The sequence below is a fragment of the Lepidochelys olivacea genome (genome assembly GCF_965140295.1).
Source record: "Lepidochelys olivacea isolate rLepOli2 genome assembly, chromosome: 28".
In the NCBI taxonomy this organism is placed as follows: domain Eukaryota; kingdom Metazoa; phylum Chordata; order Testudines; family Cheloniidae; genus Lepidochelys; species Lepidochelys olivacea.
The window spans coordinates 2131010-2266464 of NC_140438.1; the positions used below are offsets into that span (position 1 = coordinate 2131010).

The 135455-nt window shown below is 61.9% G+C and overlaps 7 protein-coding genes and 1 long non-coding RNA gene across 11 annotated transcripts; 4 read left to right on the forward strand and 4 right to left on the reverse strand.

Annotated features, from left to right (window-relative positions):
• Positions 1 to 11817: 11817 nt before the first annotated feature.
• On the reverse strand, positions 11818 to 18194 carry BCL6B (BCL6B transcription repressor). Its single transcript, XM_084616174.1, has 10 exons — positions 18086 to 18194; positions 17330 to 17544; positions 16436 to 16657; positions 15819 to 16167; positions 15676 to 15788; positions 15133 to 15245; positions 14590 to 14790; positions 12854 to 12984; positions 12401 to 12538; positions 11818 to 12148 (listed from the first exon to the last, which is right to left on the reverse strand). Exons 2-10 carry the CDS (start codon positions 17503 to 17505, stop codon positions 12017 to 12019), a joined length of 1575 nt encoding a protein of 524 aa, XP_084472300.1. The 5' UTR covers positions 17506 to 17544; positions 18086 to 18194; the 3' UTR covers positions 11818 to 12016.
• Positions 18195 to 20715: 2521 nt separating this feature from the next.
• Positions 20716 to 28429, forward strand: LOC311514015 (thyroid receptor-interacting protein 6-like). 2 transcript variants are annotated; one of them, XM_084616278.1, is made up of 10 exons: positions 20716 to 20937; positions 21650 to 21848; positions 22002 to 22147; positions 22507 to 22626; positions 23319 to 23909; positions 24191 to 24281; positions 24548 to 24717; positions 26119 to 26297; positions 26416 to 26536; positions 27228 to 28429. In XM_084616278.1, exons 2-10 carry the CDS (start codon positions 21659 to 21661, stop codon positions 27357 to 27359), a joined length of 1740 nt encoding a protein of 579 aa, XP_084472404.1. In that variant the 5' UTR covers positions 20716 to 20937; positions 21650 to 21658; the 3' UTR covers positions 27360 to 28429. The 2 variants fall into 2 exon arrangements, with proteins under 2 accessions (XP_084472404.1, XP_084472405.1); XM_084616279.1 differs by lacking the exon at positions 21650 to 21848 and having other exon boundaries at positions 20718 to 20937.
• A 1744-nt stretch (positions 28430 to 30173) lies between these two features.
• On the forward strand, positions 30174 to 32019 carry LOC311514035. Its single transcript, XR_014709809.1, has 2 exons — positions 30174 to 30442; positions 31749 to 32019. It is a non-coding gene; the product is annotated as an uncharacterized lncRNA (long non-coding RNA).
• Positions 32020 to 36496: 4477 nt separating this feature from the next.
• Positions 36497 to 42298, reverse strand: LOC311513959 (thialysine N-epsilon-acetyltransferase-like; the record flags this gene model as incomplete). The annotated part of the gene is made up of 7 exons (XM_084616175.1): positions 36497 to 36868; positions 38698 to 38738; positions 40521 to 40619; positions 40996 to 41079; positions 41339 to 41390; positions 41715 to 41838; positions 42294 to 42298. The coding sequence occupies 7 exons, from the start codon at positions 42296 to 42298 to the stop codon at positions 36695 to 36697; spliced, it is 579 nt and encodes a 192-aa protein (XP_084472301.1). The 3' UTR covers positions 36497 to 36694.
• Positions 42299 to 59164: 16866 nt separating this feature from the next.
• Positions 59165 to 76356, forward strand: TP53 (tumor protein p53). The gene is made up of 12 exons (XM_084616284.1): positions 59165 to 59196; positions 60657 to 60804; positions 69969 to 70054; positions 70337 to 70388; positions 70851 to 71075; positions 71325 to 71511; positions 71714 to 71826; positions 71983 to 72092; positions 72478 to 72629; positions 74340 to 74419; positions 74694 to 74806; positions 75960 to 76356. The coding sequence occupies exons 1-12, from the start codon at positions 59180 to 59182 to the stop codon at positions 76045 to 76047; spliced, it is 1371 nt and encodes a 456-aa protein (XP_084472410.1). The 5' UTR covers positions 59165 to 59179; the 3' UTR covers positions 76048 to 76356.
• Positions 76357 to 84668: 8312 nt separating this feature from the next.
• ATP1B2 (ATPase Na+/K+ transporting subunit beta 2) lies at positions 84669 to 102862 on the reverse strand. Of its 2 annotated transcripts, none has more exons than XM_084616302.1 (7): positions 102844 to 102862; positions 90176 to 90304; positions 89689 to 89793; positions 88692 to 88897; positions 88532 to 88588; positions 87521 to 87619; positions 84669 to 87081 (listed from the first exon to the last, which is right to left on the reverse strand). In XM_084616302.1, the coding sequence occupies exons 2-7, from the start codon at positions 90300 to 90302 to the stop codon at positions 86917 to 86919; spliced, it is 759 nt and encodes a 252-aa protein (XP_084472428.1). In that variant the 5' UTR covers positions 90303 to 90304; positions 102844 to 102862; the 3' UTR covers positions 84669 to 86916. The 2 variants fall into 2 exon arrangements, with proteins under 2 accessions (XP_084472428.1, XP_084472427.1); XM_084616301.1 differs by lacking the exon at positions 102844 to 102862 and adding an exon at positions 95387 to 95644.
• Positions 102863 to 109161: 6299 nt separating this feature from the next.
• On the forward strand, positions 109162 to 121510 carry GRK1 (G protein-coupled receptor kinase 1; the record flags this gene model as incomplete). The annotated part of the gene is made up of 7 exons (XM_084616281.1): positions 109162 to 109860; positions 113163 to 113290; positions 113920 to 114077; positions 114318 to 114401; positions 115488 to 115612; positions 119517 to 119718; positions 121215 to 121510. 7 exons carry the CDS (start codon positions 109162 to 109164, stop codon positions 121508 to 121510), a joined length of 1692 nt encoding a protein of 563 aa, XP_084472407.1.
• A 4106-nt stretch (positions 121511 to 125616) lies between these two features.
• On the reverse strand, positions 125617 to 135161 carry SHBG (sex hormone binding globulin). 2 transcript variants are annotated; one of them, XM_084616293.1, is made up of 8 exons: positions 134974 to 135161; positions 130493 to 130608; positions 129681 to 129867; positions 128801 to 128962; positions 127361 to 127526; positions 126866 to 127011; positions 126067 to 126286; positions 125617 to 125826 (listed from the first exon to the last, which is right to left on the reverse strand). In XM_084616293.1, exons 1-8 carry the CDS (start codon positions 135055 to 135057, stop codon positions 125633 to 125635), a joined length of 1275 nt encoding a protein of 424 aa, XP_084472419.1. In that variant the 5' UTR covers positions 135058 to 135161; the 3' UTR covers positions 125617 to 125632. The 2 variants fall into 2 exon arrangements, with proteins under 2 accessions (XP_084472419.1, XP_084472418.1); XM_084616292.1 differs by having other exon boundaries at positions 130493 to 130611.
• Positions 135162 to 135455: the final 294 nt, after the last annotated feature.

Genomic DNA, 135455 nt, shown 5'->3' on the forward strand with positions numbered 1-135455 from the left:
ATAATTGCACCTTCTTTCCGGTCTGAATTGGTCTAGCTTCATCTTCCAGCCATTGGACGGCATTAGACCTTCCTCTCCTAGGGTGGAGAGCGAAATATATGTTCCCTTCGTAGATATCTAGAGACAGGGATCCGGTCACCCCTCAGCCGTCTCCTGGTGATGCTTGGATCGCTCTAAGCCATGTTTTCTAATCCTGGATGATTTCTCCTGGCTCTTGTGGCCCGGGGAAATGCCAGGGTCCGGGCAGGCTGCAAAAAGGAGCGCAGATTCTCCCCCAAACTGGTGGTTAACACTGAAGTTAGCCTCACCAACCAGTCACAGACTGTGCTCCTGATCCCCCATCCTGGTTATCAAGAAGCCGAAAAAAGGAATCACACAGCGCCCTGTATTGCATTCCAGTTGTCTGGCTCCCAATCAGCACCTAGGTCCAGTGCAGTGAGAAGTTACTTAAAACCTCTGCTCGCTATACAAAAATGTTCTTCTCACCCCCAAAAGGGCCGGCCAGGTTGGTGTATCCATCAGGTGTATCCCCGGGTTCGTTGTCCCGCTGATGGCCCTTGGCAGTCTGTCTGGAGGCGTCACCCCCAGGGGCACACCTGGTGCAAGCCACCCCTCAGCCGTCTCTTGGGGACGCTACATGGATCGGGCTCCGGGGTGGGATAGCCCGAAGCTGGGTTTCCTACCCCTTGAATGTTTCTCACGGCTTGTCTCCGGCCCTCTTCCAATTGATTGCCCTCCCCCTTGAACCGTGGGCCCCAGCCCTGGAGGGAGGATCCGGGCAGCGAACCCCAGAGGGAACAGAACCTCTCCTCTCCTGCCTACCATCCCCTTTTCGATGCGGTCCAGGATCGCGGGCCCGGGTGGTGAGTTTTCCTTTCCCCCCGGGGGTGCTCGGCCCTGAGGCCCTGCCCCCACACCACCCCCTAGAATATCAGGGTTGGAAGGGACCTCAGGAGATCATCTAGTCCCTGCCTTGCTCCACCCCACAAGACCCCAACCCTCGCTCCATCCCCCTCCCCCAAGGCCCTGCTCTGCCTCTTCCTGCCCCCACTCCGCTCCCTCCACGAGACCCCACGCTCGCACTGCCCTCTCCCCAAGGCTCCTCCCTTGCTCTGCCCCCTCCCCTGAGGCCCTGCCCCCACTGCACCCCTCCCCCGAGTCCCCTCCCTCGCTCAACCCTGTGCAATACCCCAACCCTCGCTCTGCCCCCTTCCCCGAGGGCCTGCTGTCGCTCCGCCTCTTCCTGCCCCTACTCCGCTCCCTCCCCCAAGACCCCACGCTCGCTCTGCCCCCCTCCGTCACTCCACTGCCTCCCTCGCTCTCCCCCTCCCCCGAGGCCCCACCCCCACTCCACTCCCTTCCCTGAGGCCCCGCCCTTCCTCCACCCCCTCCTGCAAGGTCCCGCCCTCGCTCTGCCCCCTCCCCAGGGGGCCTGCTGTCTCTCCACCTCTTTCCACCCCTCCCCCGAGCCCCCTCCTTCGCTCCACCCTCCCAAGGCCCCTCCCTCGCTCCGCCGCCCCGAGACCCCGCTCTTGCTCCGCCTCTTCTCGCCCCCCACTCTGCTTCCTCCCCCAAGACCCCACGCTCACTCCGCCGCCTCCCCCCGAGCCCCCTCCCTCGGTCCTCCGCCTCCCTCGCTCTCCCCCCTCCCCTGAGGCCCCGCCCCCACTGCACTCCCTTCCCAGAGGCCCCGCCCTTGCTCCACCCCCTCCTGCAAGGCCCCGCCCTTGCTCCGCCCCCCTCCCCTGAGCCCCCAATTAGCTGATCAGGGCGCCGGCCAACCGCTGTGGTTCCCACTATTTATTTTTCCCATGGGTGCCCTGGGGCTGGAGCCCCCAGGGCGTCGGCGCCGAAGATCACGGTGCCCAATCCCCCGCCACGAGGCCCCGTTGGAAAAGAACCGCGCTTCCCCCGGGGGGAGAGAGCAGAGTGCAGACGCCGGGAGAGGCGGAGTCTGGGGAAAAACCCCGGTCCGGAGGGGGAGAGAGAGGCCAGTGGGGATGGGGGGCAGGCCCCAGCGGTGGGGTGCCCTGAGAACAGGGCAGGATCCAGACTTCCAGGGAGGCCAGCTGAGAGGCGACAGCAGGCAGCCGGGCATTGGGGACGGGCTGGCCCGGGCCCCCCAGCCTGCCGCTCGGAAAGGGGGGCTGAAGTCCCGGGGCAGGGGAGAGAAGGGTGCGAGGACTCAGAGCATGGGGCCCGGGACAGAGGGCTGCAGACCGGACGGAGGAATCGGACATCTGGATTCATTGCCCTGGAAGGGGAAGGGGCGAAGGTGAACCGGCCGGAGGGGCGAGTCAAGGGGAAGAAGCAGACCACCGGAGGACCGCCACGAGGGGGAGCACCTGTGATGAGCCAATCCTTGCGCTGGGTCGAAACCCTGGTTCCTCCGGAAATGTTACTTCACATAACGTGAGTGTTGTGTGTGTGACGCCCCCTGCTGGAGAGGATCTGTGTGTGTGTGTGTGTGTGTGTGTGTCCCAGCGGGGCGGGGGGGAACGAATTAGCGACACAATCCACCCCTTTTAGCAAAGCATTGGGTTGCTGCTCTTTTACCTCTGTTCTCTGCAGGAGCTTTTGGCAGCAGGCCTGATGCCGGGGTAGATGGGCCCTTGGCTCTGATGTGAGGAGGCGGGGTTGGGGGATTGCAGGCTGGGTGGGGGGGGGGGGAGGGATTCCCGAGTGGGGCTGCCCAGGTCTGGGGCCTGGTGTGCAGGGACCCCTCGGCCCGCTGCTCGGAAAGCGTCTCCCGCAGCGGTTCAGTGGGTCACATCCTCCTTGCGCAGGTGGGGAAACTGAGTCACGGAGCCGCAACGCGGCTTGCCCTGGGAATCCTGTATCGCACTCTGGGGCTCCATCCCCCCTCCCCCCCCCCCACACACACACCCTGGGAAAGAGGGAGAAGGAACTGGGAATGAACCAGGAATGAGAGGCCAGCTTCTGCCACTAGGGGGCAGCCCCGAGCTGCAGAATGAGCAGGTGGGGAGGGGGTGTTTCCTGAGAGCTGGATCCGGTGCGGGGTGGGGGTGCGGGGGTCAGGGGTTGTTCTGGTTTTTCTTGGCCGTCGGTCCTGGAAGTTTCCAGCTGATCTGTTTCCTCCTGCCCGCCCCCAGCCGCCCCTTCCACTGGGAGGAAGTGTGTGTGTGTGTGGGGGGGGCGGTTAGGACTGGAGGCTGTGCATCCCCTCCCCCCTAAACCAGCAGCATGGGGGGGGGCAGTGTGCATGGGCACACACAAGGAAGGAGATGGGGGGTGCATGATTGTGCCCCGTGCATTGGGGGGGGGCAGGGGTTGATGGGGGAGTGTTGTTGGTGGAGCGGGGCCGGGGGAGCGATGTGGGATTGTGTTTAGATGAGTTTTGTCCCACTGCAAACAGCGGGTGCGTTTCGGTGCTGGGCGAACACTCCCTGGATAACCAGCCGCCCCGCCCCAGAGGTGGCCGCATCTCGGCGCCGGGCGAGGGGTCCCTGGGTCACCGGCCGCCCCGCCCCAGAGGTGGCCGCATCTCGGCGCCGGGCGAGGAATCCCTGGGTCACCGGCCGCCCCGCCCCAGAGGTGGCCGCATCTCGGCGCCGGGCGAGGGGTCCCTGGGTCACCGGCCGCCCCGCCCCAGAGGTGGCCGCATCTCGGAGCCGGGCGAGGGGTCCCTGGGTCACCGGCCGCCCCGCCCCAGAGGTGGCCGCATCTCGGCACCGGGCGAGGGGTCCCTGGGTCACCGGCCGCCCCGCCCCAGAGCTGGCCGCATCTCGGCGCCGGGCGAGGGGTCCCTGGGTCACCGGCTGCCCCGCCCCAGAGGTGGCCGCATCTCGGCGCCGGGCGAGGGGTCCCTGGATAACCAGCCACCCCGCCCCAGAGGTGGCCGCATCTTGGCACCAGGCGACGGATCCCTGTATACCCATCCGCCCTGCCCCAGAGGTGGCCGCATCTCAGGGCTGGGCAAGGTGTTCCTGGATAACCAGCCGCCCTGCCCCAGAGGTGGCCGCATCTCAGCGCTGGGTGAGGGGTCCCTGGATAACTAGGCTGAAATAGTCCAAGGCACCATAGGATATCGGGACCAGGGCAGCAGGCTGGATACCGGGCTAGACGGGCCCGTCGCTCTGATCTGTCTGGGCTCCACTCTCTGCCTTCCTGGCCTCACCCCATCTCCCCCTGGCCCACGGCCCGGCCGCCTCCTTGGGGCCGTGACTCACCCCGGCCCTCCGGGTTCACTGGGGTGTGTGTTTGTGTGGGGAGGGCCCAGGGATGACGTCTTCGCACCTGTTTCCTGCTTCTGTGACTGTTGCGGAAGGAGCTGGGGGGGGGACCCCCATGTCCGCACCCCACCCCCTTGCCGGCTCTGAGCCACAGGAAGGAAATCCGGCCAGCTGTCCTCTGGCTGTTGCAGAGGCATGGCTGCAGGGCCACTGGCAGAGACCGGAGCCCCACTGATCCTGGAGGTCTGGAGGATAGGGGTAGCCCCTCCCAGCATGATGCCCCCCAGCTCCTATACTGGGATGGTGTCAGGGTTTGTGAGGGCCTGTGAAGTTGGGGGCTGTGTCTTGGCTGCCTGTGGGTAAGGCAGGGGAAATCCTCTTGAGTGGGGGGCCGTACGGGGCCCAGGACACACAATGCTACTTAGGGGGCGCCGGCTGCCATCTGGCACCAGGGCCAGGGGACTGGCTGGCTCAGGGGGGCAGGGAATGGGGCACAGGGCCTGTCCCCTCTAGGGGGAGCCAGCTCCTATCCAGCCCCACAAATCGAAACTACCCCCTGCACCTTTTCCGGAGGACTAGTGTGTCTAAGACCTGCTCCCCGCCCCCCATCCCCTCCAGAAGTGAACCTCATCACAGATCAAGGAGTGCAATTGTCTACACCTCTTGTGCAGGGGAGAACTGGATTAATAATCGAGGGTCCCTGCTTTTGTATTAAAGGTGTAGGACGCCTGGGTTCTCTCCCTGGCTCTGGGAGGGGAGTGGGGTCTAGTGGATAGAGCAGGGGGGGCTGGGAGCCAGGACTCCTGGGTTCTCTCCCCGGCTCTGGGAGGGGAATTGGGGCTGGTGGTTAGAGCAGGAGGACTGGGAGCCAGGACTCCTGGCTTCTCTCCCCGGCTCTGGGAGGGGAGTGGGGTCTAATGGTTAGAGCAGGGGGACTGGGAGCCAGGACTCCTGGGTTCTCTCCCCGGCTCTGGGAGGGGAGCAGGGGCTGGTGGTTAGAGCGGGGGGGCTGGGAGCCAGAACTCCTGGGTTCTCTCCCCGGCTCTGGGAGGGGAGCGGGGGCTGGTGGTTAGAGCGGGGGGGGGCTGGGAGCCAGGACTCCTGGGTTCTCTCCCCGGCTCTGGGAGGGGAGTGAGGGCTGGTGGGTTAGAGCGGGGGGTGGGGGCATTGAGAGCCAGGACTCCTGGGTTCTCTCCCAGCTCTGGGAGGGGAGTGGGGGACTGGCGGGTTAGAGCGGGGGGGGGAGGGTTGGGAGCCAGGACTCTGGAAGGGGAGTGAGGCCTAGTGGCTGACTCCGAATTCACCCCGGGGTTGCTGAGAGCAGAATGCAGCCCTGCCCCCCCCCTTGCAGTTTGGGGGGTGACGCTGGCTTGACCCCAGGGAGCCTTGATCCAAATCTAGCCCCCGTTCCTCCCCCCTGCCCCCCGCCCCCAGCTCTGCAGGAAGCTCCCAGATCAGGCAATGAGGCTCTGCAGGGACACTGCCAGGACACAGCTGCCCTGGGTCCATTGTTAGGGCAGGAAGCTGGGTTGGGGCGTGTCTGTGGCCCCCCCTCCCGCCCCTCTTCAGTGAGCGCAGACAGCAGGACAGGGAGCCCGGACTCCTGGGTTCTCTCCCCAGCTCTGGGAGGGGAGTGGGGGCTGGTGGGTTAGAGCTGGGAGCCAGGACACCTGGGTTCCATCCCTAATTGCTTATGGGTGAGTTCTGTTCCAGCTAAGACAAGTGGGGTGAGGGGTGACACCCCCATTCTTTTTGTTGGCCTGCAGCAATTCAGCTGCTTCTTGAGGCTCTGTGTCCCGTCCTGCCCAGCACCCCCCTCACCCGCTAGGAGGGAACCGGCCTACCCCAAGGCAGCCCAGCCTCTGGGGCTTCTTTCCCACCCCAGAGGAAGACACATGAGCTCTGTGGATTTCCAGGGGGAGGGGGAGAGAAAAGGGTGACTGGCCCAAGACTAAACAGTGAGTTTGGAACAGATCTGGAGAGAGAACCCAGGAGTCCTGGCTCCCAGCACCCCTTGCTCAAACCATTAGACCCCACTCCCCTCCTAGAGCTGGGGAGAGAACCCAGGAGTCCTGGCTCCCAGCCCCTACTGATCTAACCATTAGACCCCCCACTCCCCTTCTCAAGCTGGGGAGAGAACCCAGGAGTCCTGGCTCCCACACCCCCTTGCTCTAACCATTAGACCCCCCACTCCTCTTCTCAATCTGGGGAGAGAACCCAAGAGTCCTGGCTCCCAGCCCTTTGCTCTAACCACCAGCCCCCACTCTCCTCCCAGAGCCAGAGAGAGAACCCAGGAGTCCTGGCTCTGACCCACCCCCCCTCGCACTAACCACCAGACCCTGCTGCTCTCCCAGAGTCATATGGTAAAACTAAAGACCGGATCCCAGAAGAGCCGGTCGTGCCGTCCCCACAAAGGACACTGGATCGAGGTAGCTGGGTGGGATTTGTCGTGGGCAATTCTGCCTTCCCTCCCATCATTTGCATCTGAGTAGGGATTTTCGTCTTCCCCCCCTGCCCCCACCCCCGCCCCCACATGTGGCTGCATCTCAGCGCCGGGCAAGGGATCCCCGGATAACCAGCTGCTCCACCCCAGAGGTGGCTGCATTTCAGTGCTGGGACGTTGGCCCGAGGGCAGCGCTAGGGGGCGCTGTGCTGCAGGATGTGGTGCTGGGGGGGGGGCTCAGCAGGGGGCACTCTCCCCCGGCAGGCAGGGCTGGCCCCAGGGCAGCGCTAGGGGGCGCTGTGGGGCAGGGAGCGGGGTGGGGGCTCAGCAGGGGGCGCTCTCCCCCGGCAGGCAGGGCTGGCCCCAGGGCAGCGCTAGGGGGCGCTGTGGGGCAGGGAGCGGGGTGGGGGCTCAGCAGGGGGCGCTCTCCCCCGGCAGGCAGGGCTGGCCCCAGGGCAGCGCTAGGGGGCGCTGTGGGGCAGGGAGCGGGGTGGGGGCTCAGCAGGGGGCGCTCTCCCCCGGCAGGCAGGGCTGGCCCCAGGGCAGCGCTAGGGGGCGCTGTGGGGCAGGGAGCAGGGTGGGGGCTCAGCAGGGGGCGCTCTCCCCCGGCAGGCAGGGCTGGCCCCAGGGCAGCGCTAGGGGGCGCTGTGGGGCAGGGAGCGGGGTGGGGGCTCAGCAGGGGGCGCTCTCCCCCGGCAGGCAGGGCTGGCCCCAGGGCAGCGCTAGGGGGCGCTGTGGGGCAGGGAGCGGGGTGGGGGCTCAGCAGGGGGCGCTCTCCCCCGGCAGGCAGGGCTGGCCCCAGGGCGGGGCTAGGGGGCGCTGTGGGGCAGGGAGCGGGGTGGGGGCTCAGCAGGGGGCGCTCTCCCCCGGCAGGCAGGGCTGGCCCCAGGGCAGCGCTAGGGGGCGCTGTGGGGCAGGGAGCGGGGTGGGGGCTCAGCAGGGGGCGCTCTCCCCCGGCAGGCAGGGCTGGCCCCAGGGCAGCGCTAGGGGGCGCTGTGGGGCAGGGAGCGGGGTGGGGGCTCAGCAGGGGGCGCTCTCCCCCGGCAGGCAGGGCTGGCCCCAGGGCAGCGCTAGGGGGCGCTGTGGGGCAGGGAGCGGGGTGGGGGCTCAGCAGGGGGCGCTCTCCCCCGGCAGGCAGGGCTGGCCCCAGGGCAGCGCTAGGGGGCGCTGTGGGGCAGGGAGCGGGGTGGGGGCTCAGCAGGGGGCGCTCTCCCCCGGCAGGCAGGGCCTTGCTAAACAAAATGCACCCGTGCATCTGTCCAGAAAAGCTTTATTGAAACCAGCCACCGAGCTGCGTGTTAGGGTGCTACAAGGTGTGAGGCCAGAACCAGCTTTTGACAGATACCCCCCCCCCCAAATCAGCTCCAAATACCCCGCCCCGAACCTCTCCCCCACCAGAACACCAAGGCGGAGCCCTGACGTGAAAGCACAGTTTGCCCCGCAGCGTTTTGTGACAATATATAATATTCCCACCTCTGCAATTTACCCCCCGTTTGCATGTTTCCCGGCAACGTGCTTGTAGCTGGGGGGGTGTCTTCAAATCCCAGAAGAACGACGGGAGTGGGGGAGGTTAAATATGCCACTGCACCCCTCCAGTAGCCAGCACTAGGAATAGCTGTTAAATTTCCCCTCTAGGGGGCGCCAGCTGTGAATTGGCCCAAGGGTGGGGGACTGGCTGGCTAAGGGGGGAAGGGAATGAGACATGGGGCCTGTCCCCTCTAGGGGGCGCCGGCTCCCGTCTGGCCCCAGGGCGGGGACTGGCTCGCTCAGGGGGGCAGGGAACGGGGCATGGGGTCTGTCCCCTCTAGGGGGCGCTGGCTCCCATCTGGCCCCATAACGGGGAGACTGGCTGGCTCAGGAGGTGGGGAACGGGATATCTTCCTTATGTGTGGTAATGGGAACCGGTCCCATCGTGTGCGTGATAGAGGGAGAATAACTGACCCCTACTAGGTGGGGAGTAGGAGATGGGAGAGGGAGATGTGTGCGTTCCACGTCCATCTAGAGCCCCATTGTGTAGATGGTCGCCTGATCCCAACCTATCCCGTCTAGACTGCACTCTCTGCACTATCTATTCCTAGGCTAGCCATCCTAGACCACCCGACCGATTCTAGACTGGATTAGCCATTCTAGACTGTGCTAGCCTTCCTAGGCTAGCCATTCTAGATGGTGCTAGATGGGTCCAGGCTGCGGTATCCCTTCCTAAGCGATGGGTTCTAGAGTGGGCTACCGATCTAGACTGGGCTATCCATTCCTAGGTTAGTCGTACTAGACTGTGCTGTCCTGGATGGTGTTATCCATTCCTTGTTCATGAATTCGAGACTACGGTAGCCATTCTTGGTTGTGCTCTCCATTATAGGGAGCGCAAACTGTTCAGAGACTGTGTGTTCTAGATCGGGCTATTCTTCTAGATGGGTCTTTTCGTTCCAAGGTGATCCGTTCTAGGCTGTGGTATCCCTTCCTAAGCTATTGCTTCAAGATCGGGCGATCTGTTCTAGACCACGCCATGCATTCCTATGTCGTCAGTTCTAGACTACGCTATCCATTCTAGAATGGGCTATTTATTCTGGGCGGCACTATTTGTTCTAGCCTTTACCATACATTGACTAGTTTCCCTTATCCATTCTATGCCACACTATCCATTCCTAGGTTGTTTTAGACTATGCTATTCTAGACTCTCCTTTCCCATCTGCTCTTCCCCCTGGCAATTGAAAGGTGATAAACTTCCCTCCTCATTCCAGAACCACAGCTCCCTCCCTTTCCCCCACATGGCGTGAAGCACCAGAGGTTCCAGACCTCTTCTGGAGCAGCAAAGACCAGTTGCTGCTGAAGTTTTCAGCTTTATTCTAGGGCCACTGTGATCCCAGATCCCTCTCTTGCCCCACTAACCTGCTCTGACTTTAATTGTTTTGGGGGGAGTAGGGTCCTCAGCCACCCATGACAAATATCTTACACCCTGCATTATTCCCAATCCAGAGGGATTCCTGATCTAATGATCCAGCCCATCAATCAGTTGTGTTCTCGACTCATCCATTGATAATCTAGAACCTTAGCTGGGACCAGAGACTAAACATTCCGCGTCGCTCTCGCTTTGGTCTCCAGAACTTGAAATGCCCAAAGGCCATCTGGCAAAGTGGATATGGAAGGGTTACAGATGAATAATCTAGAACCCATGCTCTGGAAGCCCTTGAGCTGAGAGGTTCCACAATCTGGAGATAGAGACTCAAAAGAGCCTAGAACCCAGGATCTGGTAGACATGAAGCCTCAGAGGTTCTAGTATCTGGAGACATAATATTGAGAGGAAGCCTGGAAGTCAGGAACCCATAGGCAGAAGACCTCAGAGGTCATATGTTATGGGGGACCTGGATTATCTACATTTTAGCAATCCAGAACCTCTGTTCCTGAAACCTTTGATCTGGGTGGCTCCAGACTCGGTGGATGGAATATTTAGATTCAGAAAATACAGATTCTGGAACCCAGGATTCCGTAAAGAGGAGGCCTCGGAGGATCTGCACTCTGGAGCTGGAATACGTAGACTCCCGAAGAACGCAGTCTAGAACCCTCAATCCTGTAGACAAGACACCTTAGATGTTCTGGATCCCATATCCAGATAACTGTAGGTGTTCTACACTCAGAAGGTGGAACATTTACATGCTGGATAACATACCTAGAACACAGGATACATTAGGTTCCAGACTCCAACCAGATAAACTCCAGAAGGTCCCCAGACCTTAGGATCAAACTCCTTGCTTTGCTACACCTCACGCTTCCAGAGATCTCCAGCACGTCAAGAACCCTTTTGCAATGGACCTGCCCCAGTACGACTCTAGAGCCTTCTAGAGCAGGCAACTAACTAACACAAGGTCAAGTGGCCGAGCTACAAACGCCTTTTGCTTTTGCTCCGAGCATTGACACTGCAAAGCAAATTAAAAGCAGCAAAAAATACACCCCCCAACTTGGGGGGGGGGTTAAAAATATAGATAGATATGGGTCAGAAAAAGCCACTGTCAGCAAAAAAGTACATTTAATTCTTTAAAGAACCTTTGTGAAAAAAAAAAGAAGAAAACACTTTCTTAAACCAGCATCAAGCTGGAGGCATCAGTTGTCCACAGAGACAACGTGGGTAGGGGAAAGCTTAACTGGAGTGACTCTGTATTAAAACTGGTTTAAGCAAAACTCCGGAGTCACCAGTTGTCCATAGAGACTTGTAGGGTAGGCTAGATCTTCAGTAAAGACTCCGTGGACAAATGGTGAATCTGGATTTTAGTAAAATCAGAGTCAATCCACAGAGATTTAGAGACTGGACTAGAACGTTTTTGAGGTCTTCATGGACAGCTAGTGACTCCTGATTTTGGTTAAACGGCTGTCAAACCAGAGACATTCGATGTCCCTAAAGATGTCCAACCTCAGTGAGAACTTAACTGGATTGACTTTGGGTTGACACTAGTGTCACCGAAACTGCAGAGTCACAATTAGCTGGCTAGAGAGGCTTCCAGGGTGGTTAAATCAGAGTCACTCCAGAGTCACTCCTCCCAGATTTAGATCGTGATTAGAATTTCAGTGAAGTATATGCAAAACTGGCAGCTGCTGACTCCAGTTAAGCCAACGTCAAGCCGGCATCATCAGTTGTCCATAGAGATGTCCAAGGTAGGGGAGAATTCAGAGTGACTCTGGACTGAAACTGGTTTAACCAAATGAGATATTGCCTTCCAGAAGGAAACATAAATCAACTGAAAATTAAGTACAGTAGTTAAGAAAAGAGGGGGATGGGGGTGGGGGGGCGTGGTCTCTCACAACACTCTGCCTGCAGAGCTTTGACATCACTTCCTGTGCCACATTTACTTAAAGAACCAAGGACTCCTGGGTTCTCTCCCGAGCTTTGAGAGGGGAGTGGGGTCTGGTGGGTTGGAGCAGAAGCTGGGAGCCAGGACTCCGGGGTTCTCTCCCCGGCTCTGGGTGGGGAGTGAGGTCTAGTGGTTACAGCAGAGGGCTGGGAGCCAGAACTCCTGGGTTCCCTCCCCAGCTTGGGGGGCGGGGGAGGGAATGGCAGACCCACTTCAAAACACAGGGTGCAGATACACTTCCCCCTACACATATGGAACTGGGTCTTCCATAGACCAGAGAGACCACCCCCCTGCAGTCCATAGCCCCCCATGTCCCATAGCGCCCCCCCCCCCCCCAGCCAAGCCCAGACACTGCAGGACAACACATGCTATGAAAGGGAGTCACGACCAGCGGGCCCCTCCTGACAGGCCGGGAATTTCCCCTACCCCGACACGGCCCCCCCTGCTGGCAGGAGCGAAGTAGGCAGCGGTGCGGGGTGGGGGGGACCTGTGTCTCTCTCCTGCTCTCTGGTGAGAGGGGGAGGAAGCGCGGCCCCCGTTCAGCAGCGGGCGCCGGAGGGGCCGGCCAGCACTGCGTAGCGGATCTTGGTGTTGGTGACGGCCCCATGCTTCTGCCGCAGGTGAAGCCGCAGCTGGCTCTTGTGCCGGAAGTGCACGTGGCAGGCCTCGCACTGCAGGGGGGCCACAAGACGGGGGGGGTCAGTGCCCTGAGCCGGGCGGGGGGAGAACCCAGGAGTCCTAGCTCCCAACCCCCCCCCACTGCCCCCGCTCTATCCCACCAGACCCCAATCCCGTCCCAGAGCCGGGGAGAGAACCCAGGAGTCCTGGCTCCCAACCTCCCTTGCTCTAGCCACCAGCCCGCACTCCCCTCCCAGCCCCGGGGAGAGAACCCAGGAGTCCTGTCGTCCTCGTCCCTCACTCACGTGATACGGCTTCTCGCCCGTGTGGATCCGGATGTGGCTCTTGAGGGTCTGTAGGTGCCGGAAGCGGGTCCCACACGTCTCGCAAGGGTAGGGCTTTTCACCCGTGTGGATCAACACGTGGGCCCGGAGGTGGGCGACCTGGGAGGGGAGAGAGACGTGATCAGATTCCAGGGGGCTGCAGTCCTTGGCCTGGCCTCCAGGGGGCCCTGCTTCCCATTGGAATCTATGGGACCCAGGGCGGCAGTACCCGGCCTGGCCACTAGGGGGCCCTGCTCCCCGTTGGAGTCTATGGGAGCCGGGGGCTTCAGATCCCACTGCAGCCACCAGTAGATGTGGGCCCTTATTGATTGCACGAGTTTCTCTCACGGCCCCTTGCCCGAGGCCTCCCCTTCACGGCCCCTCATCGCTCCACCTGACCCCCACAGAGCCTACCCTGCCCCCCCCCACCCGCACCTGCACGAAGCTGGAGCCACAGGTCTCACACTTGTAGGGCTTTTCGCCTGAGTGGATCCGCGAGTGGGTTTTGAGGTTCGCTGGCCGGTTGAACTGGGCCCCACAGACTCCGCAGCGATATGGCTTCTCACCTGGGGGGGACACAGGGGGCAGCTAGGGGGCGGCACCCACCTCCCCTCTGACCCCTCCCCATGAGCCCTCCAACATGCTCTTGGCCCCCCTGCTTCCCCTTAACCCCTTCCTCCTCCTCCTGACTTTTCCCACCTCCCCTGGCCACGCCCACCTCCCCTGGACCCCGCCCCTGACCCTTCCTGACTCCACCCACCTCCCCTGTTCCCTCCCACCTCCCATTAAACCCACCCCCTGACCCTTCCTGACTCCACCCACCTCCCCTGTTCCCTCCCACCTCCCATTAACCCCGCCCCCTGACCCTTCCTGACTCCACTGACCTCCCCTGGTCCTGCCCACCTCCCCTGGTCCCGTCCCCCTGACCCTTCCTGACTCCACTGACCTCCCCTGGTCCTGCCCACCTCCCCTGGTCCCGTCCCCCTGACCCTTCCTGACTCCACCCACCTCCCCTGTTCCCTCCCACCTCCCTTGGTCCCCTCCCCCTGACCCTTCCTGACTCCACCCACCTCCCCTGTTCCCTCCCACCTCCCATTAACCCCGCCCCCTGACCCTTCCTGACTCCACTGACCTCCCCTGGTCCTGCCCACCTCCCCTGGTCCCGTCCCCCTGACCCTTCCTGACTCCACTGACCTCCCCTGGTCCTGCCCACCTCCCCTGGTCCCGTCCCCCTGACCCTTCCTGACTCCACCCACCTCCCCTGTTCCCTCCCACCTCCCTTGGTCCCCTCCCCCTGACCCTTCCTGACTCCACCCACCTCCCCTGTTCCCTCCCACCTCCCATTAACCCCGCCCCCTGACCCTTCCTGACTCCACTGACCTCCCCTGGTCCTGCCCACCTCCCCTGGACCCCGCCCCTGACCCTTCCTGACTCCACCCACCTCCCCTGTTCCCTCCCACCTCCCTTGGTCCCCTCCCCCTGACCCTTCCTGACTCCACCCACCTCCCCTGTTCCCTCCCACCTCCCATTAACCCCGCCCCCTGACCCTTCCTGACTCCACTGACCTCCCCTGGTCCTGCCCACCTCCCCTGGACCCCGCCCCTGACCCTTCCTGACTCCACCCACCTCCCCTGTTCCCTCCCACCTCCCTTGGTCCCCTCCCCCTGACCCTTCCTGACTCCACCCACCTCCCCTGTTCCCTCCCACCTCCCATTAACCCCGCCCCCTGACCCTTCCTGACTCCACTGACCTCCCCTGGTCCTGCCCACCTCCCCTGGTCCCGTCCCCCTGACCGTTCCTGACTCCACCCACCTCCCCAGGCCCCTCCCACCTCCCATTAACCCCGCCCCCTGAACCTTCCTGACTCCACTGACCTCCCCTGGTCCTGCCCACCTCCCCTGGTCCCATCCCCCTGACCGTTCCTGACTCCACCCACCTCCTCTGTTCCCTCCCACCTCCCCTGGTCCCCTCCCCCTGACCCTTCCTGACTCCACCCACCTCCCCTGTTCCCTCCCACCTCCCATTAACCCCACCCCTCACCCTTCCTGACTCCACCCACCTCCCCTGGCCCCTCCCACCTCCCATTAACCCCGCCCCCTGACCCTTCCTGACTCCACCCACCTCCCCTGGCCCCTCCCCCCATCCCCCTGGCCCCCCCGAGCACCCCGTACCGGTGTGGACGGCGCGGTGGGAAGCCAGGTTGCCCTTGTAGCGAAAGGCCGAGCAGCAGAGGTGACATTTGAACGGTTTGTTGTCGTGGGGGGCAGCCGCCGGGGCCTGCCCCCCATCCGCTCCCCCGTCCTCCCCCTCCCCCTCCTCCTCCTCCTCCTCCAGGCCCAGCTCGCAGGCCCCGCAGCCGTACGGCCCAGCACCTGCAGGAGGGGAGGGGGCCGTGAGAGGGTTCAGGGCATGGCCCGGGGGGGTCCCCAATACTCAGAGCCCGCTCTGCAGCGTAGGGGACTGGCCCATCCCCCCTCAGCGCCTATGTGGGACCAGCCCCTCCCCCGCCACAGCATATGGGACTGGCCCCTCCCCTCACCCCACAGTGTGTATGGGACCAGCCCCTCCCTCACCCCACAGCGCACATCAGACCAGCCCCTCCACCACCTCACAGTGTAAATGGGACCGGCCCCTCCCCCCCACAGCACGTATGGACCAGCCCCCTCCCCCCCCCACACCGTGCAGGGGACAGAGCCCCCTTCCTCGCCCCTCACCTGTTGCGGGCCGGGGCCGCCCCTGGGGAAGGTGGGGGCAGGGTGGGGGCAGCAGGGCCCCCACCTGCCGGTGCCGGGGGCACACGGGGCACTGTGAGACAGCGGGGTGCAGCCTGTGGGGAGATGGGAAAGGGGGGGGGCTCAGCTACTACGAGGCATAGCTCCCCCCAGCCCCCAGTGTATGGGGCCTGGGCCCCCGCCCCCCACTCACCGTATGGGACCAAGCGCCCCGCCCCTGTGTATTGGACCAGGAGCCCCTCTCACAAGCATATAGGACCAGAAGCCCCGATCCCCTCGGCATATGGACCCCTCTCCCCCACCCCAGCTTGGCATACGGACCAGGTGCCTCGCCCCCCCCCACATATATGGGACCCGGCCCCCCCCCTCAATTGACGTATGGGACCGGGCACCCCTCCCCCACTCAGCATATAGGCCCGGGCGCCCCTCCTCTTCCCAACGTATGGGCCCGGGTGCCCCTCCCTGTCCCAGCGTATGGGCCCAGATATGGGACCGGCCGCCCCACCCCCCAGCTCAGCCACTCACCCGCAGAGGGCGCCGTCATGCTGGGTCCCGGGGCCGCCCCCCTCTTCCCTGCCACGGCTGGCGCCTTGGTCTTTGCCGGCCGGGGGCTCGGGCAGGGTCGGGGGGCCGGGGGGCTGGGGGCCGGCCCCACCCCCTCCCCCGGCCCCCTCCCCCCGGAGCGAGTTCAGGACGATGAACTTGTATTTCTTCCAGTTGCAGGCCTTGGGGTCGGGGGCGCAGCCGCTGGACTCGCAGGGGGAGGCGGGGTGCCCCTCGGAGCGGGACGGGCTGTCGGGGGGGCCCCGCTCCCCCCCCGGGGGCGCCCCCCCGGAACCCTTCTCCGGCGGCCTGGCAGGAGTCGATCGCAGGGGGGCCCCCGGGCTCGGCCCCTCTGGGTGGGGACCCTCTGCGGGCACCGTCCCACTGTCATCCGAGGGTCCTTGGGGGGTGTCCAGGGATTTGGGGTCCGCCGGGGAGGGGAGGGGCTTGGGGTAGCAGCTACCGCGGTCGTAACTGCAAGAGAGAGGAATGAAATGAGGGGGAGCAGCGACCCATTCCCGCCCCACCACCCCGAGCCAGCCCGTCCCCGCCCTGGGGCCGGGTGGGAGCCGGCGCCCCCTAGAGGAGACAGGCCCCTGCCCCATTCCCTGCCCCCCTGAGCCAGCCAGTCCCCGCCCTGGGGCCGGGTGGGAGCCGGCGCCCCCTAGAGGAGACAGGCCCCTGCCCCATTCCCCGCCCCCCTGAGCCGCTCGGCGGCCGGAGGGGAGCCGGCGCCCCCTACCTGGCCTGAATGAAGCGGTGACAGGCGTCCACCACGTGCTCCATCTGCAGGTAGGTGGCGGCGTTGAGCAGGGCGGGGACGGAGGCCGGGGTGAGGGGCAGGCGGGAGGTGTACATGAAATCCAGCAGGGCCTGGAAGCCCCCGGGCTGGATGGAGCCGGGCAGGGTGAGGACAGTGACCTCGCTGCCCCCCTGAGCCAGGAAGATGGAGTAGAAGAAGCCACTGCCATGGGGAGAGAAGGGTGATGGGAAAGTGGGACACGGACTACAACTCCCAGCATCCACCGCGGCCCACCCAGACCACACTGGGGCGGGGCGTGGGGATAGACACCTCCCCTCTGGCCACGCCTCCCCTTCCCACACTGGGGCGTGGCCCAGACGCCACCTCCCCATGGCCACGCCTCCTCAGCCCCCTCTCCCCCACCCAGAAGGTGACTCAGAGTCTGGCCCGGCGGCCCGCCCCCACCCTCTCCCCACAGGACGGGGACCCAGCTGTGGGTCCGGATGGGTGTGGCCCCCCCCTTGACGTGCGGAGCCACCAACCCACAACCTGCCCCACAGAGGGCCACCCCACGGCCACCACCCTCCCTGCCCCCACGACTCAAAGCCCGTTCCCGTGGCCCCCATCAGCCATGTCCCCACCCAGCTGTACCCCCTCCTTCCCAACCATGCCCCCTACCCGCAGCGTCCCCTCACAGCCCCGCCCACCCATTCACTGCCACACCCTCTTTAGCCACGCCCACCCTTCCAGCCACGCCCTCTCTAGCCACGCCCCCACCCTTCCCAGCCACACCCACTGCTCAGCAGCCACGCCCTCTACAGCCAAGCCCCAGCTGTTCCTAGCCACACCCTCTCTGCCCACGCCCCCAGACCGTCCAAGCTCCGCCCCCCTCACCTGCAGGCGGCGAGCACAGCCTTGTGGGCCAGCAGGGGGCGCCCCCCCACCAGCAGGGTGACATCGGTCAGGACGCGGCGGTGACGTAGCTGGTCCAGGTTGAGCAGCACGTCGCTGGCGTGGCGTGTGAACTCCCGGACGGAGCCCGCCGGCCCCCCGGCCCCACCCGAGCTCATAGTGACTGCGGACACAGGGGGGTCACCGCAGGCCAGGGCCTGGGGGGGAGACGGGGTTACTCAGAGGGCAAGGGGAGAGGGACACAGCAGGGGAGGGCAGGAGTCCTCCTCCCAGCCCCCCCGATCTCACCACCAGCCCCCACTCCCCTCCCACAGCTGGGGAGAGAACCCAGGAGTCCTGGCTCCCTGCCCGCCCTGCTCTGACCCACCAACCCCCACTCCTGTCCCAGAGTCGGGGAGAGAACCCAGGAGTCCTGGCTCCCAGCCCGCCCTGCTCTGACCCACCAACCCCCACTCCTGTCCCAGAGTCGGGGAGAGAACCCAGGAGTCCTGGCTCCCAGCCCCCCTGCTCTGACCCACCAGCCCCCACTCCTGTCCCAGAGTCGGGGAGAGAACCCAGGGGTCCCGGCTCCCAGCCCCCGGTCCTCTAACCCACCAGCCCCCACTCCGCTGCCAGAGCCAGGGAGAGAACCCAGGAGTCCTGGCTCCCAGCGCCCCCCCCCCCGCTCTAACCCACCAGCCCCCACTCCCCTCCCAGAACTGAGGAGAGAACCCAGGCATCCAGGCCGTGACAGCTCACCCTGACCAGCAGGGACCCTCCAAGCTTCCTGCAAGCAGGACTTTGGGGGGGCGGAGTGCAATCTCCCAGCTGAACCCCCCAGTCCGGAGAACCAGCCTCCAATGGCTCATCCAGGCGGGGTCTCTTATAGTGTCCTGAGAGGGGGGGTGGGGGAAGTTCTCTCTCTAGTTCACATCCTTCCTGCCCCGGCCCAGCCGTGGGGAGGGAGTGGCGGGGGGGGGGGGGGGAGTATTAATAGACTTTTCAGGAAAAAGGCCGGAGAATTCCAAGATCCACAAACAAACCCAGCTCCAAGCTCCCCCCTCTTCTAACCCACCACCCCAATCCCATCCCAGAGCTGGGGAGAGAACCCAGGAGTCCTGGCTCCCAGCCCGCCCTGCTCTAACGCACCAGCCCCCACTCCCCTCCCAGAGCCGGGGAGAGAACCCAGGAGTCCTGGCTCCCAGCCCCTCCTGCTCTAACCCACCAGCCCCCACTCCCCTCCCAGAGCCGGGGAGAGAACCCAGGAGTCCTGGCTTTGATCCCTGCTCAGTTCACTCCACTGCTCTCTTAAGGCACCCCCCCACCTCTCTTTTTAGATCCAGGAATTGGAAGCGGGGGGGATTTGTGGCAAGGGGGGGAGCTGCTGGGACTGGCTGATCCCTGAATGAAGTTACTCTATTTCCTTCTATTGTCCCGGCCTACGCTGGGGAGCCCGGAGTGTGGGGGGGGCAGGCAAGGAGGTGGGAATTGGGGGGCAAGGAGGGAGGAAACTGGATGTTTTTTTGGACCATCACCCTTAGTGAGATGAGACAAAGACACATGGCGGAGGCAGCCAGGCAAGGGGTCCCTGGGTCACCAGCTGCCCCGCCCCAGAGGTGGCCGCATCTTGGGGCTGGGCGAGGGGTCCCCGGGTCACCGGCCGACCCACCCCAGAGGTTGCCGCATCTTGGGGCCGGGCAAGGGGTCCCCGGGTCACCGGCTGTCCCGCCCCAGAGGTGGCTGCATCTCGGTGCCGGGCGAGGGGTCCCCGGGTCACCGGCCATCCCACCCCAGAGGTGGCTGCATCTTGGGGCCGGGCGAGGGGTCCCCGGGTCACCGGCGGTCCCACCCCAGAGGTGGCCGCATCTCGGTGCCGGGCGAGGGGTCCCCGGGTCACCGGCCGCCCCGCCCCAGAGGTGGCTGCATCTTGGGGCCGGGCGAGGGGTCACCGGGTCACCGGCTGTCCTGCCCCAGAGGTGGCTGCATCTTGGGGCCGGGCGAGGGGTCCCCGGGTCACCGGCAGTCCCACCCCAGAGGTGGCCGCATCTTGGGGCTGGGTGAGGGGTCACCGGGTCACCGGCTGTCCTGCCCCAGAGGTGGCTGCATCTCGGTGCCGGGCGAGGGGTCCCTGGGTCACCGGCCGCCCCGCCCCAGAGGAGTCTCTGGGTAGATTTCTGGACACAAAGTCCATTGTGGTACAGTCACAAATGCAGGAAACTCCCAGTAGAGGCGGGGGGGTGTGGGGGGGTGCCCCTGACAGTGACGTCACACTGGGGGGGGGGCAACTCAGCATTTCAATTGTCATATAACCCAGATCTTAAAGTCGCGGTAGGGGCTAGAGACTCTTTTGATTGCACCAGTAGCCAGGGAGAGAACCCTGGAGTCCTGGCTCCCAACCCCCCCTGCTCTAACTCACCGGCCCCCACTCCTCTCCCAGAGCCGGGGGGGGGGGGGGGAGAACCCAGGAGTCCTGGCTCCCAGCCCCGGCCCCGAATCTAGCCCACAGGTTAATCGCTCGGGTTCTAGGAACGTGTCGGTACCACCCTGTGGCCAGCAGGTGGCGATGTCGGCCCGCGCATCACCCTGGCTTGCAGCGGGGCTGGGAGCCAGGACTCCTGGGTTCTCTCCCTGGCTCTGGGAGGGGAGTGGGGACTGGGGGGTTAGAGCAGGGGGGCTGGGAGCCAGGACTCCTGGGTTCTCTCCCCGACTCTGGGAGGGGAGTGGGGGCTGGTGGGTCAGAGCAGGGGGGTTGGGAGCCAGGACCCCTGGGTTCTCTCCCCGACTCTGGGACAGGAGCGGGGGCTGGTGGGTTAGAGCAGGGGGAAAGAGGGGGGTTGGGAGACAGGATTCCTGGGTTCTTTTCCCAGCTTTGTTATGTGACGTTGGGTCTGTCCCTTACTGCTGTGCCTCAGTTTCCCCTCCTGCGCTGCATCTCTTTAGACAGTCAGCATTTTGGGTCAGCGTCTTTCACTGTGTGTCTGGGCAGCGACGGGGGCCAAAACAGGAAACCCTGCCCCCCCCCGTGGAACAGCTGTTCAGACTTTCCTGATAAGGCTGGAGAGGAGCCAGGGACTCAGAGTGGGGCTAGCCGGCCAGTCCCTGACCCAGGACCGGATGGGAGCTGACGCTCCTGGAAGGGGAAAGGTCCAGTACCCAATTCCCCACCCCTGAGCCAGGCCGAGAACCCAGGAGTCCTGGCTCCCAGTCCCCTGCTCTAACCACTAGACCCCACTTCCCTCCCAGAGCCGGGGAGAGAACCCAGGAATCCTGGCTCGCAGCCCCCACTCCCCTTCCAGAACCAGAGAGAGAACCCAGGAGTCCTACGCTGCCCCTCCCATGCCCCCCCACAGGAAGTGGTAGGAATTCCCAGCCCCACGTGACCCCTCTGGAATGTGGTGACGTCACCGAGGGGGTCCATTAAAAAAAGTTTTTTGGGAGTTGGGAGAAAAAAAAACCTTTTCCGGGGAGTTTCGGAGCCGGCGGGATCCGGCGCCTCCGGGACCTTCCCCCTGTCCCTCACTGGGCTAGGGAACCCCCCACCCCACGAGTGGGGTAGGACAGGAGGGGCTGGGACCCCCCCCCCTCAACTGGGATTCCCGCATCGGAGCCAGGTAAGAATCGGGTCCCCACACCCCGCAGGAATTCTCCCCACGTGGTCAGAGACACACACCCTCCCCGGCCAGGGACCCTTCCCCACTGAGACCCCCACTCCCTCTCCCAGGGACCCCTCCCCATTGGGAACCCCCTCTCTCTCTCCCTGGGCCAGGGACCCCATCCCCTTTAGCGCCCCCAGGGCCAGGGTCTCTACGCCAGGACTTTTCCTCCCCCGCCTTCCGCCCCTGGGACACCCCCCCCCAGACACGGTTGGAATGGAGGGGGGCCGTCGTTCCCCAAGCTGAGTCCCCCCCCACCCTGGAAATCCCCTCCCCAACCAGGGCCAGTGGGGCTGGGTGAGAGTTAGATCCTGCCCCTCCCCTGCCAAATCTAGACAGACCCAAGGCAGGCCCCACTCCCCTCCCACAGCAGGGGAGAGAACCCAGGAGTCCTGGCTCCCAGCCCCCCTGCTCTAACCCACCAGATCCCACTCCCTTCCCAGGGCAGGGGAGAGAACCCAGGAGTCCTGGCTCCCAGCCCCCCCTGCTCTAACCCACTAGCCGTCGCTCCCCTCCAGGAGCCACAGAAAGAACCCAGGAGTCCTGGCTCCCAGCCCCCCCTGCTCTAACCCACTAGCCGTCGCTCCCCTCCAGGAGCCACAGAAAGAACCCAGGAGTCCTGGCTCCTAGCCCCCCCCTGTTCTAACCTCTCTGCACGCCCCCCCTGCAGGTCCCAGAGATGTCCGGTCCCACCTGGCTTCCCCCAAAGCAGCTGAGCTCCTCGGGGTCTCCCGGCGTCTCGGTCTCGGCTCTGGCACTCGGCAAACCCCAGAAGAAATACGCCCCTGTTCCTGCTCCCCCCAGGCCGGCCCCCCAGGACCAGAACGGGGGGGGCATGAGCGGGACAGGCTACCAGCCAGCGGGCCCTGGTAAATACCTGGTTTCCCCCCCCGCCCCCAGTACCCGAATGGTCTGATCCAGGTTGGCGGCAGGGCTGAGGGGGGGAATCTGGGAGGCGGTGGAGGGGGGGAATAGAGAGGGAGGGGGCCTGTGGGTCTGACCCGTTGCTGTTTCCCCTCTAGGCAGCCTCCCCTCCCGTCCTCTGCCTTCCAGCTTCGGACCCCCAGCTGACTTGGAGCATCATTACCCATCAACCCCAGGGGCCAAGGATGAACTGGGGGTGCCCTGGGGTGGCCCCCCCTCTGCTGGATGCGGGTACCACATGCAGGTAGGAGGAGGGAATGGGGCCCCTGGGCATTGGGGGGATGGGACAGGGATTTGGGGTGCTGGTGGAGAGGGGGTGACCTATATCCTATGCAGCCCAGTTCCTTGCCTCTGTGGGACCTTGGAGAAAGCATAAGTTTCCCATAATTCACCTGCCTTGGTCATATGGGGCACGTGGGAAGGCTCCTTCCTGACCATCTCATGCCTTGGAGCATGAGGCTTAATTCCCGTTACCCTGCGGAACTACCTGCCACTAGGACAGCAGCTGGACTGCCTGATCCCAGCTGACAGGCCTGGGCAGTACCTTATAGCCCCCTCCTCCCCACACCGTAATCCCCTCCCCCTCCTTGTCTGTTTCCTTAGGGATCTGCCCTAGACCCAGGGCCCCACCGCCCCTCCAGCATCGACGCCCAAATAGACTCGCTCACCAGTATGTTGGCTGATATGGAGAATGCCGGCCCCCAACGCCGGGGGGAGAGGCAGGTAAACCCCCCCCCCACCGGAGGGTTCTGGGGGAGGGGGGTTTGACCTGGTGGGTTTTCAATGGCACAGCCTCTCCCACCCTAATGAGATTTCAGACCCTATAATCACGTCCTTCCAAGTACCTTCTTGCCCCTCTCCTGCCCACCACATGGCAACTCTAGCGCCTGATATCTCTGGAACCGGTGGACACAGGCTTCCGCATGTGACACCGTTGGAAAGTAGAGACCCTGGGCTTTCCCTTGGTATCACCCGCCCGCATCTCCCTCCCCCGGTTTCCTGGGGATCGGCCACCGAAAATCACATTCCAACCAGAACCTCGGGGGGAGGGAAGTGGAGATGGTTCACAGGACGTCACAGTGGGCCTCCTTTATTGCCAGATATTTCCTGAGCTGGTGGGCATAGAGATGAGTGCCGGGCACCGTTGGAAAGCTACAAATCCAAGCTTTCCAATGGGGTATGGCAGGTGCTTCTATCCTTCACGGTTCACAAGAAATTGATGATTTCACAGAGTCGCCGTTGGCCTAGCAAGACTTGACGATCAACATGGATGAGTGGGGTTCCTTGGGGAACAATGGGTGTTTCAATGCGTTTAGGGTTGGGGTGGACTTGCAGGCTGGGGGGCTGGTAAGATGGGGTACCCCCAAAGCCCCACACCAGCCTACGTCTCCTCTTTCCTCTCCTTTCTTCTCCAGAACTTCGACTCCGTCCCGTACCAGTCGGCCTCTGGCCCCCCGCAGCCCGCCCCCCCCAAAATGCCCGGCCCCTACAAGCCGGGCTCCTTCGCCCCCAAGAACTCACCCTACGGTCCATCGCCCCAACCCGCCACCTCAACGGCTTCCTCTGGGCCGTCTCCCCAATATGGGGCAGGCTACCCGCGGGCACCGCCCGGGCATAAGCCCTACCCGCAGCCCATGCCCGCGTCCTACACCACGTCGGCCGGGCCGGCCTTCAACGTCCAGGTCAAAGTTGCCCAGCCAGTGCTGGGTTACGGTCAACCGAGGCACCGGGCCGAACAGGCCTATGCACCCCCCTCGCCCCGAGTGGGCCGCGGGGCCCAGTACGCCTTGGAGCCGGGCGCCAGGGGGGAGGAGGGCTGGTATCTGGAGCCGGGGGGTTACGGCAAGAGGCCGGGCAAGGGGGAGTGCTATGGGGCCGGGGGGCTGGCCAAACCGGGGGAGGCGGCTGGGGGTCCGTACCAGGCTGCCGCCAGGACCCCAGGCAAGGAAGAGACGGCGGTGATGGGGAAGGCGCCCCCTGGTGGTGGAGGAGGATACCAGCACCAGGTAATGTGAGAGGGAATTGGCCGGGAGTGTGAGGGGGGGGCAGGACCCCTGGGTCCTCTGGGAGGGGAGTGGGGGCTAGTGGTTAGAGTGGGTGGGGGCAGCTGGGAGCCAGGACGCCTGGGTTCTCTCCCCGGCTCTGGGAGGGGATGGGGGCTGGTGGTTAGAGTGGGCTGGGAGCCAGGACTCCTGGGTTCTCTCCTGCTGGGGATTGTACCATCTCGTGGGGGGGGGGGGGGAATCAACGTGAGCGAAGCCTCCAGCTGCGGTCTCCCTCCCCCCAGGCCCCCCCGAGCCGCCCGGAGGAGGAGCTGGACAGACTGACCAGGAAGCTGGTGCATGACATGAACCACCCGCCGGCGGGGGAGTACTTCGGTGAGGGGGGCAGGGAGTGGCGGGGGGGGGCTGGGGGGTTACAGGGTGGCGAGTCGGGGGGCTTCGTGCTTGAGGGGTAGGGAGGGGGTTGCTGGGGTGGTTGTGGGCATGAGAGGTTGAGGCAGTGGGGGGCTGGGAGAGGGGTTGGCAGGGAGGTGGGGGGGGTCGGCAGGGGGGCTGGAGTGGGTGGGGAGCGGAGAGGTGGGGGGAAGGGTCAGTGGAGGCGCTGGGGGGCCCCCGTGTGAGCCCTGCCCCTCTGGCCCCAGGGCGCTGCGTCCGCTGTGGGGAGAACGTGGTGGGGGACGGGACAGGCTGCGTGGCCATGGACCAGGTCTTCCACGTGCCCTGCTTCAGCTGCACCACTTGCCACGCCCGGCTGCGGGGCCAACCCTTCTACGCCGTGGAGCGCCGGGCCTACTGCGAGGCCTGCTACGTCGTGAGTGCCGGGCCGCAGGACGCCTGGGTTCTCCCCCCGGCTCCGGGAGGGGAGTGGGGGCTGGTGGGCTAGAGCTGGGAGCCAGGACTCCTGGGGTCCCTCCCCGACTCGGGGAGGGGAATGGGGGCTGGTGGTTAGAGCAGGGGGGCTGGGAGCCAGGACTCCTGGGTTCTCTCCCCGACTCGGGGAGGGGAATGGGGGCTGGTGGTTAGAGCAGGGGGGCTGGGAGCCAGGACTCCTGGGTTCTCTCCCTGACTCGGGGAGGAGAGTGGGGGCTGGTGGGTTAGAGCTTGGAGCCAGGACACCTGGGTTCTCTCCCCGGCTCCAGGAGGGGAGTGGGGGCCGGTGGGCTAGAGCTGGGAGCCAGGACTCCTGGGGTCCCTCCCCGGCTCTGGGAGGGGAGTAGGGACTAGTGGCTAGAGCAGGGGGGGCTGGGAGCCAGGACACCTGGGTTCTCTCCCTGACTCGGGGAGGAGAGTGGGGGCTGGTGGTTTAGAGCAGGGGGGGCTGGGAGCCAGGACACCTGGGTTCTCTCCCCGACTCGGGGAGGAGAGTGGGGGCTGGTGGGTTAGAGCTTGGAGCTAGGACACCTGGGTTCTCTCCCCGGCTCCGGGAGGGGAGTAGGGGCTGGTGGGCTAGAGCTGGGAGCCAGGACTCCTGGGGTCCCTCCCCGGCTCCGGGAGGGGAGTAGGGACTAGTGGCTAGAGCAGGGGGGGCTGGGAGCCAGGACACCTGGGTTCTCTCCCTGACTCGGGGAGGAGAGTGGGGGCTGGTGGGTTAGAGCTTGGAGCCAGGACACCTGGGTTCTCTCCCCGGCTCTGGGAGGAGAGTGGGGGCTGGTGGTTTAGAGCAGGGGGGGCTGGGAGCCAGGACACCTGGGTTCTCTCCCCGACTCGGGGAGGAGAGTGGGGGCTGGTGGGTTAGAGCTTGGAGCTAGGACACCTGGGTTCTCTCCCCGGCTCCGGGAGGGGAGTAGGGGCTGGTGGGCTAGAGCTGGGAGCCAGGACTCCTGGGGTCCCTCCCCGGCTCCGGGAGGGGAGTAGGGACTAGTGGCTAGAGCAGGGGGGGCTGGGAGCCAGGACACCTGGGTTCTCTCCCTGACTCGGGGAGGAGAGTGGGGGCTGGTGGGTTAGAGCTTGGAGCCAGGACACCTGGGTTCTCTCCCCGGCTCTGGGAGGAGAGTGGGGGCTGGTGGTTTAGAGCAGGGGGGGCTGGGAGCCAGGACACCTGGGTTCTCTCCCCGACTCGGGGAGGAGAGTGGGGGCTGGTGGGTTAGAGCTTGGAGCTAGGACACCTGGGTTCTCTCCCTGGCTCCAGGAAGGGAGTGGGGGCTGGTGGTTAGAGCTGGGGGGGCCGGGGGGGGGGGCTGGCCCCAGGCCCACGGCTCTCCCCTCCCGCCAGGTGACGCTGGAGAAGTGCTCGATGTGCTCCAAGCCCATCCTGGACCGGATCCTGCGGGCCATGGGCAAGGCCTATCACCCCCAGTGCTTCACCTGTGTGGTCTGCCACCAGTGCCTGGACGGGGTCCCCTTCACCGTGGACGCCACCAGCCAGGTCCACTGCATTGAGGACTTCCACCGGTACGGCCCCGCCCCCTGCCCTGTGGCCCCGCCCCCTGCCCTGTGGCCCCGCCCCCTGCCCTGTGGCCCCGCCCCCGGCTCCCCTGACGTCCCTCTTCCCCTCTCTGTGCCCCCGCAGGAAGTTCGCCCCCCGCTGCTCCGTGTGTGGCAACGCCATCATGCCCGAGCCCGGGCAGGAGGAGACGGTCAGGATCGTGGCCCTGGATCGGAGCTTCCACATTGGGTGCTACAAGTGTGAGGTGGGGGCTGGCAGCCCGGACGCCTGGGTTCTCTCCCCAGGGCTGGGAGCGGGGGCTGGTGGGGCAGAGCAGGAGGGGGCTGGGAGCCAGGACGCCTGGGTTCTCTCTGCAGCACTGGGAAGGGAGTGGGTGATGCTGGGTTAGAGCAGGGGGACTGGGAGCCTGGACGCCTGGGTTCTCTCCTTGGCTCTGGGAGGGGAGTGGGGGCTGGTGGGTCAGAGCAGGAGGGGGCTGGTGGGTCAGAGCAGGAGGGGGCTGGGAGCCAGGACGCCTGGGTTCTCTCTGCAGCACTGGGAAGGGAGTGGGTGATGGTGGGTTAGAGCAGGGGGACTGGGAGCCCGGACGCCTGGGTTCTCTCCTCGGCTCTGGGAGGGGAGCAGGGGCTGGTGGGTTAGAGCAGGAGGGGGCTGGGAGCCCGGACGCCTGGGTTCTCTCCTCGGCTCTGGGAGGGGAGCGGGGGCTGGTGGGTTAGAGCAGGAGGGGGCTGGGAGCCAGGACACCTGGGTTCTCTCTGCAGCACTGGGAAGGGAGTGGGTGATGGTGGGTTAGAGCAGGAGGGGGCTGGGAGCCCGGACGCCTGGGTTCTCTCCTCGGCTCTGGGAGGGGAGCGGGGGCTGGTGGGTTAGAGCAGGAGGGGGCTGGGAGCCAGGACGCCTGGGTTCTGATGGAGTCTCTGTCCCCCCCGCCCCAGGAGTGTGGGCTGCTGCTGTCGTCGGAGGGCGAGGGCCGGGGCTGCTACCCCCTGGATGGGCACATCCTGTGCAAATCATGCAGCGCCCGGCGCATCCAGGAGCTCTCCTCGAAGATCACCACCGACTGCTGAGGGCTCGGGGTGCCCAGCCCCCCGCTCACCCCCTGGACTCTGCCCTGGGGGAGGGGCTCTGTCTGCCCCCACTGCCAGCAGCTGCTTTAGTATCCGTCGACTTGGGGTCCCCCTGAACCCCGTTCCTCCTATCCCCTATGGGGCAAAGGTCCTGCCTTTGCCCCCCAGATTCCTGCCCCTGGCTATGTCGGCATCTATTAATATTGGGGGTTCCCCTGCACCCTGCTTCTCCCGTCATTTTGGGGGGGCAGAACCCCCACTTCTTGCTGCCCCCCAGCTCCATTGTCTTCTATTAATCCCTCTCTGCCCCGCATTTCTCCCTTCACTTTGGGGGCACATTTGCACCCCCAGAGTCCCTGCTCTGCCAATCTCTGTTAATGCAGGGTCCCCTCTGCCCCTTGCCCCCCCAATTCCTGAGCACCCTAAAACCAGCCAGGCCCCACGGTCAAGATGGGGGGGTGGCAGCAGAAGGGGGGGTGGAATTAGCCCTGCTCTAATATTGGGGTGAGGGGGGACCCCTCCTCCCCAGTTGGTATACACCGGAGGGCAGGGCTTTGTGGCAGGACAGGAAGTGAACCTGTCTCCTTCCCCCCCCCCAGCATGTCACCCCAATATTTCTCACGGGGGGGCAGTGGTTATATTTCTCCCCACTCCGGGGTTCACAGCCCAGCTTGGGGGGAGGGGGATGCTCAGGATTTGGGGTTTCTCCCCTCAATTTCTAGGTCAGTTTGTTTTTTGGAGGGGGGGGACGGGGACTGGCTGCCTCTCCTCCGAAGGAGCCCTGACTCCCCACCTATTTTGGAGGGGGGGGGGGTGTCGGGCCCTGAGCTGGTCTCAGGGGGCAGATGATATCCCATTAACAATCCCCTAGCAGTGCGTGTCAGGATGCCTGGGTTCCATCCCCATCTCCTGGGAGGGCAGTGGGAGTGCCCGGAGCAGGACTCCTGGGTTCTATCCCTGGCTGGGGGAGGGGTTTCCTTCATCACCATTAACCGTTTCCATTGCATACTTCACCCTCCCTCCCCCTTTCTGGGGCGGGGGGCAGTTGGATTAAAGATTTGGTTTTTTCACTCTTGGCAATGAAATGTCCTGCTTTCTTTTGTTCGGAGGCGTTACTGGGGTACCCTATGTGGCTCTGGGAGGGGAGTGGGGACTAGAGCGGGGGGGGGGGCTGGGAGCCAGGACTCCTGGGTTCTCTCCCTGGCTGTGGGATGGGAGCGGGGGCTGGCAGTTAGAGATGGAGGGGCTGGGAGCCAGGACTCCTGGGTTTTCTAGATTCCGATGCCCGGACGGCTGTGATCTGGGCTGCCCTGTACAACCCAGGCCAGGGGCCTGCCCCGAAAAATCGCCCCTCCAAGTCGCTCCTTCACCTTCTCGGCATTAAACTAAATGGCTGGTGCTCTGTGAGGCTGTCCCCATAAGGCAGGTTTTCTAATTCTTTAATCCTTCGCGTGGCTCTTTTCGGTCTCCCGTGACCGGGTCTGGCGCCCCGGCCATCTTGAATTGGGGGCGCCAGACCTGGACACGGGAGTCCAGCCGCGGTTGCACGAGGGCCAAATTCAGAGTATACATCACCTCTCTGCTTCTCCTACTCCAGATTCCCCCGTTTATAAGTCCCAGGAGCGCATTCGCTCTTTTAGCCACAGCGTCGCCCTGGGACCTTGTGTTCAGCTGCTCCTCCACCATGACGCCCAAATCTCTTTCAGAGTCCCTACTTCCACCCTGTAAGTATGGCCTGTGTTTGGTGTTGGTATGTCTTAGTATGATTTTAAAACCTCCCCACCTCCTTACTGTCCTTAACTGTGCTGGCCATGCCTCTTTGTGGCCCTTTTGCTTCCCTTATCAATGTACTAAGATTCCTAGTGTCTGATTTCTATTCGGTACGATCAATCTCCTCTTTTCTTCCATTTGTTCCATGTTCATCTTTTTATAGCCATCACTTTCCCCTCAGAACCAGGTCTTTTTTGGGGGGTTTTTTTGTTCTTGTTTTTAACTTGGCCGGCTTTTTTCCCCTTGAGTGTGGCACCTTACAAAGCGTCCTTCCACAATCCCCAAGCCACGGTGGCCTTTTCCTGGTCTGATCGGTTTCCTCCCGGCTGAGTTGGCGCGGCATGGCTTTCCGCTTGGGGAAACGGGCCTTTTTAAAAGCACTGTGGGCAGGTGTATTAACGCCGGTTTGGATTTAGTTCTCTTCTCAAGGCGTGAGGACTCGTCGCGAAGCGGCAGTTTGTTTTTCGGTCCTACGGTCGGCTCCTCTTCAGCCGTGTGGACGAGATCTTCCGTGTCTTTCCCCGTATCAGTGGTCAAGTCAAGAATTTGTCATCTCCCCCCACACCCACCCCCCCCGTCAGCACATTTGTCACCCGGTGTCAGCTGGGAGGTGACTTGAGGGTGAACTCGGCACCTGCCCTCTGGCCGCCTGGAGCCCACAGAGCCCGGGGTAGGGCCGGTCCCACCCGTCTTTCCCCTGAAGGTGGCCCGACGTCTCACCGAGCCCAAATCCTCCATCCTGTGAGCCGAGCCGGCAGGTCCTCCGGTCCCAGCTGCCTGGCTCAGGGGGGCAGGGAATGGGGCAAGTACTGGATAGTCTCTCTCGCTTGGTCGCCCCCCCCCCAGGGGTGTGTGTCTGGGTGCGGGGGGGGGGTGTCTGGGTGCACCCACTGGGACCTTGCGGGAAGTGGGATGCCCCCCCTTGAACTGCCCCCCCCCAGCAAGCCCTGATCACTCCCCCTTTCAGCTGCCCTCCCCATCCCCTGCCTTCTTCCCATCCTCCCCCCTCCCAGCACCCCCTGCCTGTCCGCCCCCTCCCCTGCACCCCCTAGCGGCTCATTGGCTGGGCTGCCCCCCCACTCTCTTGGGGGGGGTGCATATAAGAAGCAGGGCTTGGGGGGGGGGCTGGTCGCACACAAGTTCTGTCTGCTTCCCAGCTTGGTGTCAGGCAGCTGGTTTTGGGGGCGAGCCTCGGCACCATGGGGTCCCCGCTTTTCTTCCTCCTCTTTCTCCTCGCCAGCTCCACGCTGCGCCCTGGGACCCCCGCGCCCGCCGGCGCCCCCCGGCTCCATGCTCCCCGCCTGGGGAGCCAGGTGAGATGGGGGGTAGGGTATGGTCAGAGTGCCCCTGGAGGGAAGGGGGAATTTGGGGGAGCTGCAGGGATTGGGGGGTTAGGGGGGTCCTGCAGAGATTGAGGAGGGATGGGGGACTCTTGCTGGAGTTTAGGGGGTACTGCAGAGCTTGGGGGTCTATATAGAGTTTAGGGTGCTCCAGGAGGGTGGTTGGGGTACTGTATAGATTGGGGGGCCCGAAGGAGTTTGGAGGTGCTGCATAGATTGGGGGGATGGAGTTTTGTTGCTGTGTAGAAATTGGGGTGCTCTGCAGGGTTGGGGTACTGCATAGTCTGGGGGGCACCTCAGACGTCATGGGGGGCTGTGATGAAATTCCAGGGCCCTGGGGAAAGTGAGGGGTGTTGCATAATGGGGGTGCACCCCTGGGGAGTTTGGGGGTTGGAAGTGTCCTGGGTGTATGGGGGGGCTGTTCAGAAATTAGGGGTGCCCTGGAGGGAGTTTTGGGTTGCACCCCTGGGGCTTTTGGGGTGCTGCTGCATAGATTGGGGGTTGGAAGTGTCCTGGATGTATGGGGGGGCTGTCCAGAAATTAGGGGTGCCCTGGGGGGAGTTTTGGGGTGCCGTGGGTCCTCTGCAGAAATTGGGCATGGTTAGATTTTTTTGCATAGAGAGGGGTGTGTGCAGAAATTGGGGTCCCCTGGGGTGACAGGGGGGGCTGCAGAGTTTGGGGAGGTGCCCTGAGGGGCTACAGAGCTGGGGGTGCTGTGTAGATTGAGGGTGTCCTGGGAGGGCTACAGAGACGGGGGAGGTGGCATGGATGGGGTGTTGAAGGCAGAGATCCTAAAGAAGGGAGGCTGATGCCCAAGGCAGGGGAGGTCAGATGGGGACACCCCGTTTCCTGAGCAGGGTAGACCCTGATGGGAGTCCTGGGGGTGGGCTGGGCAGTCTCCCCTGCCCGCCATTTCTCCCAGGAGCCCCCCAACCCAGCCCCTTTAGCTCTCTTCTCCCTCCCAGAACTCGGCCTGGGTATAGAGCTGGGGTCTGCATATCTGAGAACAGGGGGGCTCTGAGCGCTGTTTTGGTTACCCCCAGTCAGGAGAGAGATTAATTCAGGGAGACTTAGGGGTCACAGGAAGGGGAGGGAAGTGGGGTAGAGCCAGGCATGGGGGGTAAACCAGGGCTTCTGGGTTCTCTCCCTGGCTCTGGGAGGGGAGCGGGGGCTGGTGGTTAGAGCGGGGGGGGCTGGGATCCCGGACTCCTGGGTTCTCTCCGCGAGTGGGGTGGGGCCGGGGTGACTCTTGGTCTCTCTTCCCTCCCCCTCCCCCCAGGCGCTGGGTCGGGCCGTGGTGCTAAAAGCCGTCTCCGGACTCCTGCGCGCTGAGCTGTCTCCCCAGGGTGCGGCCCCCCGCTGGCATCACCCCCCCGCGACCCCCCGGGAGCGAAAAGCCGGCTGCAAGAGCTTCTACTGGAAAACCCTCACCTCCTGCTAGCCCCGCCCCCTGGGGGTCCCAGCCCCGCCCCCTGGGGGGTGCTCTGCTGCCCCCTCCCTTGGTGCTTAGGGGGGTCCCGCTATGCCATGATCAATTCCCAATAAAACCCATTTGTGTGTTTCCTCCGCCCACGGTCTCTATGGTCCTGTCTGTTCCCGCCAGGGTGAGCTGCGAGGAGAACCCAGGAGTCCTGGCTCTCAGGCCCCCTGCTCCAACCACTAGCCCCCCTTCCCCTCCCAGAGCTGGGGAGAGAACCCAGGAGTCCTGGCTCCCAACTCCCCTCTGCTCTAACCACTAGCCCCCCTTCCCCTCCCAGAGCTGGGGAGAGAACCCAGGAGTCCTGGCTCCCAACTCCCCTCTGCTCTAACCACTAGCCCCCCTTCCCCTCCCAGAGCCGGGGAGAGAACCCAGGAGTCCTGGCTCCCAACTCCCCTCCGCTCTAACCACTAGCCCCCCTTCCCCTCCCAGAGCTGGGGAGAGAACCCAGGAGTCCTGGCTCCCAACTCCCCTCCGCTCTAACCACTAGGCCCCCTTCCCCTCCCAGAGCTGGGGAGAGAACCCAGGAGTCCTGGCTCCCAACTCCCCTCTGCTCCAACCACTAGCCCCCCTTCCCCTCCCAGAGCCGGGGAGAGAACCCAGGAGTCCTGGCTCCCAACTCCCCTCCGCTCTAACCACTAGCCCCCCTTCCCCTCCCAGAGCTGGGGAGAGAACCCAGGAGTCCTGGCTCCCAACTCCCCTCCGCTCTAACCACTAGCCCCCCTTCCCCTCCCAGAGCCGGGGAGAGAACCCAGGAGTCCTGGCTCCCAGCCCCCCACTCTAGCTCCTAGATCCCACTCCCAGGGGAGTGGGATCTAGGAGCTAGAGTGGGGGGCTGGGAGCCAGGACTCCTGGGTTCTCTCCCTGGCTTTGAGTGGGATCTCGCGGGGACCTTTACAGAACCAGCTTTACTCTCTTCCCCCCACCGTGGGGAGTGGTCCCCTCACTGCCCCCCCCTTTCAACGCTCTTCTTTATGGCCCTGGGAGGGTTAACGGGCCTTGGCCCAGCTGGGGGCTCCCCCCGCCCCGCCCCCGACCTTTCGGCTGTTGACGATTAAACATGATGAGTTTTTTCTTAATTTCTCCCAGCAGGGGGGTTCGGGGGGGGCAGGGTGATGAACTCACAGTCCGTCCGTCCCCCCTCCCCACAGTCTGCCTGCAGCTAAACAGGATAGGAATCTGCGCACTGACATGAGTGGGGGGTCTTGGCCGAAGTGTCTGCCCCCCCCCGGGACCCCCTAAACCTAACTCAGGGGGCAGGGGCTGGACAGAAGGGAGGGGCCACTCCCAGCAAGGGACCCTTCAATTTACCCCATTCTCTGCAGACAGACCCCCCCTGCCACGATGTTGAGTTAGAGTGGGGGGGCCCAGGGAACCAGGACTCCTGGGTTCTCTCCCGGCTCCGGGAGGGGAGTGGGGTCGGGGGGGTTAGAGCAGGAGGGGCTGGGAGCCCGGACTCCTGGGTTCTCTCCCCGGCTCTGGGAGGGGAGTGGGGTAGGGGCCCCAATCAATAGGCTGGAGAGGGGGCCCTCCCCGGTGCTGGAGAAAGGAAAGATACGCAGAGGAGAGAGATGAAAGGCCCCCCCCTTCACCCAGCAATGATGGATCAGAGCTGGCGCCTGTGACCTGCTCACACTGTGCCCCCCCCCCGCCCCCCCCCGCCACTGCTAATGAGTCTCCCAGCCACCATCCCTGCAGGGACTGAGTCACACCAGTGACAATGTGTGTGTGTGGGGGGGGGGCTGGGAGCCAGGACTCCTGGGTTCTCTCCCTGGCTCTGGGAGGGGAGTGGGGGCTGGTGATTAGAGCATGGGGGGGACTGGGAGCTAGGACTCCTGGGTTCTCTCCCCGGCTCTGGGAGGGGAGTGGGGGCTGGTGATTAGAGCAGGGGGGGGACTGGGAGCCAGGACTCCTGGGTTCTCTCCCTGGCTCTGGGAGGGGAGTGGGGGCTGGTGATTAGAGCAGGGGGGGGACTGGGAGCTAGGACTCCTGGGTTCTCTCCCTGGCTCTGGGAGGGGAGTGGGGGCTGGTGATTAGAGCAGGGGGGGGACTGGGAGCTAGGACTCCTGGGTTCTCTCCCCGGCTCTGGGAGGGGAGTGGGGGCTAGTGGCTAGTTTCAGATTCCCCATCACTCACAGGGGGAGCTGACAGCACTCCTGGGAGTGACTGTTGTGTCCCCCCCGTCCCCCCGCGTTCACACACCGTCCAGGGTCCGCGAGGTGGTGAGAGACGACGCCTTCGTCCCAGCCCCAGTCTGGCGCATGTTTATTGGGGTCGCAAGCCGCGTTGTCCGGCCCCACCGGCCTGGTGAGGAGTGGAGCCTGTATGGACCCAGAGCTTCGACTCACGGGGGGTGGGGGGAACATGGAGGGCACTGGGGAGGGATGGGGGAGATGAAGGGGGGGAAGGATGGAAGGAGGGCTGTGGGGGATGGAGGGATGGCTGGAGGGATGGAGGGCTGTGTGGGATGGAAGGAGGGATGGATGGATGGAGGGCTGTGTGGGATGGAAGGAGGGATGGATGGATGGAGGGCTGTGTGGATGGAAGGAGGGATGGAGGGCTATGGGGGATGGATGGATGGAGGGCTGTGTGGATGGAAGGAGGGCTGGATGGATGGAGGGCTGTGTGGGATGGAAGGAGGGATGGAGGGATGGAGGGCTGTGTGGGATGGAAGGAGGGATGGAGGGCTATGGGGGATGGAAGGAGGGATGGAGGGATGGAGGGCTATGGGGGATGGAAGGAGGGATGGATGGATGGAGGGCTGTGTGGATGGAAGGAGGGATGGAGGGCTATGGGGGATGGAAGGAGGGCTGGATGGATGGAGGGCTGTGTGGGATGGAAGGAGGGATGGAGGGCTATGGGGGATGGAAGGAGGGATGGATGGATGGAGGGGTGTGTGGGATGGAAGGAGGGCTGGAGGGCTATGGGGGATGGAAGGAGGGATGGATGGATGGAGGGCTGTGTGGGATGGAAGGAGGGATGGAGGGATGGAGGGCTATGGGGGATGGAAGGAGGGCTGGATGGATGGAGGGCTGTGTGGGATGGAAGGAGGGATGGAGGGCTATGGGGGATGGAAGGAGGGATAGAGGGCTGTGTGGGATGGAAGGAGGGATGGAGGGCTGTGTGGATGGAAGGAGGGATGGATGGATGGAGGGCTGTGTGGATGGAAGGAGGGATGGAGGGATGGAGGGCTATGGGGGATGGAAGGAGGGATGGAGGGCTATGGGGGATGGAAGGAGGGATGGAGGGCTGTGTGGGATGGAAGGAGGGATGGAGGGCTATGGGGGATGGAAGGAGGGATGGAGGGCTGTGTGGGATGGAAGGAGGGATGGAGGGCTATGGGGGATGGAAGGAGGGATGGAGGGCTGTGTGGGATGGAAGGAGGGATGGAGGGCTATGGGGGATGGAAGGAGGGCTGGATGGATGGAGGGCTGTGTGGATGGAAGGAGGGATGGAGGGCTATGTGGGATGGAAGGAGGGATGGAGGGCTGTGTGGGATGGAAGGAGGGCTGGATGGATGGAGGGCTGTGTGGGATGGAAGGAGGGAGGGAGGGCTATGGGGGATGGAAGGAGGGCTGGATGGATGGAGGGCTGTGTGGGATGGAAGGAGGGATGGAGGGCTATGGGGGATGGAAGGAGGGATGGAGGGCTATGGGGGATGGAAGGAGGGATGGATGGATGGAGGGCTGTGTGGGATGGAAGGAGGGATGGAGGGCTGTGTGGGATGGAAGGAGGGATGGAGGGCTATGGGGGATGGAGGGAGGGCTGGATGGATGGAGGGCTATGGGGGATGGAAGGAGGGATGGAGGGCTGTGTGGGATGGAAGGAGGGATGGAGGGCTATGGGGGATGGAAGGAGGGATGGATGGATGGAGGGGTGTGTGGGATGGAAGGAGGGCTGGAGGGCTATGGGGGATGGAAGGAGGGATGGATGGATGGAGGGCTGTGTGGGATGGAAGGAGGGATGGAGGGATGGAGGGCTATGGGGGATGGAAGGAGGGCTGGATGGATGGAGGGCTGTGTGGGATGGAAGGAGGGATGGAGGGCTATGGGGGATGGAAGGAGGGATAGAGGGCTGTGTGGGATGGAAGGAGGGATGGAGGGCTGTGTGGATGGAAGGAGGGATGGATGGATGGAGGGCTGTGTGGATGGAAGGAGGGATGGAGGGATGGAGGGCTATGGGGGATGGAAGGAGGGATGGAGGGCTATGGGGGATGGAAGGAGGGATGGAGGGATGGAGGGCTGTGTGGGATGGAAGGAGGGATGGAGGGCTATGGGGGATGGAAGGAGGGCTGGATGGATGGAGGGCTGTGTGGATGGAAGGAGGGATGGAGGGCTATGTGGGATGGAAGGAGGGATGGAGGGCTGTGTGGGATGGAAGGAGGGCTGGATGGATGGAGGGCTGTGTGGGATGGAAGGAGGGATGGAGGGCTATGGGGGATGGAAGGAGGGCTGGATGGATGGAGGGCTGTGTGGGATGGAAGGAGGGATGGAGGGCTATGGGGGATGGAAGGAGGGATGGAGGGCTATGGGGGATGGAAGGAGGGATGGATGGATGGAGGGCTGTGTGGGATGGAAGGAGGGATGGAGGTCTATGGGGGATGGAAGGAGGGATGGATGGATGGAGGGCTGTGTGGGATGGAAGGAGGGATGGAGGGCTGTGGGGTGCAGACGCAGGACTCCATGGGGCCCGGAGGGCTCCGGCTGGTTTAGCTCCGTGGCCCCAGCCCGGCTCCCCATGGCCCCGAATCACCGTCCGTCCCCTGCCAGCCTGCGCAGGGCCTCAGCCCCCAGCTCGAAGCAGTGCCAGTCGCTCGCCTCCGTCTTGTCCTGGGCCCCGAGGTGCCGGTACCACGCCAGGGCCTGGCTGTTCCACGCCGCCACCGTGAACTTCATCTCGCTGCAGCCCCGGGCCAGCACCGCCTGCCGCGACGGGGAGGGGCGGGTCACCGCATGGGGGAGGAGACTGGGGGGGCTGGCTCTGGGTCAGAGAGAAGGCGCATCCATGCACGGACTAATCCCACCAACCTAATCCGGTCCCAGATAATCCTAATCTAGACCAGAATGTAAAGTTTCTCATGTACCAGTCCCTCCTAATCCTAATCCACATTGATCTAATCCTGATACAGAGCAGCATGGGTGATTTCTCCTAATCCAGCCCTGTCTAGTCCTAATCCAGACCTTCCTAATGCAAATCTAGATACCAATCTAACCCTAATCCTTATACAGTTTTCCCAAATCCTACACTCAACCTGTCCTAGTTGATTCTGCCCTCTAATCCTAATCCAGACTCATTGTCTCCTTACCCTAATCCAGATTCCACCATCTAATCCTAATCCTTACTTGACCTCTAACCCTAATCCAGATTCCACCCTCTCCACCTTATCCAGATTCCCCCAGATAACACTAGCCTTAATCCACTCTCCTCTTAATCCACTCTCTATCCCTTATACCAATCCAGATTAGTTTCTTACTGAGCCCTGTCATCCAAATCACGCCTACAGCTTGTGATGAAATTGGGGATATTTGGAGCGCCTCAGTTTAACAAGGTGGTGAGAGAGGGTATGTGGTTGACGGGACCTCCAGACAACAGCCTAGAGATGGGGGTTGCTAGGCCCGAGCTGGGTGCTCAATAAACCCTCCTGTTTTTCGGTGGCTGGGAGTCGCTCTGGTCTAGAGAACAGGGGGGCACCATTCCCTCTGGGAGTGGAGGCCCCGGGGGTCCAGAGCGAGGGGACTCCTTGGGGTGGCCCACAGCAAGAGACAAGGCATGCTATGGCTCGGAGAGAGAGCACCCCTGAGAGAGAGTGGAGCCCCGAGAAGGGCCGTCGCCCTGAAAGGGGTCCCCCGCAGGGACCGCACGGGGCCAAGAGTGGGCATGAGTCCATGACACGGCTATATAAATATATTCCGAACCCAGGGTTCCTTTATCTAACTAGTCATAATCCAATCAAGAAAACAAATCACATCCTAATATTAATCCAGACTGTGTTTATCTAAATGTAAACCCAATTCTAATTCAGTCCATTTTATTTAACCTGACATTACCTAGCCCAAATCCCAAACCAGACTTCTTGTTCTATCCGAAATCTACCCCTAACACCAATCCAGACTGCTTAATCTATCCATGGTCTGACTCTAATCCTAATCCAGACTCCTCAATCTATCCCCAGTCTATCACAATCCAGAGTGTTTAATCTATTCCCATTCAACCCCTAATCCCAATCCAGATGGTTTAATCTATCCCCAATCTACCCCTAATCCCAACCCTGACTGATTAATCTATCACCAATCGACCCCTAATCCCAATCCAGATTGATTAATCTATTCCCAATCAACCCATACTCCCAATTCAGACTCTTTAATCTACCCCATTCTACCCTAGTACCAATCCAGATTCCTTAATCTATCCCTAATCTACTCTCAATCCCAAACCAGAATGATTAATCTATCCCCAACCTATCCTCAATCCCAATCCAGACATATTAATCCATCCCAGCCTCCCCTAATCCAGCTTTACTGAGAGTGGCACCTTGAGGGCATGTCCCCCAGGGCCCGCTGCTGACCCAAGTGGGGGGCTGCCCCACCCCCTCTGGGATGGGGTGGGTGGGGTGAAGGAGAAGGGGGCGGGGTTTGTGCCTGATCACCTGACACTCCAGCCCAAATCCCGTGTGCCAATCCCCTCCCCTCATTGGGGTTGGCTGGGGGGAGAACCTGGGGGGTGGGGCAGAGGGAGAGGGGTAAAATCTTACCTTAGCCATTTCACTCAGCAGCTTCTTCCCGATCCCCCGGCCTAGGGAGCCAAAGCCCGGAAAAGGGGAGTTACAGCTCGTTTGGGTCCAGATGGGCACTGCCCTCCCCCCCACAATCAGCATCCATAGTCTCCTCCCCTTCTCTCCCCCGCAAAACCGTGGTGAATGAGAGGGGAACCAGCCCTGTGAACGCCCGCGGAGTGACTCCTGATTGACTCTGGATTGAGTGAGAGGGAAACTGGACCTGTGAATGACAGTGGAGTGACTCCAGATTGACAGCGTTAGTTCACATTAAGAGGACACAGCTATCATAGAAGATCTGGGTTGGAAGAGACCTCAGCAGGTGTCTAGTCCAACCCCCTGCTCAAAGCAGGACGAATCCCAACTAAATCATCCCAGCCAGGGCTTTGTCAAGCCTGACCTTAAAAACCTCTAAGGAAGGAGATTCCACCACCTCCCTAGCGAACCCATTCCAGTGTTTCACCATCCTCCTCGTGAAATAGTGTTTCCTAATATCCAACCTAGACCTCCCCCACTGCAACGTGAGACCATTACTCCTCGTTCTGTCATCTGCTACCATTGAGAACAGTCTAGAGCCATCCTCTTTGGAACCCCCTTTCAGGTAGTTGAAAGCAGCTATCAAATCCCCCCTCATTCTTCTCTTCTGCAGACTAAACAATCCCAGCTCCCTCAGCCTCTCCTCATAACTCATGTGTTCCAGACCCCTCATCATTTTTGTTGCCCTTCGCTGGACTCTCTCCAATTTATCCACATCCTTCTTGTAGTGTGGGGCCCAAAACTGGACACAGTACTCCAGATGAGGCCTCACCAATGTCGAATAGAGGGGAACGATCACGTCCCTCGATCTGCTCGCTATGCCCCTACTTATACATCCCAAAATGCCATTGGCCTTCTTGGCAACAAGGGCACACTGCTGACTCATATCCAGCTTCTCGTCCACTGTCACCCCTAGGTCCTTTTCCGCAGAACTGCTGCCGAGCCATTCGGTCCCTAGTCTGTAGCTGTGCATTGGGTTCTCCCGTCCTAAGTGCAGGACCCTGCACTTATCCTTATTGAACCTCATCCGATTTCTTTTGGCCCAATCCTCCAATTTGTCTAGGTCCTTCTGTATCCTATCCCTGCCCTCCAGCGTATCTACCACTCCTCCCAGTTTAGTGTCCTCTGCAAACTCGCTGAGAGTGCAATCCACACCATCCTCCAGATCATTTATGAAGATATTGAACAAAACCGGCCCCAGGACCGACCCTTGGGGCACTCCACTTGATACCGGCTGCCAACATGACATGGAGCCGTTGATCACTCCCCGTTGAGCCCGATGATCTAGCCAGCTTTCTACCCACCTTATAGTGCATTCATCCAGCCCAGACTTCTTTAACTGGGAGACGTCATATTTCCCCACCCCACCCCCCGCCCCCGCTTTGTTTTCCACATCCCTGTTGCCTGGCTTCTTAATCATTGACAGACTTGGCGGTGCAGATTATCGCCATGATCTGAACAGACAGGGTGGAGCCTTCTGGGGCCATCATCCTGAGCGGGTGGCCTTGACCCTTGGCTGAGCAATCCTGGCTTCTGGAACAAACAGTTACAAAACTCACCAGCTGAAATTCTTCCTTCTCTCTTGACTGCAAAGTTGATTCCTGCTGTTCACTCCACTCCAGAGTCAATCAGGAGTCACTCTGGAGTCAATCAGGAGTCATTCCACTGGAGTCACACTGGGGCTGATTTTGCCTCTCACTCCCCCTGCTCCCCATCCTCTCCCCCGCCATGGCTCATTCCCCAAAGGACGCAGCACGGCACCCTACCTCTGAATTCAGAGACCACATATAGATTCTCCAAGTAGACAATACGGCCTGTGTTCACACTGTAGCCAAAGAAGAATAAGACGTAGCCAATTAGGCGACCTGGGGGAGAGAGAGGGATCAAACAGGGGCCAGCCACTGTGGGGTAGGGATGGACTTGGGGGAGGCGGGCACCACACAGGACCTGGGGTCCAGGTCCGGATCCAGCGAGAGGCGGGGTTGGATCTGGTTTAAGATGGGGATAAAGCCACAGAGTCAGAACTACTCTGGGTTCACACTAGCTCAGGATCCAGATCGCTGGCTCCAATGGAGTGACTCTTGATTGACCCCGGGGTGAATGAGATGGGAATTGGCCCCATTGACTCCACTGGAGTGACTCCTGATTGACACCGGAGTGAGCTAGAGGGGAAGCAGTCCTGTGCACTCCAGTAGAGTGACTCCTGATTGACACCGGAGCGAGGATTATGAATTTACGTACCTTGCTTGTCTTCTTGCTCCGGGGCCAGTTCTGCTACGAGACATTGGTAGAAGGGGTCCCCTCCAAACCCGTCAGCCCTCAACACTACAGGGAGAAATGGAGCAGACAGACAACAGGTGTGGGGAGGAGTTTGGGGGGGTGGTGGGAAGGATGGGGAGGGTCAGAGGGGTTGGGGAAAACTGGGTGTTTGGGGGAAGTTTGGGGGGAAGGTCAGGAGGGGACTAGAGGGGTGAATTTGGGGGAGGTTTCCAGGGAAGGTTGGGAGGTCAAAGTGAGTGGGGGGGATCAGGCTGAGTTTGGGGGTGTCCCCTCCTCACACGCAGCCCCCCATTGTCTGGCTCACCCTGGGAGTTGATTGTCACCTCGTCCAGCAGGTTATGATATTCCGCAATCTCCTGGGGGGAACAAACAGAGTCAGAGACCCCGGGAACGAGCAAGACTCAGGGTAGGTGGGGGAAACCCCAACACTGTGGGGCTAGATAGATGGACTGTGGGGTGTTGTCTGGGGACGGAGAGATAAGATTAGCCATGTAGGAACGGACAGATGCGGCAAGGCATTGATGCATTAACAGAGCACGGACTGTTCTCCGCCTCTGTGGAAACTGAGGCACAGAACATTTCCGGGGGGGGGGGCAAACTCACTCAGGAAGGGAACCCCGGCTTCCTGATGCCCCCAGCAGCCCCCAGCCGGCCCCCGCCCCTGCCCCACGGCAGCTCACGCGGATCATGCCCATGACGTGGTCGCAGTCGGTGCTCTGGGCCGGGCGGACGACGCACTCCCTGGCCACCCGGGGCCGGCGGGCGATGGGGCTGGGTGTGGCCTTCCAGCCTGCCACCTGCGATCTATATAGCGCAGGGATTTACAGCCGTCCACGCCCTTCCCCCCCGCCCGCTCCCCAGCTGGGCGGGATCTGGCTGCCGAGCTGGATCTGGGCGGTGTGGGGGGGATTCCCAAGTCTGGGCAGCCGGCGGCTCGGATCAAACCACACGCTGGAGGATGGGAAGACAAGCGAGCTGGGCACCGTGCCAGGGGTGAAAGATCCCGTGTGAACCCCTTATTTCCGCCCCCCGCCGCCGGGTCCTGATAAGCCACTGGTAGCTGGGGTGGTAACGAGGGAACACCCCCCCACACCCCACCGGGGAATCAGAGCTCTGAGAGCTACCTCCGGCCTGTGGATAATTCCCACTGGGGTGGGGGAGTCCCAGCCACGCCCTGTTCTAACCACCAGCCCTCACTCCCCTCCCAGAGCCAGGGAGAGAACCCAGGAGTCCTGGCTCCCAGCCCCCCCCACACACACACCATTGTCGCTCTGGGTGGGTAGTGGAGGCTGGTGGGTTAGAGCGGGGGGGGCTGGGAGCCAGGACTCCTGGGTTCTCTCCCCAGTTTTGAGTGGGGTTTCGCAGGGCCCTTTATGGAACCAGCTTTGCTCTCTCCCCCCTGTGACGAAGTGGGAATGTTCTTAATGGTTTCTCTGAAGACTGGGTGGGTGCCTCAGTTTCCCCTAGGCAGTTCTTAAGTATCTAGGTGGCGGGATAAGGGTGTATGATCGTCACAGAGCCCTAGAGGGCAGGTGTGTGCAGGGGTCTGCACAGAGAACGGCCGACACCCTGTCTCCTGGCAAGTGATGGCCCGGGCCCCCTCCTCTGCAAAGGTGCCAACTGAAGGGGTTGGAGAACAAAGGGATCAGGTGGCCTCCTGGCCGGGGGAGACGGCGGGAGAGAGCTGGGGTGGAGAGCGGGCTGGGGAAACGGAGGGAGGGCCAGATGGGGCTCTGGCCTCCCTGCCCCCCGAAGATGGACCTGACTGAGGGGTCCCGTTCTCTGCACCTACAAGCTCTGTTTTAGACCATGTCCCTGTCGTCTAATAAACCTTCTGTTTTCCTGGCTGGCTGAGAGTCCCGTCTGACTGCGGAGTTGGGGGGTGTTCGGATATAGCTATTCAGGCCTGTCGGTGAAGGCCCGTACGCTAAGAATTTAGGCGTGTTCTTATCACTTGGCTAGTTAGGGGTATAAAAGGAAGAATCAAAATCACGGTCTGCTGGTGTAAGGGCCTTCTCTTACCGTGACAGTCTGAGGCCTTAAGATCTTCGGCTAAGCAACAGAGGCAGCCATAAGCTGGGAAGCGACCGGTCACCTCCTCACGTCCCGAACTAGTCACATTGAAAGAAGGTGCTATTGGGCCGTTAGGAATACACTCCTGTCCTGATAATGCCCATCGCCTCCAGAGAAAGGAAAGTGCCTCGAAGATGTAAAAGGAAACTTAAGTTTGATAGCATCCTGCCTGCCAAGAACTCCCTTGTCAATAGCTGGGATGCGAAATCCCCACTTCGGTATTGTTTTGCCATTATAGTTCCCACTTTGCCACTGTTTGTCGGCATCATCTCTGTCTGGTTCTGTGATTGTTCCTGTCTGCTGTATCATTAATTTTGCTGGGTGTAAAGTAATTAAGGCGGTAGGATATAATTGGTTTCCCACAGTATTCTTGTCAGCAAGTTAAGGAAGTCTGGGCTGGATGAATGCACTATAAGGTGGGTAGAAAGCTGGCTAGATTGTCGGGCTCAACGGGTAGTGATCAATGGCTCCGTGTCTAGTTGGCAGCCGGTGTCAAGTGGAGTGCCCCAAGGGTCGGTCCTGGGGCCGGTTTTGTTCAATATCTTCATAAATGATCTGGAGGATGGTGTGGATTGCACCCTCAGCAAATTTGCGGATGATACTAAACTGGGAGGAGTGGTAGATACGCTGGAGGGCAGGGATAGGATACAGAGGGCCCTAGACAAATTGGAGGATTGGGCCAAAAGAAATCTGATGAGGTTCAATAAGGATAAGTGCAGGGTCCTGCACTTAGGACGGAAGAACCCAATGCACAGCTACAGACTAGGGACCGAATGGCTCGGCAGCAGGTCTGCAGAAAAGGACCTAGGGGTGACAGTGGACGAGAAGCTGGATATGAGTCAGCAGTGTGCCCTTGTTGCCAAGAAGGCCAATGGCATTTTGGGGTGTATAAGTAGGGGCATAGCGAGCAGATCGAGGGACGTGATCGTTCCCCTCTATTCGACATTGGTGAGGCCTCATCTGGAGTACTGTGTCCAGTTTTGGGCCCCACACTACAAGAAGGATGTGGATAAATTGGAGAGAGTCCAGCGAAGGGCAACAAAAATGATTAGGGGTCTGGAACACATGAGTTATGAGGAGAGGCTGAGGGAGCTGGGATTGTTTAGTCTGCAGAAGAGAAGAATGAGGGGGGATTTGATAGCTGCTTTCAACTACCTGAAAGGGGGTCCCAAAGAGGATGGTTCTAGACTATTCTCAGTGGTAGAAGAGGACAAGACAAGGAGTAATGGTCTCAAGTTGCAGTGGGGGAGGTTTAGGTTGGATATTAGGAAAAACTTTTTCACTAAGAGGGTGGTGAAACACTGGAATGCGTTACCTAGGGAGGTGGTGGAATCTCCTTCCTTAGATATTTTTAAGGCCCGGCTTGACAAAGCCCTGGCTGGGATGATTTAGTTGGGGATTGGTCCTGCTTTGAGCAGGGGGTGGGACTAGATGACCTCCTGAGGTCCCTTCCGACCCTGGTATTCTATGATTCTATGGTTACATAATCACGTTACAATTCATAGAATATCAGGGTTGGAAGGGACCTCAGGAGGTCATCTAGTCCCACCCCCTGCTCAATGCAGGACCAATCCCCAATTTTTGCCCCAGATCCCTAAATGGCCCCCTCAAGGATTGAACTCACAACCCTGGGTTTAGCAGGCCAATGCTCAAACCACTGAGCTAGTTAGTTAAATTGGTTAGTTAAATTTCAGGAAAATGACTGGTTAAGGTATAGCTAAGCAGAACTCAAGTTTTACTATACAGTCTGCAGTCATTCAGGAAGTGGGGGGGGGTGGGAAATGGGGACAGGGAATGGGGAAATTGGAATCATGTTTTGCTAAGGGGGGGAATGGGAACAGGGACACAGGTGTAAGGCTCTATGGTGTCAGAGCTGGGAAGGGGGACACTAAGGGAAGGAAACTGGAATCATGCTTGCTGGAAGTTCACCCCAATAAACATCGAATTGTTTGCACCTTTGGACTTGGGGGATTGTTGCTCTCTGTTCATGCGAGAAGGACCAGGGAAGTAAGTGGGTGAAGGAATAAGCCCCCCAACAGGGGGTCAGGACCCTCTGGCTTCCCCAGGACCCTGCCCGGGCAGACTCACTGTGGGAAGCGCACGGAGGGGCAGAGGAGGCTGAATGCTCCGAGGTCAGACCCAGGAAGGGGGAAGCCAGGTGAGCTTCTTGCTCTGGAGACAGGCTGCTCCAAGAGAGGAGACTTCCCCAGGGTCCTGCCTGGCTTCGTTGGGAGCAGTTCCAGAGCATCGCCCGGGGACTCAGTGACAACTGGTGGCAGCGGTGGGATGTACTGCACCCCATGGACCGAGCATCCGGCAGTAAGCAACTGGGGAGCAGTAAAACGAAGGGGGGCTAATGAGGACCAGGCGTGCTGAAGGCTCGGAGTGGGGCGGTTTCAGGGGGCAAAGGAGCTACGTTTAACCCCTGGGAGTGTGTGGCCAGCGAGAAGGATGGTTGCAATAATGGGGTCCCCCTGGGGACTGCGATGAGCAGTCTCAGGGGCGGAGGAGTCTGCAGCTCAACCCTGGCAAAGAGGTGGTGACCTCGAGAAGGGATGGCACACTAGGGGTTCTCCCTGGGAACCATGGCACACAGGCCTATGAGTCCACAGCAACTTGGGAAGGGCGGAGTGACGGCCTGTCACCGTCTCCTGAAGAAGGACATTGTAACCCTGTGCAGAAAGGAAGGGTTGAGCGTTGGAAAGTTCACCAAAGCACAGTTCATCCTGCAGCTGGAGGAGGATGACCGCTCTAAGGGACAGATTCCTGACCCCAAATGGGGCTACAAGATCTGGGAGCAGCTGGAGCGGGAGCCAGGCATCCCCAAGACTCCTGTCCCCGACCAGACGGGGGTCTTCCCGATCGGGTTCCCCATCGGGGGATCGGAGACGGACGGGATTGGAGCTGAGTCCGAGAGAGCAAGAGGACCGTGGGAGACAGCGAGAGCCCGAGAAAGAGCTGCAGAAGCAGCAGCAGCATGAACTGGCGGTGGGGGGGTGGAGAGGCCTAGGGGACCTCCCCGGGGTGAGTGGGGATAGACCCCGGGGGGCCAGTTCCGCAGGGAACCTCGAGACTAAATTGCTGCCCCCGGTTAAGGACGGGGGGGGGGATGTGGATGCCACCCCACTGCCTTTGAGCAGGCTGGAGATTTGAACCGGGGGACCCTGCGGAAAAGCCCCGGTGTCTAGCTCCCTTGCTGGGTCCCAAGGCCATAGACTCCGTCAGCCAGATGGGTGGGGAGGTGGACAGGCTCCCACTCCTGACCCCAACCTGTATGTCTGTGTGGAGTCTCCTGGGGCCAGGCCCCTCAGACCCCCAGTGGGAGCGGAAGGGGATGGTCAATGGGGAGCCATTCCTGGGGTGGCGAGATGCTGGGACAGAGAGAACTGGTGTCAGGCCCTGGGTGGTGCAGCCTCAGAGGCTGAGGGGCTGGGTGAGCTGGGTGAGGGTCTCAGGGATGAAGCCCCTCGCCCTGCCTAGGGCCCAGATCCCTGTGCAGACCCAGGAGGGCTGGGCTGGCTGGTTGTTGGGCTTCTACAGGACATCGGCTGTGAGACCCTGTTGGGGGATGACTGTGTCTGTTTGGGACAGGATCCAGGCCCTGCTCCTGTAACGGCCGAGGGTTTGAATTTGAACCCAGGGAACCAATGAGCTGAGATGGAAATGGTCAGTGAAAATGCAGATGACCTGGCTGGCAGGGGGGAGAAGCTGAGGGAACGTGCTGGCCGCAGGCTGCAAAGCCCCTTGGGGAAGGCTGCAGGGACAGATCCCCGTGGGAGAAGGGGTTCCTGTACCGGGAAGGGGCTCCCCAAGGGGAAGCAGAACTGTGGAGGATCAGGAGGCGGCTGATGGTGCCCCAGAAGTACCCCCGCAGGCTGTCGTACCTGGCCCATGATGTCCCTCTCTCGGGACACCAGGGGATCCAGAGAACTTTGACTGGCCCGGAGTCTGTGACGCAGCCTGGCCGGACTGCGGGTCCGGCAACCCCGGCCTGAGGGTGGCGAAGTCCCGGGATAAAGGTGAAGCCCCCTTGAGACTCCTGCCCATCATAGAGGACCCTTTCCAGAAGGTGGCTGTGGACACAGTGGGGCCCCTCAGCCAGGAAATACGTCCTGATGGTGATGGATCTCGCTACCCAGAGGTGGGGGCTCTGTCCTCCACCGAGGCAGACACCATGGCAGGGGGTCCCCAGCGAGGTCCTTACAGACCAGGGGTCCACTGTCCTGTCAGCCCTGCTCCGGGGCTGGTGGGAGAAATGGGGGGTCTGGCCCAGCTGGGCCTCTGCAGATCACCCTCAGTCCAACGGGCTGGTGGAGAGAGTTTGATGATGCTGAGGATTTATCCGCAGGACGGGGACAAGGACCTGCCCCACCTTCGGTACGGGGAAGTGCCCCAGGAATCCACCAGGTTCTTCCCTTTGGAGCTGCTGGATGGGAGGAGAGTGAGGGGACCCCCAGACCTGATAAGGGATGATTGGGAGGAGAAGGGGGAAGACCCCCTGGTGGATCTCTTCCCTGAAGTGGGAGCCAATCCTCCCATCAGGTGTCCCCCGTTCAGAGTCACTGGGAAAACAGCCCAGAGCCTGGAGAGAGAGGTCAAGGTCATGCTGGCTTTCGAGGTGATCCAGCTGTTCAACAGCCCATGGGCCTCACCCGTGGGGCTGGTCCCCAAGAAAGACGGGTCGATCCGATTCTGTGGGGACTATCAGAAGCTTAATGCCCTCACCGTGTCCGATGCCTACCCCAGGCCTAGGCCCGGTGAGATTCTAGACAAGCTGGGGGGCGCGGGGGTGGAAAACTTGGCCCTGGCGTCCATTGAGGATATCTGGGTCTTTAGCCAGACCTGGGAGGAACACGTGTCCCCGGTGAAGAGGGCTGGGCTGCCCCAAGGAGGCAGGACCGAGGGTAAAAGCTGGAAGGTGCAAGGTGGGGATGGCAGAGGTGTCATACCTGGGCCACAAGGTGGGGAGCGGCCGCCAAAGCCCAGAGCTGGCCAAGGTCAAGATGGGGGCTCTTCACCCAGAGAGCCCGAATCGCAGCCCTCCAGACTGGAGCGCTGGGAGAAGACCCGATCTGAGTTTGAACCCCAGGGGTTTTGGGGTGGCAAAAGGGCACGAGCCGCATAAACCTCCCCACGTGCCGCCTGCGAGTGCCAACGGGCACGCCCGACCTAAGGGAGGGTGTGAAACAGGAAGGGCCTGGTGCAACTCCCACCAAGGAACGGGAGAGATGCTGGGGCATCCATGGTGGGTTTGAACTTCCCCAGGTCACCGGCTGAAATGACCCCGCTCAGTTCGGCCTCGAAGGGGGGAGAGATGTGACGAATTGGGGCTGTTCTTAATCTTTCCTCTGAATACTCTAGGGGTGCCTCAGTTTCCCCCTAGGCACCTCTTAAGATCTCTAGGTGGTGGGATAAGGGGGTGTGATTGTTGCAGAGCCTTAGAGGGTGAGTGTGAGGCTCTATAGCTGTTTTGGACCGTGTCCCCGTCATCTAATAAGCCTTCTGTTTTACTGGCCGGCTTGAGAGTCACGTCTGACTGCGGAGCTGGGGGGCAGGGCCCCCCAAGGAGCCCCACCCGGGCGGACAGCGCACAGTGGGGCAGGGGAGGCTGGGTGCTCCGAGGTCAGCCCCAGGAAGGTGGAAGCTGGGGAAGCGTCTTGCCCCGGGGACAGTCGGCTCTGAGAGAGGAGGGTCCCCACAGTCCTGCCTGGCTTTGTAGGGAGCAGTTCCAGAGCCCGGCCCGGGCACACCGTGACACCGCCCCCCCCGTGGTGGGTGACCCCTCACTGCCCCCCCCCCTTTAACACCCTCGATTCTGGTGCTGGGAGGGTTAACAGGCCTTGGCCCAGTGGGGGGCGCCCCCCCCCGACCTTTCAGCTGTTGACTATTAAACATGATGAGTTTTTCCTTAATTTCTCCCAGCAGGGCGGTCCTTGGGGGGGGGGGGCAGGGTGATGAAGTCACATCCCTTCCCCCCCCCCCCCCCGGTCTGTCTGCGGCTGAACAGAACAGGAATCCGCACACTGAGATGAGTGGGGGTCTTTGCTGAAGTGTCCTCCGGGACCCACCCTGGGAGGGGAGTGGGGTCTAGTGGTTAGAACAGGGGTCTGGGAGCCGGGACTCCTGGGTTCTCTCCCCGGCTCTGGGAGGGGAATGGGGTCTAGTGGTTAGAACAGGGGTCTGGGAGCCGGGACTCCTGGGTTCTCTCCCCGGCTCTGGGAGGGGAATGGGGTCTAGTGGTTAGAACAGGGGTCTGGGAGCCGGGACTCCTGGGTTCTCTCCCCGGCTCTGGGAGGGGAATGGGGTCTAGTGGTTAGAACAGGGGTCTGGGAGCCAGGACTCCTGGGTTCTCTCCCCGGCTCTGGGAGGGGAATGGGGTCTAGTGGTTAGAACAGGGGTCTGGGAGCCGGGACTCCTGGGTTCTCTCCCCGGCTCTGGGAGGGGAATGGGGTCTAGTGGTTAGAACAGGGGTCTGGGAGGCAGGACTCCTGGGTTCTCTCCCCGGCTCTGGGAGGGGAATGGGGTCTAGTGGTTAGAATAGGGGTCTGGGAGCCGGGACTCCTGGGTTCTCTCCTCGGCTCTGGGACGGAAATGGGGTAGGCGCCCCGATCAATATGCTGGAGAGGGGGACCTCCCCGGCACTAGAGAAAGGAAAAGATGTGCAGAGGAGAGAGATGCAAGGCCCCCCCTTCACCCTTCCCCCCCCACCCCCCCAGAGGTGATGGATCAGAGCTGGCACCTGTGACCTGCTCACACCAGAAGCTGGAGAGATGCTGCAGGCAGGGGGGCTGCAGACTCCCCCCGCCAGGCTGTCAGAGCTCAGCACCAGCTGTGCCCCCCCCCCACTGCTCCCACCGCCCCCCACTGCTAACGGGTCTCCCAGCCACCATCCCTGCAGGGACTGCGTCACCCCAGCGACAATGGGACGGGGGGCTGGGAGCCAGGACTCCTGGGTTCCCTCCCTGGTGCTGGGAGGGGAGCAGGGGCTGGAGGTTAGAGCAGGGGGGGCTGGGAGCCAGGACTCCTGGGTTCTCTCCCCAGCTGTGGGAGGGGAGTGGGGGCCGGTGGTTAGAGCAGGGGGGGCTGGGAGCCAGGACTCCTGGGTTCTCTCCCCTGCTCTGGGAGGGGAGTGGGGGCTGGTGGTTAGAGCAGGGGGGGCTGGGAGCCAGGACTCCTGGGTTCTCTCCCTGGCTCTGGGAGGGGAGTGGGGGCTGGTGGTTAGAGCAGGCGGGGCTGGGAGCCAGGACTCCTGGGTTCTCTCCCCAGCTGTGGGAGGGGAGTGGGGGCCGGTGGTTAGAGCAGGGGGGGCTGGGAGCCAGGACTCCTGGGTTCTCTCCCCGGCTCTGGGAGGGGAGTGGGGGCCGGTGGTTAGAGCAGGCGGGGCTGGGAGCCAGGACTCCTGGGTTCTCTCCCCGGCTCTGGGAGGGGAGTGGGGGCTGGTGGTTCGTTTCAGGTTCCCCATCTCTCACACGGGGCAGCTGATGACACTCCCGGGGGTGCCCATGGTCGTCCCCCTGTCTGCGTTCGCAAACCGCCCAGGGTCCCCGCGCTGCGAGGTGCTGAGACAAGAGGCCTTCGTCCCAGCCCCAGTCCGGCCCGCGTTTATTGGTGTCGGCAGCCACCTCGTGGCCTGGTTGTACTTGGGCTGGAGGTCGGGGGGTGGCGGGATGGAGGGTGCTTGGGAGAGATAGATGGCTGGCTGGAGGAAGGGCTGTGTGGATGGATGGAGGGAGGGAGAGAGGGATGAATGGATGGAGAAAGGATGGGCTGTGGGGGATGGATGGAGGGCTGTAGGGGAAGGAGGAATGGATAGATGGATGGAGGGCTTTGGGGGATAGAAGGAGGGATGGATGGATGGAGGGCTGTGTGGGATGGAGGGATGGAAAGAGGGATGGATGGAGGGCTGCAGGGGAAGGAGAGATGGATGGATGGAGGGCTGTGTAGGAGGGATGGAGGGCTGTGTGGGATGGAAGGAAGGATGGAGGGCTGTAGGGGAAGGAGGGCTGGAAGGAGGGCTGGAAGGAGGGCTGGAGGGCTATGGGGGATGGAAGGAGGGATGGATGGATGGAGGGCTGTGTGGGATGGAAGGAGGGCTGGAGGGCTGTGTGGGATGGAAGGAGGGATGGAGGTCTATGGGGGATGGAAGGAGGGCTGGATGGATGGAGGGCTGTGTGGGATGGAAGGAGGGCTGGATGGATGGAGGGCTGTGTGGGATGGAAGGAGGGATGGATGGATGGAGGGCTGTGTGGATGGAAGGAGGGATGGATGGATGGAGGGCTGTGTGGGATGGAAGGAGGGATGGAGGGCTATGGGGGATGGATGGATGGAGGGCTGTGTGGATGGAAGGAGGGCTGGATGGATGGAGGGCTGTGTGGGATGGAAGGAGGGATGGAGGGATGGAGGGCTGTGTGGGATGGAAGGAGGGATGGAGGGCTATGGGGGATGGAAGGAGGGCTGGATGGATGGAGGGCTGTGTGGGATGGAAGGAGGGCTGGATGGATGGAGGGCTGTGTGGGATGGAAGGAGGGCTGGAGGGCTGTATGGGATGGAAGGAGGGATGGATGGATGGAGGGCTATGGGGGATGGAAGGAGGAATGGAGGGCTATGGGGGATGGAAGGAGGGATGGAGGGCTGTGTGGGATGGAAGGAGGGATGGATGGATGGAGGGCTATGGGGGATGGAAGGAGGGATGGAGGGCTATGGGGGATGGAAGGAGGGATGGAGGGCTGTGTGGGATGGAAGGAGGGATGGAGGGCTATGGGGGATGGAAGGAGGGATGGAGGGCTATGGGGGATGGAAGGAGGGATGGATGGATGGAGGGCTGTGTGGGATGGAAGGAGGGATGGAGGGCTATGGGGGATGGAAGGAGGGCTGGATGGATGGAGGGCTGTGTGGGATGGAAGGAGGGATGGAGGGCTATGGGGGATGGAAGGAGGGATGGATGGAAGGAGGGCTGTGTGGGATGGAAGGAGGGATGGATGGATGGAGGGCTATGGGGGATGGAAGGAGGGATGGAGGGCTATGGGGGATGGAAGGAGGGATGGAGGGCTGTGTGGGATGGAAGGAGGGATGGAGGGCTATGGGGGATGGAAGGAGGGATGGAGGGCTATGGGGGATGGAAGGAGGGATGGATGGATGGAGGGCTGTGTGGGATGGAAGGAGGGATGGAGGGCTATGGGGGATGGAAGGAGGGCTGGATGGATGGAGGGCTGTGTGGGATGGAAGGAGGGATGGAGGGCTATGGGGGATGGAAGGAGGGATGGATGGAAGGAGGGCTGTGTGGGATGGAAGGAGGGATGGAGGGCTATGGGGGATGGAAGGAGGGCTGGAGGGATGGAGGGCTGTGTGGGATGGAAGGAGGGATGGAGGGCTGTGGGGTGCAGACGCAGGACTCCATGGGGCCCGGAGGGCTCCGGCTGGTTTAGCTCCGTGGCCCCAGCCCGGCTCCCCATGGCCCCGAATCACCGTCCGTCCCCTGCCAGCCTGCGCAGGGCCTCGGCCCCCAGCTCGAAGCAGTGCCAGTCGCTCGCCTCCGTCTTGTCCTGGGCCCCGAGGTGCCGGTACCATGCCAGGGCCTGGCTGTTCCACGCCGCCACCGTGAACTTCATCTCGCTGCAGCCCCGGGCCAGCACCGCCTGCCGCGACGGGGAGGGGCGGGTCACCGCATGGGGGAGCAGACGGGTCAGAGGGAAGGCGCATCCATGCATGGACAAATCTCACCAACTTAATCCAGCCCCATCTAATCATAATCCCAATCCAGGCCTTCCTAATCCCAATCTAGATACCAATCTAACCCTAATCCTAATACAGATGTCTAAAGTCCTACACTCAACCAAGACCAAATGATTCTGCCCTCTAATCCTAATCCAGACTCATTGTGTTCCTATCCTAATCCAGATTCCACCATCTAACCCTAATACAGATTCTACCTCTCCACTTGACACTGACTCCTCCTCTAACCCTAATCCAGATTCCCCCATCTCCACCTAATCCAGATTCCCCCAGATAACACTAGCCTTAATCCACTCTCCACTTAATCCACTTTCAATCCCTTATACCTATTGAGCCCTGTCACCCAAATCCCAACTACAGCTTGTGACGAAATTGGGGATTTTTGGAGCGCCTCAGTTTAACAAGGTGGTGAGAGAGGGTATTTGGTTGCCGGGACCCGCAGACAACAGCCTAGAGATGGGGGTTGCTAGGCCCGAGGGCCCTGTGCTGGGTTCAGACGCTCAATAAACCCTCCTGTTTTACACTGGCTGAGAGTCGCTCCGGTCCAGAGAAGAGGGTTTGGGAGTGGAGGTCCTGGGGTCCAGAGCGAGGGGACTCCCTGAGGGGGCCCACGGTGGGAGACAGGCGTGGTAAGGCTCAGAGAGGTGTGATTCCAGGAGGTGGGGGGGCTTAACCCCGAGAGAGAGTGGACAGCCAAGAAGGGCTCTCGCCCTGAAGGGACTATGCAGGGCCAAAAATGGGTGCGACATTTGAATCCATGACACAGCTATACAAATATATTCCAAACCCAGGGTACCTTTATCCAACTATCCATAATCCAAATCAAGAAAACAAATCACATCCTAATATTAATCCAGATGGTGTTTATCTAAACCTAACCCCAATTCTAATTCAGTCCATTTTATTTAACTCGACATTATCTAGCCTGAATCCCAAACCAGACCTCTTACTGTATCCCCAATCTGACTCTAAACCCAATCCAGACTCTTTAATCTGTCCCCAATTTACCCCAATCCCAATCCAGACTGCTTAATCCATACAAATCTACTCCTAATCCCAATCCAAACCACTTAATCTATCCCCAACCTACCTTCAATCCCAATCCAGACTTCTTAATCTACACCAACACAGGTTAACTCTATTTGCCCCTACTCCCAATCCAGACATATTAATCCATCCCAGCCTCCCCTAATCCAGCTTTACTGAGAGTGGCACCTTGAGGGCATGTCCCCCCGGGCCTGCTGCTGACCCCAGTGGGGGGCCGCCCCACCCCCTCTGGGATGGGGTGGGTGGGGTGAAGGAGAAGGGGGCGGGGTTTGTGCCTGATCACCTGACACTCCAGCCCAAATCCCGTGTGCCAATCCCCTGCCCTCATAGAATCATAGAATCAGACTATCAGGGTTGGAAGGGCCCTCGGGAGGTCATCTAGTCCAAGCCCCTGCTCAAAGCAGGATCGATCCCCAATTTTTGCCTCAGATCCCTAAATGGCCCCCTCAAGGATTGAACTCACAACCCTGGGTTTAGCAGGCCAATGCTCAAACCACTGAGCTATCCCTCCCCCACTGAGCTATCCCTCCCCCCTCATTGGGGTTGGCTGAGGGCGGGGGCAGAACCTGGGGGGTGGGGCAGAGGGAGAGGGGGTAAAATCTTACCTTAGCCATTTCACTCAGCAGCCAAAGCCCGGCAAAGGGGGTTACAGTTCGTTTGGGTCCATGTGGGCACTTCCCAACCCCCCCGCCATCAGCATCCATAGTCTCCTCCCCTTCTCTCCGTCCTCAAAACTGGGGTGAATGAGAGGGGAACCAGCCCTGTGAACGCCAGCGGAGTGACTCCTGATTGACTCCGGATTGAGTGACAGGGGAACTGGCCCTGTGAACGCCAGCGGAGTGACTCCTGATTGACTCCAGATTGAGCAAGAGGGGAACCGGACCTGTGAACGCCAGCGGAGTGACTCCTGATTGACTCTGGATTGAGCGAGAGGGGAACCGGCGCTGTGAACGCCAGCGGAGTGACTCCTGATTGACTCCGGATTGAGTGACAGGGGAACTGGCCCTGTGAACGCCAGCGGAGTGACTCCCGATTGACTCCGGATTGAGCGAGAGGGGAACCAGCCCTGTGAACGACAGCGGAGTGCCTCCGGATTGACAGCGTTAGTTCACATTAAGAGGACAGAGCTATCCTACTGGGCAACGTCACATTTCCCCTGCTTTGTTTTCCACATCCCTGTTACCTAGCTCGTTAACACTGATGGACTTGGCGGTGCAGATTATCGCCATGACCTGAACAGAGGGGGTGGAGTCTTCTGGGGCTGTCATCCTGAGCGGGCGGCCTTGACCCTTGGCTGAGCAATCCTGGCTCTTGGAACAGTTATGAAACGCACCAGCAGAAGCTCTTCCTTCTCTCTTGACTGCAAGGCTGATTCCTGCTGTTCACTCCACTCCGGAGTCAATCAGGAGTCACTCCACTGGAGTCACACTGGGGCTGATTTTGCCTCCTGCTCCCCATCTACTCCCCCGTCGTGGCTCATTCCCCAAAGTACGCAGCATGGCACCCTACCTCTGAATTCAGAGACCACATACAGATTCTCCAAGTAGACGATACGGCCTGTGTTCACACTGTAGCCAAAGAAGAATAAGACGTAGCTGATTAGGTGACCTGGGGGAGAGAGAGGGATCAAACAGGGGCCAGCCACTGTGGGGTAGGGATGGACTTGGGGGAGGCGGGGTACCACACAGGACCTGGGGTCCAGGTCCGGATCCAGCGAGAGTCGGGGTTGGACCTGGTTTAAGATGGGGATAAAGCCACAGAGTCAGAACTACTCTGGGTTCACACTAGCTCAGGATCCAGATCGCTGGCTCCAACGGAGTGACTCTTGATTGACCCCGGAGTGAATGAGATGGGAATTGGCCCCATTGACTCCACTGGAGTGACTCCTGATAGACACCAGAGTGAGCGAGAGGGGAATCGGACCTATTGACTCCAGCCTGACAACGGAGTGAGCAAGAGGGGAAATGGCCATGTGACCTCCAGTAGAATGACTCCTGACTGACACCGGAGTGAGCGAGAGGGGAATCACTGTTGACTCATCTCCAGCTTCTCGTCCACTGTCACCCCTAGGTCCTTTTCTGCAGAACTGCTGCCGAGCCATTCGGTCCCTAGTCTGTAGAGGTGCCTGGGATTCTTCTGTCCTAAGTGCAGGACTCTGCACTTGTCCTTGTTGAACCTCATCAGATTTCTTTTGGCCCAATCCTCCAATTTGTCTAGGTCCCTCTGTATCCTATCCCTACCTGCCACTCCTGTATCTACCACTCCTCCTAGTTTAGTATCATCCGCAAATTTGCTGAGGGTGCAATCCACACCATCCTCCAGATCATTAATGAAGATACTGAACAAAACCGGCCCCAGGACCGACCCTTGGGGCACTCCACTTGATACCGGCTGCCCTCTAGACATGGAGCCATTGATCACTACCCGTTGAGCCCGACAATCTAGCCAACTTTCTACCCACCTTATAGTGCCCAGCCCAGACTTCTTTAACTTGCTGACAAGAATACTGTGGGAGACCGTGTCAAAAGCTTTGCTGAAGTCAAGGAACACCACGTCCACTGCTTTCCCCTCATCCACAGAGCCAGTTATCTCATCATAGAAGGCGATTAGATTAGTCAGGCATGACCTTCCCTTGGTGAATCCATGCTGGCTGTTCCTGATCACTTTCCTCTCATGTAAGTGCTTCAGGATTGATTCCTTGAGGACCTGCTCCATGATTTTTCCGGGGACTGAGGTGAGGCTGACTGGCCTGTAGTTCCCAGGATCCTCCTTCTTCCCTTTTTTAAAGATGGGCACTACATTAGCCTTTCTCCAGTCGTCCGGGACTTCCCCCGATTGCCATGAGTTTTCAAAGATAATGGCCAATGGCTCTGCAATCACAGCCGCCAATTCCTTCAGCACTCTCGGATGCAACTCGTCCGGCCCCATGGACTTGTGCACGTCCAGCTTTTCTAAATAGTCCCGAACCACTTCTTTCTCCACAGAGGGCTGGTCACCTCCTCCCCATGCTGTGCTGCCCAGTGCAGCAGTCTGGGAGCTGAGCTTGTTTGTGAAGACAGAGGCAAAAAAAACATTGAGTACATTAGCTTTTTCCACATCCTCTGTCACTAGGTTGCCTCCCTCATTCAGTAAGGGGCCCACACTTTCCTTGGCTTTCTTCTTGTTGCCAACATACCTGAAGAAACCCTTCTTGTTACTCTTAACATCTCTTGCTAGCTGCAGCTCCAGGTGCGATTTGGCCTTCCTGATTTCATTCCTGCATCCCCGAGCAATATTTTTATACTCTTCCCTGGTCATTTGTCCAATCTTCCACTTCTTGTAAGCTTCTTTTTTGTGTTCAAGATCCGCAAGGATTTCACTGTTAAGCCAAGCTGGTCGCCTCCCATATTTACTATTCTTTCGACTCATCGGGATGGTTTGTCCCTGTAACCTCAATAGGGATTCTTTGAAATACAGCCAGCTCTCCTGGACTCCTTTCCCCTTCATGTCAAGAAGGCCAATGGCATTTTGGGATGTATACGTAGGGGCATTGCCAGCAGATCGAGGGACGTGATCGTCCCCCTCTATTCGACATTGGTGAGGCCTCATCTGGAGTACTGTGTCCAGTTTTGGGCCCCCCACTACGAGAAGGATGTGGATAAATTGGAGAGAGTCCAGCGAAGGGCAACAAAAATGATGAGGAGTCTGGAACACATGACTTATGAGGAGAGGCTGAGGGAACTGGGATTAATTAGTCTACGGAAGAGAAGAATGAGGGGGGATTTGATAGCTGCTTTCAACTACCTGAGAGGTGGTTCCAGAGAGGATGTTTCTAGACTGTTCTCAGTGGTAGAAGAGGACAGAACAAGGAGGAATGGTCTCAAGTTGCAGGGGGGAGGTTTAGGTTGGATTTTAGGAAAAACTTTTTCACTAGGAGGGTGGTGAAACACTGGAATGCATTCCCTAGGGAGGTGGTGGAATCTCCTTCCTTAGAAGTTTTTAAGGTCAGGCTTGACAAAGCCCTGGCTGGGATGATTTAATTGGGGATTGGTCCTGCTTTGAGCAGGGGTTTGGACTAGATGACCTCCTGAGGTCCCTTCCAACCCTGATATTCTATGATTCTATGAATTGGACCTATTGACTCCAGTATGACAATGGAGTGAGCAAGAGGGGAAATGGCCATGTGAACTCCAGAAGAATGACTCCTGATTGACACCGGAGTGAGCTAGAGGGGAAGCAGTCCTGTGCACTCCAGTAGAGTGACTCCTGATTGACACCGGAGCGAGGATTATGAATTTACGTACCTTGCTTGTCGTCTTGCTCTGGGGCCAGTTCTGCTACGAGACATTGGTAGAAGGGGTCCCCTCCAAACCTGTCAGCCCCCAACACTACAGGGAGAAATGGAGCAGACAGACAACAGGTATGGGGAGGAGTTTGGGGTGGTGGTGGGAAGGATTGGGGGGGGGTCAGGAATGAGATTGGGGAAAACTAGGAGTTCGGGGGAAGTTTGGGGGGAAGGCCAGAAGGGGGCCAGAGGGGTGAATTTGGGGGAGGTTTCCAGGGAAGGTTGGGAGGTCAAAGTGAGTTGGGGTGGATCAGGCTGAGTTTGGGGGTGTCCCCTCCCCATGCCCGGCCCCCCACTGTCTGGCTCACCCTGGGAGTTAATTGTCACCTTGTCCAGCTCGTTATGATATTCAGCAATCTCCTTGGGGGAACAAACAGAGCCAGAGCATGACGAAGCAGAACTGTTCTTAATGTTTTCTCTGAATAGTGTGGGGGTGCCTCAGTTTCCCCTAGGCCGTTCTTAAGTATCTAGATGGGGGATGAGGGTGTATGATCCTTGCAGAGCCCTAGAGGGCAGGTGTGGGCAGGGGTCTGAACACAGACAATGGCCAACACCCTGTTTCCTGGCAGCTGATGACCTGGGCCCTTCCCCCCTGCAAGGTGAGAGCTAAAGGGTTGGAGAACAAAGGGATCCTGTGCCCTCCTGGCCCGGGAAAGGGACAAAGCCCGGGAGGAGGAGGAGGGGGGGGGGCTGGAGGGAGTTTCAGTTTGAGGCTGGCAGAGACATGGAGTGAAGTGCAGACGTGGTTGTCTGGCTCACTGCCCCCCAAAATGGACCCAGCTGAGGGGTCCTGTTCTCTGCACCTACAAGCTCTGTGTTAGACCATGTTCCTGTCGCCTAATAAACCTTCTGTGTTGCTGGCTGGCTGAGAGTCCCGTCTGACTGCGGAGTTGGGGGGCAGGACCCTCTGGCTGCCCCAGGACCCCATCTGAGCGGACTCGCTGGGGGAAGTGCACGGAGGTGCAGAGGATGCTGGATACTCCAAGGTCAGACCCAGGAAGGTGGAAGCCGGGTGAGCTGTGTATCCTGGAGACAGGCTGCTCATAGAGAGGAGACTTCCCCAGAGTCCTGCCTGGCTTCGTAGGGAGCAGTTCCAGAGCATCGCCCGGGGACTCCGTGACACAGAGACCCCGGGAACGAGCGAGACTCAGGGTGGGCAGCGGGACCCTAACACTGTGGGGTGTTGTCTGGGGATGGAGAGATAAGATTAGCTGTGTAGGGACGGACGGACGGGGCAAGGCATTGATGAATTAACAGAGCACAGATTGTTTGCCGCCTCTGGGGAAACCGAGGCACAGAACATTTCCAGGGGAGCAAAGTCACTCAGGAAGGGAACCCCGGCATCCTGATGCCCCCAGCAGCCCCCACCCCAGCCCTGCAGCAGCTCACGCGGATCATGGCCATGACGTGGTCGCAGTCGGTGCTCTGGGCCGGGCGGACGAAGCACTCCCTGGCCACCTGGGGCCGGCGGGCGATGGGGCTGGGTGTGGCCTTCCAGCCTGCCACCTGCGATCTATATAGCGCAGGGATTTACAGCTGTCCAGGCACCCCCTCCCTCCCCACAAGATCAGGATCTGGCTGCCGAGCCGGATTGGGGGGGGGGGGGAATTCGCAAGTCCGGGAAGCCTGCGGCTCAGATGAAACCACACGCTGGAGGACGGGAAGACAAGCGAGCAGGGCACGTGCCGGGGTGAAAGATCCTGCGTGAACCCCTTATTCCCACCCCCTGCCGCTGGGTCCTGAGAAGCCACTGGCAGCTGGGGTGGTAACAAGGCCCCCCCCCATGCCAGGGAATCAGAGCTCTGAGAGCTACCTCCGGCCTGTGGATAATTCCCACTGGGGTGGAGGAGTCCCAGCCCCCCCCAGCTCTAACCCACCAGCCCCCACTCCCCTCCCAGAGCCGGGGAGAGAACCCAGGAGTCCTGGCCCCCAGCCCCGCCCCCGGCTCTAACCCACCAGCCCCCACTCCCCTCCCAGAGCCGGGGAGAGAACCCAGGAGTCCTGGCCCCCCCCCGGCTCTATCCCACCAGCCCCCACTCCCCTCCCGGAGCCAGGGAGAGAACCCAGGAGTCCTGGCCCCCAGCCCCGCCCCCGGCTCTAACCCACCAGCCCCCACTCCCCTCCCGGAGCCGGGGAGAGAACCCAGGAGTCCTGGCCCCCAGCCCCGCCCCCGGCTCTAACCCACCAGCCCCCACTCCCCTCCCGGAGCCGGGGAGAGAACCCAGGAGTCCTGGCCCCCAGCCCCCCCAGCTCTATCCTACCAGCCCCCACTCCCCTCCCAGAGCCGGGGAGAGAACCCAGGAGTCCTGGCCCCCAGCCCCGCCCCGCCCCCGGCTCTAACCCACCAGCCCCCACTCCCCTCCCGGAACCAGGGAGAGAACCCAGGAGTCCTGGCCCCCAGAAACCAGCACGGCCCAGCCACTTTTTCTATTTTTTTTGTCCACAGTAAAGATGGCGGCCATGGCCTCACCGTGCCCACGGTCACGTGGCCAAGGCAGCGGCGCAATGCATCCTGGGCCGCCGGGAAATCCCCAACTCGTGCATGTGGATGCAAAGTGCCCGGGAGAGAGACTGGAGGGGAGATCTCCGCGGAGGTGACTTTTGGGGGGCTGGGAGGGGGCTCGGTGCGGGGTGGCGATGATGGCGGAGTCAGGCACGGGGCGGGGGGAGGCCGCGATGCTGGCCCGAGAGCTGGCCCGAGACCGGGCTGGGGTGAAGCTGTGAGGTTATGAATCAGGGTCTGAGTCATGAAAGCACTTCTGGTCTGGCTCCGGCTCAAGAGGGGGGAGGCGGAGTACCCCGGGGGCGCTGAGATCTGCGGGGGACCGGTCGGTAGAACGTTGAGATCTGCGAGGTTCCGATCGGTGGAATGTTGAGGCCCGCAGGGTTCTGATCGGTGGAATGTTGAGGCCCGCAGGGTTCCGATCGGTGGAATGTTGAGATCCGCGGGGTTCGGTGGAATGTTGAGATCCGCGGGGTTCCGGCCCCTAGAACGTTGAGGTTCCCCACTGAGGGTTCTGATCCGTGGAGCACTGAGCTCTGCGAGGGTTGGGTCGGTGGAACGTTGAGATCCGTGGGGTTCCGGTCTGTGGAACGTCGAGATCCGCGGGGTTCCGGTCTGTGGAATGTCGAGATCCATAGGGTTCCGGTCCGTGGAATACCGAGATCTTGTAGGGTTCTGATGCATTAAACATTGAGATCCATTGAGGGTTCTGATCCGTGGAGCATTGAGATCCATGGGTTCCATTCCCTGGAATGTTGAGATCCGCAGGGTTCCGGTCCCTGGAATGTCGAGGTCTGCGGGGTTCCGGTCCCTGGAATGTCGAGGTCTGCGGGGTTCCGGTCCCTGGAATGTCGAGGTCTGCGGGGTTCTGGGGTTCCGGTCCCTGGAATGTCGAGGTCTGCGGGGTTCCGGTCCCTGGAACGTCGAGGTCCGTGGGGTTCCATTCCCTGGAATGCTGAGATCCGTGGGGTTCCGGTCCCTGGAACGCTGAGATCCACGGGGTTCCGCTCCCTGGAACGCTGAGATCTGCGGGGTTCCGGTCCCTGGAACGTTGAGGTCCGCGGGGTTCCGGTCCCTGGAACGTTGAGGTCCGCGGGGTTCCGGTCCCTGGAACGTTGAGGTCCGCGGGGTTCCGGTCCCTGGAACGTTGAGATCCACCGAGGGTTCCGATCCGTTGAACATGAAGATCCATTGGGGGGCGGGGAATAGACTCGGCCCATGGCACATCGGGGTGGCAGGGTTCTGGCCATGGAATGTTGAGATCTGCCGGGGGGCAAGGGGCAAGGGGGGGTGTCCTGATCTGTGGGACTTCCGGCTCCACAGGGTTCCAACGTAACGTTCTGATCCGCGGGCGTCCTGACCCTTGGAACGCTGCGATCTGCGGGGTTCGGCCCCCCCGAACATCGAGATCAGGGTGGGGGAGATAGCAGAGCGAAAGGGAGGGAATCTCCCGCCAAGCTCCCCGCCCCGGCCATCCTGGAAGGTGACCGGAGGACTTGGGCCGATGATTAATTCTTCCTCCTTATTTGTATCGCGACAGGGCCTGCGTTGGGCCCAGTCTTGGACCGGGCCCCGACCGCGCCCCGACCGCGCCAGGTGCTGTACGAATCCAGAACACAGAGACGCTCCCTGCCGCCCCCCCCCAGTCTAAGTGTCGGACAAGAGACAGAGAACAGACAGTCCGGGGAGCGGGGAGACAAGGAAACAATGAAACAATCTTGCCACGCACTGTCCAGTTTTTCTGAAGGGCCTGGGGGGTGGGGGGCACATCCAGAGGCTGGCAGGTCATCTCCGTAGCCCATGAGGGTGGAGAGGGGGCCCCCGAGTGTGTGGGTGGGGGTGGGGAGGTGTGGGGGGAGAGATATGGAATCCCGGGGCGGGGGGGAGGTAAGGAGGGAGCGTCTTAAATGAGGTGGAGGGTTTGTGCAGAATCTTGGCCTGATGAAGGGTGGGGTGTGCTGGTCCCCCTGGCAAAACGGGGGTGGTCGGGGGCGTGTCTACATTTTGAGGGGATGCAGGAGGGGCCTGGACAGGGCAGTGCACAGGGGGGATTACTTGGGGGGGTGTCTGTCTGGGGAACTGGGGGCTGCATGGGGCCCTGGCTGGAGCAATGGAGGGTGCTTGGGGGCCTGGCTGGGGGTGGGGCAATGGGATGGGGGTGCATAGGGGACCTGGCTGGAGCAGTGGGGGGGTGCATAGGGGACCTGGCTGGGGGTGGGGCAATGGGATGGAGGTGCATCGGGGCTCTGGCTGGAGCAATGGGGGGTGCTTGGGGACCAGGCTGGGGGTGGGGCAATGGGATGGGAGTGCATAGGGGACCTGGCTGGGGGTGGGGCAATGGGATGGGGGTGCATAGGGGCCCTGGCTGGAGCGGGGGGGGGTGCATGGGGACCTGGCTGGGGGTGGGGCAATGGGATGGGGGTGCATAGGGGCTCTGGCTGGAGCGGGGGGGGTGCATGGGGACCTGGCTGGGGGTGGGGCAATGGGATGGGAGTGCATAGGGGACGGGCTGGGGGTGGGGCAATGGGATGGGGGTGCATAGGGGACTGGCTGGGGGTGGGGCAATGGGATGGGGGTGCATAGGGGCTCTGGCTGGAGCGGTGGGGGTGCATGGGACCCTGGCAGGGGGTGGGGCAATGGGATGGGGGTGCATAGGGGCTCTGGCTGGAGCGGTGGGGGTGCATGGGACCCTGGCTGGGGGTGGGGCAATGGGATGGGGGTGCATAGGGGCTCTGGCTGGAGCGGTGGGGGGTGCATGGGACCCTGGCTGGGGGTGGGGCAATGGGATGGGGGTGCATAGGGGCTCTGGCTGGAGCGGTGGGGGGTGCATGGGACCCTGGCTGGGGGTGGGGCAATGGGATGGGGGTGCATAGGGGCTCTGGCTGGAGCGGGGGGGGTGCATGGGACCCTGGCTGGGGGTGGGGCAATGGGATGGGGGTGCATAGGGGACTGGCTGGGGGTGGGGCAATGGGATGGGGGTGCATGGGACCCTGGCAGGGGGTGGGGCAATGGGATGGGGGTGCATAGGGGCCCTGGCTGGAGCGGGGGGGGTGCAAGGGACCCTGGCAGGGGGTGGGGCAATGGGATGGGGGTGCATAGGGGCTCTGGCTGGAGCGGTGGGGGGTGCATGGGACCCTGGCTGGGGGTGGGGCAATGGGATGGGGGTGCATAGGGGCTCTGGCTGGAGCGGTGGGGGTGCATGGGACCCTGGCAGGGGGTGGGGCAATGGGGTGGGGGTGCATGGGACCCTGGCAGGGGGTGGGGCAATGGGGTGGGGGTGCATAGGGGCTCTGGCTGGAGCGGTGGGGGTGCATGGGACCCTGGCAGGGGGTGGGGCAATGGGATGGGGGTGCATAGGGGACGGGCTGGGGGTGGGGCAATGGGATGGGGGTGCATAGGGGCTCTGGCTGGAGCGGTGGGGGTGCATGGGACCCTGGCAGGGGGTGGGGCAATGGGGTGGGGGTGCATAGGGGCTCTGGCTGGGGGTGGGGCAATGGGATGGGGGTGCATAGGGGCCCTGGCTGGAGCGGGGGGGGGTGCATGGGGACCTGGCTGGGGGTGGGGCAATGGGATGGGGGTGCATAGGGGCTCTGGCTGGGGGTGGGGCAATGGGATGGGGGTGCATAGGGGCCCTGGCTGGAGCGGGGGGGGGTGCATGGGGACCTGGCTGGGGGTGGGGCAATGGGATGGGGGTGCATAGGGGACTGGCTGGGGGTGGGGCAATGGGATGGGGGTGCATAGGGGCCCTGGCTGGAGCGGGGGGGGTGCATGGGACCCTGGCAGGGGGTGGGGCAATGGGATGGGGGTGTATAGGGGATGGGCTGGGGGTGGGGCAATGGGATGGGGGTGCATAGGGGACCTGGCTGGAGCAGTGGGGGGGTGCATAGGGGACCTGGCTGGGGGTGGGGCAATGGGATGGGGGTGCATAGGGGCTCTGGCTGGAGCGGTGGGGGTGCATGGGGACCTGGCAGGGGGTGGGGCAATGGGATGGGGGTGCATAGGGGCTCTGGCTGGAGCGGGGGGGTGCATGGGGACCTGGCTGGGGGTGGGGCAATGGGATGGGGGTGCATAGGGGCCCTGGCTGGAGCGGGGGGGTGCATGGGGACCTGGCTGGGGGTGGGGCAATGGGATGGGGGTGCATAGGGGACTGGCTGGGGGTGGGGCAATGGGATGGGGGTGCATAGGGGCCCTGGCTGGAGCGGGGGGGTGCATGGGGACCTGGCTGGGGGTGGGGCAATGGGATGGGGGTGCATAGGGGCCCTGGCTGGAGCGGGGGGGGTGCATGGGACCCTGGCAGGGGGTGGGGCAATGGGATGGGGGTGCATAGGGGCTCTGGCTGGAGCGGGGGGGGTGCATGGGACCCTGGCAGGGGGTGGGGCAATGGGGTGGGGGTGCATAGGGGCTCTGGCTGGAGCGGTGGGGGGTGCATGGGACCCTGGCAGGGGGTGGGGCAATGGGATGGGGGTGCATAGGGGACGGGCTGGGGGTGGGGCAATGGGGTGGGGGTGCATAGGGGACTGGCTGGGGGTGGGGCAATGGGATGGGGGTGCATAGGGGACCTGGCTGGGGGTGGGGCAATGGGATGGGGGTGCATAGGGGACGGGCTGGGGGTGGGGCAATGGGATGGGGGTGCATAGGGGCCCTGGCTGGAGCGGGGGGGGTGCATGGGACCCTGGCAGGGGGTGGGGCAATGGGGTGGGGGTGCATAGGGGACTGGCTGGGGGTGGGGCAATGGGATGGGAGTGCATAGGGGACGGGCTGGGGGTGGGGCAATGGGATGGGGGTGCATAGGGGCCCTGGCTGGAGCGGGGGGGGTGCATGGGACCCTGGCAGGGGGTGGGGCAATGGGATGGGGGTGCATAGGGGACGGGCTGGGGGTGGGGCAATGGGATGGGGGTGCATAGGGGACTGGCTGGGGGTGGGGCAATGGGATGGGAGTGCATAGGGGACGGGCTGGGGGTGGGGCAATGGGATGGGGGTGCATAGGGGCCCTGGCTGGAGCGGTGGGGGTGCATGGGGCTCTGGCTGGGGGTGGGGCAATGGGATGGGGGTGCATAGGGGCTCTGGCTGGAGCGGTGGGGGTGCATGGGGCTCTGGCTGGGGGTGGGGCAATGGGATGGGGGTGCATAGGGGACGGGCTGGGGGTGGGGCAATGGGATGGGGGTGCATAGGGGCTCTGGCTGGGGGTGGGGCAATGGGATGGGGGTGCATAGGGGACGGGCTGGGGGTGGGGCAATGGGGTGGGGGTGCATAGGGGACTGGCTGGGGGTGGGGCAATGGGATGGGGGTGCATAGGGGACGGGCTGGGGGTGGGGCAATGGGATGGGGGTGCATAGGGGACTGGCTGGGGGTGGGGCAATGGGGTGGGGGTGCATAGGGGCTCTGGCTGGAGCGGTGGGGGGTGCATGGGACCCTGGCAGGGGGTGGGGCAATGGGATGGGGGTGCATAGGGGACTGGCTGGGGGTGGGGCAATGGGATGGGGGTGCATAGGGGACGGGCTGGGGGTGGGGCAATGGGATGGGGGTGCATAGGGGCTCTGGCTGGAGCGGGGGGGGTTCATGGGGGAGGGCAGCAGAAAAGGCCAAACCATGCAGCGCCAGCCTCTCTCTCTGGGGCTATTTTGGTTTCTCCCGAGAGGGGAGGGGACGTGTCTCAGCCAGGAAGGACTTTGGCTCCTCCCCCCCCTTCCTCCATTCCAGTCTTGGTTCATCCTGGACCAGCCCATTGTGTCTTAATGGAGGGGGAGCGCTATATTTTTAAGGGGGAACCTTGTTCCCCCCGTCCTGAGCAGTCCCCCTCCCCGCTTGTTGCCTGTCTGTATTGCATGAGGGATGGGTCTGTTCCCTCCCCATTTGAAAGGATTTGAACCGTTTTTTCAAACACACACACCCCTTCCCCGTTTCCAGAATGGTAGGGCCCGCCTGCCCTCTCTTACCCTTGCCATTGGAAGGCACCATTATGCGAAACAGGGGGGGCAGACAAAGTGTGTGTGCGAGGAGTATGTTCTCAGGGTTGAAGGCGCCAGGCACATAGCGGGAAGGGGAAGGGAGCTCCCCACCCAAGCTTTCGTGCACAAGGGCGGGGTGTGTGTGCGTTAAACCTTGAGCTATTGGGGGGGGGTCTTGAAGGCGTCGTCCCCCTCTCCGGCAGGAATGGTATGGCCCGCCCGGTGCCTCTCCCTCCCTGGGGCTGCCTGGAACGTTCCGAGAACGTCGAGTGGGCGGGGCGACAAGCAGGAGTGGGTGGGGCAATGGGTGGAGGGAAGAGAGGGGGGACAGGCAGGGGGAGGGAGGAGTGGGGGAGCAGTGGGGTGAGGGAAGGGAGGTGGGGGGGGAGGAGTGGGGGGCACAGGCAGGGAGACGGTGGGGAGGTGGGGGAGGGAAGAGGGGGGACAGGCAGGGGAGGAGTTGGGGGGCAAACGGGGAAGGGAGAAGAGGGGGGGCAGGGGGAGCGAGGGGAAGGAGCAAGTGAGGGGTGGGAGGAGTGGGGGGAAAGGGGGAGGAGCAGGTGAGGTGAGGGAGGAGTGTGAGGGAAAGAGGGAGGAGCAGGGGAGGGGAGGGAAAGGGGACTCAGTGACCCCCCAGGTCCCTTCCAGCCCCATGTTCCTGTGCACAAAGGCCCAGTCCCCAGCCCGGTGCACGGCTCTTCCTGCGTCTGCGCCAAACCCCACTCTGATGTGGGAGGGGAAAGTAGCAGAGACTTTCGCTTCCAGCTCCCCCCCCCTCCGCTCTAACCATCAGACCCCACTCCCCTCCCAGAGCCATGAATAGAACCCAGGAGTCCTGGCTCCCAGCCCCCCTGCTCTAACCACTAGCCGGTATTTTTCTAACACAAGCAGAAATTGCACCCACCACGAGGCGTCTCTATTTTGGACTTCGCTATGATGAATAAAGATGAATTAATCTCTGGCCTGGAAACTGGTGGTTGCCTAGGGACCCGTGTTTGTGACCTGGTTACATTCGATATGGGCAAATATGCTCCTCATCAGTAAAATGCACACTTAATGCTGCTAGTTTCCCAAAGCGGAGGAAAAGTGTAGACAGAAATATGAGAATTGGGAGTTCTTTAAAAATCCACAAAAGCTGCCAGCAAGAGACAGAAATAAATTTGGCTAAATGCCCATCCTGTGTCAGCGATGAAGGCAGCCGTTAGAAATAAAAGCAACGTACAACAAATGGGAAAAAAAGGGGGGGAAATAGATTGCAATCAATTAGAAGTTGTGACGTGTAGGAAATTGCTAAGGGAAGCTAAAGACATGAGAAGAAAAAAGCTGGCAGGGTGAAGGACAATAAGGAGTGTTTTAAAGTATATATTAGGAGCAGAAGAAATTGTAGATGCAAAGAGTAAAACAGTTAATGATGCAAAGACGGGCGAAGCGATCAATAAACATTGGTGTTCTATGTTTGGGAAGGAGCAGGATGATGTATCCATGTCACATGAGGCTGATGAGGTACTTTCTGGCCTGTTACTAACCAAGGAGGTTATTTGATATTAAGCATCATCCACTCCAGATCAACATTTTTAAATCAGCAGGCCGGGATAACTGGTATCCAAGAGTTCCCATCGAGTTGGCCGAGGGAGGTCTCTGGCTCGCCAATGTTAATACATAGTAAATCTTGCAAGGCCGGGGAAATTCCAGAATAGTGCTGATGTTGTGCCGAAAGGGGGATGCCCCGGATATAGGCCCATTAGCTGCTACGGGATTCAGTTGAGGAAGGGCTAGAGATAGAGGGCTAGAGATTAAAGCCCGTCAATGGGGCTTTATGGGAAATGGGCCTTGTCAAACAAACCTTTTGCAAGTCAGGTTCGTAAAGGTAACTGGAGTTGGGATTCAAAATAGCGCAACGCCGTTATGAATAGCATTCCCCGGCGGACAGACCTGGCCCCCGGCAGATGCATGCTTAAATTGGGGGGGCTTCCCAAGCGGGGTCCTGCAGGGATCTGTGCCTGACGCCATGTGGAGTTTTTCTCGATGGGTCTGGACGGTTGTGTGACACTGCGTCAGGCAGGAGATTGGCAGAGCGGAAAATAGAGAGGGGGCCGGGGCTGGCCTACAGAGCGACTTCGGAAGCTGGGTGTACAAAATGTGTGTTTAATCCAGCCAGATTCATACCTCTAGGAACAAGAGGGGTAACTCGAACCCTGCTACCCCTTTCCAAACCCTGACCCCTCTCACCCACCCTTGCCTTCACCCTAACCCTTATCTCTGATTTCACCTTAACCCTAACCTTCAATTTCACCCTAACCCTTATCTCTAATTTCACCCTAACTTTCAATTTCACCCTAACCTTTATCTCTGATTTTACCTGAACCCTTATCTCTAATTTCACCTTAAACCTTATCTCTGATTTCACCCAAACCCTAAACTTCAATTTCACTTTAACCCTTACCTCTGATTTCACCCTAACCATTATTATCTCTAATTTCACCCTAACCCTTAGCTCTGATTTTACCCTAACCTTCAATTTCATCCTAACCCTAACCTTTAATTTCACCCTAACTTTCAATTTCACCCTAACCCTTATCTCAGATTTCACCCTAACCTCAACCTCCAATTTCACCTTAACCCGTATCTCTAATTTCACCTTAACCCTTATCTCTGATTTCACCCTAACCTTCAATTTCATCCTAACCCTTACCTCTGATTTCACCTTAACCATTATTATCTCTAATTTCACCCTAACCCTTAGCTCTGATTTTACCCTAACCTTCAATTTCATCCTAACCCTAACCTTTAATTTCACCCTAACTTTCAATTTCACCCTAACCCTTATCTCAGATTTCACCCTAACCTCAACCTCCAATTTCACCTTAACCCGTATCTCTAATTTCACCTTAACCCTTATCTCTGATTTCACCCTAACCTTCAATTTCATCCTAACCCTTACCTCTGATTTCACCTTAACCATTATTATCTCTAATTTCACCCTAACCCTTAGCTCTGATTTTACCCTAACCTTCAATTTCATCCTAACCCTAACCTTTAATTTCACCCTAACTTTCAATTTCACCCTAACCCTTATCTCAGATTTCACCCTAACCTCAACCTCCAATTTCACCTTAACCCGTATCTCTAATTTCACCTTAACCCTTATCTCTGATTTCACCCTAACCTTCAATTTCATCCTAACCCTTACCTCTGATTTCACCTTAACCATTATTATGTCTAATTTCAACTTAACCCTTATCTCTAATTTCACTCCAACTTTCAATTTCACCTTAACCCTTCTCTCTGATTGTCACCCTACCTCTAGGAAACAGCTAGAATGGAGCCGATGTTGGACCCCGGGCTGGAGCCACCCCTGAGCCAGGAGAGCTTCTCTGATTGGTGGAGCATGATGTAAGTGTCGGGGGAACCCCCTCGCTCCTTGCCCCCTCCACCCAGATTATTAGGCCCCCCCGCCCCCGGGCTTCACCCCGCCTTCCCTAACATAATCGTCCCCACTTTCCCTTCTCAATACCTGCCCCCACATGCCCCAAACCCCTGGTAATTTAGGTATGGTGAGCTCAGAGAGGGGCAGAGCAGAGCTGGGTTCCGTTTGCATGGTGCGGGGGGCGGAGGGGACAGCTTGGATCCCCCCCCCCACACACACATTTTTATCTTTCTTGTCTCTCTCAATAGGCTGCACCCCACCAATGTGGATCCCACAGCACCAGAGAACCAGGAGCTGTTTGTAAGTGCTGGGGGCCAGTGGGGAATAGAACCCAGGAGTCCTGTCTCTCAGCCACGCCCCCACCCCCTTGGCCACACTCCCCTCCCAGAGCCGGGGAGAGAACCCAGGAGTCCTGGCTCCCAGCTCCCCCTGATCTAACCCACCAGCCCCCACTCCCCTCCCAGAGCCGGGGAGAGAACCCAGGACTCCTGGTTCTCAGCTCCCCCCTGCTCTATCCCACAAGGGTGGACTCAGGGGGCTGGAGAGCAGTGGGGCGACTATGGGTGCAGTGGGACATGGGAGAATAGCAGGGGTATGGTGAGGGGCTGGGGGCCGGGAGGCCGTGGGGCTGGCTGGATCCGAGGTAGAAGGCAGGATTGAGGGAGGGGGCAGAGGATTCTGTGGGGGGCTGAGGTCGGTTGGGGGTGTGGGGAGAGCCTGGGCTGTGGCATTAACCCTTCGCTCGCCATGTCTCCCCCACAGAGCCTCCCGGACCCGGACCTGGGCCTGGGCCTGTCTGACTCGGCGGACCCCTCCCTCCTGCTCCCGCAGGCTGGGGGGAGCGACGAGGGCTGGGAGCTCCCCGGGCCGGCCCCGGAGCCGCCTCCCACCTCTTCCACCGTCCCCTCCACCGAGGATTACGCTGGGGAGCATGGATTCGAGCTGACCTTCCAGCAGTCGGGGACCGCCAAGTCCGTCACCTGCACCGTACGGACCTGGCTGGGGGAAGCAGCATTCCAGGGAGGACTGGGGGGCAAGCAACCCAAATGAGCCCCTGCCCTGCTCCCTGCCCCACAGCGCCCCCTAGCGCCGCCCTGGGGCCAGCCTTGCCTGCCAGGGGAGGGCGTCCCCTGCTGAGCCCCCTGCCCCACCGCGCCCCCTAGTGCTGCCCTGGGGCCAGCCCTGCCTGCCAGGGGAAAGCACCCCCTGCTGACCCCCGTCTCCGTACCCCCACAGTACTCCCCGGAGCTGAACAAGCTCTTCTGCCAGCTGGCGAAGACCTGCCCCGTGCAGATCAAGATGGCCAGCCAGCCCCCGCCCGGTTCCATCGTCCGGGCCACGGCCGTCTACAAGAAATCGGAGCACGTGGCCGAGGTGGTGAGACGCTGCCCCCACCACGAGCGCTGCATGGAGTACAGCGATGGTGAGGGGCGTGGCTGGGGAGGGTGACGACCTGTGGAACTCCCTGCTGCATGGGGTGTATGTGTGTGAAACCCAGCTGGAGGGACCTTGGGATGGGGAGTCCTGGCTCTGATCTGCTGGAGGAGAAGGCTGGATGTTAGGGAGTGGGGATATGGGGCCCAGAGGTGTCCCCCCTTGAGTTGCCCCCTCGTCTCTCGTGACAGGGGTCGCACCAGCCCGTCACCTGATCCGGATCGAGGGGAACCAGCAGGCACATTACCACGACGATGAAAACACCAAGCGCCAGAGTGTCACGGTGCCCTACGAGACGCCCCAGGTACCTGGACACGGGGCCTGTCCCCTCCAGGGGGCGCTGGCTCCCATCCGGCCCCAGGGCGGGGACTGGCTGGCTCAGGAGGGTGGGGAATGGGGCACGGGGCCTGTCCCCGGTAGGGGCCCCTGGCATCATTGCAATTCCCTCTCTGCCCTGCAGGTGGGGTCCGACTGCACCACCGTGCTGTATAACTTCATGTGCAACAGTTCCTGCATGGGGGGCATGAACCGGCGCCCCATCCTGGCCATCATCACTCTGGAGGGCAAGCAGTAAGTGCCCCCCAACCAGCCCTCCATGGGCCCCCGCCTCGTAGCTCCCCTCGGGGACCAGCACTTGGGAGAGAACTGACCACCCCCCACAACCTGTGTACCCCCATTCAGCCATGAAGCATTGGGGAGCTGTTGGGCTGGGAGCCAGGACTCCTGGGTTCTATCCCCGGCTCCAGGAGGGCAGTGAGATTCGGGGGGTGCTATTGAGCCAGGACTCCTGGGTTCTATCCCCGGCTCCAGGAGGGGAGTGAGATTCGGGGGGTGCTATTGAGCCAGGACTCCCCGGCTTCAGGAGGGGAGTGAGATTGGAGAGGGGAGGGCTGGGACCCAGGACTCTTGGGTTCCTGTCTGTGTCTAATGTCCGTTCTCTACCCTTCCGGCGCAGCGGGCAGCTCCTGGGGCGCCGATGTTTCGAGGTTCGAGTCTGCGCCTGCCCCGGACGGGACCGCAGGACAGAGGAGGAGAATTTCCAAAAGAAATTGACCGGCAGGGTCCTTAGCGGGGCCGGGACCCTCAAAGGGGCCAGAGCCAAGAGGGGTGAGTGCAGAGGCGGGCCCAGGAACTGAAAGGAGTTTGGGGTGGGGATCTGAGCGGGCAGGTGGAAGGGGAAGTGTGAGGTTCTGAGGGGGTGGAGCCAAAGGTGAGTGTGAAGGGAGGGGCCAAGAGGGTGGGGGTGGGGCCAATAGGGACTTACCCAAATGGGAGTCAATGTCCTTAATTCAGCACCAGCAAGACGTCGAAGCTGAAATCGACCCAACTTGATTAGCCAGTCTGACGTGCATTAGTGCTTAACAATTCCACCTGGGAATAATAGAAATTTCACCAAGATTTTTTATTCCATTTACCGATAACCATCAATAATCCATTCTTCCGTCAGTCGGAGCCATTGATCACACTTGTCTTACAACCATCAATGATCCATTCTTCCGTCAGTCGGACCCATTGATCACACTTCTCCTACAACCATCAATGATCCATTCTTCCGTCAGTCGGAGCCATTGATTACACTTGTCTTACAACCATCAATGATCCATTCTTCCGTCAGTCGGAGCCATTGATTACACTTGTCTTACAACCGTCAATGATCCATTCTTCCGTCGGTCGGACCCATTGATCACACTTCTCCTACAACCGTCAATGATCCATTCTTCCGTCGGTCGGACCCATTGATCACACTTCTCCTACAACCGTCAATGATCCATTCTTCCGTCGGTCGGACCCATTGATCACACTTCTCCTACAACCGTCAATGATCCATTCTTCCGTCGGTCGGACCCATTGATCACACTTCTCCTACAACCGTCAATGATCCATTCTTCCGTCGGTCGGACCCATTGATCACACTTCTCCTACAACCGTCAATGATCCATTCTTCCGTCGGTCGGACCCATTGATCACACTTCTCCTACAACCGTCAATGATCCATTCTTCCGTCGGTCGGACTCATTGATCACACTTCTCCTACAACCGTCAATGATCCATTCTTCTGTCGGTCGGACCCATTGATCACACTTCTCCTACAACCGTCAATGATCCATTCTTCCGTCGGTCGGACCCATTGATCACACTTCTCCTACAACCGTCAATGATCCATTCTTCCGTCGGTCGGACCCATTGATCACACTTCTCCTACAACCGTCAATGATCCATTCTTCTGTCGGTCGGACCCATTGATCACACTTCTCCTACAACCGTCAATGATCCATTCTTCCGTCGGTCGGACCCATTGATCACACTTCTCCTACAACCGTCAATGATCCATTCTTCTGTCGGTCGGACCCATTGATCACACTTCTCCTACAACCGTCAATGATCCATTCTTCTTCCGTCGGTCGGACCCATTGATCACACTTCTCCTACAACCGTCAATGATCCGTTCTTCTGTCTTTCTAATCTATTTATCGGGAAATGTCAGTAAACGTCCATTCGCCTCGCCCACGCAAGCCAGTGACCAAATATTTCCATCAACAGTAGAAATTGGCAGATAGGCAAACTAAAGTCAATATTCTTCAATCAAACACAAATAAATTCTTCAGCAGGATGGATGCTCTTGCGATCTGTTGAGAGTAGGATTGAGGATATTCACTTGGTAATATTTTTGACCGGTGCTGAGGACAATTTGGGGGTTTTGGCGGTTATAAAGCTTTAACTTTTTGAAGCTCGTTCAATACTTATTCCCCAGAATAGGGCAGCTTGAGTTTCCCAGGGGGTGAAGGGCTTGACATGTGCTTTTCCTACCCCCTGCAGCTCTCCAGGCCAGCATGGAAACAGCTGAGAACCCCAAGAAGCGGGTGGTGTCCCCCGAGAAAGAGGTCTTCCTCCTCGAGGTGAGTCCTGGTGGGGAAATTGGGGGTTCAGGACTCCTGGCTTCTCTCCCTGGCTCTGGGAGTGGAATGGGCTCTAGTGGTTAGAGCAGGGAGGGCTGAGAGCCAGGACTCCTGGGTTCTCTCCCCAGCTCTGGCAGGGGAGTGGGGTCCATCCATCCTGTATGCAATTTGAGGGGATCTGGGATTAGAGGGCACTGGAGGGCGTTGGCCTGTCCTGTAGGGGAGGGGAGTCTGACCCTCCCCCCCGCCTCTTTCTTTCTCTCCCCCCCACCAGGTTCACGGGCGCAAACGATACATGATGCTGAAGGAAATCAATGACGCCCTGGAGATGGTGGCCGCCAAGCAGCAGGGGGATTCGGAGAGTCACCGGAACCCCACACCCTCCAGGTGGAAAGGGGGCAGGGCCCTGCCTGGGAAGGGAGGGGGCCGGCCTGCCTCCTGGGGGGGCTGGGCCTAGCTGTACCAAAGGAAGCTCCCCCCTCTGATGGAAGGAGGCGGGGCCTAGCTGCAAAGGGGGAGGGGGGCTAAGGGTCCTCTCAGGGCGGGGGGCTCGATGCCCCAGGAGAGGTTCCCCCCGCTCTTCATGGAGAGAGGGAGGAGCCTGGCTTGACCCCTAACAGCGGGGTCCCTGCTGGTAAGGGAACAGAGTCTAGTTACACCCTTGGGCGTGGGACCTGCAGGGTTCTCTCCCTGGCTCTGGGAGGGGAGTGGGGGCTGGTGGTTAGAGCAGGGGGGGCTGGGAGCCAGGACTCCTGGGTTCTCTCCCGGCTCTGGGTTGGGAGTGGGGGCTGGGGGTTAGAGCAGGGGTGCTGGGAACCAGGACTCCTGGGTTCTCTCCCGGCTCTGGGAGGGGAGTGGGGGCTGGTGGTTAGAGCAGGGGTGCTGGGAGCCAGGACTCCTGGGTTCTCTCCCTGGCTCTGGGAGGGGAGTGGGGGCTGGTGGTTAGAGCAGGGGTGCTGGGAGCCAGGACTCCTGGGTTCTCTCCCGGCTCTGGGTTGGGAGTGGGGGCTGGGGGTTAGAGCAGGGGTGCTGGGAACCAGGACTCCTGGGTTCTCTCCCCAGCTCTGGGAGGGGAGTGGGGACTGGGGGTTAGAGCAGGGGTGCTGGGAGCCAGGACTCCTGGGTTCTCTCCCGGCTCTGGGAGGGGAGTGGGGGCTGGGGGTTAGGGCAGGGGTGCTGGGAGCCAGGACTCCTGGGTTCTCTCCCCAGCTCTGGGAGGGGAGTGGGGGCTGGGGGTTAGGGCAGGGGTGCTGGGAGCCAGGACTCCTGGGTTCTCTCCCCAGCTCTGGGAGGGGAGTGGAGGTTGGTGGGTTAGAGCAGTGGGGGCTGGGAGCCAGGACTCCTGGGTTCTCTCCCCAACTCTGGGAGGGGAGTGGGGGCTGGGGATTAGGGCAGGGATGCTGGGAGCCAGGACTCCTGGGTTCTCTCCCCAGCTCTGGGAGGGGAGTGGGGGCTGGTGGTTAGAGTAGGGGGAGCTGGGTGCCAGGACTCCTGGGTTCTCTCCCCGGCTCTGAATATCTTCCTTCTCTCCCCGGGGCAGGTTGCTGAAGACCCGGAAGGAGCCGGGGGACGGGCTGCTGCCTCGGAGCGGAAAGAGGCTGCTGGTGAAGGAGGAGGATTCTGAATAATCCCCCCCTCCGGACCCCCCCCACCCTGTCCTGTCTTGCACTAAGCTAGTTTCCACTGCCAGCTTTTTACAAAGTCCCTCTCTCCCAAGGGGGGCAGGGTCAGCCTGACGGTCCCTTCCCCCGGCCCTCACTTCTCAGGACGGGGGCGGGGCAGGAAGATTTGTTCCCATCCTACTGAGGACCCCGCCCCCTGGTCCCATGACCCCGCCCCCTGGTCCCATGACCCCGCCCCTGCGCTGCTCTGCGCCCCCGCCCCTGCCAGCAAACTTTTATATCAACTTTTTATACAATAAATCCAACTCTTTCTTAGCCGCTGCCTCCCCCTCCCTCTGTGTGAGGGTGGGGGGGGCGGGGTAAAGGGCCAGTTAGCTGGGGGGGGCCGAGTTAATTAACATTGAATGTCCTGGGCGGGGGGGCTCAGCCTCGAGTGGGGTGCGGTAGGCCCCGGCGGGATTAATTCTCGGTGCCCTGGGAGGAAACCCGGGCGGCCCACGGATGGTGGGGAGGGGTCACTAACCCCCAGCTTGGTGATTCGGCGCGAGAGGCGACATGTCGACAAGAATCTGGAGCAGGAAGGGTTATTTGACCTCTGGATTCGGCCCGGGGCTGGAGCCCGGGGTCCAGTTCTGGTGTCAACAAATCAAATAGGGGGTGAGGTCTCCGGTAGCCCACCAATTACGGAAGATTAGGTGGGTGAGGCATTTTAACAGAGCGCCACAGGGCTCCTATGAATAGGGGCAGCCAGGGGGCTCCACATGGTGCCCCCGCCCCAAGTGCCCCCCCCACTGAGAACTGTGGCCAATGGGAGCTGCAGGGGCGTCGCCTGCGGACGGGGCAGGGCGCAGAGCCACCTGGCAGCGCCTCCGTGTAGGAGCCGGGGAACATGACGCTGCTTCCAGGAGCTGCTTGAGGAAAAGGCTACCCGGAGCCTGCACCTTTGACCCCCTCCTGCACCGCAACCCCCTGCTCCAGCCCTGATCCCCCTCCCGCCCTCTGAACCCCTCGATCCCAGCCCAGAGCACCCTCTTGCACCTGCATCTCCCCAGCCCCACCCCAGAGCCTACACCCCCAGGTGGATCCTAGACCCCTTCCCACACCCCTTGCCCCAGCCCAGAGCCCCCTCCCGCACCCTGAACTCATTTCTGGCCCCACCCCAGAGCCATCACCCCCTCCCACACCCCAACCCCCCAATTTCATGAGCATTCATGGCCCGCCATACAATTTCCACACCCAGATGTGGCCCTTGGGCCAAAAAGTTTGCCCATCCCTGGTTTAAGCCATCCAAGACAGACAGCCATCCAGCCGCCTTTCGAAACCCTCCAGCAAAGATGGTCCCCACGACATAACCATCTAACGGAAACATCCCAAGACCTGGTAGTAATGGAGAGACTTCAAGTACCTGGACGTCTGTTGAAAAAGTAACGGGGTCGGTCCTGGGGCCGGTTTCATTCAACATCTTTATCAACGATCTGGAGGACAGAGTTAACTGCACCCTCAGCAAGTTCGCAGATGACACTAAGCTGTGGGGAGAGGTAGATACGCTGGAGAGTAGGGATAGGATACAGAGGGACCTAGACAAATTAGAGGCTTGGGCCAAAAGAAATCGGATGAGGTTCAACAAGGACAAGTGCAGAGTCCTGCACTTAGAACGGAAGAACCCAATGCACAGCTACAGACTAGGGACCGAATGGCTAGGCAGCAGTTCTGCAGAAAAGGACCTAGGGGTGACAGTGGACGAGAAGCTGGATAGGAGTCAGCAGTGTGCCCTTGTTGCCAAGAAGGCCAATGGCATTTTGGGATGTATAAGTAGGGGCATAGCGAGCAGATCGAGGGACGTGATCGTCCCCCTCTATTCGACATTGGTGAGGCCTCATCTGGAGTACTGTGTCCAGTTTTGGGCCCCACGCTACAAGAAGGATGTGGATAAATTGGAGAAAATCCAGCGGAGGGCAACGAAAATGATCAGGGGTTGGGGCACATGACTTACGAGGAGAGGCTGAGGGAACTGGGGTTGTTTAGTCTGCGGAAGAGAAGAATGAGGGGGGATTTGGTTGCAGCCTTCAACTGCCTGAAGGGGGGTCCCAAAGAGGAGGGAGCTCGGCTGTTCTCAGTGGTGGCAGATGACAGAACGAGGAGCAATGATCTCACGTTGCAGTGGGGGAGGTCTAGGTTGGATATTCAGAAACACTATTTCGCGAGGAGGGTGGTGAAGCCCTGGAATGGGTTCGCTAGGGAGGTGGTGGAATCTCCTTCCTTAGAGGCTTTTAAGGCCTGGCTTGACAAAGCCCTGGCTGGGATGATTTAGTTGGGGTTGGTCCTGCTTTGAGCAGGGGGTTGGACTAGACACCTCCTGAGGTCCCTTCCAACCCTGATCTTCGATGAGTCCATGAAAACACCCAACATCCACGAAGGGCTTGGGGTGACTTTTTGGTCCAGAAAGCAGAAGCAAGGAGGGACGAAGCGGATTTGCGGCGGGGGTGGGGGGGAGGAGAGAGCCCAGGGAGGAGCAGTGGAAGTGAGGCGAGGTTTAGGAACCCCCCCCCCCCATAGAAAACCCAAACGGGGCGGGGGGAAGACTCCAGATCGGCTCAGAGGCCAGGGGACCGGTTCTCCATGGCCGCTGAAGGCCGGGGGAGATGGAACGGGCTTTGTCTGCACCGGCGGAGATGGGAGGCGAACCCTGTTCCCTTTCAGGGGCGCTCGGCGGTAGGTTTGGTGCCCCTGGGGGGGCAAAAACTGGAGGATTTTGTGAACAAGTTGGGCAAACCCTGGGTTGACTTGTCCAGGTTGACGTGTCCTGCCTGAGCGCCCCCCCCCCCCGCCGATTCTCCTGCCCTTCTTCCCCATGGGCTGGGGCTGGCCCACGGATGCCCTTATCTGAGGGGGTCCGTTAGACAAAAAGGGGGGGACCCTGGCTCCCCCCACTCCTGCCTCCCGGGGGTTCTGAGACCACCGGGTGCAGCAGTGATGGGCTCTGGTGGGAAGGGCCAGGAAATGGGGGGGGCAGAGGTTGGGGTAGCTGGGGGGGGGGCTGCGGGAGCCCACCTGTTTCCCAAGCCCCCTCCCCCGCATATACCTTGTTTTTTGCCCCCTGTCGTTCCCCGATTCGCCACAGGGGGGCAGCACCGCACCATTGCTCCCCCCCTCCCCCCGCCCCATTCAACACAGGGACCTGGCTTTATGAATGGGGCGGGGGGGGGGGTGTTGGAGCTGCCATTGTGTCCCTGTATAGCATCCCCTTCAAAGCAGGGACATCCCCCCCCCACAGTTGTGGGGGGGGGCATGTTTTCAAGGGCCTGAGTGGGCGCCGAAGGGCTGGGTGATGGAGGGGTGCCCCTGGGGCAGGGAGGGGGCAGATATCCGACCCAGACCCCTTTCAGAGCAGGGACAGCTCCCCCCCCCCCCAATCTGTAGGCACAGGCTTAATGAGCTTGTCTCTGGGGGGGGGCACCAGTACAAACACCGCCCCCCCCCCATGGCACAGGCTGAATGGGGTGATGGAACCGCTTGGCCAGCTGTGGGGGGGGGAGCAAGGGATGAATGAGCTCAATCCCCCCCCCCCCCCCCCGCAGCTCCTCTCCCCCGCCTTCCCGACCCCCAGCGCCTGCCAAGTCCTCGTCTCCGCCAGGAGGGGACTGGAAATTTCCTCCGTCCCCTTCCACTGACCTTGAGCCGGATCCTACTTCTGCCACCAGGTGGCGCGGAGACAAGATGCGGGGGGGGGGGTGGAGGGGGGGGGGCTCAGAGCTATGCCTCTCCCCCAGCTGCTGTCTCAGCCTCCCACAGGAGATAGAACCCAGGAGTCCTGGCTCCCAGCATCACCCCCCCCCACACTCTAACCACTAGCCCCAACTGCCCTCCCAGAGCTGGGGAGAGAACCCAGGAGTCCTGGCTCCCAGCAGTCCCCCCTGCTCTAATCACTAGCTCCCACTCCCCTCCTAGAGCCGGGGAAAGAACCCAGGAGTCCTAGCTCCCAGCATTCCACCCCCCCTGCTCTAACCATTAGCCCTCACTCCCCTCCCAGAGCTGGGGAGAGAACCCAGGAGTCCTGGCTCCCAGCAGTCCCCCCTGCTCTAATCACTAGCTCCCACTCCCCTCCTAGAGCCGGGGAAAGAACCCAGGAGTCCTAGCTCCCAGCATTCCACCCCCCCTGCTCTAACCATTAGCCCCCACTCCCCTCCCAGAGCTGGGGAGAGAACCCAGGAGTCCTGGCTCCCAAGATGGTACTCTGTGGGTCTTGATGCAATGTTGACCTCCAGAATGACACTGTTGCAACTAATTGTCTATGAGGCAACTGTGCTTGTGCCGGGGGGGGGGGGACACTGGGTAAGCTGCAGTCCCCCCATTCAGGGGACTGAGCTCAGAGAGATTATGGGGGGGGCATCATGAAAGCGACTGGGAGGTGCTGCTGGCCCCCGGCAGCCTGAGCCCCCCCCCCAGTTCTGTGGTCTATGGGGCAACAACGTTCCCCCCCGCCGCTGCCCCGCAGCCGGGCTTGGCCTGTTTGAGGCAGCGGCCGGCTGGCCTGGGCAGGGGGCAGGCTGGGACTTAATCAGCAAATGACCCCCCCAGGCCCAGCACCCCCCCCACAAGAGGGGTGGGATGGGGCTCCTCCATTGCCAGCAGAGATGGGGGGGTGTCCAGGGCACGGATTGGCTGGATGGGGGGAGCAATGGGCCAGCCTCACATGCACCCTCCCTCCAGCCATCTGCCCCCACGACCCCCCCTCCCATCAAGCCAGCTCTGCCCCCCCAAACCCCTTCCCCCACTCTGTCCAGGCTGGGCTCTGCCCCTCCCCACCTCCACATTGTTGCAACCCCTGTTCTACCCTGCACCTGCCCTGGAACCAGCCGCAGCTGGGGCTGAGGCCTTGGGGATCCTGCCCCCCCACCGCTGCCCACCTGGGGGGTGGGAGGCAGCAGCTGCACAGGGCAGGGGGGAGACACAAAATCCCCTGCCCCCCCTCCAAGCTAGACCTCCCCCCATCCCACGAAATCCCATAAGCTTCTGCCTTTTGCACTTCCTCTGGCCTTCCAGGGGCTTAGCCTGCTGGCCTGGGTCAACCCTTCAGGCACTGCAGAGCCGGGGGTGGGGGCTGCTCCGGGGGGGGGGGGGGAGCCGCAGAAGAGGGGGGGTGAGGCTGTCTAGGAAACGGCTCCCATAGTGGGGGGGGGGGGATGAAGCCATGTCCACACACACACACACACGGTGGTTCTTGGGGGGGGTGGATTTGGGAAGGGGGTGCAAAGGAGTTGGGGGTGACGACAGTGAGGAGTGAGGGGGGCAGGGGAAGTTGGGGGCCTGACAGGGAGCTCATGGGGGGAGGAGCCACAGGGGGACTGCTGGGATGGGGGGGGGTTGGTGGGCAGGGAGGGTGTGGGGGGGGGACACAGGGGACTGGAGGGAGGAGCCAAGGGGGGGCTGGGGAGATTGGGGGCCATGGGGGGGCTAGTGGGTGGGAGGGGGGCAGAGAGGGCTGAGGGGATTGGGGGAGGGGAGGGAGTGAGCCGGGGAGCCCCCCTGCGTGGAGGGGCCATGACCCACATACTGATGAGCTGGGCTCCGTGCCAGCCCCCCCCACAAGTAGCCCCCCCCTTTGCTGCTGGCCCGGAACGCTCTGTTCCCCTGGCCCTGGCCCTGCGTGTGTGTGTGTGTCCCCGGTTAGTGGGGTTTTGAGTGTGTATCCACGCAGGTTGCGAAGAGAGCGTGGAAATCCATTGTGATTGTGTGTGACTGTGTCCAGTGTGTGTGTACTGCAGTGTGTGTAGCCAGTGTGGTTGTGTGTATACGTGGTGCAGAGGGGGTGTGTGTGCGGGGGGGGTATGTGTCCACTGTGGTTGTGTTGTTGTGGGGGGGTGTATTTATAGCCATTGTGGGTTTGTGTGTGTATCGCAGTGGGGGGGTGTGTTGCAGTGGGTGTGTGATCAGGGACCGGTGTCTGTGTGTGTCACAGTGTGTGTGTGTATGTGTGTTGCATTGCATCTGTGTGTGAGACCAGGGACTGGTGTGTGTGTCACCAGGGACCCGTGTGTGTGTGTGAGAGACCAGGGACTGGTGTGTGTGTCACCAGGGACCGGTGTGTGTGTGTGTCTGTGTGTGAGACCAGGGACCCGTGTGTGTGAGACCAGGGACCGGTGTGTGTGTGTGTCTGTGTGTGAGACCAGGGACCCGTGTGTGTGAGACCAGGGACCGGTGTGTGTGTGTCACCAGGGACCGGTGTGTGTGTGTGTGTGAGACCAGGGACCCGTGTGTGTGTCACCAGGGACCCGTGTGTGTGTGTGTGTGAGAGACCAGGGACCGGGGTGTGTGTGTGTGTGTGTGTGTGTGTGTGAGAGAGAGAGAGAGACCAGGGACCCGTGTGTGTGTCACCAGGGACCGGGGTGTCTGTGTGTGTGTGTGTCTGTGTGTGTGTGACCAGGGACCCGTGTGTGTGTGTCACCAGGGACCCGTGTGTGTGTGTGTGTGTGTGAGAGACCAGGGACCGGGGTGTGTGTGTGTGTGTGTGTGTGTGTGTGAGAGAGAGAGAGAGAGAGAGAGACCAGGGACCTGTGTGTGTGTGTGTGTGTGTGTGTGAGAGAGAGAGAGAGAGAGAGAGACCAGGGACCCGTGTGTGTGTCACCAGGGACCGGGGTGTCTGTGTGTGTGTGTGTCTGTGTGTGTGTGACCAGGGACCCGTGTGTGTGTGTGTGTTGCATTGTCTCTGTGTGTGTGTGTCCAGCCCAGGTGTGTGTTGTGCTCTGTGACTCCCTGGAACCTGAGCTCCCTGCGGGCCTGTCTCCGTCCATCTATGGATCGGGTATCGACTGGGAATTAGGGCACTTTACACCCCATTGATCCGCCAGCCGGGGAGGGGGGCCCCCTCCGGGCAGATGGGGGGGGAGGGGCAGAGCCAGACTGGGGGGTGGGGGGGAGGCTGGACGGATGCTGGGGTACCTGCGGGGAGGGGAGCCGTGGGGGAAAGGAGCTGGGCGGGCGGAGGCTGGGGGGGCGGGGCAGGCAGAGGGGGGAGGTTTTGGGGGGGCGAGGACTGGGCAAGCGGAGGGGGGAGGTTTTGGGGGGGGCGAGGACTGGGCAGGCGGAGGGGGGAGGTTTGGGGGGGGGCGAGGACTGGGCAGGCAGAGGGGGGCGGCAGGCTGGGCGTCCGTCCAGGGGCAGCGCCGGGGGCACTTAAGGCTGCGTCCCTCCCCCTCGCCATGGGCACAATGCGTCCACCAGGCAGCCGGCCCAGACACCCCCCCACACCCCCCCACATGCTGGGAACAGCCCCCCCACAGCGTGTGGCACCAGCCAACCTCAGAGGAGGGGGAGTCAGGGCCCCCGGGCACAGTGGGGCTGAGTGCTAGGAGTCCAGTCCCCCCACCAACCACTAGCCCCCACTCCCCTCCCAGAGCCCAGGCGAGAACCCAGGAGACCTGGCTCCCAGCCCCCCTGCTCTAACCCACCAGCCCCCACTCCCCTCCCAGCACCGGTGAGAGAACCCAGGAGTCCGGGCTCCCAGCCTGCTCCCCTCAACCACTAGCCCCCACTCCCCTCCCAGAGCCGTGGCAAGAACCCAGGAGTCCTGGCTCCCTGCCCCTGCCTTAGGGACAGTCTCTCACTCGGTTTCCATGCAGCACCGGGGGGCTACAGGGGTAAAGCAGATCCCTTTCCCGCACAGGGGGGGCAGGACCCCCAGCTCCAGGACCCCACCCCTTGGGTCCAGCCCCACCCCACCCAGTCCAGCCCCATTCCGCCCCTTGCGAGGGATTGAGCAGGGCAGGAAGATTAACGCAGGACAATCTGTCAGGCCTGGCCCAGATGCAGTAATTGTGGGCAGGGGGGATTAAAATGATCCGGGGGGGGGAATTAAATTCACCCAAGGGGAAAAAATTATGTAGGTTACTAGGGGAGAAAATTCTTCCCAGGATGCTGGGGGAAGCCCCCCCCCCAAAAAACAGGGTCTTGGGAAACAGATAGGAGGGGGCCCCGCAGGCTGTCCATTGCCCCCACCCCCACGACGGGATCTGTCCCTGGTCCTGCAGTAACCTCCCCCCTCCCACGCAGAGCCAGGGAGAGAACCCAGGAGTCCTGGCTCCCAGCCCCCGCATCATGTGGAAGAACAAAACAGCATCCCCCTCCCTCTGTATCAGGGCACCCCGGCGCTCAGAAAAGGCCATAACGAGAAGAACAAGACACACACCCTTCTCCTGTGTTTCCCCACCCCCTATGTGCTGGCCCCACCCTTTGGCACAGAAGGCCCCTCCCCCATCAGTGTTGCAGCCCCACCCCTACCCAAAGATCTGCCTTCCCCCACCCCCGAATTAGTTACAGCACATCTTCTGACTCTTGTGCCGGGGACATTGGTGGGAGCGGTGGGATCTCCAATATTTGCCCCAGCAATTTATGTGTTGGGGGGAGGGAAAGCTGCGGGGGGGGGGGGGACACCACAGTGGCTCCAGTCTGGCTCTTGGGGGAAACTGAGGTATGGAAAGGCTAAAAATGATTAGTCCCTCTGTCTAATGGGGTTCGTATCCTCCCTACCTCACGGGAAGACAAAGCAATTAAAGACCACAAAGTGCCCAGAGACTCTGGTAACAGACGCGAGCATCATAAGTTCTTAATTATTTAATTAGCGATCCCTCGCTCCGCTCAACAGCCGATCTCAAAGTGCTTTTACAAAAGGGGCTCCAGGATCGTAATGGAGAAACTGAGGCACGTAGACTGAAAGTGACTTGCCTCGTCACAGATCCAGGACTAGGCCTCAACTAGGCCGCACTGCCTCCCTAGCGAGGGACAAATTACACTGGGCTCCAACTTAAGTGCAGTTGTAATATATCCCATCCGTGACCTCCGTACCTTGTTGCGGTGAGTTCCACCGGCTATAAAACGTTCCACATTGAAAATTAAACATGGTTACCATCTATAGTTTTTAAGGGTGGTTTGTTTTTTTATTTCTCCTCATCTTTTACAGTAGATCCGATACAGGCAATTAAATAATTCTGCAAATAAAAACGAGCCAGCATAATAAAAAAAGAGGTTAAAAAGCAAAAAGGGAGTTAAGTTATTTCATTCATACAGTGATCTCAAGGATGCAGCACCAGGAAAATGGGCTGGGAGAAAAGAGGGATTTAATTATTTTTTTAAAAATTACTTCCAGTTCCAAATGAAAGGGAATGGTTTCTCTCGTGGTTTACAGACAGCAGCAGAGAAGACGAGAGACCAGGCAGGAATCTACTACAGGCAAAGTTGGCATCAGCTGTTTCAAGGGCAGAGTTAAGGGGATGCAAGGGATTTCCCAGGATGCTGGAGGCGGGGGTGGGGGGGCAAGTCTTGTCTCAGTGCATATGCCGCGTGAAGCGAAAAGACAGATTAAAAATAACTGTACATTAAAAGAGGAAGACAGACCCTAAGATGAGGAAAGGGGTCACAGGGGTAGGGAGCCGGGGTACGACTCAGAAGGTGCTAGAAAGGTTACAGCCCAATATGGTGGCCTCAGCTCTGTAGGCCAGAAATCCAAGATGGCTGCCATTGCACAGCCCAACATGGCAGCCATTAGCCATGGAGGCCAGGAATCCAAGATGGCCACCATTCCACACCCAAGGTTTTGGCCATGAATACCAAGATTCAAAATGGTGCCTGCCCATTCCTCAGAGGCTAGGTCAAGCCTTTGACTACAGCGGCCATTTTGTTTCTTCACAGACAGAGCCAAATGGCAGCCATTTTTCTTTCCTGGCCCACGTGCCCCAGTCAAGTTGGCCAGACTATTTGCCGCAGAGGCTAAGAAACAAAATGGCCACTTTTCCACAGCCAACGGCAGCCATTTTGATTCCAGGCCTACCCAGACTATGGCCGCCATGTCTCTTTTCCAGGGCAGGGGGTCAAAATGGCTGACATTCCTCAGCTATCGTCCAGCCATTTTGATTCCCACATGGACAACGGCAGCCATGTCGTTGGCTACAGAATGGTGGCCATTTTGATTCCCGGTCTATACAGACAATGGTGGCTACGGAATGGCGGCCATTTTGATTCCCAAGAGACACGGACAACGGCTGCTATCCCACGATAGGGCCGCTGCTGTTCAGCCATTTTGTTTTCTAACCTACCAGGACAATGGCCGCCGTACGGGTGGCCACGGTACTGGGGTCGTTCCCATTCCCGGCCTACCTTCCTCAACTCAAGCCCCGGCACCTACTCGGTCAGGGAAACAAAATGGCCGCCGGCTCAAGACAACACACCAAATCTCAGTGTCTCCTGTAGGGGTGCGGGTGGGGGGGCTGGAAAACGGGGAGCGGGCAGAAGTGTGCGGGCTGGGGGGGCACACGAGGGGGGGGGAGAATAGAGGTCTCGGCCGTACCTTAATTTTTAATATATATATATAAAAAATATCTATATACATTTATTATTATATTAGGAAACATCTCAATGGGATTTCAAAGGGCAGGGGAAAGGGGGGGTGTCACAGGCTCTGAGCTGCCCCCCCAAAAATGGGGGGGAAAGGGCATTAGAAGAGATCAAAGCGACGTAGCATTCCAAAGGTTTTGGGGGTGCGGGGGTGTAGGGTGGTACCAGACCTTTCAGTGTAATCAGCACATTTTGGGGTGGGGGGCATAACTGGGGTGGGGGGGGTGCGCCACGGGGAAGGTCACTAAAACAGCCTAAGAGCCAGGTTAGTCATCCTAGGATTTTCGGCAGGACGATTTCAAGAGCAACCCCCCCACCCACCCCAAAATCAAATCAAATCCCAGGGGGTCCCTCCTCCATCAAGCCCCGCCCAGGATGTACCAGGGGCTCCTCCCCTTACGAAACTGGCCCCTCCTCCTCCATTAAGCCCTGCCCATTTGGGGGTGGAGCCCCGGGAAAGTTGGGGGGGGAAGGGAGGGGAAGCAGGGCTTAGTCCCTGTTGACCCGGATCTTGAAGGCCACGCGGCCGGCGAACTTGTCCCGCTCGTCGGTGGTGGCGATGTTCACGGCGTTGATTTTACACTCCACGTTGTGGTCCGTGTTGGCCTCCAGGCTCAGGAACTTGACGGCCACGATGGGCTGGGTGTAGTTCACCTAAAGCGGGGAGGGCGGTGGGTCAGGAACCGAGGATGGGACCCCACTCCCCTCCCAGAGCCGGGGAGAGAACCCAGGAGTCCTGGCTCCCAGCCCGCCCTGCTCTAACCCACCAGCCCCCACAATCCCCTCCCAGAGCCGGGGAGAGAACCCAGGAGTCCTGGCTCCCAGCCCGCCCTGCTCTAACCCACCAGCCCCCCACAATCCCTTTCCAGAGCCGGGGAAGAGAACCCAGGAGTCCTGGCTCCCAGCCCGCCCTGCTCTAAGCCACCAGCCCCCACTACCTGCCCAGAACCGGGGAGAGAACCCAGGAGTCCTGGCTCCCAGCCTGCCCTGCTCCAACCCACCAGCCCCCACTCCCCTCCCCCAGCAGAGATCAGGGACCCCCCAATCCTGCACAGCCCCCCAGCTGAGACCAGCCCCCCCCCACGTTACTCACATGGACTTTCTTGCCATAGTAGGGGAAGTACATGAGGTCGATGTGACCATTGGGGGGGAACATGACCATCTCCCCCAGCTTCTGTGCGTCCTCCTCTTTCTGGTGGGGGGGAAGGAGAGAGAGAGGGGTCAGGGGTTACCCAGAACCCCTCCAGCCGTCCCCCACCACCCTATCCCCTTGCGCGTTCCCATTGGGGTCTTCCCCTCTCCCTCCCCCACCAAAAATCCCCTCCCCCAGCTCCGTCATCCCCCCAGCCTTAGCCCCCCCACCTACCCTGCCTGCCCCCCAGCTTCCCACCCCCATCCTCAGAGCCCCCCACACCCCTAACCTCCCCCCCCGGCATGTCCCCCCCTTCATTTTCCTAGCCACCTGTCCACCCCCACCACTGAGCCCGGAGCCCCCCCATTTCCTGTCCTTACTGCGCGCTCCATCTCGGGGTTCAGCTGCCCGGAAGGCGGAGGAGAGTGAGATGAAATGAGTGAATAAGTGGCCGAGAGGGAGAGGTAGCGAGAAGAGATGTCGGTAGCCAGGGAATTTGGGGAGGGGGGACAGCTCGAATTAGGGTGCAGTTGGGAGAATCTGCTCAACTCGGGGTGCCGGTTTGGTGGGGATCAGCAAAGCCATTTACTGCTCTGGGGCTGGGAGAGGCAGGGCTAAGGTGAATTTGGGGGGGGCATCTAAAATAGGGGTGCAACCAGAAATCACTAACCTCAGGGTACGAGTCATAGGGACCCATTCAACCAACCAGCGGCTCCCCCAGGTCCTATGGGATGGGAATGGGACTGCTATAAGCTGGAGGGAGGGGTGTATATATTTGGGGGACCCCCCCAGAAACCCCCACCTGAGCGTGGGGGTTCCCCGTTGCCCGGACACATCCCTTACCGCCTGGAGTTTGGAAGTGGGCGTCTGTGGGCGGGAGGAGCCAGAGAGAGACAAGGAAGATGAGTTAATGGAGAGAAAAGGGGGTGATGGAAGTGGGGGGCAGCGGGGTGGGGGGCAGGGGGGGCTCACCTTGGCAGCACAGGTGACATTCATGGTCTGGTTGGCCCCTGCGAAGAAGTTGATGACCTGGAAGGAGGAAGGGGGGGGTCACAAAAAGTGCAGGGAAGAACCCCCAAAATTTGGGGGGCACAAACCCCAGGCCAGGCTGCCCCCCGCCAGCCCCACCTACCCGGTTCATCTTGATGAGGATGCAGGGCCGGCCGTCGGCGTAGCCGTAATGGGTGGAATCGTTGAGCCCGGAGCAGGCGCCCAGCACCGTGCGGTTAAACTGGCAGGCCCGCTTGGGGTAATTCAGCACCCCATTGTCCGGCTGCTCGTTGTAGCGGCCCGGGCGGCAAGCGTCGTTGGTGGCCACCTGGATGGAGTCATTGTAGGCTGGGGGGAGAGGGGGGGGAAGTTAGCAGGTGAGTGCCAAGGAGCTACCAGAGTTACAGCCCTGAGGAGAATCCAGTGGCGGGGAGTTCCGCAGGTTAACAATGTCTGCTGGGGAAGGTTGTGGGCTCTGCTGACTGCCACCAGGGGGCAGCAGCGGCCTGCCTTTCACCTGCAGTCTGCCATTCACTGGCGTCCTCCCTCGGTCCAGGTAGCCATGGCTACAGACCCCCCCTCTCCAGCCCCCCCACTGGGTCCGTCAGGCACAACTGAGCTAATGCATGATGTGACGGGGTGGGGGCAGTTTGCAGGGGGCAGATGCAATGCCGGGGAAGGAGGGGGGACCTGGGTCGGCAACAACTAAGCACGTTGGGGTCTCCAGTGGGGTGGGGGCCACGACCCCCCCAAAAAATCTGGCTCTCTCCTCCCACACATCCAAACAACCCCTCCAAAAAAAAAAAATTTTTTTAAATCTACCCCTGCCCCATGCCCAAAATCCCCCTCCCCCTTCTCTCCCATCGCACCCCCAAATCTGCTCCTCCAACCCCCACGTCCCCCAAGATCCAGCCCCCCTGCATGCCCCCCCTGCCCCTTCTCCCACCCCCAATTGCCCCTCCAAATGTCTCCCCCCCTTCTCTCTGTGCTCAGACACCCCCCTCTTCTCCCCCACAGCCGCCCTGCGGCCCAGGGGGACCCCCGAACTAGAAGCCACCATCCCCATCCCAACCCCCTTCCCACCCCAATGGGGGTTAATCTGGGGGGACCCCCCCCCCGTTTGCTCCTTCCCAACTCACGATCCAGGAAGTCATTCAGCATCTTGACGTGATGGTCCCAGGTCTCAGTGTTGCTGACGTTAAAAGTCACGTCCAGGGCATCTGTTTTGGGGCGGATCATCATCCCTGGGGGGGGGGGGGACAGGAGGGAGAGATGTATGGCGGGGTTCTACTTTAGGGGGGCAGTACGAGCCCTCCCAGCGCCACCCTTCCCACCCTGATCGTGCCGATGCAACCGGGCGCCCGCGATGAGAAGGATCCACTGGGAGAGGCGTGCGTGAGAGTGTGCGCGGCCCCCCCACGCGCACGTGCAAAATAAAAGAAAAGGGGGGGTGCCCAAGAGCCCGCCCTCCCACGACGGCCCCAGCCGGGGGCCGTGGCCAAGGAACCCAGGCCGGAGGCGGGGGTGGCAAGTGGGCGTGCGACGGGCGTGCGAGCGATGGGCAATGCAGGCAAAGTGGGGCACGCTGCCCCCCCCGGGTGCCCCCCCCCACGCACGAGGCCTTACCGGGCACAGAGAGGCGGTCCTGGTACTTGGGGATATAGGGGTCCACCGTCTGCAGCATGACCCACATGGTGAGCGTGAAAAGCGCCGTGAGAAAGCCGTAGAAGACCAGGTAGAAGAACAGGATCATGGCTGGGGGGCAGGGAGGGGGGACAAAATGGGGGGGGTCAAGCAGAGCCCCCACGTGGGAGAGGGGAGCCCTCCTGTGCCCCCCCAAACCCTGCCCCTCTGCAGCCCCCGCAAACTTCCCCTACCTCAGTCTTCGATCTCACCCCCGCCCCATCTTATTCCACCCCCGCAGGTGGACCCCCGGACCCCTTTCACTCTGCCCCACAAGCCAACAGCTCCCCGACACACACCTGCCCCCCTCCTCAGGCTGCAGCCCCCCTTCGTCCAGCACCTAGGCTGGGAGGCCCAATGCGCCCCCCCTCACATTCCCATGCTGGCCCTGTTCCCGTTAATTAGACAGGAGATGAAGGGAATTGGGGGGGGAAGTTACCCCTCCCCCCAACACATGGCCTAACCCCCCTGCCCCCTGACAAACCTTGTGCAGGAGGGAGGGGGTTGGGCACATACCCCCCCCCAAATAGGGGGTTCCCAGGGGGGAATTTGGATGTGTCCCCCAGCTCACACAGGAAGTGGGGGGCAGATGGCTTTCCCTCCAGAAACAGGGGTCTGCATCCCACTCTGCTGGGTGCCTGGGTGTGGGGGGTTCAGCCAGTTGGGGACCCCTCCCCAGACTAAATGGGGGGGAAGGGGCCAGATCCCTCAATCTTCCCCCTCAGATCCACCCCAACCCCTGCACTCCCAGATGCACCCCTCCGCTCACTGCCCCACAGCCAGGGTACCCCAACATCCCTCCCCTGCACCCCCAGATCTACTCCTTCCCCACTGCACCCCCAGCCAGGGTACCCCCATGCACCCCTCCCCACACCCCAGATCCATCCCTTTCTCAAAAGCCCTCCAAGTCTCCAGATACCCCCCAATACCCTCAGATCCAACCCCCACATACACCCCTAAATAGTACCGCCCCACACTTTACCTAGACCACGTGTCCCTGCAGAATGAACCCTGCGGCCGTTCCGGGGACCCCTGCACAGAGCCCCATGGATTGGGAAGGGAGGGAATCAGGACACGGGAAAAGCCCTGGGGGAGACGGGGATCCCCTGATCTCCACCCCCAACATTCCCCTCCCCTGATCCCCAGCACAGCCCCAAGGCTAGCCAGCAACACCGCTCTGCCCTCAGGGCTCGCAGGTCGGCTCCCCGCTCGGGAGACAGGCCCGGAGGAGCGCAGGAGGAAACCCAAAGGTGAGAGAACAGAGCAGCTCTGAGCTATCCCAGGTGTAAACCCAGAGTAACCCCGGTGTAAACCTAAAAGGGGTGGCCATCAGCCCCTCTACTCCCCAGTTATTCCCTGGTTTAAACCCAGATTAATACCAGTGTAAACCTAAAGTGGTTGGCCATCAGCTCCTCTACTCCACAGCTACTCCCTAGTGTAAACCCAGAGTAACCCTGGTGTAAACCTAAAGGGGGTGGCCATCAGCCCTTCTATTCCCCAGCTATTCCCTGGTTTAAACTCAGATTAATACCATTGTAAACCTAAAGGGGTTGGCCATCAACTCCTCTAGTCCACAGCTACTCCCTGGTGTAAACCCAGAGTAACCCTGGTGTAAACCTAAAGGGGGTGGCCATCAGCCCCTCTATTCCCCAGCTACTTCTTGGTGCAAATTCAGAGTAATCCTGCTGTAAACCTAAAGGGGATGAAGATTAGCCCCTGTGCTCCCCCAGGAGCAAACCCAAAGGTGAGGAAGAACAGAGTAGGTCTGGCCTACAGCCTGGTGTAAACCTGGTGTAACCCCAGTGTAAACCTAACAGGGATGGTGATTAACCCCTCTGCTCCTTCCTGGTGCAAATCCTGAGTAACCCAGCTGCAAACTTGAAATTGGAGGCATGGGAGATTTGCCCTTGGTTATTCCCATTGTAAATCCAGAGTAACCCTTCTGTAAATCTACAGGTGTCTGTCTACACAGAACTGGCCCCCTCAGCCTGCAACTACTCCTTGATGGAAATGCACCTAACCCAACTTCCCAGCCCCTCTGGAGCACCTGAGCATGGGAGGGATGTAAATCCAGATGAACAGGTGTAAACCTGTAGTAACCCTAGTGCAACCCAAAAGGTGACTGTAAGCAAAGCATAGCCCCTCTACTTAGAGGTGTAAATCCAGAGTAAGCAATGTCACTCCAAAGGCAGCGGAGATCAGAGAGTGATCCGTTGCTCCCAGGTGTAAATCCAGAGTAACCCAAAGGCAAGGGGGATCAGAGCAATGCTTTGCTCCAGGTGTCAATCCGGAGTAATCTGCTCCAGGTGTCAATCCGGAGTAACCCAAAGGCAAGGGGGGCAATCAGAGCAGTGCATTGCACCCAGCTACTACCCAGTGTAAATCTAGAGCAATCCCATCGATCGCCAATGCCTTATGGGTTGCAGGGAATGACCCACCGCTCCCGGCTACTCCTGGGTGTCAATCCGGAGTAACCCCCACTACAAACAGTGCAACACTCCTAGCTACCCCCCTGCCCACACCCTAACCCCAGCGCTTCCAGGGAGGGCGGCAGGGTAGAGGGGTTCCCCCCAGCCCCACAAACAAAGCCCTTGGCTAGCACAGAGGCCGGCTCAAAGCCCCTAAGCCCAAGGACTGGTAGAGGCAGGTCACACACAAGTACCAGTGGGGGCCCCCCACAGGCCCTGGGCCCAGCTGTGATCCGGGGAAAGGACAGGTGAGGGGTTCATGTGGCCCCACATCTTGCCCTCTGCCAGCCCCCTCCCCAGAGCCTCCCCCCCCACGCTTCCCAGCCCCCCCACCCCCTACAAGCTCAGTCAGCCCCCCTCCATTCCCATCTCCCCACTCTGCCACCTGCCCCCCACATCCCCCCAGCCTCCCCACTCCACCACATCTACCTGACCCCCAGCTCCCCCCCACTCCACCACCTGCCCCCCACATCCCCCTTTTCACCAGCCCCCCATATCCCCCCAAAAGCCCCTCATATCCCCCCACTCCAACAGCCCCCCCTCCAGCTCCCTGCCAGTCCCTCCCCACTCCTTCTCCCACCCCGACCTCCCAGATCTCTCCCCCCCCACCACACCCCCACTCTCCACCAGCCCAATCCGGTCCGCCAAGCTGCCAGCTTCTCCGCAATGCAACAAGCCAAGACATTATCCCCCAGCCAGAGCGAGATGGGAACCCAGCCCCCCCCCCAACAAGTTTCCCCAGCCCCCCCTCCCCCCGGCCTGCTGCAGTGAAGGGAGGGGGGACGCTGCCTTCTGCAGTGAATCTAAGCCGGGATTAATGGTGAATCCCCAGCCTACCGCCCCCCCCACACACACACTTAAAAAAAACCCTGGACAAAGCAAAGGGCAATTAATCCAGACGGGGTGGGGGGGTCCCTATTCTGAGGGGCCCCCCTCCATACAGCTCCCCCTGCCTCCCCCAGAGCTGGATTCCCTCCTTCTATCCAACCCCTTCCCACTCCCAAAGATGGGGGGGCAGTGGTGTCAGGCCACAGGGGGGTACGTGCAGGAGGAAAAGGGGGGGCCTGCAAAGTGTGGGGGGGAGCAAGAGGGACTGGACAGAGGGGCAAAATCTGGGGGGGTAGGAGGGGGGAGGATAAGGAGTGCTAATTTTGGAGGGAGAGGGCTATTGCCGGATGGGGGGGGCTGATCCCCCCCTTCCAAGTCCCCCTCGGCATGGGGCGGGGGCTGTGTTGACAGATGGGGGGGGGGCTAAGACTCACCCAGCTCCTACAGAAAGCTGACCTACTTTTCCCAGCCCTGTCCACCGCAGCACTGTGAAACTCGGGGGGGGGGGATTGATAGAGACAGGGCATGGGGGGCATTACCCACCCCCCCAGCCCCTGCCCCATATATAGCCCTGTCTCTGCCCCACACCAATCTCAGAGGCCAGCCCCCTTCTCTGCCCCCCCATCACCACAGCCCCCCAGCCCCCTCCCAGTACCGCATAGATAAGGGCAACCGATTTTCTTTGAGGGGGATGGGGAATATAGCCCCCCAATTTTTCTCCTTCACCCCACCATGTGATGGGTTCATTTACCCGCCCCATGAAACACCCCAAAACATTATGAGAAGAGCTTCAATCCTAGCCCCTCCCAATAATCCCCCCCACTTTAAGGCACATAGCCCCCCCCCAAAAAAATACACCCCAGGGATCACCCAATGACTCCACTTTCTACAGAGATTTGGGTCATGACGACAATCCTCCCAGAGAACTGTGCCCCCAAACAGCCCCCCCAAATCCGCCTCCTTTCCGGACTCTTCAAGGACACCCCAATAACCCCCCCCCCGACAACCTGCTCCTGACACCCCCGGTTATTGCCCCTAGACAGGAGGGGGGATTGGGGAGGGTAAAGGGCACCTGCTAATGACACCCCAAATTTCCCCCATCTTAACCTCTCCCCGGCCCCCTCCTTTTAAGGGCACCTGCTAGCGACACCCCAAATTTCCCCATATTAACCTCCCCCCGGCCCCTTCCTTTTAAGGGCATCCGCTAACGACACCCCAAATTTCCCCCATATTAACCTCCCCCGGCCCCTTCCTTTTAAGGGCTCCTGCTAGCAACACCCCAAATTTCCCCCATATTAACCACCCCCCGTCCCCCTCCTTTTAAGGGCACCTGCTAACGACACCCAAAATTTTCCCCATATTAACCACCCCTCGTCCCCCTCCTTGTAAGGGCTCCTGCTAAGGACACCCCAAATTTTCCCCATATTAACCTCCCCCGGCCCCCTCCTTTTAAGGGCACCTGCTAACGACACCCAAAATTTCCCCCATATTAATCACCCCTCGACCTCCTCCTTTTAAGGGCTCCTGCTAGCGACACCCCAAATTTCCCCCATATTAACCACCCCTCGTCCCCCTCCTTTTAAGGGCTCCTGCTAGCGACACCCCAAATTTCCCCCATATTAACCACCCCTCGTCCCCCTCCTTTTAAGGGCTCCTGCTTGCGACAACTTCTCCCCCTAGATCAACCTCCCCCCTCCTTTTAAGGGCATTAGCTAACGACACCCCAATTCTCCCCCTAGCTCAGCGCCCCCCCCCAAACCCCCCCCCACGCTTCTCCGGCTTTTCAAAGGCTAACACGCCAATCACCACCCCCCGCGGCTCTGCCCCAGAGCCGGCCCCCCCCCAGCCAGCCACGTACCCCAACTGCTGCCCGTGCGCCCCATAAATTGGCGGGTGCGCGGGTTCCAGATGGCTTCTCGCCACTCCGCCATGACTTGCCCGCAGGTTTTCTTCTCCTTCTCGATAGCCATGGTGTGGGGGGGGGGCTGCAGAACTGGGGGGGGCTGGAGCAAGGAACCCTAGATTCCCCCGGCGGAGGAAGGAGCTGGGGGGGGCTGGCGGGGGGGGGGCGCTGGATACGTAGCTACACCCGGGAGACGCTACCCCAGCACCGGCTCCGCAGCTGATGGTGAGCAGAGCAAGGCAGCGTGTGTGGGGGGGGGTGGTGAGGGGTGGGGGGGTATTTTATTCCGCTCAGCCCTCCCCAGGCCCCGCCCCACCGGGCGCTCATGCATATGCAAATGAGCCCGCCCAGGGGGCGGGGCGGCTCATTCAGGGTTTGCGGCCGGCCCGGGGCGGGGCTTCAAGAGACGGGGCGGGGGGAGTCTCCCCTCCCCCCGCCCCCCAGGGAAAGGGGAATATCCCCCCCCCTCCCCTGGGACAGGTGGTGGGGAGGGGATAGATAGATAGATGAAGGGATGGATTGATGGATGGATGTGTGGGTGCATGAAGGGGTGGGGGTGATGGGTGGGTGGGTGGATGAAGGGATGGATGGATGGATGGATGGATGAACGGATGGATGGATGGATGGATGGACGGATGGATGGATGGGTGTATGAACGGATGGATGGATGGATGGATGGATGGATGGATGGGTGTATGAACGGATGGATGGATGGATGGATGGATGGATGGATGGATGGGTGTATGAACAGATGGATGGATGGATGAGCGGATGGATGGATGGATGGATGAGCGGATGGATGGGTGTATGAACGGATGGATGGATGGATGGATGAAGAGGTGGATGGAGGGATGGATCAGTGAGTGGATGACGGGATGGATGGATAGGTGGGTGGGTGGGTGGATGAAGGGCTCTGTCTGGGGATGGAGGGATGGGTGGGTGGGTGGACGCAGGGTTCTGCCCAAGGATGGCGGGATGGGTGGGTGGGTAGAGATGAGGGATGGATGAGACAGTGGGTGGGTGGGTGGGTGGACGAGTGGACGAAGGGCTCTGCCCAGGGATGGACAGATGGATGGGTGGGTGGACGAAGGGACGGATGGATGGGTCAGTGGGCGGGTGGATGGATTGGTGGGTGGGTGGGTGGATGGACGAAGGGATGGATGGATGGGTCAGTGGGTGGATGGATGGATGGATGTGTGGGTGGACGAAGGGATGGATGGATGAGTGGGTGGGTGGACGCAGGGTTCTGCCCAGGGACGGAGGGATGGGTGGGTGGGTAGATGAAGGGATGGATGGATGAGTCAGTGGGTGGGTGGATGGGTGGACGAAGGGCTCTGCCCAGGGATGGACAGCTGGATGGGTGGGTGGACGAAGGGACTGATGGATGGGTCGGTGAGTGGGTGGGTGGATGGATGGATGGATGGGTCAGTGAGTGGGTGGGTGGATGGATGGATGGATGGGTCAGTGGGCGGATGGATTGGTGGGTGGGTGGATGGACGAAGGGATGGATGGATGGGTCAGTGAGTGGGTGGGTGGATGGATGGATGGGTCAGTGGGTGGATGGATTGGTGGGTGGGTGGATGGACAAAGGGATGGATGGATGGGTCAGTGGGTGGGTGGGTGGATGGATGGATGGATGGGTGGGTGGGTGGGTGGATAAAGGGATGGATGGATGGATGTGTGGGTGAGTGGGTGGATGAAGGGATGGATGGATGGGTGGGTGGGTGGGTGGATGAAGGGATGGATGGATGGATGGATGGATTGGTGGGTGGGTGGGTGGATGGACGAAGGGATGGATGAATGGGTCAGTGGGTGGGTGGATGGATGGATGGATGGATGTGTGGGTGGGTGAGTGGACGAAGGGATGGATGGATGGATGGATGGATGGATGGATGGATGGATGGATGAAGGGCTCTGCCCGGAGATGGGGGGGGGGTGGGTAGCTACCCGGCGGTACATCCCACGCTCCATCCCACGCTGCAAAGCCGCTGTGACCCCACTGCCCTGGCTCTGGGGTTACCTCGACGTGCTGAGCTGGGGTGTGTCACCTGGAGCGGCCACGTCCAGGGCCAGGTGCACGTTACCTGTAGCGAGCGCCGGGCGTCAGCGAGCCAGTGGCAACTCCTCTAATCTGGGGGGGGGGTGGGGAGGGAACAGGGGGTGTAATACCCCCCATCTCACACACTCGTCCGGAGTCACACCACCGTCCACCAGCCAGCAACAGGCCCACTGGAAATCCGAAGCGACTCCAGGGGACAGACTCGGGACGGATGGAAGGGTGTGGGCAGGGCCAGGAAACTGTCTAGGGCCGGCCCCGGGGCTGCGTGGGGGGGCGGATGGATGGACACATGGATGGAGGGTTGCGTATGGGGCTGGGTGAATGGAGGTTTGGGTGGGGGGACTGATGGATGGACAGCAGCATCTGGGCACAGATGGATGGACAGATGGATGCAGGGCTGTGTGTGGGGTGGGTGGATGGATTGTGTGTGCATGGAGGGGGGCTGGGCAGATGGGGGGCTGCATGTGGGGCTGGGTGGAGGTGGATGGATTGTGGATGAAGTGGGAGCTGGGAGGATGGGGGGCTGGGTGTGGGGCTGGGTGGATGGATGGATGGATGGATGGATGAAGGGGGGCTGGGAGGATGGGGGGCTGCTTGTGGGGCTCGGTGGATGGACGGGCGGAGGGGGGACTGAGTGGAGTGGGGGCTGGGAGGATGGGGGCTGCGTGTGGGTCTGGGTGGATGGACAGGTGGATGGAGGGGGGCTGGGTGGAGGGGGGCTGCGTGTGGGGCTGGGTGGATGGACAGGCGGATGGAGGAGGGGCTGGGAGGATGGGGGGCTGGGTGGAGGGGGGGCTGCGTGTGGGGCTGGGTGGATGAACCATTTGGCCGTGCCGAACAGCACAATTTGTGGTGTCGGCACCCCCCGGCCCTGGGCCCAGGATCCCCCCCCACAAACCCCCGGCGGGGTCCGAGCCCCCCCAGCCCTGACCCCGGGCTCACCCCGGATCTGTCCTTGAGGCCCGGCCCGTGGCCAGCTGCCGGCTAACGAGCAGGTGCGGACAGAGCCGGGCCGATAAGATCGGGGGGCCGGGACACACGGGGCCCATTCAGCCCTGAAGGACGCGACCCACGGAGCGGAACGGTTCCCCTGGCCTCCATCCAGGGCCTCCCCTTAGATTTCACCAGGGACCCCATAGCGTGGCCGGGACCGTCGCAAGCAACCCCTGCACCAGGGTACCCCCCCAGAACGAAGCCACCGCTCGCCCCCATCTCCCATTCGGGGTGGGGATGCCCGTGGGAGCTGGGGAGGGAGGGAGGGGGTTGGGGAACCACCAGAGGACATGGGGCTCCTTCTACTCAGGGGGCGGGGCTTTAAGGTGTCTGGGCGAGGCCTAGGGAAGGGGTGTGGCCTTGTCTGCTAGGAGGCGTGGCCTGAGGAAAGGTGAAACTGGGGCAAAGGTTTATCATTAAGGTCAGGGAGGAAGTTAATTCTGACACCCCCAGTCCCCTCCCAGATCCAGGGAGAGAACCCAGGAGTCCTGGCTCCCAGCCCCCCTGCTCTAACCCCCAGCCCCCACTGCCCTCCCAGAGCCATGGAGAGAACCCAGGAGTCCTGGCTCCCAGCCCCCCTGCTCTAACCCCCAGCCCCCACTGCCCTCCCAGAGCCATGGAGAGAACCCAGGAGTCCTGGCCCCCAGCCCCACCGCTCTAACCCACCAGCCCCCACTCCCCTCCCAGAGCCGGGGAGAGAACCCAGGAGTCCTGGCTCCCAGCCCCCCCTGCTCTAACCACCTGGCCCCACTCCCCTCCCAGAGCTGGGGAGAGAACCCAGGAGTCCTGGCTCCCAGCCCCCCCTGCTCTAACCACCTGACCCCACTCCCCTCCAGAGCTGGGGAGAGAACCCAGGAGTCCTGGCTCCCAGCCTTTGTGTGTGGCAATGGATGGGAGCTAAGGTGGTATGGAAGTGGGGGAGCTGGTGCAGAGGGGATCTATGGGGTGTTAGGCCCCCCATGAGAGAAGGCCGGGGCAAACCCAGCTGAAGAATCCAGGAACTGCTCAGCCCCCCACTTCCTGGTACCAAACTGGTTGAACTGGTCCAGCCTGCTGCTGCAGTCACGGGGCAAACGCACCCTCATCTTCTTCTGTCCCCTTTCCTCCTCCCCGGCCTTCCCCCCAAGGCCCCCCACAGCCCCCACTCCCCTCCCAGAGCTGGGGAGAGAACCCAGGAGTTCTGGCTCCCAGCCCTCCCACTCTAACCACTAGCCCCCACTCCCATCCCAGAGCTGGGGAGAGAACCCAGGAGTCCTGGCTCCCAGCGCCCCCAATCTAATCACTAGCCCCCAGTCCCCTCCCAGAGCTGAGGAGAGAACCCAGGAGTCCTGGCTCCCACTGGGAACCTCCCAACCCAGCACGGGATCGAGGGGGATTGGAGCACCATGGCTTTCATGCCCATGCACCCTGCTCCACCAGGGAAGGGGTCAGGAAGGCCCGTTTACCAGGCACCCAATCTTCGCAGGGTGTATCCCTCCCCAGCCACCCCCTATCTCTGCAGGGGGAGGGGTCATAGGACCCCGGTGTCCGGGAGAGGGGAGCAACAAACCCAGGCATCCGGGGAGGTGAAGGAGAGAGGCAAAGTACCCAGAGCGAGGTGCAGAGCCCCAGATCTGGAAGTGTGGGTGCAGGGGAGGGAAAGGACCCAGGCATCCGGAGGGAGGGGATAGAAGGTAGATGTCCATGATATGGCGGAGGAGGAGACAGAACCCAGGAGTCTGGGTTACATGATAAAACACAGCTGTCGGGGCTCGTGGTTGGAGCGGGGCGGGGGGGGCTGGGAGCCAGGACGCCTGGGTTCTATCCTGTCTCCGAGAAGGGAGTGGGCCCAGAGGGTGCCTTCTAAACCCCATGGTGGTCCCTCATGAGCCGCTGCAGCACCCAGCAAGGGGGGGCGGGATGAGCGCCGGCTGGTCTGAGTCACGGGGAATCAGCCACTCGGCATTTGACCCGGTTGTGTGGGGAGGAAACTCACCTGCCCTGTAAGTGGCTTTGGGTTCACTCCTGGGGACAGGGGGGAACTGGGTCAGCCCATCCTACGCTGAGCTATGTGATGTAACAGTGGGGGTTGGGCACCAGGACTCCTGGGTTCTCTCCCTGGCTATGGGAGGGGAGTGGGGGCTAGTCGGTAGAGCAGGGGGGGCTGGGAGCCAGAACTCCTGGGTTCTCTCCCTGGCTCCGGGAGGGGAGTGGGATGGGGTCTGGTGGGTCAGAGCAGGGGGGGCTGGGAGCCAGGACTCCTGGGTTCTCCCCCCGGCTCTGGGAGGCGAGTGGGGTCTGGTGGGTCAGAGCAGGGGGGGCTGGGAGCCAGAATTCCTGGGTTCTCTCCCTAGCTCTGAGAGGGGAGTGGGGTCTAGTGGGTAGAGCAGGCAGGCCTGGGAGCCTGGACTCCTGTTTCTAATCCCAGCTCCGCCCTGATTCAGCTGCATAACCTTGGCCACCTCTCACCGTTTCCCCGTGCCTCGGTTTCCCCACCTGCGAAACTGGGCTAATGAGAGGCTGCCTGAAGGCGACTCATCTTTTCCACGCATACCTGCCCCGCGGCCGGCTCCCCGGGAAGGGCCGGCTCCGGCCCCACAACCCCGACCCACACAAGCGACACCGCACCCCCCTCCCCGCCGGTGTGATTCAGCCGGCTGAAAATAGCTGGTTTATGGAGGAAGACGGGCCTGCCTGGATCAGTCGCATTCCTCCGGGACAAACAAGTTTGGCCTAGATTCCCGGTACATGGGCCGGGCACGCAGCTGACAAGGGACCGGGGGCTGGGGGGTGCTGCTGAAGTTTTGGGGTCCAGGGCCTGGGGGTTCGCTCTGGGTTTCGGGAGGTTAAAGGGGGCGAGATTCAGATTGGGGGCTGAAGGGTCAGGAAGGTGGGTGGTGTTGTTGGGGGGGGGCGTCACATTTTGAGGGGTTTCAGCTGAAGATTTGGAGTGCGGGGTTGGGGTTGACTCAGAGTTTGGGTGGAAAGGCCAGAAGGGTTGGTGGGAGTTTGGGGGGCAGTTTTGGGGGGGTTCCGCTGCAGTTTTGGGGGAGAGGCGCTGGCCTGAGTTGGGAGGGATGTTGGGGGGCTGGGGGGAATTCACTTAACACCTTGGTGGGGCTAAATGTTAAGGCGGTGAAGGGTCAGTCTGGGAGCAAGATTGGGGGGGATGGACCATGGGTTGGGGGGGTACGTTTGGGGGGGGGGAGAGTCGGGAGGGAAAGGAGCAAGTTTTGGGAACAGGTTTTCAGGGGTCCCTGGGGGGGAAAGGTTTGGGCAACTGGGGGTGAATTGGGGGGATGGTTCTGGGGGGGGTTGGGACAAGTTTGGGGGGAAGGCTCAGGAGACTAAGGGGGGGTTGGCTGTGGGGGAAAGTTGGGGTTGAGTTTGGGGGTGGTTTCGGGGGGGTCACTGGGTGAGTTTGGGGGTAGGTTCAGAGGCACAGATTGGGGGAGGGGTTTGGGGGGCTGGGTGAGTTTGCGGGGGAAGGCTTGGGAGACTGAGAGGGTTGGCTGTGGGTGGAGGGTTGTGGGTGAGTTTGGGGGCAGGCTCAGAGGAATAGGTTGGGTGAGGGTTCGGGGGGGGTCTGGGTGACTTTGGGGGAGGAGCGGAATGAATTTGGGGGGGCTTTCTGGCTTTTTGTGTGGATATGGCAGAAGAAATTCAGCATACTGGAGGAATTTGGGGGTCACTGTTAGGCAGTGGGGACACCCCGATGGTGGGGGGCTGTGGTCGTACAGGCCAGCACCCCACACAGGGCCCGGCAGGTGGTTCCCATAGACCCAGGGGACCCCCCCACACACAAACACACACCAAGAAAACCCTGAACAACAAAGCCACAATAAACGGCCCAATGACGCAACCCTGGGTGTGTGTCCAAGGGACGGGCCCAGCGGCCTCTGGATTAAGTGGGGTAAAGTCCAGTCTGTCTCTGCCATGGGGCAGGGAGGAGGGGAGTGGGGTCTGGTGGGCCAGAGCAGGGGGGGCTGGGAGCCAGGACTCCTGGGTTTTCTCCTCGGCTCTGGGAGGGGAGTGGGGGCTGGTGGTTAGACAAGGGAGGCTGGGAGCCAGGACTCCTGGGTTCTCTCCCCAGCTCTGGGAGGGGAGTGGGGGCTGGGGGGTCAGAGCAGAGGGGGCTGGGAGCCAGGACTCCTGGGTTCTCTCCCAGCTCTGGCAGCGGAGTAGGGTCAGGTGTTAGAGCACGTGAGGGGGGGGTGCCCTGGGAGCCAGGACTCCTGGGTTCTCTCCCCGGCTCTGGGAGGAGAGTGGGGTCTACAGGGGGAGGGCCTCGCACCGGATGGGGCCGGCTTGATTGGACCCACGGCGCCGGGAGCAGAGGCCGGACGAGAGGGATAAAACCAGCTGGATCCCAGCACCTCACCTGCCGCCCTGCGCCCGGTGGAGCCGCCTCCCCCGGGCCCAGCCCGCTCTGGATTCCTCGCACCAGATCCGGATTGCGGGAGGTCTGGCCCCGAGGCCTGGGGCTGAAGGGCAATCCCACAGGGCTGGGAAAGACAAACAGAACGTGCCCCAGCCTGGGACCGGAGCTGATACTCCCTGGTGTAAACCAGGAGGCCAGTTCCCCCTCGCTAACCCCAAGGCCAATCCACAGTCACTCCACTGGGCCGGTTCCCCTCCGCTGACCCCTATGCTAATCAGGAGTCACTCCAGAGTCAGTCCACTGGGGCCAGTTCCCCCTCACTAGCCCCAGTGCCAATCCGGAGTCACTCCACTGGGGCCGGTTCCCCCTCGCTAACCCCTATGCCAATCAGGAGTCACTCCAGAGTCACTCCACTGGGGCCGGTTCCCTCTCGCTAGCCCCAGTGCCAAGTGGGAGTCACTCCAGAGTCCCTGCACTGGAGCCAGCTCCCCCTCGCTAACCCCTATGCCAATCAGGAGTCACTCCGGAATCACTCCACTGGGGCCGGCTCCCCTTCGCAAGCACCAGTGCCAAGCGGGAGTCACTCCACTGGGGCCAGTTCCCCCTCGCTAACCGCAGTGCCAAGCAGGAGTCACTCCAGAGTCAGTCCACTGGGGCCAGTTCCCCCTCGCTAACCCCATTTGCCAACTGGGAGTCCCTCCACTAGGGCCGGTTCCCCCTCGCTAACCCCTATGCCAATCAGGAATCACTCCAGAGTCACTCCACTGGGGGCGGTTCCCCCTCATTGACCCCGGTGCCAAGCGGGAGTCGTTCCGGAGTCACTCCAATGAAGCCGGTACCCCCTTTATAACCCCATTGTGCTAAGCGGGAGTCACTCCACTGGGCCCGGTTCCCCCACACTCACCCAGGTGTCAATCTGGAGTCACTCCACTGGGATCGTTGTGTTGCCTACAGATACAGGTTCAGGCCCTGAGAGTCTAGGGGATGGTTTTTCCACAAAGCTCTGGGAGGGGAGCGGGGGCTGGTGGGTTAGAGCAGGGGGAGCTGGCAGCCAGGACTCCTGGGTTCTCTCCCAGGCTCTGGGAGGGGAGCGGGGGCTGGTGGTTAGAGCAGGGGGGACTGGGAGCCAGGACTCCTGGGTTCTCTCCCAGGCTCTGGGAGGGGAGTGGGGGCTGGTGGTTAGAGCAGGGGGGGCTGGGAGCCAGGACTCCTGGGTTCTCTCCCAGGCTCTGGGAGGGGAGCGGGGGCTGGTGGTTAGAGCAGGGGGGGCTGGGAGCCAGGACTCCTGGGTTCCGTGGGGACAGCCGGGGGGCGGGGGGAGGCTGTGACGTGCCCTCCGGGCTCCCAGGTAACCAGCTGCTTTTCTTAGCGCTGGTTGTTTGCTGTTGGAACCGGCCCAGTCCCGGCAGCCCCGGGGCCAGCTGCGCCCCCCCGCCCCCGAAGCCCGGGCCCCCCTCCCCATCAGCGGGGGCCGCCTTGGCTTGGCAGGTGCATTGTGCGGCGGGTAGGGATCAGGCGCCCCCTAGCGGCGGAGGGCGGAACTGCGCCCAGTCCCGGCTGCGGGGCGGGGACCGGGAACTGACAGGTGTGAGGGGTTGGGGAAGGGGGTGACACCTCCCCCCGACCAGTCAGAGGAAAGGGGGAACCCCCAAATCTTCCCTCTCCTGTCATGCCCACGGCCGGCTCTGCCCCCTTCCAGGACACTCATGGGCAAAGGGAGCAGGGTCAAATGGTTAGAACGGGGGCTGGGAGCCAGGACTCCTGGGTTCTCTCCCCGGCTCTGAATCATAGAATCATAGAATATCAGGGTTGGAAGGGACCCCAGAAGGTCATCTAGTCCCACCCCCTGCTCGAAGCAGGACCCATTCCCAGTTTAATCATCCCAGCCAGGGCTTTGTCAAGCCTGACCTTAAAAACCTCTAAGGAAGGAGATTCTACCACCTCCCTAGGTAACGCATTCCAGTGTTTCACCACCCTCCTAGTGAAAAAGTTTTTCCTAATATCCAACCTAAACCTCCCGCACTGCAACGTGAGACCATTACTCCTCGTTCTGTCATCTGCTACCATTGAGAACAGTCTAGAGCCATCCTCTTTGGGACCCCCTTTCAGGTAGTTGAAAGCAGCTATCAAATCCCCCCTCATTCTTCTCTTCTGCAGGCTAAACAATCCCAGCTCCCTCAGCCTCTCCTCATAACTCATGTGTTCCAGACCCCTCATCATTTTTGTTGCCCTTCGCTGGACTCTCTCCAATTTATCCACATCCTTCTTGAAGTGTGGGGCCCAAAACTGGACACAGTACTCCAGATGAGGCCTCACCAATGTCGAATAGAGGGGAACGATCACGTCCCTCGATCTGCTCGCTATGCCCCTACTTATACATCCCAAAATGCCATTGGCCTTCTTGGCAACAAGGGCACACTGCTGACTCATCTCCAGCTTCTCGTCCACTGTCACCCCTAGGTCCTTTTCCGCAGAACTGCTGCCTAGCCATTCGGTCCCTAGTCTGTAGCGGTGCCTGGGATTCTTCTGTCCTAAGAGCAGGACTCTGCACTTGTCCTTGTTGAACCTCATCCGATTTCTTTTGGCCCAATCCTTCAATTTGTCTAGGTCCCTCTGTATCCTATCCCTGCCCTCCAGCGTATCTACCACTCCTCCCAGTTTAGTATCATCCGCAAACTTGCTGAGGGTGCAATCCACACCATCCTCCAGATCATTTATGAAGATATTGAACAAAACCGGCCCCAGGACCGACCCTTGGGGCACTCCACTTGATACCGGCTGCCAACTAGACATGGAGCCATTGATCACTACCCGTTGAGCCCGACAATCTAGCCAACTTTCTACCCACCTTATAGTGCATTCATCCAGCCCAGACTTCCTTAACTTGCTGACAAGAATACTGTGGGAGACCGTGTCAAAAGCTTTGCTAAAGTCAAGAAACATGGATGGGGAGTGGGGGCTCGTGGGTTAGAGCGGGGGGGCTGGGAGCCAGGACTCCTGGGTTCTCTCCCTGGCTCTGGGAGGGGAGTGGGGGCTGGTGGTTAGAGCAGGAGGGCTGGCAGCCAGGACTCCTGGGTTCTCTCCCCAGCTCCGGGAGGGGAGTGGGGGCTGGTGGTTACAGCAGGAGGGCTGGCAGCCAGGACTCCTGGGTTCTCTCCTCAGCTCCGCGAGAGGAGTGTGGGCTGGTGGATTAGAGTAGGGGGGAGCCGGAAGCCAGGACTCCTGGGTTCTCTCCCTCACTTACCACCCCCCTGCAGGGCTGGCCAATGCCCTTTGATTCCCCAAAGCTGGCCAGAAGGGATTTGGCTAATGGCCTTTGACAGGCCCCCGGGCCCGCAGGAGCTAATCTGGGGGGCTAATGTAGCCCGGGGCGGATTGCCTGGCCCCTGAGCTAATTCCTGGAGGGGGAAGAGATGCCCGAGACGCCCAGCACTCAGGCCCGGCCGGCCAGCGTGGAGTGAACCCCTGGGGGGCAGCCAGAACCCCGCCCCGGACGGAGCCCCCTCCCTCTTCAGCTGATCCTGCTCCGTAAGTCCCGTGGGGAGGGGGGACCCTGGGGTGGGGGGGTGAGCCAGGGTGTGTGCGTCACTGTCTCCCCCTGCCACGACACATTGGGGTGCTCCTTTAAGAGAGGGCCAGAGGAGGAGGGTCAGCTGGGGGGAAGGGAGGGGGTGGCTGGAAAGGTGGGGGAGGGGGGATGAAGGGGTGAATTGGACAATGTGGGGGGGAACCAGGGGATGGAAGGGGGCCATAGGGAGTGTGTGTGTGGGGGGGGAAGTAAAGATGGGATGAGGGTCTGGGGGTGTCTGGTAGAGGGGCAGTGGGGGAGGGGAAGTGGCTATGGGGAAACGAGGGTGTTGGGGGTGTTGGGTGGGGGAAGGGAGATGTGGCTGAGAGGGAGTGGGGGAGGGGTCGATGTCTGTGGGGGCAGGAGGAGGGGTTGGGGTTATTTGGGGGAGGGGTTGGTGTGGGGGGAGCAGGTGTGGGGGTGGTTGTGTTGTGGGGTAGAAGCGGGAGGGGTGGATGTGGGGTGAGAGGTGGGGGAAGGGAGGGGAGGAGTCAACAGGGTGGGGCAGGTCTCTGTGGGGGGAGGGGGAGGCTGTGGGGCAGGCGCAGGAGGGGAGGTGGCTGTGAGGGCATGGGGGTGGGGCAGGTTTCTATGGGAGGTGGATGAGGGGGCTGTGGGGCAGGCGCAGGAGGGGAGGTGGCTGTGAGGGGGTGGATGTGGGGCAGGTCTCTGTCGGGGGAGGGGGAGGCTGTGGGGCAGGCGGAGGAGGGGAGGTGGCTGTGAGGGGGTGGGCGTGGGGCAGGTCTCTGTCGGGGAGGGGGAGGCTGTGGGGCAGGCGGAGGAGGGGGGGTGGGCGTGGGGCAGGTCTCTGTCGGGGAGGGGGAGGCTGTGGGGCAGGCGGAGGAGGGGAGGTGACTGTGAGGGGGTGGGCGTGGGGCAGGTCTCTGTCGGGGAGGGGGAGGCTGTGGGGCAGGCGGAGGAGGGGAGGTGGCTGTGAGGGGGTGGGCGTGGGGCAGGTTGCTCCGGGGGGGGGGATGAGGAGGCTGTGGGGCAAAGGACTCTGGGAGCAGCTGCGCAGGGTTTTGAGCGATACCCCATAACGTTATCTCTGGATTGTGGGGTGCGGGGGCTGGGGGGGGGACACAGGGCTGCTCCGGGCCCCCGCTGATGGGACCCCTCCGGGCCGTGGGGGGGGAGGGGGCCGCTGCTAGTGCAAGTCGCACTTGTGGCCGTGAAATCGGCTTACACGCCGCACAGATTAAGAGAGCTTTGGATTCCCCCCCCCCCCATGAGATCGGCCAGGTCCCTGGGTGACACCCAGAGCCGGGGGGGGGGGCGGCCAGGCCGCAGGGAATTCTGGGAGCTGCCCCCCGAGTGTGTCCGCACAGGGCTACACACACTCACGCCAAGCCCACCCCTGCAGCCGGCAAAGCCGGACCCCCGCTCACGCACGGCAGGCGTGCCCAGAGACACGCGAGTGTGCAGAGACAGGCAGGTGCACGTGCGCGGGCCCACAGACCTGTGCACCCATGGGGAAAGACCCAGGGGGCTGGTGGGTTAGAGCCGGGGGGCTGGGAGCTAGGATGCCTGGGTTCTCTCCCCGGCTCCGGGAGGGGAGTGGGGGCTGGTGGGTTAGAGCCGGGGGGCTGGGAGCTAGGACGCCTGGGTTCTCTCCCCGGCTCCAGGAGGGGAGTGGGGGCTGGTGGTCAGAGCTAGGGGGCTGGGAGCCAGGATGCCTGGGTTCTCTCCCCGGCTCCGGGAGGGGAGTGGGGGCTGGTGGGTTAGAGCAGGGGGGCTGGGAGCCTGGACACACACCCTCTCCCATGCAAACGACTCACACGGACAAGCCGATGGAATGACCAGTCGTGCGAACCTGGGCGCGTGTGAGCACACGCACAGCCCCAGAAAACACGCGCGTGCCCCACGCTCACCCACACAAGCATAGGCAATGTACTGATCTAGCAATAAGTGCATTGCCAGGCCAGGTTCACACGTACGCTTTCCCGAAACACAGACACGCGTGCAAACAGGCGTGCAAACACAAGCGTGCCCCCAGCCACTTTTGCCTGCACCATCTGGAAGACACAAAGCACACCCACGTGCTCAGTCGTGAACTCACAGTCATGAACTGCTGACCGGCTTTCCCATGCCACCCCCCACATTCCCCACCTAATTCCTTCACCGGGCTGAGGGGGAGAGTGAAAACACCATGGCCGTAGTGCAAAGGGGGATGGGGGGGCGTGAACCTCTGCCCTAGTGCAAGGGTATAGAGTCCCTAGTGCAAAGGGAGCCCCCGTGCACAGCTGGGATTGCTGTCCCCACGGGAGTGGGGCTTGTGGGGGGAAGAGGTCTGGCTGACCATGCCAGACCCACTTGGGCCCAAATGAGTGGAGATCCCTTGGCCCTGGCGGAGAAGGGGGGGGGCACTCTCCGGATATGGGAGTAGAGATGGAGCAGGCTGTCCAGATGTGGGGCAGGGTTGGAGGAGGGGTGTCCAGAGATGCGGGGCAGCGGGGCCCCGCAGAGGCCACCTCGCCAGATGTCGGGGGGGGGGATGGGGGACGGGACCTGCGGCCATCTGCGGGGCGGGGCTGCCCAGATGTGTCAGCAGCGGGAGTGGCTCCGGGTCCAGATGTGCCCGTCTCGGGAGGCTTGCCGAGGTCTCTCAGGGACCTGCTGAGTCCAGGCCTCCGGATGTGCCCAGAGGTGGGGCTTTGCCCCCCCACCTCCTGCCCCCACCTCACGCTCCCGGCTTCCTCGCCCACTTCTCCCCGCGCTCCCCTTCCCCACCCAGGTGACCCGCCCCCACCATGGACATCGGGGGCCTGGAGACGGTGGTGGCCAACTCGGCCTACGTCTCGGCCCGGGGCAGCGTGGACGCCAGCGCCCCTTCCACCGTGCGGGACAAGAAGATGCGGGCCAAGCTCAAGCTGCCCCACATCTCCCAGTGCGAGCACCTGAGGACCCAGCTGGACCTGGACTTCCAGAGCCTCTGCCTCCGGCAGCCCATCGGCAAGCGGCTCTTCCAGCAGTTCCTGGAGGAGCAGGAGGCCTTCGCGGCGGCCGGCGGGCTGTGGAGGAGCATGGAGGAGTACGCCGCGGCCGAGGAGGGCGAGAGGCCCCAGAAGGCCCAGAAGACCGTCAACCGGTTCTTCGACTCGGCCTCCAAGAGCTTCTGCCCCTTCCTGGAGGAGAAGGCCATCATGCGGGTCAAGGAGGACGCCAGGCACGGGCGGGCGGACCTCTTCAAGGAGGCCGAGGGGCAGCTCCTCACGCACCTGGAGGAGCAGGCCCTGGCCAGGTACGCGGGCAGCTTGTTCTTCTCCCGCTTCCTGCAGTTCAAGTGGCTGGAGGGGCAGAGCGTGACCGAGGAGTGGTTCCTGGACTTCCGGGTGCTGGGCAAAGGCGGCTTCGGTGAGGTCTGTGCCTGCCAGATGAGGGCCACCGGCAAGATGTACGCCAACAAGAAGCTCAACAAGAAGCGGCTCAAGAAGCGCAACGGATACGAGGCGAGAGCGGGGCGGGGGGCTGGGAGCCAGGACGCCTGGGTTCTCTCCCCGGCTCTGGGAGGGGAGTGGGGGCTGGTGGGTTAGAGCAGGGGGGCTGGGAGCCTGGACTCCTGGGTTCTCTCCCCGGCTCTGGGAGAAGAGTGGGGGCTGGTGGGTTAGAGCAGGGGGGCTGGGAGCCAGGACTCCTGGGTTCTCTCCCCGGCTCTGGGAGGGGAGTGGGGGCTGGTGGGTTAGAGCCGGGGAGCTGGGAGCCAGGACTCCTGGGTTCTCTCCCCGGCTCCGGGAGAAGAGTGGGGGCTGGTGGGTTAGAGCAGGGGGGCTGGGAGCCAGGACTCCTGGGTTCTCTCCCCGGCTCTGGGAGAAGAGTGGGGGCTGGTGGGTTAGAGCAGGGGGGCTGGGAGCCAGGACTCCTGGGTTCTCTCCCCGGCTCCGGGAGAAGAGTGGGGGCTGGTGGGTTAGAGCAGGGGGGCTGGGAGGCAGGACTCCTGGGTTCTCTCCCCGGCTCTGGGAGAAGAGTGGGGGCTGGTGGGTTAGAGCAGGGGGGCTGGGAGCCAGGACTCCTGGGTTCTCTCCCCGGCTCCGGGAGGGGTTGTGGGGGCTGGTGGGTTAGAGCAGGGGGGCTGGGAGCCAGGACTCCTGGGTTCTCTCCCCGGCTCTGGGAGAAGAGTGGGGGCTGGTGGGTTAGAGCAGGGGGACTGGGAGCCAGGACGCCTGGGTTCTCTCCCCGGCTCCGGGAGAAGAGTGGGGGCTGGTGGGTTAGAGCAGGGGGGCTGGGAGCCAGGACTCCGGGGTTCTCTCCCCGGCTCTAGGAGAAGAGTGGGGGCTGGTGGGTTAGAGCAGGGGGGCTGGGAGCCAGGACTCCTGGGTTCTCTCCCCGGCTCCGGGAGGGGTTGTGGGGGCTGGTGGGTTAGAGCAGGGGGGCTGGGAGCCAGGACTGTCTCTCCCTGTGTGTTTGTGCGTCACCCGGCCCCATGCCGCTTTCAGAGCCTGAGGATTTCAGTGGTTTGATGAGTGTGTGTGTGAGTGAGTGAGAGATCCCCGCTTAGCCGGCCAGTGGAAGCCCTGGAATTAGACTCATCCCCCCCCCTCGACCCCCCCCACTCACACAGAGCCTAACCTTCGCCCCCGTTCCCCGAGATAACCTCCCCCCCGCCCCCCCGCCCCGAGTTATTTCGGTCCACGCAAATTAGCGCCGCTGGTCAGGGCGCGACTGTCCCGGCGTCCCCGGGCGAGGCTCTGGGACGGCTCCCCGCGAAGCCGGGCAGGACTCGGGGGGAGTCTCCTCTCGGGGGGGCAGCCTGTCTGCAGGACACCCAGCTCCCCCGGCTCCACCTTCCTGGGTCTGACCCCGGAGCCTCCAGCCCCCCTGCCCCTCCGGGCGCTTCCCCCAGCCAGTCCGCCCAGGCGGGGTCCTGGGGGGGGCAGAGGGTCCTGCCCCCCAACTCCGCAGTCAGACGGGACTCTCAGCCAGCCCGTAACACAGAAGGTTTATTAGACGACAGGGACATGGTCGAACACAGAGCTTGTAGGTGCAGAGAACAGGACCCCTCAGCTGGGTCCATTTTGGGGGGCCGTGAGGCAGACAACCCCGTCTGCCCTTCACTCCATGTCCCAGCCAGCCCCAAACTGAAACTCCCTCCAGCCCCTCCTCCTCTGGGCTTTGTCCCTCTCCGGGCCAGGAGGGCACCTGATTCCTTTGTTCTCCAACCCTTCAGCTCTCACCTTGCAGGGGTGAAGGGCCAGGCCAACAGTGGCCAGGAAACAGGGTGTCGGCCATTGTCTGTGTCCAGACCCCTGCCCACACCGGCCCTCTAGGGCTCTGCAAGGATCATACACCCCCATCCCACCCCCTAGAGACTTAAGAACTGCCTAGGGGAAACTGAGGCACCTCCACACTGTTCAGAGGAAACATTAAGAACAGTCCCGCTTCGTCACAGCGATTCCCTGGAAGGAGGCTCGGGGGAGACGGGGCTCATGGGCCGGGGGTCAGGCAGGGTCACCATCAGCGCCGGCATGGGGGGGAATCAGGCCTCCCCCGTCCATCCCCCTCCAGCCGTCCCCAGCCATGCCCCCCACAGCCCTCCGTCCCTCCATCCCCCCGGACCCCTGCATCCCTCCTTCCATCCCTACACACCCCTCCCTCCAGCCCTCCCTCCATCCATCCACCCCTCCACCCCACACACCCCTCCCTCCCTCCCCACACACTCCCTCCATCCACCCCTCCCTCCATCCATCCCCCCAAACCCTTCCATCCACCCCCCACACCTCTCCATCCCTCCCCTCCATCCCCTACACTCCTCCATCGCTCCCTCCGTCCCTACACACCCCTCCATCCACCCCCACACTCCTCCATCGCTCCCTCCGTCCCTACACACCCCTCCATCCACCCCCCACTTCCTCCATCCACCCCTCCATCCATCCGCCCCACACATGCCTCCATCCCTCCCTCCATCCCCACACACTCCCTCCACCCTTCAATCCCTCCCTTCATCCCCTCACACCCCTCCATCCCCACATTCCCTCCCTCCATCCTTCCATCCATCCCCCCACACCCCTCCATCTCTCCCTCCGTCCCTACACACCCCTCCATCCACCCCCCACACTCCCTCCATCCACCCCTCCATCCCTCCAACCCACACACCCCTCCATCCCTCCCTCCATCCCCCCATTCCCTCCCTCCATCCCTCCCTCCATCTCTACACACCCCTCCATCCCTCCATCCATTCCCCCACACACCCCTCCATCCCTCCCTCCACCCCCACATTCCCTCCCTCCATCTCTACACACTCCCTCCATCCCTCCATCCACCCCCCACACTCCCTCCATCCACCCCTCCATCCCTCCACCCCACACACCCCTCCATCCCTCCCTCCATCCCCACATTCCCTCCCTCCATCTCTACACACCCCTCCATCCCTCCATCCATTCCCCCACACACCCCTCCATCCCTCCCTCCATCCCCACATTCCCTCCCTCCATCTCTACACACTCCCTCCATCCCTCCATCCATTCCCCCACACTTCCTCCATCTCCCCATCCCCCCACACTCCCTCCATCCCTCCCTTCATTCCCCCACACCCCTCCATCCACCCCCCCATCCCTCCCCATACACACACCCCTCCCTCTCCTCACACACCCTTGCCCCCCTCCCTCCGTACCCTGCCCATACCCCTCTACGGGGCTTTGCGAGGGACCAGCCCCTCTCGCCCCGGGTGTGTCCTGTGCCCTGCGCTGCTGGTGTCCGGGGGCGACTCCCTGCTCCGCAGGGGTGAGCTGACCCGCCCCGCTCCGCTCCCCGCCAGGGGGCCATTGTGGAGAAGCGGATCCTGGCCAAGGTGCACAGCCGGTTCATCGTCACGCTGGCCTACGCCTTCCAGACCAAGCTGGACCTGTGTCTGGTCATGACCCTCATGAACGGCGGAGACCTCAGGTGAGGGGGCGGGGCGTGGGGGGCGGCCCCTCTGTGCCCCCAGCCTGCGTGGGGGCTGTAACATAGAAAATTCCCTCCTGGGTTCCCCCCCCACACCTCTCCATCCATCGGTCTATCCTCACACACACCCATCATGTCCCCCTTCTTCTCGATGAGCCCTAGCAGGACTACATCTCCCATGATGCACTGCTACTCCCCAGCCCAGGCTGGGAGGCATCATGGGAGACGTAGTCCAACAGTGGCGCCTCGGCCATAGAAGAGGAGGGGATAAGAGGCCTCTAAACTACCGCTCCCATGAGCCACCGTCTTCAGAATATTTGTTGTTGTTTTCGGGGGGGGACTTTCGGTCCTTCGGACAAAAAACAGCTGCAGAAGCCCCATGCCCCCCGTCTCCCACCCCGTGCCCGGGTACCACCCCCCCATTACAGCCCCTGGCCCCAGGCCCCGCATCTCTGGGCCCCCTGGGGGGTGCGGACTCTGACTCTCGGGGCGCAGGGTCCCCTGCCCGGGTTACACGCCCCCCCCCCCAATCCCTGGGATCCGCGCCCCTGTGTCGTTGCCCCCTCCGCCACCCCTGCACACCACATTTCCTCTGTCACCCCCCCCCCGGACCCCCCCAACTCCCCCAGGTACCACATCTACAACGTGGACGAGAAGAACCCGGGGTTCCCGGAGCCCCGGGCGGTTTTCTACACGGCCCAGATCATCTGCGGCCTGGAGCATCTGCACCAAAACCGCATCATCTACCGGGACCTCAAGCCGGAGAACGTGCTACTGGATGACGCGGGTGAGGGGCGCGGCCGGGGGGCCAGGGGGGGAGCCTGCCGGGAGGGGCTACAGGCCCGGGGGCAGTGGCGGGGAGCGGGGGGGGGGGGGCGCTGGGTGGCGGGGGTCAGTGAGGGGAAAGGCGGAGGTGAAGGGCTGGGACCAGGCCCACCGAGGGGGTCCGTGTGGGGGAGGGTCTCTTGGGGCAGGGGGGGGCGGGGGCCTGTCCAAGCCCGGCTCACGCTGGTCCCCCTCTCCCCAGGGCACGTCCGGCTGTCGGACCTGGGACTGGCGGTAGAGCTGCTGGAGGGAAAGGACAAGACCAAGGGGTACGCGGGGACCCCAGGTGAGCATGGGGGGGGCGGGGCTCCCCAAAGGGGGGGCACCCCTCATGGGTCCCTCGGCCCCCATCACCTTGGGGGGCTCCCTCTGGTCCCCCTCTCCGGGGTCCCCCATCCCAGATCCCCCCTCGCCCCCCAGCCCCCTCTCCTCCCTTCCCATCCCCCACCCTTCCAGCCCTGCCCCCCCACCTCTCACCGCCTCCAGCCCAGCCCCCATCCTAGCCCCCTCTCCTCCCATCCCCCACCCCTCCAGCCCTGCCCCCAGCCTCCAGCCCCCTCGCTGGGGTCCCCCACACCAGATCCCCCCTCTCCTCCCTTCCCATCCTCCCATCTCCAGCCCACCCCCATCCTCCCCATCCCATCCCCCACTCCTCCAGCCAGCCCCCATCCTCCCCGTCCCAGCCCCTATCCCATCCCCCCACCCCTGCCCGCCATATCCAGACCCCCCCCAGACCCCTCGCTGGGGTCCCCCATCCCAGATCCCCCCTTGCCTTCCAGCCCCCAGCCCCCCAACCCAGCCCCCTCTCCTCCCTTCCCATCCCCCATCCCTCCAGTCCTGTCCCACCCCCCAGCCCCCTCACTGGGGTCCCCCATCCCAGAACCCCCCTCGCCTCCCCAACCCCCAGCCCCCCAACCCAGCCCCCTCTCCTCCCATCCCCCACCCCTTCAGCCCTGTCCTGCCCTCCAGGCCCACTCCAGCCCCCTCTCTGGGGTCCCCCTTCCCTGATCCCCCCTCGCCTCCCAGCCCCCCAACCATGCCCCCTCTCCTCCCTTCCCATCCCCCACCCCTCCAGCCCTGCCCCCCATCTCCAACCCCCCCCGGCCCTCTCACTGGGGTTCCCCATCCTAGATCCCACCTCGGCCCCCAGCCCCCCCCACAACCCAGCCCCCTCTCCTCCCTTCCCATCCCCCACCCCTCCAGCCCTGTCCCCCATCTCCAGCCCCCCTCCAGCCCCCTCACTGGGGTCCGCCATCCCAGTTCCCCCCCTCGCCTCCGGGCCCCCATCCCCCCAACCCAGCCCCCTCTCCTCCTTTCCCATCCCCCACCCCTCCATGCCGGGGCCCCTCACCCCCTGCTCTGTCCCCCCCAGGGTTCATGGCCCCAGAGCTGCTGAGGAACGAGGAATACGACTGGAGCGTGGATTACTTCACCCTGGGGGTGACGCTCTACGAGATGATCGAAGCCAAGGGCCCCTTTCGCTGCCGGGGGGAGAAGGTAAATGGGGACACCCCCCCTGCCCCCGCCATGGGGACCCCAGGCCCCTCCCTGAGCCATGGCCAAGGGGGGGGTAACGAGGCTGGTGCTGGCTGGACCCAATTGCGAGTGCCAACCCAGGACAAATTGCTTCAAACAGGGCAGTTACAGTCCCAGGCCGGGGTCTCTGGGCACCCCAAGGCAAAGCAAAGCCGCCGAACAGGGAGGACTTTGGTTCCCCCCCCCCCCAGGCTAACCACAAGGCACACGAGCAATTCCCTTCGGCCCCCCCCCGGTTTCCCCGTATCCCCACCAGGGCCACTGGGTCTGGGGACGACTGGTTCTGAAAAGCAAGACCCCGGTAAAAGAACAAAAGGTTCCCTCGATCCCAAAGGACCAAGCCCCGGACCCAGGGCAAGAGACAGATCAGATCTTACCCCCAAATCAGGCTGTGGCCAAGCCTTTCGACGCTAAAAAACTAGCCTCCCCCCGCGGACACACCAGAGCGGAGGGAAAGGTAGCCACCCTGCGGCAAAACACAGCGGCGGGACCGGACTTCGAAGGGCCACTGCTCGGCCTCAGTCCGTTTGCAAATCGGACCCCGTCAGCTCAGGATTCAACGAAGACTGTGGGCCGGCTGGCCAGCTCCGAAAGCCGTTTCTCCTCCCTCGGTCTTCACACCTCGGCCGCCTCCCTGGTCGAACGCAGCTCGTTAGCCCTCGCCCGAGTCCCGCTCGCCTGCTGAGACCTGCCGCTGGGAATGTCCACTTCGTGCATCTGAGGAAGTGGGTGTTCGCCCGCGGAGGCTCATGCGCCAGGAGGCCGGTGAGTCTGTTCGCCGGCACGGGGCCCTTTGCCGCGGCCACAGATCCCGGCGGCCGCGGCGTTGGGTCCCCATCGAAGCGCCGCCCGCGGCTGCCCCCTCTGATGCTTCGACTCCGAGAAGATCCGGGTCGGAGGGGACCTCAGGAGGCGTCTAGTCCAACCCCCTGCTGAAAGCAGGACCAACCCCAACTAAATCGTCCCAGCCAGGGGTCAAGCTGGGCCTTGAAAACCTCGAAGGAAGGTGTCACGGAGTCCCCGGGCGATGCTCTGGACCTGCTCCCGACGAAGCCAGGCAGGACTCTGGGGCAGTCTCCTCTCTGTGAGCAGCCTGTCTGCAGGACACCCAGCTCCCCCGGCTCCACCTTCCTGGGTCTGACCTCGGAGCATTCGGCCTCCTCTGCCCCTCCCTGCGCTTCCCACAGCCAGTCCGCTCAGGCGGGGTCCTGGGGGGGGCAGAGGGTCCTGCCCCCCAACTCCGCAGTCAGACGGGACTCTCAGCCAGCCAGTAACACAGAAGGTTTATTAGATGACAGGAACATGGTCTAACACAGAGCTTGCAGGTGCAGAGAACAGGACCCCTCAGCTGGGTCCATTCTGGGGGGCAGTGAGCCAGACAACCACGTCTGCCCTTCACTCCATGTCCCAGCCAGCCCCAAACTGAAACTCCCTCCAGCCCCCCCTCCTCTGGGCTTTGTCCCTTTCCCGGGCCAGGAGGGCACCTGATTCCTTTGTTCTCCAACACTTTAGCTCTCACCTCGCAGGGGGGAAGGGCCCAGGCCATCAGTTGCCAGGAAACAGGGTGTCGGCCATTCTCTGTGTCCAGACCCCTGCACACCCCTGCCATCTAGGGCTCTGCAATGATCATACCCCCTTATCCCACCCCCTAGATACTTAAGAACTGCAGAGGGGAAACTGAGGCACCCCCACACTATTCAGAGGAAACATTAAGCACAGTCCCGCTTCGTCACAGAAGGAGATTCCACCACCTCCCTGGGGAACCCAGTCCAGTGCTTCACCCCTCCTTCTAGTGAAACAGTGTTTCCTAATATCCAACCTAGACCTCCCCCACTGCAACGTGAGGTCATTGCTCCTTATTCTGTCGTCTGCCACCACTGAGACCAGCCGAGCTCCATCCTCTTTGGAACCCCCTTTCAGGTAGTTGAAAGCAGCTATCAAATCCCCCCTCGTTCTTCTCATCCGCAGACTAAACAATCCCAGTTCCCTCAGCCTCTCCTCATAAGTCATGTGCTCCAGTCCCCTCATCATTTTTGTTGCCCTTCGCTGGACTCTTTCCAATTTATCCACATCCTTCTTGTAGTGTGGGGCCCAAAACTGGACTCAGTACTCCAGATGAGGCCTCACCAATGTCGAATAGAGGGGAACGATCACGTCCCTCGATCTGCTCGCTATGCCCCTACTTATACATCCCAAAATGCCATCGGCCTTCTTGGCAACAAGGGCACACTGCTGACTCCTATCCAGCTTCTCGTCCACTGTCACCCCTAGGTCCTTTTCCGCAGAACTGCTGCCGAGCCATTCGGCCCCTAGTCTGTAGCGGTGCCTGGGATTCTTCCATCCTAAGTGCAGGACTCTGCACTTATCCTTATTGAAGCTCATCAGATTTCTTTTGGCCCAATCCTCCAATTTGTCTAGGCCCCTCTGTATCCTATCCCTGCCCTCCGGCGTATCTGCCTCTCTTCCAAAGGTTTATTCGCAAAAGGAAAAGAGAGAGATGAGAGCTAGAGCTGGTTACATGGAATCAGTTCCATAGAGCAATGGCCAAGTTCTTGGTTCCGGCTCGTAGCAGGGAGGGAAGAAGCTGCAGGTTCAAATCCCGGCTCTGGAGACCATCCCCAGCTGGGATGGGGCTTTCAGGCCTCGGTTCAGAGCTCCGGTTTCTAGCCAAGTCCCTCCAGAGGCAGGAGGATTGAAGACAGGATGGAGGAGCTGCAGCCGTTTTTTATACTCTCTTGCCGTGTGGTCTGTCTTTCTTCGTCCCAAGGACAAGCTGCCCAGCCCGCGGCCTGGAAAACCCTCAGCGTTCGGTCCGCAGGCAGGTCCCTGCGCGCCTTGCCGGGTCGCCAGGCGTGTCTGCCCTCTCCCAGCGGGTCAGTCGTGTCGCTCACGGCCCTTCGTGGGCCATCCGGCCGGCTGGGCAGGGCCGGCCCCAGCTTGTCGGGGGCGTCCCCCAGAAGCGGAGCACAGGGCGGAAGCGCGGACAGCCCAGCGCCGGGGCTCACGACTCCGACAAAAATGACACCCACGTCCGGAGAGCTTGCTCCCAGCCAGCCAGCCCTGGCCTCGTCCGAGACGCCTCCCATGGCCCCCGTTATACACAATTTGGTCCCGCTACGGGACCTTGGTTGCAACAGTGATCTGTCCGGTCCCAGCGTATGTCACCGGGGGCCCCCAAATCATCCCTCTGGACAAGGCCCACGGGGTATCCCTGACCCATCCCTCTCAGCCCCCCCCCCAACCCAGCACCAAGGGGTCCCCCAGCCCATGGGGGTGGGGAAGGGAGGATTGGGGGCTAGAAGGGGAGTGGGGCCAGGAGAAAAGGGAGGCTGCATTGGGGGGCTCAGATAGGGGGGCTGGAAGAGGGAGGGGTGCTGGGAGGAGTGGGGGACTCTGATTGGAGGTGGTGGAGGGGGCAGGAGAGGGGGGTTGGAAGGAGGAGGGGGCTGGGAGTAGGGGGGCTCTGATCAGGGGGGCTGGATGGGGGAGGAGAGGGGGATTGGAAGGGGGAGGGGGCTGGGAGTAGGGGGGCTCTGATCAGGGGGGCTGGATGGGGGAGGAGAGGGGGATTGGAAGGGGGAGGGGGCTGGGAGTAGGGGGGCTCTATGGGGGGCTGAAGGGGGAGGAGAGGGGGGTTGGAAGGGGAGGGGGCTCTGGTCTGGGGGCTGGGGGTCGGAGAGGAGGAGGCTGGGAGGAGAGGGGGGCTCTGATCGGGGGGCTGGGGGGTCGGAGAGGGGGGTCGGAAGGGGGTCTGGGATCCTCAGGCCTCCCCCCATACAAGAGGGGTGACACCAGCCAGGCCGGCGTAGCGCGGGGGGCTCGGGAAGGGGGGGCCCCACCCACCCAGCGGCCCCCCCCCACGCAGGTGGAGAACAAGGAGGTGACCCGGCGGGTCCTGCACGACCCGGTGAAGTACTCGGAGAAGTTCAGCCCCGACTGCCGGGCCGCCTGCGAGGGGCTCATGGCCAAGGACCCCGCCGGCCGTCTGGGCTTCCGGGACCACCAGTGCGACCAGCTCAAGGCCCAGCCCCTCTTCCAGAAGGTCAACTGGGGCCGGCTGGAGGCAGGTAACATGCCCCCCCCTCGCCCCAGGGTGAGCCCCCCAGGCTGAGGGGGTCCCACCGACCCCCAGGATGAGGGGTCCCCCCCAGCTCCTCCGTCGCCGAGACGAGGGGTCCCCCTCGAGCTGCCCCATCCTCCAGGGCCGAGAGGTCCCCCCCCCTTACCCGTCCCCCGAGCCCCCCACCGAACACTGGGACGGGGAGTCCCCCCAACCCATCCCCAGCGCTGAGGGGGTCCCCCAGGCCCCACCGATCCCACTGTGTCCCCCACCCCCAAGACGAGGGATCCACAGAGCCCCCCCCCCAAGCCCATCCCCTCCCGAGCTACCCCACACCCCGGGATTACAGTTGCGTGTGTATAGTGGGTTGTGGGGGGGGGGCTTGTGTGCGGTTGTCAGGGTTGTGGTTGTGTGTTGCGGGGTGTGCGAGCGGCTGGGCGCGCCGGAGCTGCGGGCCTTGTGGCGGGGATTGGGGGTGGTGCAGGTCAGGAGTTGCGGGGGCGGGGGGGCTGGCGGGTCGCGGCTGCAGGGAGGTTGTGCGTGTGACGGTTGCTGTGAGGACTGGGGGGGGTCGCGGCTGCAGTGGGGTGGTGGTTGCGGGGGGGAGCTGGGCGGGGGTTGCAGTGGGGTGGTGGTTGCGGGGGTTGCCGTGGAGTTGTGTGAACGGGGGTTGCGGGGGGGGTTGTGGTCGCGGGGGTTGTGGTGCGGTTGTGTGGGCGGGGGTTGCGGAGGGGGTTGTGTGGGCGGGGTTTGGGGGGTTGTGGGGGTGGGGTTGTGGTGTGGTTGTGTGGGCAGGGGTTGGGGGGGTTGTGCGGGCGGGGCTTGCCGTGGGGTGGTGGTTGCGGGGGTCGCGGGGGGGTTGTGCAGGCGGGGGTTGCTGTGGGGTGGTGGTTGGGGGTGGGGTGGGCGGGGGTTGCCGTGGGGTGGTGGTTGCGGGGGTCGTGGGGGGGTTGTGCGGGCGGGGGTTGCCGTGGGCTGGTGGTTGGGGGGGTCGCAGGGGGGTTGTGCGGGCGGGGGTTGCCGTGGGGTGGTGGTTGGGGGGTTGTGCGGGCGGGGGTTGCCGTGGGGAGCTGGGCGGGGTTGCCGTGGGGTGGTGGTTGCGGGGGTCGCGGGGGGGTTGTGCGGGCGGGGGTTGCGGTGGGGTGGTGGTTGGGGCGGTCGCGGGGGGGGTTGTGCGGGCGGGGGTTGCCGTGGGGTGGTGGTTGCGGGGGTCACGGGGGGTGTGCGGGCGGGGGTTGCCGTGGGGTGGTGGTTGGGGGGGGTGTGCGGGCGGGGGTTGCCGTGGGGTGGTGGTTGGGGGGGGTGTGCGGGCGGGGGTTGCCGTGGGGAGCTGGGCGGGGTTGCCGTGGGGTGGTGGTTGCGGGGGTCGCGGGGGGGTGTGTGTGGGCGGGGGTTGCCGCGGGGGTGTCCCCGGGGCCGGCTGCTGCGCGGCCGGTCGCGCCCTGCGTCAGGGCTGTCGCCCCCCCCCGGCCCGGTGTCCATGTGCCCCCCCCGCCCCCCCAGGTCTGGCGGAGCCGCCCTTCGTGCCCGACCCCCGGACGGTCTACGCCAAGGACATCGGCGAGGTGGGCGCCTTCTCCACGGTGAGGGGGGTGGCGCTGGACGAGCAGGACCGGGCCTTCTACGAGGACTTCTCCTCCGGCAACATCCCCATCCCCTGGCAGGAGGAGATGGTGGAGACCGGCGTCTTCGGGGAGCTGAACGTGTGGGGGGCCAAGGGCACCGTCCCCAGGGACCTGGACCCCAGCGTGCCCGCCGACAGCGTCAGCAGCAAATCGGGGACGTGCCTCCTGCTGTGAAGGGGGGCCGGGGTGGGAACACGCCTCCCCCCTCCTTGTGTCAACTCCCCCCTCCCCCAGAGACTCGGCTTGCCCCCCCCTCCGCTCCCCGCCTTCTGGGGACTTGGTGACCCCTACAGGCACGGTCTCACAGCGGCGTGAGATGAGGAGAGAACCCAGGAGTCCTGGCTCCCAGCTCCCACATCACCTGCTCTAATCACTAGTCTCCACTCCCCTCCCAGATCTAGGGCGAGAACCCAGGAGTCCTGGCTCCCAGCTCTCCCCCCTCCCCACCCAGCTCCAATCACTAGCCTCCACTCCCCTCCCAGATCCAGGGAGAGAACCCAGGAGTCCTGGCTCCCAGCTCCCACATCGCCTGCTCTAATCACTAGTCTCCACTCCCCTCCCAGATCCAGGGAGAGAACCCAGGAGTCCTGGCTCCCAGCTCTCCCCCCTCCCCCGCTCTAATCATTAGCCTCCACTCCCCTCCCAGATCCAGAGAGAGAACCCAGGAGTCCTGGCTCCCAACCCCCCTTCCCCTAACAGAGCTGGGTGAGGGAGTGGGGTCGGGGGGATTAGAGCACGGGGGTTGCGGGGAGCTGGGAGCCAGGACTCCTGGGTCCTATCCCTGGCTCTGGGGTTTAGAGCAGCGGCAGGTGGGAATCCGGACTCCTGGGTTCCATTCCTGGGGTGGGGAGTTTGAGCGTGGGACTTCGGGGCAAAATGATCATCGTTGCTAATAACCAGCGTAACATTTCAATAGCACTTTACCCCCATTGAGTAACTCCCCTTCCCATCCCCCACCGTCAGGATCCTTCCCAGTTTCATACACAGGCGGGAGGGGCAGCAAGGAGACCCCCGTGGCGGGGCGGGGCTATGGTCCATCCGGGAGGGGATTGGAACCCAGGCGTCCTGGCCTGTCACCTCTAGGCCAGCACGTCCTGTCTCTGGACCGGAGGGGTGGGGGTGGTGTAGATTCAAAGTCCCTTCCGTCATTACCTAGAGCCGGGCACCGGGGTCCGGCCCGTGACCCAGCTCCGGGGTGATCCGCCATTCGGGCGCTCCGGACCCCGTTGTCGTGAGCCGCTTAGTAGCCAATTTTGTATATAATAATAAATTGGGTTATGGTCACCGCGTAGCTGGCACGGCCTGTGTCTGTTTGCCAGCCCCAAGCATCCCTGGGGGTTGGGGGACACCAGCGTTGTGTGTTGTGGCTGAGCGTAGACACAGGGAACACACCCAGCAGGGTTTCAGTCTCACACAAATGGCCGCCACAGTGGTACAGTCTCCTAAGACACAGGCACACCCCCTACAGTCGCTCACAGACGCACATTCACAGCCGGACAGACAATCTTTTAGTCACATACCCAGCTACAGTCATTCAGAGATACAACCGCAGCCACACAATCTGTCAGTCTTGCTCTCTCTTTCTCTCACACACACACACATACAGAGACACGCACACCAGTTGTAGGTGTCCAGTCACAGTCGCACACAACTCTACAGTCATTTTGTCATAAGCTACACACACTCACACACACCAGTTGTAGGTGTCCAGTCACAGTCGCACACAACTCTACAGTCATTTTGTCATAAGCTACACACACTCACACACACCAGTTGTAGGTGTCCAGTCACAGTCGCACACAACTCTACAGTCATTTTGTCATAAGCTACACACACTCACACACACACCAGTTGTAGGTGTACAGTCACAGTCGCACACAAATCTACAGTCATTTTGTCATAAGCTACACACACTCACACACACCACTTGTAGGTGTCCAGTCACAGTCGCACACAAATCTACAGTCATTTTGTCATAAGCTACACACACACCAGTTGTAGGTGTCCAGTCACAGTCGCACACAACTCTACAGTCATTTTGTCATAAGCTACACACACACCAGTTGTAGGTGTACAGTCACAGTCGCACACAACTCTACAGTCATTTTGTCATAAGCTACACACACTCACACCAGTTGTAGGTGTCCAGTCACAGTCGCACACAACTCTACAGTCATTTTGTCATAAGCTACACACACACACACACACACCAGTTGTAGGTGTACAGTCACAGTTGCACACAAATCTACAGTCATTTTGTCATAAGCTACACACACTCACACACCAGTTTTGTCATAAGTCCTTAACTACACCTCCCTACACATAATTACAGTCACAATTACAGTCACAACCTGCACAGTCACCTCGTGTCTCTCTCACGGTACCGTCTCCCACAGTCACAGTCTCTTTATCACCCTGCCAAACTACAGCCATTCACAGCTACAGCCATCAGGCCTCAATCACGCGTACAGCTACAGTCGTTCAGAGATGCACAGTCTCAACCGCGCAGGTGCTTCATCTCATACACAGCTACAGCCCCGCGTCACACCGCCATAATCTCTTAGTGATGCACCCACACACAACTACAGCCGTTCATACCTACACTGTGTCGTGGCTGCACAGGTAACAGATTACGCTGGAGCCCCTGTGGTTGTGTGTGCGATTAAGAGACTATGGCCGAGCGCATGTGTCTATGAATGACTGTCGCTGTATGGGTGACGAAAACGTAATGGATGTAACTGCGAGCGACTGTAGTTTAGGGTGTGTGATTAAAGAGATTATGGGATGCTGTATGAAAGAGACTAGGCAACTGTACTGTTGTGACTGTCATCGTGAAGGGCTGTAGTTAAGAACCCACGACAGAGCAACTGTGTGACTAAGACTGTACAACAATGACCAGTGTGTGTGTGTGTGAGTGTGAGTGTATGAGTGTGAGAGAGACAGACTATGAGATTGTATGGCTGTATCTATATCTGTGCATGACTGTCGGTGGGTGTGTGATTACGAGACTGTGTGGCTCTGGATGTGTGTAATTAAGAAACTGCAATTGTCCACAATTACACACCCGCCTACCAGTCAGTCACACTTATTCGCAGCTTTACAATCTCTTAGCTACACACACAAACTACTTCAACCAGCAAAGAAAGGAAGGTAGACAACTTGATGCAGTCCGGAGTTGCTGGGCTCAGTACAGGCGATCTGGATGAAATACCCCACTCCATGCTAGACAGGAGGCTCAGACTTGAGGTCTAAAGCTCCTTTCTGGCCTGAAAAATCAATCAACTCTATGACGTGTAGTCAACACACAGTCGCTGAGTCTTTGGATTACACATGTGCAAACTACAATCATTCACCATTACACAGTCTCAGGTGTGTGCATAGAGGTGAGTCTTCACAGGCTGTACAGGGAGAAGCGAATACTCGCACACACACAGACAATCAGACCGTCACCCGCAATCACAGTCACCTCGACAAAACACGAGGAGCATGACAAAAATTAGACCCTCGGACACACGCACACAGTCAGACTCGTGCTCACAATCACCATCACCCAACCACTTGGGATGAGCTTGACACCCCCCCACACACAGTCATACAGTCACTGTTGCACACTCCCAGTGCAAGACACAGACACCCAGAAACAAGCACCCACATGGGCGACAGTCACACGGTCTTGCACACACGCAGCCCCATCACCCTCGACGCTCAACAATCCTGCATGAGCACAATCGCCCAAACACTCGCCCTCACCGCTGCCAAACCAGGCACGGTGCTACAAACACACCCAAGCCATTCACAACCACCTTCCCGCCACTGTCACAACTAGTCCACCACACCCCATCGCAGCTGCTCACAGTCACCCCATCGCTCACAGCCGCACGGACACGGCTACGCAGCGACCAGCCCAACGGCTCCCAGACCTCCCAGGACTCCGAGTTACGCAGCCCCACACCGTCACAACCACTCCCAGGCCCAGCGCTGCCCCGCCACAGCCCCACAACCACTCCCCGGCACAGTCGTCCCCACCCCCGGCACAGTCGGACACTGTCACCGCGGTGCCGAGGCACAGCCCGACACTGTCACAGACAACCGCTCCCAGACACATCACAGCCGCACCACCAGTCACAGCCCCACACCAGCCATAGCCCCCCCCCCGGTTACTGCCGCTCCCAGTGACAGCCCCACATCATCACAGGTCACCACTGCTCCTACCCCCCTGAGCCACATACCCCCTCCCACTCCCAGTGGTGTCCATTGCCCGGGTAACGAGGGAGGCGGTGTTGCCCGGCAGATCCTTTAATCAGCACCGTGGCCCCTGGCTCTCCTCCCCGCTTCTGCCCCCTCATGGGCCCCAGGGCAGCTGTGGGCCCAGATGGTGTCGCTCCTGAACAGGGCTGAGTCCAGGTCCAGTTGGTGGCCTTGCACCCGGATCCCCCGCAGGCAGCCCCGGAAAGCCCCCCACTCCTGGGGCCTGGGGGTCTTGTCCCCGTCTGCAAGGGAGATACAGAGGGGAGCAGGGGGTCAGAGGGTGGGGAGAGAGGGGACCCCTCCCCCGGCTCCCACCCACCACCCACACAACTACCCCTGAAGGGGAGGGTCTCACGTTAAGGCCGGCCCGGCTAAGGTGGGAGGGGGCACAGTCAAGGCCGTCCCAGCTGCGGGGGAAGCCGTCAAGTGGTACCCAGGGACGGGGCAGGTTGCTACCGTGTGCCCAGAGGGGGTGAATGTACCTGGCAGCCCCCCAATGAAGAGCCGCCCCTCCTGGCCCAGCCAGGTCCCCTGCAACCACTGGAAGTCGGGGGGCTGGTTGGGCAGGGTGCCTCCATGGTTGCCCAGCTGCAGGGCCAGCTGGGTGGGGGAGACCCGCAGGCGCAGGGGGGCGTCCAGGCAGGGCCCCTCCGGAAGGGGCAGCCGCAGCTTGGTCCAGTTGCCGAGGCGCACCACCATGGCCTACAGGAGAGTGAGCGGGAGGGTCAGCGGGGAGACGGAGATGGCGCTCCCCAAATCTGCCCCCACACCGCACGCGGGCAGCGACCCCCCCAATGGTGTCCCCCGTGAGCGGATCCCCGGCACCATTTCCCCCCCGGTGAGCAGATCCCTGGTACTGTGCCCCCCTCACCAGTGAGTGGGTCCCCGGCACCCCCACACACACACAGAGCGAGTGGATCCCCATCACCGCCCCCCAGCTGAGCAGATCCCCCCAGCACTGTGGCCCCAGTGAGCAGATCCCTGGCACCACCACCCCCCATGGGCGGATCCCCAGCACAGCCCCCCCCCCCCCCGGTGATCAGATCCCCGGCACATTGGCCCTCCAGTGAGTGGATCCCTGGTATTGTGCCCCCCCGCCAGTGAGCAAATCCCCAGAACAGGGCCCCCCATCATGAGCACATCCCTGGCACCGTACACCCCCCCCCAGGGAGCAGATACCCAGCCCCAGGCCCCCCATGGTGAGTGGATCCCCGGCACCATTCTCCCCCAGTGAGCGGATTCCCCCCACGCCATCTCCCCCCCCACCCCCCCGGGACTCACCGTGGGCTGCAGGACCAGGCTCAGTGCCAGGCTCCCGTCTGGGACCCCCACAGCCAGCACCAGCCCCGTCTGCCGGGGGGCCCGGATCCCCAGCTCCACCTCCAGGCCCCAGCTCCCGTTGGGGGGTGCAGTGCCACCGGCCAGGTCTGGGGGGGGGGGCAAACACAGGGGGCAGGTTAACTGGGGGCAGGGGGCGGGACTCCCCCAGCAGATGCTGTCAGTGGGAAGGGAGTTGGGGGGTCACTGTTGGGGAGGCCTGGGGGAGGAGGGATTACTGCAGGGGGGGCTGGGAGGCCTGGAGAGGGGGGCCTGGGGCTGTCACCGTAGAGGGGCTGGGGGGTCACTTCAGAGGAGAGGGGGATGTGATGGGGGTGTCACCGTAGGGGGAGGGGGGCCATCCAGGGAGCCGGGGTGGGGGATCCCCGTGCGGGACAGAGGCGGTGTTGGGGAGGAAGGCGGGCCCAGGCCGCCCGAACGCCGGGGTCCCTGGGGTACCTGCCGGGCGGAAGCTGGCCAGCCCCGCCCCGGGGAAGAAGCTGCCAGGCCGCAGGGCGCTGAAGCAGGGCTTGGCCTTGGCCCGCAGGGCGGCGCCCTCCCGCCAGGTGGTCGTCTGGTTCAGCCAGCTCCACCGCCGCAGGCAGCCGTCCATGGCCGTGTTCATCTGCAACGCCGGGGGGGATGAGGGAGGCAGCCCGCCCCCAAATCCCAGCTCCCAGCCCCCCCTGCTCTCACCCACCTGGCCCCGCTGCCCTCCCAGATCTGGGGAGAGAACCCAGGAGTCCTGGCTCCCAGCCCCCCTGCTCTCACCCACCAGCCCCCACTCTTCTCCCGGAGCCGGGGAGAGAACCCAGGAGTCCTGGCTCCCAGCCCCCGCTGCTCTCACCCACCAGCCCCCGCTCCCCGCCCAGAGTTAGGGAGAGAACCCAGGAGTCCTGCCTCCCAGCCCCCGCTGCTCTCACCCACCAGCTCCCGCTCCCCTCCCAGAGCCGGGGAGAGAACCCAGGAGTCCTGGCTCCCAGCCCCCCCTGCTCTAACCACCTGCCCCCACTCCCCTCCCAGAGTTAGGGAGAGAACCCAGGAGTCCTGGCTCCCAGTCCCCCCTGCTCTCACCCACCAGCCCCCACTCCGCTCCCAGAGTTAGGGAGAGAACCCAGGAGTCCTGGCTCCCAGTCCCTCCTGCTCTCACCCACCAGCCCCCACTCCCCTCCCAGAGTTAGGGAGAGAACCCAGGAGTCCTGGCTCCCAGTCCCCCCTGCTCTCACCCACCAGCCCCCGCTCCCCGCCCAGAGCCGGGGAGAGAACCCAGGAGTCCTGCCTCCCAGCCCCCCTGCTCTAACCACCTGCCCCCACTCCCCTCCCAGAGTTAGGGAGAGAACCCAGGAGTCCTGCCTCCCAGCCCCCGCTGCTCTCACCCACCAGCCCCCACTCCGCTCCCAGAGTTAGGGAGAGAACCCAGGAGTCCTGCCTCCCAGCCCCCCCTGCTCTCACCCACCAGCCCCCACTCCCCTCCCAGAGTTAGGGAGAGAACCCAGGAGTCCTGCCTCCCAGTCCCCCCTGCTCTCACCCACCAGCCCCCACTCCGCTCCCAGAGTTAGGGAGAGAACCCAGGAGTCCTGGCTCCCAGTCCCCCCTGCTCTCACCCACCAGCCCCCACTCCCCTCCCAGAGTTAGGGAGAGAACCCAGGAGTCCTGGCTCCCAGCCCCCGCTGCTCTCACCCACCAGCCCCCACTCCGCTCCCAGAGTTAGGGAGAGAACCCAGGAGTCCTGCCTCCCAGCCCCCCCTGCTCTCACCCACCAGCCCCCACTCCCCTCCCAGAGTTAGGGAGAGAACCCAGGAGTCCTGTCTCCCAGTCCCCCCTGCTCTCACCCACCAGCCCCCACTCCGCTCCCAGAGTTAGGGAGAGAACCCAGGCATCCGGGCTCCCAGCCCTCACCGGGGACAGCAGGTGCGAGGCAGGGAGGAGCAGCCCCCCCATGGCGAGGCGCATCTCAGGCACCGGGCGCTCAATGATGGGGTACGAGACATGGCCCAGGGCCAGAAGCTCCTCGTCGTCCACTTCCAGCCGCACACTGTCCCCCTCGTTCATCACCAGCATCTGGGGGGACGAGGGGAGCACACGGCTACAGCAGCCCAGCCAGGCCCCAACCTCTGCCCCTCCCACCCCAGGGGGAACCCCCAAACTTACCCCAGCTCCTTCCAGGAGCTCCCGCCCCAGAGAACCCCCAAACTTACCCCTGCCCCTTCCTAGAACTCCTGCCCCAGGGGAACCCCCAAACTTACCCCAGCCCCCCTCCAAACACCCCAGCACCACGGTCCCCCCAAAACCCACCCAGCCCCCCTCTGCCCTGAGAGAGTCCCCAAAACCCATCCAACTCCCTGTCCATCTGCCCTCACATCCAAGGTCCCCCATAATCCACCCAGTCCCCCTCAACCCAGAGAGAACCCCCAAAACCCACCCAACCCACTGTCCAGCTGCCCTCAGGCCCAGGGTCCCCCCAAAACCCACCCAGCTGCCTTCCACCCTGAGAGAATCCCCAAAAACCCACCCAGCCCCCCTCCAGCCTACCCCACTCCCAGGGTTCCCCCAAAGCCACACAGCTCCCCCAACTCCAAGGACCCCCCTAAAACATACCCACATCCCATTTATGGCTTCCCCAAAGGGACCCCCCCAAAACCTTCCCCCTCCTCCCAGCCATCCCCACCCCAGTTGCCCTTCCAATGCCCCCAGCCCCGCCCTCTCCGGCCCCGCATTCCTCTTCCCAGCACCCCTACCCCTCACAGGAGCCCCCCGACTCCCCCCAGCCCCCCCATACTCGGTGCCAGTGTCCATCATCCAGCCGCTGCCCGCCCCGAACACTGATGTTCGTCATGATATTGTTGATCTGCATCTCGGCCTTCCCCCGGCGCAGCCCCAGGACGAACCAGTCGTGGTCCCCCATGTCCCCGAAAAAGATCACCCCCTCGGGGTCCAGAGTGCGGAACTCGAAGGACGAGGCGGTGCTGGGGAGAGAAGGGCCCACACCGTACACAGGGAACCCAGGAGTCCTGGCTCCCAGCCCCCTGTGCTCTAACCCACCAGCCCCCGCTCCCCTCTCAGAGCCAGGGAGAGAACCCAGGAATCCTGGCTCCCAGCCCCCCTGCTCTAACCATCAGCCCCCACTCCCCTCCCAGAGCCGGGGAGAGAACCCAGGAATCCTGACTCCCAGCCCCCCTGCTCTAACCATCAGCCCCCACTCCCCTCCCAGACCCGGGGAGTGAACCCAGGAGTCCCAGCTCCCAGCCCCCCTGCTCTAACCACCAGACCCCACTCCCCTCCCAGAGCCGGAGAGAGAACCCAGGAGTCCTGGCTCCCAGCCCCCCTGCTCTAACCATCAGCCCCCACTCCCCTCCCAGAGCCGGGGAGAGAACTCAGGGGTCCTGGCTCCCAGCCCCCCCCTGCTCTAACCCACTAGCCCACACTCCCCTCCCAGAGCCCAGGCGAGAACCCAGGAGTCCTGGCTCCCAGCCCCCCCTGCTCTAACCCACCAGCCCCCCACTCCCCTCCCAGACCCGGGGAGAGAACCCACCCTCCATCTGACCCACTAGCCCCCTGTGGGGAAGCACCCCCCGCCCCCGGGGATTGTACCTGGTCACCTTGCTCATGTCGATGTGGACGGTGGCTGCCGGGGTGGCGGCCCCCCAGTGGCGGCCAATATTCAGGGCCCCCTCCTCAGCCGGGAGGACCTGGAAGCAGTGGCCGTCCTGCTGGGGGGCGGGGGGGGAGAAAAGCAGTGGGTTACAGCCAGGGCCTTCTGCAGCCCCCTCACTGGCCCTTGTGGGGCGCGGCAGAGCCGTGGGGCGAGGGGCGAAATGCCCGGCCTGGCCATTAGGGGGTGTTTTCCGCCTCTTCCCCGGGGGGGCCTCAGGCATCCCTGCAGCTCGGGACTCTCCTGTCAGGCGCAGACTCACCCCCAGACCCGTGTCTTTACGGTTTGTGTAAATTCCCCCCGGAGCCGTCTTGTGGCCAGGAGTCCCGCAGGCCCACGGGGGTCTTTCCCCCTCGGAGCACGTCCCCGCGGCCGCCCTTCCTACTGCCCTGAGTTACCCCGGCTGGCCGCCAGGTGTCAGCGTTGCTCCGCGGACAGGGCAGACTCACGGGGCCGGGGCTGGTGGGTCAGAGCAGGCGGGGCTGGGACGCCTGGGTTCTCTCCCCGGCTCGGGGAGGGGAGTGGGGGCTGGGAGCCAGGACTCCTGGGTTCTCTCCCCAGCTCCAGGAGGAGAGTGGGGGTTGGGAGCCAGGACTCCTGGGTTCTCTCCCCAGCTCCAGGAGGAGAGTGGGGGCTGGTGGGGGGGGGCTGGGAGCCAGGACGCCTGGGTTCTCTCCCCGGCTCCCGGAGGGGAGTGGGGGCTGGTGTGTTAGAGCACGGGACGCTGGGAGCCAGGACTCCTGGGTTCTCTCCCCAGCTCCAGGAGGAGAGTGGGGGCTGGTGAGGGGGCTGGGAGCCAGGACTCCTGGGTTCTCTCTCCAGCTCCAGGAGGAGAGTGGGGGCTGGGGGGGGCTGGGAACCAGGACTCCTGGGTTCTCTCCCCAGCTCCAGGAGGACAGTGGGGGCTGGTGGGTGAGAGCGGGGGGCTGGGAACCAGGACTCCTGGGTTCTCTGCCCAGCTCCGGGAGGGGAGTGGGGTCTCTCCTGTTTCACTGGCTCCTGCCTCTCACCCCCGGCCTCGGCTTGTAGGAGGAGAAAGCGGGGCCCACAGCATCCAGCCACCCCTGTTATCAGCTGGGGTACCAGGGCAGCTGACCCATCAGCAGAAGCATATCTAGGGCTGCTTTCACCCCTCTGGCTCCCCCCACGGTGGAGCAGTCCTGCCTCAGTTTCCCCTTTGAGCCAATCACCATTTTGCCCTGTGGCTGGCAGTCCCTTGCTCTGCCTCCAGCCGGCTCATTAATCATCTGTGCCCACTCAGGGCGATAACGAAGCCAGGGGGTTAGGAGGGAAGGGCCTTTTGGGGGTCCTTTGGGGTGTGTTGTGAACTGTGAGCGAAGCGCGAGATCACAGGCGGTCTGCAGAGAACCAGCCTGGAGCCAGGCAGGTGTGCTGCACCTGTCTCCCTTCGGAGCAGCCTGTTTTGTCTCTCCCTGTTTTATGGGTTCTTGGGTGTTATTGGCCTTACCGGGTCAGGCCAACGGTCCATCCAGCCCAGTGTCCTGTCTGCCGCCAGTGGCCAATGCCAGGGGCCCCAGAGGGAAGGATCAGAGGGAAAGATCAGAACAGGGAATCATCAAGTGATCCATCCCCTGGCCCCCATTCCCAGCTTCGGGCAAACAGAGGCCAGGGCCACCATCCCTGCCCATCCTGGCTAATAGCCACTGATGGACCTGTCTTCCAGGAACGTATCTAGTTCTTTTTTGACCCCTGTTATGGTCTTGGCCGTCACAACATCCAGTGGCGAGGAGTTCCCCAGGTCAACCGTGCGATGTGCGAAGAAATACTTCCTTTTGTCCGTTTTCCACCTGCTGCCTGTTAATTTCACCAGATGACTCCTGGTTCGTGTGTTATGAGAAGGAGCAAATCAGACTTCCTACTTGTCTTTCTCCACCCCTGTCATGATTTTATAGACCTCTCTCCCCTTCGCCGTCTCTTTTCCAAGCTGAAAAGTCCCGGTCTTATTCATCTCTCCTCGGACGGCAGCCATTCCAGACCCCCTGAATCATTTTTGTTGCTCGTTTCTGAACTTTTTCCAATCCCAATTGATCTTTTTGGAGACGGGGCCACCAGGTCTGCACACCGTATTCAGTCCGCTCCTCCAGCCGTGACGAAGCACGGACCCGGTGAGCGACGTTTCCGGGATTGGCTCGCCGCCCCAGATGATCTTAGCAACAGCTGGATCCGACAGCCCTGTAGCTTGTCCCCCATGTAAACCAAGATACCGGAAACACCCCCCCCACACACGGAATTAGTGCAACAGGGAGACGGAAACTAGGACTCTGTGTGTGTGTGTGTGTGTGTGTGAACTGCGAGAAAGCTACAGCTCTTTGTTCACAAGGGACGAATTACGGGGAGTTAACTTGGGGCGGGGGGGGAGTTACTATCGGCTTACCAGGATTCTCCATCGCCGCCCCCGGGTGCTTTTTGGAGAGATCTGCTCTGGGCATTATTTTGGGGCAGGTCTCCGGCCCGCGCACGCTGGAGTGGGCAGCTTTTGGAGTATTTTTTTTGATGAGGCCTAGCCGTGCCTCGGTTTCCCCCTTAGGCTTTCCGGGGCTGCTCTGTGGAGCAGGGTGGGGGAACAGGACAAAGTCTGCTCTTGGGGCTGAGCGGTCTGAGACTGAACGGGTCACGGATAAGGACAGGCCCAGGCTGACCCATATCAGTAGAAAATCAGGGGCCAGGCCAGATGAACACCATAGTGCAAGCCCCACCTCTTCTGGGACTTGTTTCCCAGACTCGCAGCCCCCGGCTACCTGTCCCCTGCCGCAGCTCCCTGTCAACCCGGTCGTGGCTGGGACAGCCAGGCGGCCTGTACACCCTGTGCGACAACACACCCCCGCCAGCGTGCAAACTCACCGGCAAGAGGGACACGCCGTCGGCTATTATCACCCCAGGACCTCTGTAGGTCCGGGATGGGTTGGAGAGGAAGTGGTCTGAGCACGGGGTTGCGGGCTGGACTCCCGGCTCCGCCGCAAACTGTGGGTAAGTCGCCCCGTGCCTCAGTTTCCCCACCTCGCCCTGCCTCCTGGGAGTGGGGGCTGTGAGAAGATATGCGTGAAAGAGGGCCAGGGGCCTAGAGACCACAATGATAGGCACCCCATCCATGCCACAGACAGAGGACACCTAATAACCATGGACCCACTGTCTCTAATGTTGCCCTTGACTCAGTGCCAGGCATCCGGCTTGACATGCAAGTCAAAATCCGAATGACGGGACGCGGAGAGGAAGAGGATTCATTGGGGCAGGGTCAACGTGGGGTTTTGTAAAGGAAAATCACGCCTCGCCGATCTACTAGAATTCGTCGAGGGGGGCGACCAGCACGTGGACAAGGGGGACAGGCAGCGTTGATCCCGGCACAAGGATTCACCCCACAAAACGACACCACAACCTCAGCGCCCCGAAGGCGTCGGTAACTCCGAAACCGCCGTCAGGCTGACCGGAGCCAACGTTTACAGCCGGACCCGGACTTGAGTCAGCGGGAGGCAAACGCTGCTTTGAACCCTCAGCGTTCAAACGAAACCCGCCCACGAGCCGTTTCCTGCCCTTGGCCCAGGTGGGGGGTTTTTTGAACTCGCCCTGTGTTTTGTTAGTACAGTAGTTTATGGTTAACATGGTACTGTACAGTGTTTGCTTTTTGGGTCTCTAATGCCGACCGCCTCCTTCCGGGTCCGGACGAGGGGTGCGGGGTGGCCCGGTCCGGAACTCGGGTCTTGGTAACCCTGAGGTTCTGCTGTCACACACGGTGGGTTTCAAGCAGCCACCCAGGGCACCGTCGACCTGCGGAACTCCTCGCTGGAGGGACGTCCGCACGACAAAACGGGACGGTGGAAAGCATGGGATGAGTTCCTGGAGGATCACCCTGGCTGGGATGATTTAGTTGGGGTTGGTCCTGCTTTGAGCAGGGGGTCAGACTAGATACCTCCTGAGGTCTCTTCTGACCCCAATTTCTTCTACGATCGCTGTTAGCCAAGACAGTCTGGGACATGGGTCCCGGGTGTCTCTAAACCAGATGCCAGGGGATGGTCGTGCACCGTTTGCACCATTCTGTTCATTTCCCTCTGAAGCCCTTGACCTGCTGTCCCCCCGGTTTCTTCCTCCCGCCGTGCCCCCTTTTATATCCTTTGGCCGGCCGGGGCACACCCCACTGGGCCGAGCTTCCTGCCCCCTCACCTCTCCAGTGTGGGGTGTATCCACCCCATAGCGGGGGGACCAGAAAAAAAAACCCAGCTTAGGTCTAGCCAGACCTTTCGCTTCCCACTCAGAATTGTCCCCTTGTTTTCCCCGGAGGGAAACTGAGGCAGGGCGCCGCTAGAGGGGGCAGAGCTGCGGGGGGGGGGGGTTACACCACGTTGCCAGCATGCCAATGAGCTCTGGCACCAGCCTCCCGCCCTGCCCAGCCCCACGCCAGGCTCACCTTGGCCGAGTCCCCGTGGGTTATCGGCTGGCATGGCAGGGCCCCTACCGACAACAGGACCAGGAGCCCGGCTGGGAAGCCCATGGCGCCCGGAGAAGGGATCCCGTGTCGGAGCCGAGGGCCACCCGCTCCGAGCCCCTTTGCCCCGCCGGCCGCTCTGCGGGGCTGGCTAACAGGGGCTCGCTCGCTGACAACAGCGGGGTGGCGTCACAACCGGCTCAAGGGTCAGGGCCGCCCCGGGGGGAAAGAGATGACAGGGCGTTGGCCCCTGCGGGCGGAGGGGGGAGCGTCGGATCACGCCCCGGCTGGCTGGATCGGAACCAGCCCCCAGGGACAGCCAGCTAGGGGAAGGGCAGAGAGGGAAACTGAGGCACGAGGGGGTGGAACCTGGTGCCATGGGATGGGGGGCAGCGGGTTAAGGCCCCAGGGGTGACAGCTCCAGCAGCGGGGAGCCCCCCCATAGACTCAGGCAGCCCCAATGG

Bases quoted from the DNA above. Each gene is read 5' to 3' on its own strand.
- BCL6B (XM_084616174.1), bottom strand. From the start codon at position 17,505: ATGAGCTCGGGTGGGGCCGGGGGGCCGGCGGGCTCCGTCCGGGAGTTC. The intron at 12,539-12,853 runs GTGCGGGTGGGG...CTCCCCTCCCAG, and splicing joins GTGGCTCCAGCTTCGTGCAG to GTCGCCCACCTCCGGGCCCA. The intron at 12,149-12,400 runs GTGAGTGAGGGA...GCCCCCCTGCAG, and splicing joins CGGGCGAGAAGCCGTATCAC to TGCGAGGCCTGCCACGTGCA.
- LOC311514015 (XM_084616278.1), top strand. From the start codon at position 21,659: ATGTCCGGTCCCACCTGGCTTCCCCCAAAGCAGCTGAGCTCCTCGGGG. The intron at 21,849-22,001 runs GTAAATACCTGG...TTTCCCCTCTAG, and splicing joins CTACCAGCCAGCGGGCCCTG to GCAGCCTCCCCTCCCGTCCT. The intron at 22,627-23,318 runs GTAAACCCCCCC...TTTCTTCTCCAG, and splicing joins AACGCCGGGGGGAGAGGCAG to AACTTCGACTCCGTCCCGTA.
- TP53 (XM_084616284.1), top strand. The intron at 71,076-71,324 runs GTACGGACCTGG...GTACCCCCACAG, and splicing joins CCAAGTCCGTCACCTGCACC to TACTCCCCGGAGCTGAACAA. The intron at 71,512-71,713 runs GTGAGGGGCGTG...CTCTCGTGACAG, and splicing joins CTGCATGGAGTACAGCGATG to GGGTCGCACCAGCCCGTCAC.
- ATP1B2 (XM_084616301.1), bottom strand. From the start codon at position 95,498: ATGGCTATCGAGAAGGAGAAGAAAACCTGCGGGCAAGTCATGGCGGAG. The intron at 88,589-88,691 runs GTAGGTGGGGCT...TCCTCCTTCCAG, and splicing joins TCCTCATCAAGATGAACCGG to GTCATCAACTTCTTCGCAGG. The intron at 87,620-88,531 runs GTGAGCCCCCCC...CCCCCCCACCAG, and splicing joins ATGTCACCTGTGCTGCCAAG to AAAGAGGAGGACGCACAGAA.
- SHBG (XM_084616292.1), bottom strand. From the start codon at position 135,057: ATGGGCTTCCCAGCCGGGCTCCTGGTCCTGTTGTCGGTAGGGGCCCTG. The intron at 130,612-134,973 runs GTGAGCCTGGCG...CCCGCCCCCCAG, and splicing joins CCCACGGGGACTCGGCCAAG to CAGGACGGCCACTGCTTCCA. The intron at 129,868-130,492 runs GTACAATCCCCG...TTCTCTCCCCAG, and splicing joins GACATGAGCAAGGTGACCAG to CACCGCCTCGTCCTTCGAGT.